The sequence below is a fragment of the Diorhabda sublineata genome, chromosome 4 (assembly GCF_026230105.1).
Source record: "Diorhabda sublineata isolate icDioSubl1.1 chromosome 4, icDioSubl1.1, whole genome shotgun sequence".
Classification (NCBI taxonomy): Eukaryota; Metazoa; Arthropoda; class Insecta; order Coleoptera; family Chrysomelidae; genus Diorhabda; species Diorhabda sublineata.
The window spans coordinates 36,937,966-37,068,035 of record NC_079477.1 but is presented as its reverse complement, the minus strand read 5'-3'; the positions used below and the strand labels follow the sequence as shown (position 1 = coordinate 37,068,035).

At 29.2% G+C, this 130,070-nt stretch overlaps 9 protein-coding genes across 15 annotated transcripts; 5 read left to right on the top strand and 4 right to left on the bottom strand.

The window, feature by feature from the left end:
* The first annotated feature begins 34 nt into the window (after nt 1-34).
* Nucleotides 35-1,791, top strand: LOC130442572 (mitochondrial chaperone BCS1). The gene is made up of 5 exons (XM_056776788.1): nt 35-462; nt 521-660; nt 716-928; nt 980-1,313; nt 1,419-1,791. Exons 1-5 carry the CDS (start codon nt 140-142, stop codon nt 1,708-1,710), a joined length of 1,302 nt encoding a protein of 433 aa, XP_056632766.1. The 5' UTR covers nt 35-139; the 3' UTR covers nt 1,711-1,791.
* A 144-nt stretch (nt 1,792-1,935) lies between these two features.
* Nucleotides 1,936-3,423, bottom strand: LOC130442570 (dynein regulatory complex protein 9-like). Its single transcript, XM_056776785.1, has 4 exons — nt 2,941-3,423; nt 2,571-2,765; nt 2,355-2,486; nt 1,936-2,302 (listed from the first exon to the last, which is right to left on the bottom strand). Exons 1-4 carry the CDS (start codon nt 3,394-3,396, stop codon nt 2,090-2,092), a joined length of 996 nt encoding a protein of 331 aa, XP_056632763.1. The 5' UTR covers nt 3,397-3,423; the 3' UTR covers nt 1,936-2,089.
* Nucleotides 3,424-3,561: 138 nt separating this feature from the next.
* Nucleotides 3,562-6,160, bottom strand: LOC130442571 (uncharacterized). Of its 2 annotated transcripts, XM_056776786.1 has the most exons (5): nt 5,961-6,160; nt 5,278-5,395; nt 4,473-4,619; nt 4,253-4,407; nt 3,562-3,803 (listed from the first exon to the last, which is right to left on the bottom strand). In XM_056776786.1, the coding sequence occupies exons 1-5, from the start codon at nt 6,098-6,100 to the stop codon at nt 3,620-3,622; spliced, it is 744 nt and encodes a 247-aa protein (XP_056632764.1). In that variant the 5' UTR covers nt 6,101-6,160; the 3' UTR covers nt 3,562-3,619. The 2 variants fall into 2 exon arrangements, with proteins under 2 accessions (XP_056632764.1, XP_056632765.1); XM_056776787.1 differs by lacking the exon at nt 4,473-4,619 and having other exon boundaries at nt 5,961-6,128.
* A 433-nt stretch (nt 6,161-6,593) lies between these two features.
* On the top strand, nt 6,594-15,497 carry LOC130442568 (protein PFC0760c-like). The gene is made up of 5 exons (XM_056776781.1): nt 6,594-6,721; nt 6,815-7,004; nt 9,992-10,539; nt 10,679-11,112; nt 13,150-15,497. Exons 1-5 carry the CDS (start codon nt 6,636-6,638, stop codon nt 13,842-13,844), a joined length of 1,953 nt encoding a protein of 650 aa, XP_056632759.1. The 5' UTR covers nt 6,594-6,635; the 3' UTR covers nt 13,845-15,497.
* A 10,351-nt stretch (nt 15,498-25,848) lies between these two features.
* Nucleotides 25,849-60,217, bottom strand: LOC130442569 (ion transport peptide-like). Of its 3 annotated transcripts, none has more exons than XM_056776782.1 (4): nt 60,008-60,217; nt 34,108-34,370; nt 27,137-27,251; nt 25,849-25,982 (listed from the first exon to the last, which is right to left on the bottom strand). In XM_056776782.1, exons 2-3 carry the CDS (start codon nt 34,368-34,370, stop codon nt 27,137-27,139), a joined length of 378 nt encoding a protein of 125 aa, XP_056632760.1. In that variant the 5' UTR covers nt 60,008-60,217; the 3' UTR covers nt 25,849-25,982. The 3 variants fall into 3 exon arrangements, with proteins under 3 accessions (XP_056632760.1, XP_056632761.1, XP_056632762.1); XM_056776783.1 differs by lacking the exon at nt 60,008-60,217 and adding an exon at nt 56,386-56,563; XM_056776784.1 differs by lacking the exon at nt 60,008-60,217 and adding an exon at nt 42,227-42,282.
* A 1,410-nt stretch (nt 60,218-61,627) lies between these two features.
* On the top strand, nt 61,628-94,727 carry LOC130442567 (CREB-regulated transcription coactivator 1). 2 transcript variants are annotated; one of them, XM_056776778.1, is made up of 10 exons: nt 61,628-61,982; nt 71,899-72,093; nt 72,163-72,426; nt 73,706-73,816; nt 82,719-82,763; nt 82,878-82,994; nt 83,105-83,278; nt 87,163-87,394; nt 92,314-92,482; nt 92,559-94,727. In XM_056776778.1, the coding sequence occupies exons 1-9, from the start codon at nt 61,869-61,871 to the stop codon at nt 92,469-92,471; spliced, it is 1,410 nt and encodes a 469-aa protein (XP_056632756.1). In that variant the 5' UTR covers nt 61,628-61,868; the 3' UTR covers nt 92,472-92,482; nt 92,559-94,727. The 2 variants fall into 2 exon arrangements, with proteins under 2 accessions (XP_056632756.1, XP_056632757.1); XM_056776779.1 differs by lacking the exon at nt 82,719-82,763 and having other exon boundaries at nt 61,659-61,982; nt 92,559-94,721.
* A 1,025-nt stretch (nt 94,728-95,752) lies between these two features.
* Nucleotides 95,753-111,207, top strand: LOC130442565 (guanine nucleotide exchange factor subunit Rich). Of its 3 annotated transcripts, XM_056776775.1 has the most exons (16): nt 95,753-96,035; nt 96,316-96,423; nt 96,480-97,140; nt 97,193-97,482; nt 97,541-97,784; nt 97,843-98,160; nt 99,010-99,287; nt 101,435-101,582; nt 101,640-101,749; nt 101,834-101,965; nt 102,034-102,273; nt 104,839-104,953; nt 105,014-105,290; nt 105,349-106,041; nt 107,387-107,575; nt 107,628-111,207. In XM_056776775.1, the coding sequence occupies exons 1-16, from the start codon at nt 95,895-95,897 to the stop codon at nt 107,929-107,931; spliced, it is 4,248 nt and encodes a 1,415-aa protein (XP_056632753.1). In that variant the 5' UTR covers nt 95,753-95,894; the 3' UTR covers nt 107,932-111,207. The 3 variants fall into 3 exon arrangements, with proteins under 3 accessions (XP_056632753.1, XP_056632754.1, XP_056632755.1); XM_056776776.1 differs by lacking the exons at nt 101,435-101,582; nt 101,640-101,749; XM_056776777.1 differs by lacking the exons at nt 101,435-101,582; nt 101,640-101,749; nt 101,834-101,965.
* Nucleotides 111,208-111,730: 523 nt separating this feature from the next.
* On the bottom strand, nt 111,731-113,720 carry LOC130442564 (uncharacterized). Its single transcript, XM_056776774.1, has 3 exons — nt 113,385-113,720; nt 112,401-112,483; nt 111,731-112,287 (listed from the first exon to the last, which is right to left on the bottom strand). The coding sequence occupies exons 1-3, from the start codon at nt 113,394-113,396 to the stop codon at nt 112,170-112,172; spliced, it is 213 nt and encodes a 70-aa protein (XP_056632752.1). The 5' UTR covers nt 113,397-113,720; the 3' UTR covers nt 111,731-112,169.
* A 510-nt stretch (nt 113,721-114,230) lies between these two features.
* Nucleotides 114,231-126,979, top strand: LOC130442563 (ceramide transfer protein). Its single transcript, XM_056776773.1, has 8 exons — nt 114,231-114,795; nt 114,856-114,972; nt 118,501-118,971; nt 125,070-125,243; nt 126,015-126,246; nt 126,308-126,510; nt 126,567-126,699; nt 126,766-126,979. Exons 1-8 carry the CDS (start codon nt 114,589-114,591, stop codon nt 126,891-126,893), a joined length of 1,665 nt encoding a protein of 554 aa, XP_056632751.1. The 5' UTR covers nt 114,231-114,588; the 3' UTR covers nt 126,894-126,979.
* Nucleotides 126,980-130,070: the final 3,091 nt, after the last annotated feature.

Sequence of the window (130,070 nt, the reverse complement as noted above, 5' to 3'; positions counted from 1 at the left end):
GTATGCTTCGAAAAACAAGTTTATTATTCTCAATGACATATGTCAGTTATGAATTGACATGTTACTTCAAAATAAGGTTAAGTTATCTCAATTTTATATTTAAAAATTAGTTTTCGTATGTTTTTTGATATAATAAATAATGCCTTTAACCGAGTATTTATCCACGCTATCAGATAATCCGTATTTCGGCGCGGGTTTCGGTTTATTCGGCGTCGGCGCCGCGGCAGCGGTCCTAAGAAAAGGTTTTCAAGCTTCTTTAGTCCTATTTCGTCGACATTACATGATCACACTTGAAGTGCCTTGCAGAGACAAATCCTACCAGTGGTTATTACAATGGATGACGACTAAAGGTGCACGACAAACTCAACATTTAAGCGTCGAAACTAGTTTCGAACAAAAAGACAGCGGACTCATAAAAACTAAATACGATTTCATACCGAGTATAGGAACGCATTTTTTCCGGTATGAAGTGAATTCGTGAATTAGTTATTTTGTTACAAAAAGAAAATAATTGCTTCAGATATGGTAGAACGTGGATACGGGTGGAAAGAACTAGGGAACAGCACGCTTTAGATTTACATATGGGGACGCCTTGGGAAACGGTACAATTAACGGCTTTAGGACAGAATAAACAAATGTTTTTCGATATATTAGAAGAAGGTTAGTTATTACATAGTTTTTTAAATGAAAAGTAGTAGTTTATATTTATATATAGCACGAACGATGGCGTTGGAAAAGCACGAAGGTAAAACGATTATGTACAACGCAATGGGAAGCGAATGGAGACCTTTAGGGCATCCTAGACGAAAACGACCGATTTCTTCAGTTATTTTAGATGAAGGAATAAGTGAAAGGGTCTTAAACGATTGCCGGGAGTTTATATCGAACCCAGGGTGGTACATAGACCGAGGAATACCATATAGACGCGGTAATACTTGATTCTAATTTAACGATTTGTTTTTATAAAATTTTCTATTAGGTTATCTCCTTTACGGACCACCAGGGTGCGGTAAATCATCTTATATAACCGCATTAGCTGGTGAATTGGGTTTTTCCATTTGTATATTGAATTTATCTGAAAGGAGTTTATCTGATGACCGATTGAATCATCTTCTGAGCGTCGCGCCTCAACAGAGTATCATTTTATTGGAAGACATCGACGCCGCGTTCGTTTCCAGGGAGGATACCCCGCGACAGAAAGCGGCATATGAAGGATTAAACAGGATTACTTTTAGCGGGTTATTGAATTGTTTGGACGGCGTGGCTAGTACAGAAGCTAGGATCGTGTTTATGACGACGAATTATAGAGAACGGTGAGTTGTAATAGCGGTTGTTTAACCAACTTGAAGAGTTTTGTGCTTTCTGGTCTTCTTGGTTGATTTGTTTGGTTTTATACGGGGATTTTTTGTGATTTATAGATTGGATCCGGCTCTGATTAGACCGGGTAGGGTGGACGTACAGGAGTATATCGGTTGGTGTTCGATTAGTCAAATCGAGAAGATGTTTCTTAGGTTTTACGATGGTGCTGAGGCTCCAAGTCAAGCGAAAGTTTTTGCTGAGAAATTAGCGAAATATAACGATAATATCAGTCCGGCTCAAGTGCAGGGTTACTTTATGGTGCATAAACATTCGAATTTCGAGGAAGTGTTGAAAAATTGCGAATATTTTGGAGGAAATGGCGCTAATATCAGAAAAAGTGTAGAAATCTAATTTTTGTAAAAAAATTAGTTGAAATATGAATAAGAAATGTTCCGTTTTGATTTATTTAATTAAAAAATATGATTTGATGTTGAATTTGTTTCATTTTCCATAATTTTTTAAGTCTATTAATGAAAAATTGTATAAATGGTTGCATATGTTAACAGGGGAAAAGTATAAGTAGTTGCCTATACGTATATGTGAATGTATAATGAGTTGCATGAGTAAATAATAAAATTGTGTTATTGGTTGTCTATATTTATGAGAACTATATAACTGGTTGTATACAATAATAGGAAAAATGTATAATTATTGCCTGTACGAGTAGAGAACAATATAAATAATTGCATAGATTAATGGTGTATTAAATTGTATTATAGTATCTATATCTTCACTTGTTTTCTCTTTTATCTGTACTCTTCTTCTTTCCTTTCTTTTCCTTCTTCTTTCGATATTTTCCGAAGCCTTTTCTCACCATAACCCCTCGCCACCAAGCCTCTATTTTCGTAGCCGCTTTGTTCCTCTTCTCTTTTTCAATTCTCAATATTTCCTTCTCGATTTTATATTGTTTATAGTCGTTTATTTCTTTTTGACGTTTTGAATGCTAAAATAAATATACGAGGTTAATTATAGATAATTTGTTGTTATCTACATACTAATTCTTCAAAGTTCCTGATAATTTCCAATTGTTTATTATATTTTTCGTTGAGTATATTCAATTTTTCGTTAATTTCTTTCAATTTTTCGTTATATTTAGCTTTCCATTCCTCAATTTTACTCTCCAGTTCCTACAAACATATTAAGTAACTTTGTAGTACTATATATCGTAAATGAAAATGTATATTGAAACATTTTCATATGAATATTTTTACTTCAGTCATTTCCTTCGTTGCTGCTTGTATTTCTCTATTCACACGAATGTCTTGATTTATTTTTAATTTCGTTCTATCTATTTTTCCGTTTTCTTCTTCTATCCATTGGTTCAATTCCAAAATTTTCATTTCGTATTTGGATTTTTGGTAACACTTGATGTAATTCGATTTGATTTCGTTCTCGATTTGAGTATTCTGAAAAACGATTAATGATACCACATATATACGAAGGTTATTTGAAAAGTTTACGATTTAATAAAAAAACTCTCGTATATACAGATGCGGATTGAATTGTGGATCACGTAATACCTCATTCAAAAGGTATTTTGATACTGAATTAAGTATTTAATATCTGAATGATAAAACTCACCTCAATTTGATCTTTAATCACTCCTATATCAGCCATACATTCCATAATCTTATCGATATAAACAATTTGTTCGTTAACGATGAATTTTTTAAGTATTCTAACTTCATTTTCTTTATGTTTAGTCTCTTTAAGTAAATCTTCTTCATCGGTTTTTAATTTTTTCAATACTTTTATAATATATGAAAATTTTTCAAAGCTTTTTTCAACTTTTAATTCTTCCAACAATTTCGTAACAATCGCCGTTATATAATTGAAATTTTCTTCACGTAAACTATTCAGTTGACTTCGATTTTCTTCACCGAATCTTTCTTTTACTGATTTATACTGAAAATCGTAGATTATTCCATCTGGCCATCGATTTACGGTACTCAAAATGATCAATTGATCTACTATTTCCTGTATTACAGAAATAATTAGTTCTAGAGAGAATTTTTTAGGGAGTTGTGTTAAAGACATCTTATTTAATCGATATTTACACTTAGCAACGTCTATTATAATCAGAATCAATAATTAGTTTTATGGAAAGTGAAAAAACTGATGATGATACTTATTAATATGTATACTGACCCTCTAATGCTTTGTCATTCACAAAATTTGATTAAAATTGAATATAAACTCAAATTAACGCTTCTTCAAATATATTTACTCAAAATTTATAATAACCGTTAGCAACTTTTTCTTAATTATTAAGTATATTAGCGATATCTTCATTAATTTTATCGCAAAATTCTCTGAGACTTCCTCTTATCAATTTTGCCAATACGTTCACTATAACTTGTCCCAAAAAACTATCCACAACGGCAGTCATTGCGTTCAATAACCAATCTACCACTCCATTTCCAGTAAATTTGATAGTAACTTTACTAAAATCAAAATAAAAACAGTGTAAATACAAAATCTGTCAATTTATTATAAATACTAATAGTAAATGCGTATAACAAATTGCCTACGTTAAAGAAAAAAATACCTATATTAATGGTTAATTGTATAACTGGTTGCGTGATACAATAGGGAAACTGTATAATTAATTGCATACGTGGCAGGGGAAATGTATAAGTAAGTGCCTATACTGATGAACAAGTGTATAACTGGTTGCGTGATTCAATATGAAAACTGTATAATCGATTGCATACGTGGAAGGGGAAATGTATAATTAAGTGCCTATACTGATGAACAAGTGTATAACTGGTTGCGTGATTCAATAGGAAAACTGTATAATCGATTGCATACGTGGCATGGGAAATGTATAATTAAATGAATAAGTGTATATCTGGTTGCGTGATATATCAGGGGAATTGTTTACTTGACTTACCCCGAATCTTTCATATCGTAATGATCGAGAAACGCAGTGTACGTGTTAAAATCAAAACTAAGCTCAGCATTAACTTTGATATTCTCAATAGAACCGTGTACTGAACCGGATATACTAATAAAGAGAACTTTAGCATGGTAATTGTCGTAGAAGAACTGAAAATAACAAAATTTCTGGTAAATACCATAAAGTTTTACGTTAATTCGATGCTTATACCGACCTTAAGACTATCAAATTTGATTGGGATTGTTAGAGAGACTTTTTTATTCAGTGAATCGTATTTGATATGTACATCTTCTCTTCGTGAAATCGTGTCTAAGTCTTGTAAAGTTCCGTTTCTCAGATCGAGATGACCAGCAGGGTCGAACTGTAAATATTTGATACTACTTTTTTTACTTATTTGTAGTTAAAAGTTTTGCCTCACTAGTACCCGTATATAATTATTAAGAGGTTTTTAATCGACGATTTCAATATGATTTTTCGATATAAATTTGAAATTGAAGAACTTTTTATTGTGATATGGAGATAAGATCGTATCAAAATGGTATGCAGACTGAGATATTCTAGATAACGTTATAAATAGAATAAAGAATTTTGTGTATTTTACGTTGGTTAATTGAAATTTTTGCGATTTTCTTGGTATTTTTTCGATAAAATTTGTTGGGGTTAATTTAGAACTTGAAATAAGTTGAAATTTATATGTTAGAAGCTAAATTTCAACGTACAGGGTGATTCTTTTATGCTTTTCAATAAAAAAACATGAAATAACTGTCAGTTGATACGAGGGCAAATCCAAATGATTCAGATTGTCTGAAAGAAGAATGTATTTTCTTGTTAAAATTTGTCGGGGCAGATTTAGGGCTTTTTTTGATAGAAAACGACCATTTTGTCGTTGTTAGAACATAAATTTCAACGTACAGGGTGATTCCCGTAAGTTTTTCCATTAAAATCATAAAATAATTGTAACCGAAACACAAACACAATTCAAAGAAATTGTTAGTAGAGATTTGGGACAACAAACTCACCTGCAAATGGGCATCTGGTATGTCAATTGTACTCATATTATTATTCCTCATCAGATTTTGTATATTTGCAAAGATTTTATCGATAAAATCATTTATTAAAACGTCAATATCGGAAACCCTGAAAATAAACCAAACAACTCCATATATTTCACCTCAGAATTAAATCAAAACAAATGGATTTGCGTGAAATTTTGGAATTAAGTCCTATTTACCCTTTACTTTATAATCTGATATGAGCAAAGTATTGTAAGGGGTGAAAACCTCCCCGTCTACTGTCAAAATTCAATAAAATAAAAGTTGAAGCATTTAGAAAGTTAAAAAAATATTAAAATATACATCGAATGACGTTTTAGGATGTTTTTCAACCCTTAATCAATGTATTCCAGCCCGTATTATATCCATGTATATGTAGAAAGTTTCTTTTCACCAAAGCAGGTGTTGCCAGTGCCATCTCGTTTTTATTTTATGTAATAAGCCTTACTTTTACTTCGAAATTTAAAAAAATGTATTAGTTTATTTAATTTTTGAGCTAGTTAATCGATTAAAAAACCATTTTGTGGGAAAATTGCGTATTTTCTAGTCCACCGCCATCTCTAGGTCGAAACAGGTACTTCTGGGACCGTCCTCGTATTTGTCAATTTTTTTTTAGTATAATCGACTCGTATTTAATTCAATATACTAACCTGGAAATATCGTTCTCTATTATATCAACGACATCTTGTGGAATCGCTTCGAAATTGATGTTTTGGAATACATCATCGACGTTTATAGTTTCTGTTTTCACTAGAGCGAATAAAAACAACAATCGACAAAAGATATTCATCGTAGACGATTATTTTACCACTGTTTGCACTGATTATATCAAGATATTCATTATATACTTGTAATAGAGATAAAGTGATATGTTGATATTCTAATTTATACATTGAAAATCTGTTTGTCCATTAAAATAATCAATTTGTGTACCACGAGAACCAATAGTTAGTAGCGCCATCTAGGCGCCGATTTAAGAAACAATATTATCAGTATTATGTTTTCCCAATTTACGTATTACAGTTTCTCTTCGTCATTTACTTTTTCAGATTGTTTGTTTTTATCTTAATCCTTCTCTGTTTCTCTTCTTTTTTCTTATTTCTCCTTAGGCTCACACAATAGCTTCATTAATTATAGAACAAAACAGTATAGCCAATTGATTTTATGACGTCGTACTTATTGACATATGAGTGTAGTGATTCATCTCTATTTATTCAAACCTTGTGACAGATGTCACTAACGGAAATGTCGCTGTTTTCTTATATTTGACAGTCGAAATAGTTGTCATTTTTACATAAAATATTGATATTTACATTAATTTTACAATGTTAAAATTGAAATTTGTAATATTTATAATATTATTTACAAGTTGGAGCCTTAACGTCGAATTAAATGAAGTTGATACAAACAGGTATGTGATTTACGTAACGGTGTAAATCTACGGGGTACAGTTAGAAAGTACAACACGATATTTATATAATATATTATTTTTTTTTGGATACAGTGATTTAATGGAAAAATTAAAAGATACGCCGTTACGAGCGAGTTATAGACATAAACATAAAAATAAAATGGGTTCGACTCGTCACGGGGTGAGAAAGCGTCTAGCGGAAACGGAAAACGATATACGAACATCGGAAGATCCCCAATGCGCCATTTTGTATAAAAACAATGCGCCCGTTGGGATATTAGAGGTAATTTAGATAAAAATTTCGGTTTTTTAGTACGGGCGATATTATAAAAAATTTTAAATTGAAAAATTCGAATATATCGCGTTTATTATAGTTTTTTTGTCGTTTATGCTTATTATAAGAATTATTGGGAATAAAATTTTTTATGCGACTGACCCTTTTCTAAATACAGGGCGTAATGAAAAAACAGTGATTAGATTCACTATATTATACACAGGGTGTTTTTCATTACGAAAATTGTTATTATGGAATTTATACATGAAATACATTGAAAAAAATTATAACTAATACATTGATATATACAGGGCGGATCAAACATACGTGATTCAGTATTCAAACTTTTTTTATTGCGACACCGTGTATATTTTCTTGTATATGGGGTGTTTTTTTCGGATGGAAAACGTATAAAACTGAAAAATAATTTTTGTAGCACAAATTATACAGGGTATTTAGAAAGATATGATCATTTTACTTAATTATACGATAAAAAAAGGCTCATATTTTTTTGAATACTCTATATAATTTCGTATAACTGCGTATTATAGTATTACAGGTTGTTTCATTTGAAAATTGTCACTTTTTCGTGCTGTTAAGTGTTAGATATCGGTGTAAATCCATAATAACGATATTAGTCGTAGTAAAAACTCACCATGTATATTTATAACTATTTCAAGATTATATAAATGTAGGAAATGGAAGTTCCTACAACTTTTGTATTAAAAAATTTTTCATAAGACTAACCGTTTTTGAGATACAGGGCATAATGTAAAAACAGTGATTAGATTCACTATATTATACACTGGGTGTTTTTATAATACGAAAATTGTTGTTATGGAAATTATACATAAAATACATTGAAAAAAATTATAACTAATACATTGGTATATACGGGGCGGATCATAAATTCGCGATTATGTAATCAAACTTCTTATTGCATATTTTTTCATATACAGGGTGTTTTTTTCGGATGGAATGGGTATAAAACTGGAAAATAATTTCCGTATCGCAAATTATACAGGGTATTTAGAAAGATATGATCATTTTAAGTAATTAAACGATAAAAAGACGCTCAGATTTGTTTGAATACCCTGTATAATTTCGTATAACTGCGTATTATAGTATTACAGGTTGTCCCATTTGAAAATTACCATTTTTTCGGGCTGTTAAGTGTTAGATATCGGTGTAAATCTATAATAACGATATTAGTCGTAGTAAAAACTCACCCTGTATATTTATAACCATTTTAAGATTATATAAATATAGGAAATGATAGTTCCTACAACTTTTGTATTAAAATTTTTTTGATACGACTAACCATTTTTGAGATACAGGGCGTAATGTAAAAACAGTGATTAGTTTCACTGTATTATACACAGGGTGTTTTTTTAATACGAAAATTGTTATTATGGAATTTATACATAAAATACATTGAAAAAAATTATAACTAATACATTGGTATATACGGGGCGGATCATAAATTCGCGATTATATAATCAAACTTCTTATTGCGACACCCTGTATATTTTTTCGTATACAGGGTGTTTTTTCGGATGGAATGGGTATAAAACTGGAAAATAATTTCCGTATCGCAAATTATACGGGGTATTTAGAAAGATATGATCATTTTAAGTAATTAAACAATAAAAAGACGCTCAGATTTTTTTGAATACCCTGTATAATTTCGTATAACTGCGTATTATAGTATTACAGGTTGTCCCATTTGAAAATTACCATTTTTTCGGGCTGTTAAGTGTTAGATATCGGTGTAAATCTATAATAACGATATTAGTCGTAGTAAAAACTCACCCTGTATATTTATAACCATTTTAAGATTATATAAATATAGGAAATGATAGTTCCTACAACTTTTGTATTAAAATTTTTTTGATACGACTAACCGTTTTTGAGATACAGGGCGTAATGTAAAAACAGTGATTAGTTTCACTATATTATACACAGGGTGTTTTTTTAATACGAAAATTGTTATTATGGAAATTATACATAAAATACATTGAAAAAAATTATAACTAATACATTGGTATATACGGGGCGGATCATAAATTCGCGATTATGTAATCAAACTTTTCTTATTGCGACACCCTGTATATTTTTTCATATACAGGGTGTTTTTTTCGGATGGAATGGGTATAAAACTGGAAAATAATTTCCGTATCGCAAATTATACAGGGTATTTAGAAAGATATGAACATTTTAAGTAATTAAACGATAAAAAAACGCTCAGATTTTTTTGAATACCCTGTATAATTTCTTGTAACTGCGTATTATAGTATTACAGGTTGTCCCATTTGAAAATTACCATTTTTTCGGGCAGTTAAGTGTTAGATATCGGTGTAAATCTATAATAACGATATTAATCGTAGTAAAAACTCATCCTGTATATTTATAACCATTTTAAGATTATATAAATATAGGAAATGATAGTTCCTACAACTTTTGTATTAAAATTTTTTTGATACGACTAACCGTTTTTGAGATACAGGGCGTAATGTAAAAACAGTGATTAGTTTCACTGTATTATACACAGGGTGTTTTTTTACTACGAAAATTGTTATTATGGAAATTATACATAAAATACATTGAAAAAAATTATAACTAATACATTGGTATATACGGGGCGGATCATAAATTCGCGATTATATAATCAAACTTCTTATTGCGACACCCTGTATATTTTTTCGTATACAGGGTGTTTTTTCGGATGGAATGGGTATAAAACTGGAAAATAATTTCCGTATCGCAAATTATACGGGGTATTTAGAAAGATATGATCATTTTAAGTAATTAAACAATAAAAAGACGCTCAAATTTTTTTGAATACCCTGTATAATTTCGTATAACTGCGTATTATAGTATTACAGGTTGTCCCATTTGAAAATTACCATTTTTTCGGGCTGTTAAGTGTTAGATATCGATGTAAATCCATAACAACGATATTAGTCGTAGTAAAAACTCACCCTGTATATTTTCAGCCGTTTCAAGATTCGTATAAATTTTTGTCGGTAAAAGGGGAACCGACATTCGTAAATATTCATCCGATTTTTTCGGATTATTCACTAGACGAAGAATCTGACGATAATATTAACGATAATAAAGGAAAAAGGGCGAGCAGAGCTTCGTTTTCCGACGAAAATTACCCGTCTATTTTCACAAAATTCCGATTACACAACAGTAAAGATTTATCGAAACGTCGTATGATGTATAAACGCGAAAACGACGAAAATCCAACGGACTCAAATCAGGTTATAAGAGACGACGTCGGTGCGTCCGTAATCGAAGAGAAATTGCAATCGATTTTGGACGATATGGGATTGTTGGACGAATATTCGGACGAAAACGTCAAGAGAGACGTGGAAGACGAAAATTTAGAACTGGGAACCAATAGAATCGATCTTATAAAAGAGGGGAAGGGTCGAGCTAGAAGAGACGATCAAATCGACGTTGATTTAACCGGCGGCGGTTTAAACGGCACCGATTTAAGCGATTTACAAAAAGGAAATGACAGTACTGGATTTGACAAGTAAGTTTTTTTCAAATTTATTTCATTGCATCTTTCGAATCAGCTTTAAATCTATTTTTGATTCGTTCAAATACTTTTGCGGCATCCGGTGAGTAAATCGGGGCGATTCGCCCCGTATATAATACAAGGTTTCTTCCAGCAACTCGGAAGTTTTGAATTTGAATATGAACGATACGAAAACGTCGACGGAAGACGTGAAAATTTTCAAAAGATCGAACGATTGCAAAGAAAAATTATCGCCGAAAGTGCTCGAATACGAAAAGCGCGTCGAACGCGACATAAGGGATAAAATAAAAAAAATAAAAGAAGAAGTGACCAGAGAAATCGATGGCGCGGCCGACGATCCGACCAGACAGAAGAGACAGATCTTCAATAATCTATTGGAGGAAGAGACCAAAGAAATCGATCCGAATTTTAATACGGAAGAAAACGACAAAATCCATATACGCAAAAAGAGAAACGCGAATTATAAAACGGAGGATTACGATAACAGATCGAAGAGAAACGACGACGTTTCGAATCTGGACAACAATGAAGACGAGGCGTTTACCGATAACGAAGATGCCGAAGAATGTTAGTATCTTCAATATATACATATTTTTTTTTTCATATTTCCTTCAGTATCAGTTCACCCTGTACGTTTTGAAATTACGTTGACTCCTTTTGTCCCACCCTGTACATTTTAAAATTACGTTGATTCATTTTGGATGGCCCTGTATGTTTGATTGATTCATTTACATTCACCCTGTACGTTTTAAAAGTACGTCGATTCATTTTGAATAACCCTGTATGTTTCAAAAATATCCGATCTGATGAATTTTCAATTTTAATGTATTTTGGTTCACCCTGTACGTTTTAAAAGTACGTGGATCCCAGTTGGCTCACCCTGTACGTTTCAAAAGTACGTTAATTCATTTTGGATGGCCCTGTATGTTTGATTGATTCATTTACATTCACCCTGTACGTTTTAAAAGTACGTTGATTCATTTCGAATAACCCTGTATGTTTCAAAAATATCCGATCTGATGATTTTTCAATTTTAATGTATTTTGGGTCACCCTGTACGTTTCAAAAATTACGTTATTGTTGTTTTGTCCTACCCCGTAAGTTTCTAAATCAACGAATCTGATAAATTTCCAGTTTTAATATATTTTGGATCACCTTGTACATTTTAAAAATTTGTTTAGGTAATTACAATCACTTTTGGTCCGCCCTGTAAATTTTGATATAAACGCGACCATGAATTTGATGAATTTTCATGTATTTTACCCCACTCTGTACATTTTAACAGTACGTTGATTCATTCTGGCTCACCCTGTACGTGTTCAAAGTACGTCGACTTCTTTTGAGTCACTCTGTATGTTTTAAAAGTACGTTCATTCAATTTGAGTCACCATGTACGTTTCAAAAGTACGTTAATTCGATGTGAGTCATCCTGTACGTTTTAAAAGTATGTTCATTCAATTTGAGTCACCCAGTACGTTTCATAAGTACGTTAATTCGATTTGAGTCACCCTGTACGTTTCAAAAGTATATTCATTCAATTTGAGTCACCCTGTACGTTTCATAAGTACGTTAATTCGATTTGAGTCACCCTGTACGTTCCAAAAGTACGTTAATTCGATTTGAGTCACCCTGTACGTTTCAAAAGTATGTTCATTCAATTTGAGTCACCCTGTACGTTTCATAAGTACGTTAATTCGATTTGAGTCACCCTGTACGTTTCAAAAGTATATTCATTCAATTTGAGTCACCCTGTACGTTTCATAAGTACGTTAATTCGATTTGAGTCACCCTGTACGTTCCAAAAGTACGTTAATTCGATTTGAGTCACCCTGTACGTTTCAAAAGTATGTTCATTCAATTTGAGTCACCCTGTACGTTCCAAAAGTACGTTAATTCGATTTGAGTCACCCTGTACGTTTCAAAAGTATGTTCATTCAATTTGAGTCACCCTGTACGTTCCAAAAGTACGTTAATTCGATTTGAGTCACCCTGTACGTTTCAAAAGTATGTTCATTCAATTTGAGTCACCCTGTACGTTCCAAAAGTACGTTAATTCGATTTGAGTCACCCTGTACGTTTTAAAAGTATCTGGATTTCGATATTTTTCAATTTTGATAAATTTTTTGTTTACACTGTTAATTGGAATCCGACGTATTTTTTTTAAGCATCGATTCACCCTGTAAATATCGAAATAACTAAATAACTCACACTGTAAATTTCAAAACGAATCACGTTGATTCCAACATTATTTCAATTTTTAATAAATTTCGGACCACACTGTACATATATGCCATTATAAATATTTTTATTATAATAATCATTGACTCATCCTGTAAGTTTCATAACGAATTACGTCGATTCCAATATTTCTTTCCTACACTGTATGCTTTAAAAATTACGTTGATTCCGGAATAATATATCTTTTGGACTCACCCTGTAAGCTTAACAAAAAATTTTTTTTCATCCTATAAGTTTATTATATTCCATTAATGTTGAATCATACTGTAAGTTTTAAATGAAATTGACATTTGACATTGTATTGACATTGACATTTGTATTGAGTATTGACTTGTACATTTTAAGAAATATAACATTGATTTTCAGTGGACGATTGTTATTGTGACGAAAACGACAATGATTGCGAATGTTTGATAGACCCTGTATCATCGAACATTGTCGCAGAAGAAGAAGAAGATTTACCGATAAAATATACGAGCAAAAAAGCCGTTAAGCAATTATGCAATTGCGATAAAGACGGCAATCACTGCAAATGCAGTAACAGCGAACAAAATTTCGATTATTACGAAGACGAAATCGAATCGAAATCAATCGATAAAAAATCGATTAAATCAACTTGTAATTGCGATAAGAACGACGAAAATTGTAAATGTAGGAATCTAATAGACGACGATTATTCCGTGTACGAAGAAGACGAAAACGGAATGAAAAAAAGATCGGTAAAAGCTAGAAAATTCGCAGACGCTAAATCGTTTCAAAATGGCGAATATTTCGTAGATCTACAGCCGGATTTGTATCGAATCGAATCTATAGACGAATCTAGGAGTAAAAGAAACGATTTCGATGATTTATTGGAAAGGGAATCGGCGAAAAAACAATTGATAGCCGTTAAACAAAGAAGTATGTTACCGTTATCGAGATACAGAAGAAGAACGTACAAAGAAGAGCCGCGAAAACTCACCGATATGTCAGGAGAAGATTTGTTCGGAGCTCTTCCGCAAAGTTTCGGCGGGGAATTGAACAGATATAAGAGAGTCAAAAGGAGTAAAAGGAAAAAATGATGATCCGAATTATCTCTAACATTAATTAACTGTGAAATCTCTATTCTAAGATGTATAATTGAATTTAGCTTTTAATTATGTTATATTTTATCTTTTTCTCAGTGTATAGCTTCACCGACACTCCCTAGTAATCTTAGTGTACTTAACGTTCTCTAGGAAAGTTTTTGCGTTACGAATTTGGTGGTTTTATACCTACAGCTGCTATATACAACTATACAGCTTTTTATTGGTTCATCCTTGTGTGCAAACAGGTCAAATTGTTTCCGGCCAAGTTTCTAAGATTGCAAAAATAGTTAAAAAGAAGTTTTTAGGTCAGTGACTGTATAGTTTTCGATAACATTGGACCTACAGCTGCTTTATATGACTATACAGTTGTTTATTGATTCATTTTTGTGTGCAAACAGGTCAAATTGTTTCCAGCTAAGTTTGCAATACTTCAAAAGTAGTTAAACAGAAGTTTTTAGGTCAGTGACTGTATAGTTTTCGATAATATTGGACCTACAGCTGCTTTATATAACTATACAGTTGTTTATTGATTCATTTTTGTGTGCAAATAGGTCAAATTGTTTCCAGCTAAGTTTGCAATACTTCAAAAGTAGTTAAACAGAAGTTTTTAGGTCAGTGACTGTATAGTTTTCGGTATTATTGGACTTACAGCTGCTTTATATGACTATACAGTTGTTTATTGATTCATTTTTGTGTGCATATAGGTCAAATAGTTTCCAGCTAAGTTTGCAATACTTCAAAAGTAGTTAAACAGAAGTTTTTAGGTCAGTGACTGTATAGTTTTCGATAATATTGGACCTACAGCTGCTTTATATAACTATACAGTTGTTTATTGATTCATTTTTGTGTGCAAATAGGTCAAATTGTTTCCAGCTAAGTAAGCAATACTTCAAAAGTAGTTAAACACAAGTTTTTAGGTCAGTGACTATATAGTTTTCGATAATATTGGACCTACAGCTGCTTTATATAACTATACAGTTGTTTATTGATTCATTTTTGTGTGCAAATAGGTCAAATTGTTTCCAGCTAAGTAAGCAATACTTCAAAAGTAGTTAAACACAAGTTTTTAGGTCAGTGACTATATAGTTTTCGATAATATTGGACCTACAGCTGCTTTATATAACTATACAGTTGTTTATTGATTCATTTTAGTGTGCAAATAGATCAAATTGTTTCCAGCTAAGTTTGCAATACTTCAAAAGTAGTTAAACACAAGTTTTTAGGTCAGTGACTGTATAGTTTTCGGTATTATTGGACTTACAGCTGCTTTATATGACTATACAGTTGTTTATTGATTCATTTTTGTGTGCAAACAGGTCAAATTGTTTCCAGCTAAGTTTGCAATACTTCAAAAGTAGTTAAACAGAAGTTTTTAGGTCAGTGACTGTATAGTTTTCGGTATTATTGGACTTACAGCTGCTTTATATGACTATACAGTTGTTTCTGGGACATTTTAGTGTGCAGATGGGTCAAATTGTATCTAGCAATATTCCTAACGCTTCAAGAGTAGTTTTTATACCTGGAACTATCTAGATTTTGGTAATGATGTTCATTCCAAATCTATTTCAGTTTATCTTCACCTTCTTAGTGGAATAGATTCTCAAATAAGGCTCCTGCTTGTAATAATATAAGTATTAATTACCATTGTACAATACGTGACTGTATAACAAAGTAAACAAATTTTATATTCGTAAATTTTTTTATTCTACACGCAGAAAAAGGTTAAATTGAAAGGTAAGTCAAATAAAACATCCAATCATTTTGAAATTACTTTAATGGACTAGTAGATTATTTACCTAAAGCTGCCATGGAGAAAAAGGAAATTTTCCACGTCTTTAATGATAATTATAATTAATATAGTTACCAGCACTACAAAGAATCGAGAAGAAAATGAAATATGAAATAAGTGGAACTACAGAAAAATAATTTTTTTTTTTTTCGTTTTTTGAGTGTTTCATTCATGCAATTGATTTTTTATAAGAATTACATCGATATCAGTATAAAATTTATCAATTTCTTAGATTTAAACCCTGTCGTATAATCGTGATGAAATTTCATTAGGTTATACAGGGTTTTTCAAAAGTTATAATGATTTTTATGAAGCACTTATTTGAAATAAAGTTATTCCCTTATTTTGACATCAAAAATGATCATAAAAACCGTTTTACTTATAGATTTTTCAAATTTGAACCCTGTTCTAATATTTCCATGAAATTCAATAAAGTTATACAGGGTTTTTCAAAAGTTATGATGGTTTTTATGAAGCACTTATTTGAAATAAAGTTATTCCCTTATTTTGACATCAAAAAAGATCATAAAAACTGTTTCACTTATGGATTTATCAAATTTGAACCCTGTTCTGATATTTCCATGAAATTCAACAAAGTTATACAGGGTTTTTCAAAAGTTATGATGGTTTTTATGAAGCACTTATTTGAAATAAAGTTATTCCCTTATTTTGACATCAAAAAAGATCATAAAAACTGTTTCACTTATGGATTTATCAAATTTGAACCCTGTTCTGATATTTCCATGAAATTCAACAAAGTTATACAGGGTTTTTCAAAAGTTATGATGGTTTTTATGAAGCACTTATTTGAAATAAAGTTATTCCCTTATTTTGACATCAAAAAAGATCATAAAAACTGTTTCACTTATAGATTTATCAAATTTGAACCCTGTTCTGATATTTCCATGAAATTCAACAAAGTTGTACAGGGTTTTTCAAAAGTTATGATGGTTTTTATGAAGCACTTATTTGAAATAAAGTTATTCCCTTATTTTGACATCAAATAAGCTCATATACACTGTTTCACTTATAGATTTATCAAATTTGAACCCTGTTCTGATATTTCCATGAAATTCAACAAAGTTGTACAGGGTTTTTCAAAAGTTATGATGGTTTTTATGAAGCACTTATTTGAAATAAAGTTATTTCCTTAATTTGACACCAAACCAGATCATAAAAACTGTTTTACGTATAGATTTATGAAATTTGAACCCTGTTCTGATATTTCCATGAAATTCAATAAAGTTATACAGGGTTTTTCAAAAGTTATGATGGTTTTTATGAAGCACTTATTTGAAATAAAGTTATTTCCTTAATTTGACACCAAACCAGATCATAAAAACTGTTTTACGTATAGATTTATGAAATTTGAACCCTGTTCTGATATTTCCATAAAATTCAACAAAGTTGTACAGGGTTTTTCAAAAGTTATGATGGTTTTTATGAAGCACTTATTTGAAATAAAGTTATTTCCTTAATTTGACACCAAACCAGATCATAAAAACTGTTTTACGTATAGATTTATGAAATTTGAACCCTGTTCTGATATTTCCATGAAATTCAATAAAGTTATACAGGGTTTTTCAAAAGTTATGATGGTTTTTATGAAGCACTTATTTAAAATAAAGTTATTCCCTTATTTTGACATCAAAAAAGATCATAAAAACTGTTTTACTTATAGATTTTTCAAATTTGAACCCTGTTCTGATATTTCCATGAAATTCAATAAAGTTATACAGGGTTTTTCAAAAGTTATGATGGTTTTTATGAAGCACTTATTTGAAATAAAGTTATTCCCTTATTTTGACATCAAAAAAGATCATAAAAACTGTTTCACTTATAGATTTATCAAATTTGAACCCTGTTCTGATATTTCCATAAAATTCAACAAAGTTGTACAGGGTTTTTCAAAAGTTATGATGGTTTTTATGAAGCACTTATTTGAAATAAAGTTATTTCCTTAATTTGACACCAAACCAGATCATAAAAACTGTTTTACGTATAGATTTATGAAATTTGAACCCTGTTCTGATATTTCCATGAAATTCAATAAAGTTATACAGGGTTTTTCAAAAGTTATGATGGTTTTTATGAAGCACTTATTTGAAATAAAGTTATTTCCTTAATTTGACACCAAACCAGATCATAAAAACTGTTTTACGTATAGATTTATGAAATTTGAACCCTGTTCTGATATTTCCATGAAATTCAATAAAGTTATACAGGGTTTTTCAAAAGTTATGATGGTTTTTATGAAGCACTTATTTGAAATAAAGTTATTCCCTTATTTTGACATCAAATAAGCTCATATACACTGTTTCACTTATAGATTTATCAAATTTGAACCCTGTTCTGATATTTCCATGAAATTCAACAAAGTTGTACAGGGTTTTTCAAAAGTTATGATGGTTTTTATGAAGCACTTATTTGAAATAAAGTTATTTCCTTAATTTGACACCAAACCAGATCATAAAAACTGTTTTACGTATAGATTTATGAAATTTGAACCCTGTTCTGATATTTCCATGAAATTCAATAAAGTTATACAGGGTTTTTCAAAAGTTATGATGGTTTTTATGAAGCACTTATTTGAAATAAAGTTATTTCCTTAATTTGACACCAAACCAGATCATAAAAACTGTTTTACGTATAGATTTATGAAATTTGAACCCTGTTCTGATATTTCCATGAAATTCAATAAAGTTATACAGGGTTTTTCAAAAGTTATGATGGTTTTTATGAAGCACTTATTTGAAATAAAGTTATTTCCTTAATTTGACACCAAACCAGATCATAAAAACTGTTTTACGTATAGATTTATGAAATTTGAACCCTGTTCTGATATTTCCATGAAATTCAATAAAGTTATACAGGGTTTTTCAAAAGTTATGATGGTTTTTATGAAGCACTTATTTGAAATAAAGTTATTTCCTTAATTTGACACCAAACCAGATCATAAAAACTGTTTTACGTATAGATTTATGAAATTTGAACCCTGTTCTGATATTTCCATAAAATTCAACAAAGTTGTACAGGGTTTTTCAAAAGTTATGATGGTTTTTATGAAGCACTTATTTGAAATAAAGTTATTCCCTTATTTTGACATCAAAAAAGATAATAAAAATTGTTTCACTTATAGATTTATCAAATTTGAACCCTGTTCTGATATTTCCATGAAATTCAATAAAGTTATACAGGGTTTTTCAAAAGTTATGATGGTTTTTATGAAGCACTTATTTAAAATAAAGTTATTCCCTTATTTTGACATCAAAAAAGATCATAAAAACTGTTTTACTTATAGATTTTTCAAATTTGAACCCTGTTCTGATATTTCCATGAAATTCAATAAAGTTATACAGGGTTTTTCAAAAGTTATGATGGTTTTTATGAAGCACTTATTTGAAATAAAGTTATTCCCTTATTTTGACATCAAAAAAGATCATAAAAACTGTTTCACTTATAGATTTATCAAATTTGAACCCTGTTCTGATATTTCCATAAAATTCAACAAAGTTGTACAGGGTTTTTCAAAAGTTATGATGGTTTTTATGAAGCACTTATTTGAAATAAAGTTATTTCCTTAATTTGACACCAAACCAGATCATAAAAACTGTTTTACGTATAGATTTATGAAATTTGAACCCTGTTCTGATATTTCCATGAAATTCAATAAAGTTATACAGGGTTTTTCAAAAGTTATGATGGTTTTTATGAAGCACTTATTTGAAATAAAGTTATTTCCTTAATTTGACACCAAACCAGATCATAAAAACTGTTTTACGTATAGATTTATGAAATTTGAACCCTGTTCTGATATTTCCATGAAATTCAATAAAGTTATACAGGGTTTTTCAAAAGTTATGATGGTTTTTATGAAGCACTTATTTGAAATAAAGTTATTCCCTTATTTTGACATCAAATAAGCTCATATACACTGTTTCACTTATAGATTTATCAAATTTGAACCCTGTTCTGATATTTCCATGAAATTCAACAAAGTTGTACAGGGTTTTTCAAAAGTTATGATGGTTTTTATGAAGCACTTATTTGAAATAAAGTTATTTCCTTAATTTGACACCAAACCAGATCATAAAAACTGTTTTACGTATAGATTTATGAAATTTGAACCCTGTTCTGATATTTCCATGAAATTCAATAAAGTTATACAGGGTTTTTCAAAAGTTATGATGGTTTTTATGAAGCACTTATTTGAAATAAAGTTATTTCCTTAATTTGACACCAAACCAGATCATAAAAACTGTTTTACGTATAGATTTATGAAATTTGAACCCTGTTCTGATATTTCCATGAAATTCAATAAAGTTATACAGGGTTTTTCAAAAGTTATGATGGTTTTTATGAAGCACTTATTTGAAATAAAGTTATTTCCTTAATTTGACACCAAACCAGATCATAAAAACTGTTTTACGTATAGATTTATGAAATTTGAACCCTGTTCTGATATTTCCATGAAATTCAATAAAGTTATACAGGGTTTTTCAAAAGTTATGATGGTTTTTATGAAGCACTTATTTGAAATAAAGTTATTCCCTTATTTTGACATCAAATAAGCTCATATACACTGTTTCACTTATAGATTTATCAAATTTGAACCCTTCTCTGATATTTCCATGAAATTCCATTAGATTATACAGGGGGTTTCAGAAGTTAAAATGATTTTTATGGAGCACTTATTTCAAATGTAGTTATTCCTTTATTTTGATATCAAATAAGATCATATACTGTATTTTATATACATATTTATAAAGTTTTAGCTCTTTTTCATTATCCTAATAAAATTATCCATGCCAATATACAGGGTATTATAAAAGTTTTGATAAACTTTGGAAGTCAAAAACTCAGAATTTTCAACTGTTTGACATATTTTACCGAACTTTATCGTGAAAATCTGATAGAATTACGTTTTATGATACATTATACAGGTTATCTCAGATGTTTTAATAGTTTGAACTCCTTTTTTTTATTTATTTAAAGCTTTTACAAATAATTTTGACGATGTAATTCGTTAATATATTTTTATTTTATCTTATTTTTCGTATTTTGTATAATTCCACTTCGTATTTTGTACTTAGTCGCGATGGATTTATGAAAAAAAAATTCAATTATAAAAAAAAGTGACGTAAAAAATGTATAATAAAACTACAATACTGATAAAGGAATGTCAGTGAAAATAATAAATAATAAGAAAAATGTATCGAAACAATCCCAAGGACGTGTCAATAAAAAAAAATTAATTACCATGTTTTCGCTATTTATTGTGACCCCTTTCCGTTTTCACCTTGTATATTCTTCGATAAATTTTTCTATCACCCTATAGAAGAATACTTACACAATGAAAAAATAATCTCAACAAGAAGTAAATAAATTAAATTTAAATATAAATATATTTTAGTCGTAGATAATTACACAAGCCTCCTTAAATATATTTTTATATATGCAATTTGAAATATGGTAAATTAAATACCGTTCTATCCATTTTTCAGCGAAATCTGTTTTTTTTTCTGTTGCTCGCACTATACAAAACGAGAAACGACAAAAAAAGCGTGAAACATATGTTAAAAAATTATTAATTTAAAAAAAAAGTGATTAGGAAACGAGGCAAGATAATATAGTATAAAAAGCGAGGCGGTATTTTGAAAATGAGTGTAGGCTGCGAGGCAAAATCAAAAAGAGTCGTCAAAGTGAGGCAGAAATTGAAAAAAATGATTTGAAAATGCAATAAACTAAGAAAATGTTTAAAAAATAATCATAATTGAAATAAAAGAGGCAAGGAAGCGAGGCAAGTTCAAAAATATTCTAAAAATTAAAACAGGATTAAGAAAAAGTAGTCTATGAAGCAAAAAAGAACCAAAAAAAGTTTAGAAATTGAGGCATTAGTATATAAAATGAGGCAGGAGTGAAAATGCGTTTAGGAAGCGAGGCAAGATGAAAAAAATCATTAAAGTGAGGCAGAAATTGGAAAAAATGATTTGAAAATGCAGTAAACTTAGAAAATGTGTAAAAAAATAAGTATAATTGAAATAAAAGAGGCAAGAAAGCGAGGCAAATTCAAAAATATTCTAAAAATTAAAACAGGATTAAGAAAAAGTAGTCTATGAAGCAAAAAAGGATCAAAAAAAGTTTAGAAATTGGGGCATTAGTATATAAAATGAGGCAGGAGTGAAAAATGCGTTTAGGAAGCGAGGCAAGATAAAAAAAATCGTTAAAGTGAGGCAGAAATTGGAAAAAATTATTTGAAAATGCAATAAACTAAGAAAATGTTTAAAAAATAATCATAATTGAAATAAAAGAGGCAAGGAAGCGAGGCAAGTTCAAAAATATTCTAAAAATTAAAACAGGATTAAGAAGAAGTAGTCTATGAAGCAAAAAAGGATCAAAAAAAGTTTAGAAATTGAGGCATTAGTAAATAAAGTAAGGCAGGAGTGAAAAATGTGTTTAGGAAGCGAGGCAAGATAAAAAAATCGTTAAAGTGAGGCAGAAATTAAAAAAAAAGATTTGAAAATGCAGTAAACTTAGAAAATGTGTAAAAAAATAAGTATAATTGAAATAAAAGAGACAAGGAAGCGAGGCAAGTTCAAAAATATTCAGAAAATTAAAACAGGATTAAGGAAAAGGAGTCTATGGCAGTGAAAAATGTGTTTAGGAAGCGAGGCAATATCCAATTGAGTCTATAAACATAAAATATATTGAAAAAATTTATTTAGGAAGCGGTGCGACATCCAAAATGAAGTAAACTCAAAAATAGTGCATAGGAATAGAAAGACAATCGCAACAAATGAGGCGATAAAGCGAGGCAAGATCAAAAAATATCTAAGAAATTGGACCAAAGCGAAAAAAGGAGTCTGGATCAAAAAGTTTAGAAATTAAGAGAAGATTTAAAAAAAAAGTAGTTCAAGATGCGAGGCATGATAAAAGACAGTATATAAATATTTAAAAAATGAGTATAAAAAGCGAGGCAATCTAAAAAGAATACAGAAAGTGAAATAAACGAAGAAAAAGACCGTTGAAAGTGGGACAGGACTAGAAAAAGAGTATAAGAAGCGAGGCGGAATCAAAAAAAGTCTACGAGGCTAGATAAACGAAGCGTATAAAAAAAGAGGCAAGTTTAGGGAGCGAGGCAGTCTAGAAAATGATGTGAGATCGAGAAAAATTATATAAAGTGAGACAGGAGTAAGAAAATGAGTGTATTCGGCGAAGCAAAATCGAAAAAGAGTCTGGGAAGTGAGGCAAAATTTAAAAAAGACCTTGAGATCACTATTGAAAAGAGTATAAAAAGCGAGGCGGCATTAAAAAAAGAAATTTAGAGAAAGAGGCGACATCAATAACAACGTAGAAAGTGAGGCAAGATTAAAAAACAAGTCTAGGAAGCGAGGCAATAATGAAAAGGTTATAGAAAGTCCAGCGACATTAATACAGGAATTCAGGGATCTAGGCAAGATCGGAAAGAATGTAGAAAACGAGGCAAATTTGAAAAAAGTGTTAAGGGAGCGAGGCAAGATTGAAAAAAGTGTCTAGAAAGGGAGGTGATATTGTAAAGAGTAAACATATTGAGAGATAGCATTAAAAAAACTAATTTCGGAAGCGAGGCTTGATTGAAAAGAATATAGATAGCGAGGCAAGGTTAACAAACGACTCTAGGAAGCGGGGCAATATTGAAGAGAGTGAAGAAGGCCGGGAGGCGTTAAAAAGGGGATTTAAGAAACAAGGCAAGATCGGAAATAATGTAGAAAACGAGGCAATATTTGAAAATAGTGTTAAGGGAGCGAGGCAAGATTGAAAAAAGTGTCTAGAAAGGGAGATAATATTGTAAAGAGTAAGGATATTGAGAGATAGCATTAAAAAAACTAATTTCGGAAGCGAGGCTTGATTGAAAAGAATATAGATAGCGAGGCAAGGTTAACAAACCACTCTAGGAAGCGGGGCAATATTGAAGAAAGTGAAGAAGGCTGGGAGGCGTTAAAAAAGGGATTTAAGGAACTAGGCAAGATCAGAAATAATGTAGAAAACGAGGCAAATTTGAAAAAAGTGTTAAGGGAGCGAGGCAAGATTGAAAAAAGTGTCTAGAAAGGGAGATAGTATTGAAAAGAGTATGGATATTGAAAGATAGCATTAAAAAACTAATTTCGGAAGCGAGGCTTGATTGAAAAGAATATAGAAAGCGAGGCAAGGTTAACAAACCACTCTAGGAAGCGGGGCAATATTGAAGAAAGTGAAGAAGGCCGGGAGGCGTTAAAAAAGGGATTTAAGGAACAAGGCAAGATCGGAAATAATGTAGAAAACGAGGCAATATTTGAAAAAAGTGTTAAGGGAGCGAGGCAAGATTGAAAAAAGTGTCTAGAAAGGGAGATAGTATTGAAAAGAGTATGGATATTGAAAGATAGCATTAAAAAAACTAATTTCGGAAGCGAGGCTTGATTGAAAAGAATATAGATAGCGAGGCAAGGTTAACAAACCACTCTAGGAAGCGGGGCAATATTGAAGAGAGTGAAGAAGGCCGGGAGGCGTTAAAAAAGGGATTTAAGGAACAAGGCAAGATCGGAAATAATGTAGAAAACGAGGCAATATTTGAAAAAAGTGTTAAGGGAGCGAGGCAAGATTGAAAAAAGTGTCTAGAAAGGGAGATAGTATTGAAAAGAGTATGGATATTGAAAGATAGCATTAAAAAAACTAATTTCGGAAGCGAGGCTTGATTGAAAAGAATATAGATAGCGAGGCAAGGTTAACAAACCACTCTAGGAAGCGGGGCAATATTGAAGAGAGTGAAGAAGGCCGGGAGGCGTTAAAAAAGGGATTTAAGGAACAAGGCAAGATCGGAAATAATGTAGAAAACGAGGCAATATTTGAAAAAAGTGTTAAGGGAGCGAGGCAAGATTGAAAAAAGTGTCTAGAAAGGGAGATAGTATTGAAAAGAGTATGGATATTGAAAGATAGCATTAAAAAAACTAATTTCGGAAGCGAGGCTTGATTGAAAAGAATATAGATAGCGAGGCAAGGTTAACAAACCACTCTAGGAAGCGGGGCAATATTGAAGAAAGTGAAGAAGGCTGGGAGGCGTTAAAAAAGGGATTTAAGGAACTAGGCAAGATCAGAAATAATGTAGAAAACGAGGCAAATTTGAAAAAAGTGTTAAGGGAGCGAGGCAAGATTGAAAAAAGTGTCTAGAAAGGGAGATAGTATTGAAAAGAGTATGGATATTGAAAGATAGCATTAAAAAAACTAATTTCGGAAGCGAGGCTTGATTGAAAAGAATATAGATAGCGAGGCAAGGTTAACAAACCACTCTAGGAAGCGGGGCAATATTGAAGAGAGTGAAGAAGGCCGGGAGGCGTTAAAAAAGGGATTTAAGGAACAAGGCAAGATCGGAAATAATGTAGAAAACGAGGCAATATTTGAAAAAAGTGTTAAGGGAGCGAGGCAAGATTGAAAAAAGTGTCTAGAAAGGGAGATAGTATTGAAAAGAGTATGGATATTGAAAGATAGCATTAAAAAAACTAATTTCGGAAGCGAGGCTTGATTGAAAAGAATATAGATAGCGAGGCAAGGTTAACAAACCACTCTAGGAAGCGGGGCAATATTGAAGAGAGTGAAGAAGGCCGGGAGGCGTTAAAAAAGGGATTTAAGGAACAAGGCAAGATCGGAAATAATGTAGAAAACGAGGCAATATTTGAAAAAAGTGTTAAGGGAGCGAGGCAAGATTGAAAAAAGTGTCTAGAAAGGGAGATAGTATTGTAAAGAGTAAGGATATTGAGAGATAGCATTAAAAAAACTAATTTCGGAAGCGAGGCAAGATCGAACAGAATGTAGAAAGCGAGGCAATATTTGAAAGAGTGTAGAAATTGAGGCAGCAGTGGAAACGGTATATGTGAGGCAGGAAATCAAGCAATTTTAGGATTATTTTTCAAATTTTTAACACGTTTAGAATGTCATTTCTCGATTTAATGTTTTCTATTCATCAAAACGTATAAAAATATATATATATATATAACATTCTATATAAAATACTTTCTCCTTACTGTACATGGTTCGTTGTTGAGTTTAGTGAGGCATATTTATAATATGTTTATGAAAATAAATAAATAAAAATCATCGAACCAGCTACAGTAAGAAATGACACATTCACTATATTCTGTCAAAAATTAATTATACTTAATCACCTAATTGTTGATAGATTTTTCGACTAGATTGAAAGGGCACTGGGTGGTCGAGTAACGAAAACTTACTTTCCGACGAACTCGATCATTTTTTCAAGTTCCTGCCATTCCTCGTCCATTAGTAAGCTTTCGACACAACCCCTGAAGTATTTATCGGAAAAGCAGTTTACCCTAAACAAAAAAATAAATTTTTATTAATTAGAACGATCAAATTTTGAAAATTTTCTTGTTAGAATGATGCATTAACTCATTCAGTCCGTTCACGTTACGAGTTTCAATGTAAGTAATCGATAGGGGAGAGCGGGAAGTTTGTTATGAAAAGAAACCTGCGAATCCGGCTCTGTTCAGCCGATTTTTATGAATTAAACAAAAATTTAAGTAGATATTTCGAAAGTAAATTATATTAATATTAAAATAGCGAAAACTGCATGTCGATATCGCAAATCAGTCCCGAGATATCTTAAAAAATGTGCAAATGGCGGGAATTCGAATCCAAACGTCATTTAGGCTACTAGATGGCGTTATCTTAATGTGTAGCTAATACGAGAGTTGCCGCTCAAGTTTCGCGATATGGCGACACTGATGAGAATATGTCAAATCTGACATTGACATCATAATGTTTGACATTTGACATTTGTGAACGTCGAGTTGTTGCAGATACTTGAAATATAATGAATTTTCGTTTTTGATTATATAAAAACTTAACATGCAAACGATTGTTTATTATACAAAATATGATATTTAAAATAGTTGGAAAAACCATGCAAAATATCTCATTTATACAGGATGTAACAAAAAAGTGAGAATTACGTGGCTGTTTTCCCCATTACAAATTCGTCCTACGACTTTTTTTATCTCCTGATTAATATTCACCGAACTTTTTTTCGTTTTCTTTGTTTTTCAACGTAAGAAAACAAATCAACTCACCTTTTTGTTACAATTTAATTCGATACAAATTTTTTTTTCGTTAACCATTTCAAACATGCACGAAAGATTAGTAGTTATATACAGAGCGATGCTGAATTATGGTACAAATTCGAGCGTACGACCGTTAATAGGCTTTAGAAGTACCGCCCGAACAATTAGAGTCTAATAAAACAAAAAAAGAAATTAATCAGCGCAAACGATTCAAATAGAACTTTTTATCGTACCCTGTATACGACGTAAACGACGGTTTTATAGGAGAATTAAATCTTATTATGTATCTGCACGTATTTTTATTAATATACCTGATTAATTTCTTGTTTAGCTTGTTAAACTATAACTATGTAAGTATAAAGTGAGGTTAGTCGTTAATGAATTGATAATAATTCATTCATTTGTACCTAAATTACATCTCCCCCGTTTAATTGTTTTATCATTTCCTGGATTTGTCCTATATCATCACAAAGAAGGGTTTCACAACACCCTCCAAAGTATTTTGTTGAAAAACAATCTTCCCTGTAATAAAATTTAGATAAATAAATGACGTTTATTGGGATTTTATTTACCTAAGCATCGTATAGTCGCTGAAAACATCATGTTCGATGGTTTACGAATGGGAAATTTTATTATTAACGTTGGTAACACTTGAAATAACCGAACAAAAAGTGTAAGTGATATCAATATACATGTATGACAACGTGTCATGAAGTTGGCTACGAATGCGAATAATAATAGTACAGTGAATGTTGGTTTTTATCTAATATTGTTGTGGAAAATAAAATATTAAAAATAACTTCGTAAGAACTCCAGAGAAGGATTAATTATGAACAAAAATTGTTCTATAAACATTTTTTAAAAAGTCATTATTTTCTGAGTTATTTTATATTGAAAAAAAATTTTTAAAATTTTCTCTCGAAAAAATCGGAAAATTGATTTTCTACAAAAAAAATATACTCAAAATAACATGAAATTATAAAAAAGAAGTAAATTGATTTGTTTTTTAATCGAATCAGTGTGATATGTACTGAAATACGGGTGGTTGAAGATAGTTTATAAAATAGATATCGAAATACGTATGTTTAAAGTGAAAAAAATTGGAAATTTTTAGTTTTAGAAAAAATTTTGTAGTACATATTTTGAAGTATTTATAAAAATATTCAAAATGGCGTAAATTTTAAGTCATTAGCATGAAAATTGAATTAGTTATGATAAAAAGAAAAGATATTTTTCTATTTTATTTAAAATAAATTCAGTATTTTTATAATAACTTCGAAAATAAAAAAGATACAAAAAATTTACAAGATTGAAAAAATTTTAGTCTGTTCTTACATAATATTTTGGTTTTTAAATTATTTGTCTAGAATAAAAATTAACTGAGATATAGCTTTCAATGAAAAATATTGTTAAAATTTCAAAAAAAAATCAGTTTTTTGATAATAACTTCCAAAATAAAAACGATACAAAAAATTCACAAGAATACAAAAATTTTAGTCTATTTTCACATAATATTTTGGTTTTTAAATCAATTGTCTAAAATAAAAATTAACAGAGATATAGCTTTAACTGAAAAAAATTGTTAAAATTCAAAAAAATTCAGTATTTTTATAATAACTTCGAAAATAAAAAAGATACAAAAAATTCACAGGATTGAAAAAATTTTAGTTTATTTTTGCATAATATTTTGGTTTTTGAATTATTTGTCTAGAATTAAAATCAACTGAGATATAGCTTTCAATGAAAAATATTGTTAAAATTTCAAAAAAAAATCAGTTTTTTGATAATAACTTCGAAAATAAAAACGATACAAAAAATTCACAGGAATACAAAAATTTTAGTCTATTTTCACATAATATTTTGGTTTTTAAATCAATTGTCTAAAATAAAAATTAACAGAGATATAGCTTTAACTGAAAAAAATTGTTAAAATTCAAAAAAATTCAGTATTTTTATAATAACTTCGAAAATAAAAAAGATACAAAAAATTCACAGGATTGAAAAAATTTTAGTTTATTTTTGCATAATATTTTGGTTTTTGAATTATTTGTCTAGAATTAAAATCAACTGAGATATAGCTTTCAATGAAAAATATTGTTAAAATTTCAAAAAAAAATCAGTTTTTTGATAATAACTTCGAAAATAAAAACGATACAAAAAATTCACAGGAATACAAAAATTTTAGTCTATTTTCACATAATATTTTGGTTTTTAAATCAATTGTCTAAAATAAAAATTAACAGAGATATAGCTTTAACTGAAAAAAATTGTTAAAATTCAAAAAAATTCAGTATTTTTATAATAACTTCGAAAATAAAAAAGATACAAAAAATTCACAGGATTGAAAAAATTTTAGTTTATTTTTGCATAATATTTTGGTTTTTGAATTATTTGTCTAGAATTAAAATCAACTGAGATATAGCTTTCAATGAAAAATATTGTTAAAATTTCAAAAAAAAATCAGTTTTTTGATAATAACTTCGAAAATAAAAACGATACAAAAAATTCACAGGAATACAAAAATTTTAGTCTATTTTCACATAATATTTTGGTTTTTAAATCAATTGTCTAAAATAAAAATTAACAGAGATATAGCTTTAACTGAAAAAAATTGTTAAAATTCAAAAAAATTCAGTATTTTTATAATAACTTCGAAAATAAAAAAGATACAAAAAATTCACAGGATTGAAAAAATTTTAGTTTATTTTTGCATAATATTTTGGTTTTTGAATTATTTGTCTAGAATTAAAATCAACTGAGATATAGCTTTCAATGAAAAATATTGTTAAAATTTCAAAAAAAAATCAGTTTTTTGATAATAACTTCGAAAATAAAAACGATACAAAAAATTCACAGGAATACAAAAATTTTAGTCTATTTTCACATAATATTTTGGTTTTTATATTATTTGTCTAGAATGAAAATTAACTGAGATATAGCTTTCAATGAAAAATATTGTTAAAATTTCAAAAAAAAATCAGTTTTTTAATAATAACTTCCAAAATAAAAACGATACAAAAAATTAACAAGAATACAAAAATTTTAGTCTGTTTTCACATAATATTTTGGTTTTTAAATTATTTGTCTAGAATGAAAATTAACTGAGATATAGCTTTCAATGAAAAATATTGTTAAAATTTCAAAAAAAAATCAGTTTTTTGATAATAACTTCCAAAATAAAAACGATACAAAAAATTCACAAGAATACAAAAATTTTAGTCTATTTTCACATAATATTTTGGTTTTTAAATCAATTGTCTAAAATAAAAATTAACAGAGATATAGCTTTAACTGAAAAAAATTGTTAAAATTCAAAAAAATTCAGTATTTTTATAATAACTTCGAAAATAAAAAAGATACAAAAAATTCACAGGATTGAAAAAATTTTAGTTTATTTTTGCATAATATTTTGGTTTTTGAATTATTTGTCTAGAATTAAAATCAACTGAGATATAGCTTTCAATGAAAAATATTGTTAAAATTTCAAAAAAAAATCAGTTTTTTGATAATAACTTCCAAAATAAAAACGATACAAAAAACTCACAAGAATACAAAAATTTTAGTCTATTTTCACATAATATTTTGGTTTTTAAATCAATTGTCTAAAATAAAAATTAACAGAGATATAGCTTTAACTGAAAAAAATTGTTAAAATTCAAAAAAATTCAGTATTTTTATAATAACTTCGAAAATAAAAAAGATACAAAAAATTCACAGGATTGAAAAAATTTTAGTTTATTTTTGCATAATATTTTGGTTTTTGAATTATTTGTCTAGAATTAAAATCAACTGAGATATAGCTTTCAATGAAAAATATTGTTAAAATTTCAAAAAAAAATCAGTTTTTTGATAATAACTTCGAAAATAAAAACGATACAAAAAATTCACAGGAATACAAAAATTTTAGTCTATTTTCACATAATATTTTGGTTTTTATATTATTTGTCTAGAATGAAAATTAACTGAGATATAGCTTTCAATGAAAAATATTGTTAAAATTTCAAAAAAAAATCAGTTTTTTAATAATAACTTCCAAAATAAAAACGATACAAAAAATTAACAAGAATACAAAAATTTTAGTCTGTTTTCACATAATATTTTGGTTTTTAAATTATTTGTCTAGATTAAAAATTAACTGAGATATAGCTTTAACTGAAAAAAATTGTTAAAATTTGAAAAAAATTCAGTATTTTTATAATAACTTCGAAAATAAAAAAGATACAAAAAAATCACAAGAATAAAAAAATTTTAGTCTATTTTCGCATAATATATTAGTTTTTGAATTATTTTTCTATAATGAAAATTAACTGAGATAAAGGTGCTATAGTTTTGCAAACGAAATGGAAATCTGTATTTTTGGAATAAATTATTTAAAAATTTAAAAAATATTAACTGAAATAAAAATTTTTTCCACAATACTTAAAACTGTCAAAATTTTCTACAAAACTGTTTTTTATCTCATTAAATAAGTCAAATATCAAAGAAATTATAAATGAAAAACCAAAACTTAATCATCATATAAACATTTAGTTATTAAGGGTAGTTTTTAAGGGTTGAATCAACGTTATTTAATATTTATTATAATCTAAACTATGAAAATAAGTATTATAAACATTTTAAAATCTTTATTTGAAAACTTGAATATAAAAGCGCTGTTTTATTTCTATACGTAAAAACTTTAGTATAAGGGTTGGTTTTTACCCCCTAAAACGTTCAATATATATATAAAATTTCATCTAGGGCGGTCTATTAGCGAATTTAAAAAAAAATAATTGTGGGAAAATTCGGACATAATACTAGATCTGTTCCCAAATCGACTGTACTATTATAAATGTCTAGGTCTGAAGTCTATTACAAAAGTGACTGTTAAATCAAATCAAAACATTCTCACTATCATTTAATTAATTACAAACAGAAGTTTATGATTCACACGAAATCAAATCTTAGAATTTCACACAAAGTTTTTTTTTTTCAAACCCGCCTACTACGTCCTCATATAAATAATTCCATTTTTTTTACGTGGAATTCGTTTAATGATGTTCCAATTATATATAATTAAGTCGAAGGTATTTCCTGCCGATGCTGAAATACGAGGGACTTTGATATGATTAAAAAAAAAAATTAAGATTGCGTCGACGTCATGGGGGATTCTCGATACGAGACTGGATCCCGATTACCTGGACTCGGTACATTCCATTCGTTTCCTAGAATTTAGATTTCGACATCCGATTTTAAAAATACCAGTTATACAGAGTGTACTTTTTATCTGTTTCTTCGTATATGATGTTTATTTAAAGTGATATCGATTATTTCATTTTTATGTTATTTAAACACATCGTATATATAATTATAGTCGTTTTTAATGACGATAATTGCAGTTGGGATGTTTGTGGAACTTTTTTTGAAGATATTTGGAACGTACGGTTGCAAATTGCTCCGCGAATTTAAATCGTATTTTATAAAATGAAAGAATCGTTGGTAGTGTGATATAAAGATTGTAAAAAGGCGTTTAACTTTGTCAAATAACCTTTTTGTATCGCAAAAAATATAAAGTTTAATACTGTTACTCGAATTTTGAGTATTTTAAACTTTTAAGCTGATATCTTTTTTATTTTTATTTGTACGAGAAAATTGCTTTCAGCAAAATTATAGGGAATTTTATGCTCTATAACATGATTAAAATAAATTTCTAAAAATTTTTTTTTAAACCTTATTTTTTTTTGAAAAATTAAATTTTTTTTTCATTTATTCCAAAAATATAATAAAAATAATTGAAACAAAATGATATTTTACACAAATATAGAAAAAATATTGCTGATTAAGGTGATTTTTTCAAATTTTGAAAATTCAAAATGGCGGCTGCGTAAACTGCATTTTTAATATATTTTTTCAATCGCTGTTTATTTATTCAATATTAATAATTTTGAAATGTAGTTTATTGCAATTGATAGAAAAATAGTTGTAGTTTAATGCACTATATGAAATTTTTTTTCCAAATTTTTTTTTATAAAATTTTTTAATATTTAAACTGAAAAAAAAATTAATTTTTCAATTTTTTTATGATTTATTAATGAAAAAACCATATTGACTCAAATTTCAAATTATAATAGGAAAGACCTCTAAAAATCACACATTTTGTAAAAAAAAATTTTTAATCCGACCATTGGTAGCCGAGATAACGGGGGTCAAAGTACGTACCGACAATTACCTAGCGGAGTTTAATTTTCATTATCTCGATTTCTACTTGTCGTATTATGAATTTTTTTTACCAAAATGTGAGGTTTTCAAAGGCATTTGCTTTTATTGTTTTAGGGGAAAATTAAAATTATATTTTCAGTATGAAATTTTGAAAAAAATTAAAAAAAAATTTTTTTAATTAGTTTTTTGGAAATTTATCAGAGAAAATTTAATTTTATTATCAGTTTGATATCATAATAGAAAAGAGGATCAAAAACTATACATTTTGGGAAAAAATTTTGTTTAAACGATGATTATATCCCGAGATAAAAAAAGTTTTTGTCAGCACCTTTAACTTTAACTTTCTATATCTCGGGTTCTAATGGTTCTATTACAAATATTTTTTTTTCAAAATGTATTATTTTTGAAGATCTATTTTTCTATAGTTTCAAACTAAAGCTAAAATAAAATTTTAGTTGGTAAAATTTTTAAAAAATCTAAAAAAATACCGTTTTTTTAATTCAAGCGTTAAAAAATTATGTGAATAAATTCTTGAAAATTTTTTTTGTAAATGTCTACTGAATTACAGTTTTTTTTCTGTCTAATGCAACAAGTTGCATCCCAAAATTTTCAATAGTAAATAAATACAAAGCGATTTAAAATAAAATTTTAAATTCAATTTTCTTGGCCGCCATTTTGAATTTTGAAAATTTAAAAACACCAACTTTTTTAGAAACTTTTTCTCTATATTTATACATAATATCAATTTTTTAAAATTATTTTTAGTATATTTTTTACTCAAATAAACAAATTTTGAAATATTTGATGTTTTTTTGATAAATTAAGGACCTAGATAATTTTTTATCGTGAATCTAATTATATCACTTTATAGAGCATAAAATTTTCTATAATTTCGATATTCACAAGTTTTTTATACGAACAAAAATAAAAAAGATATGAACAATAACAACTCCAATAATACAATAATCGACTTAAGCAAATGTTTTAAGTATTCAAAAAGAAATTTTATTATCAGCAAAGTACGTTATTTTATACACACACACTGTATAAATAGAACGATTAAAACATGTTGATGCTTAAGTAAAACATCCATATACAAGGTGGTCCTATATAGAAAAGTAAAAACATCATCGATCAACAAACAATTACAATAATACGCGAAAATAAACTTAGTACGAACCTGCATAACGAATAAATCGAAGGTTCCTTGAAAAGATTGTAGCAATCCTCGCAAATTCTGTCTAATTTGGCGAAAATCGTTTTATCGTAAACTCCTTTACATTGTAAGTCATAGAAGGACCTTTTGGTGATGCGGTGACGGCTCAAAAGATTGGGAGACCTGTTTACCAAGTTTCCGGATACTATTTGCATGAATAATCCTATTGCCAGACACACCCAACCGACTTGAGTGTATCGAACACCCTGCGATGATTTGTGATTCATCTGGAACAACGAAAAGTCTATTAGTTGGTAGATTATGTACTGAAGATGATAAATTGGTCGTCGAAATGAGAATTATACTTATGAGAGTGTTGCTTAGCATGACAGACTACTTTACCGTCACATACTTTGAAAAAAAAGCTGAGATAAAGGAAGTTAAAGTTGAAGGTACCGACAGAAATTTGATTTATATTGTCGAACTTTAACTTCCTGTATCTCGGGTTCTAATGATCGTATTATGAAATTTTTTTTTCCAAAATGTGTGGTTTCTAATAGTCTTTCCTTTTATACTTTCGGTTGGAAATGGGATTTTCATTATTAAATTTGGGAAAAACTGAAAAAACATTATTATTTTTTTAGTTTTTTGGAAATTAGTTAAAGAAAATTCAATTTTAGTTCCTTTTCAAAATTATAATATGAAAGATATTTAAAAAACACACAATTTGAGAGGAAAAATTTTGTAATACGACAATTAGAACCCGAGATAAAGGAAGTTAAAGTTGAACGTACCGACAGAAATTTGATTTATATTGTCGAACTTTAACTTCCTGTATCTCGGGTTCTAATGGTCGTATTATGAAATTGTTTTTTCCAAAATGTGTGGTTTTTAATAGTCTTTCTTTTTATACTTTCGGTTGGAAATGAAAAATGGATTTTCATTATTAAATTTGGTAAAAACTGAAAAAACATTATTATTTTTTTAGTTTTTTGGAAATTAGTTAAAGAAAATTCAATTTTAGTTCCTTTTCAAAATTATAATATGAAAGATATTTAAAAAACACACAATTTGAGAGGAAAAATTTTGTAATACGACAATTAGAACCCGAGATAAAGGAAGTTAAAGTTGAACGTACCGACAGAAATTTGATTTATATTGTCGAACTTTAACTTCCTGTATCTCGGGTTCTAATGGTCGTATTATGAAATTGTTTTTTCCAAAATGTGTGGTTTTTAATAGTCTTTCTTTTTATACTTTCGGTTGGAAATGAAAAATGGATTTTCATTATTAAATTTGGTAAAAACTGAAAAAACATTATTATTTTTTTAGTTTTTTGGAAATTAGTCAAAGAAAATTCAATTTTAGTTCCCTTTCAAAATTATAATATGAAAGATATTTAAAAAACACACAATTTGAGAAAAAACATTTTGTAATACGACAATTAGACCCCGAGATAAAGGAAGTTAAAGTTGAAGGTACCGACAGAAATTTGATTTATATTGTCGGACTTTAACTTCCTGTATCTCGGGTTCTAATGGTCGTATTATGAAATTTTTTTTTTCCAAAATATGTGGTTTTTAATAGTCTTTCCTTTTATATTTCCAGTTGGAAATGAAAAATGGATTTTCATTAATAAGTTTGGGAAAAACTGAAAAAACAGTATTATTTTTTTAGTTTTTTGGAAATTAGTCAAAGAAAATTCAATTTTGGTTCCCTTTCAAAATTATAATATGAAAGATATTTAAAAAACACACAATTTGAGAAAAAAAATTTTGTAATACGACAATTAGAACCCGAGATAAAGGAAGTTAAAGTTGAAGGTACCGACAGAAATTTGATTTATATTGTCGGACTTAAACTTCCTGTATCTCGGGTTCTAATGGTCGTATTATGAAATTTTTTTTTTCCAAAATATGTGGTTTTTAATAGTCTTTCCTTTTATATTTCCAGTTGGAAATGAAAAATGGATTTTCATTAATAAGTTTGGGAAAAACTGAAAAAACAGTATTATTTTTTTAGTTTTTTGGAAATTAATCAAAGAAAATTCAATTTTGGTTCCCTTTCAAAATTATAATATGAAAGATATTTAAAAAACACACAATTTGAGAAAAAAAATTTTGTAATACGACAATTAGACCCCGAGATAAAGGAAGTTAAAGTTGAAGGTACCGACAGAAATTTGATTTATATTGTCGGACTTTAACTTCCTGTATCTCGGGTTCTAATGGTCGTATTATGAAATTTTTTTTTTCCAAAATATGTGGTTTTTAATAGTCTTTCCTTTTATACTTTCGGTTGGAAATAAAAAATGGATTTTCATTATTAAGTTTGGGAAAAACTGAAAAAACATTATTATTTTTTTAGTTTTTTGGAAATTAATCAAAGAAAATTCAATTTTGGTTCCCTTTCAAAATTATAATATGAAAGATATTTAAAAAACACACAATTTGAGAAAAAAAATTTTGTAATACGACAATTAGAATCCGAGATAAAGGAAGTTAAAGTTGAAGGTACCGACATAAATTCGATTTATATTGTCGAACTTTAACTTCCTGTATCTCGGGTTCTAATAATCGTATTATGAAATTTTTTTTCCAAAATGTGTGGTTTTTGATGGCCTTTCCTTTTATACTTTCAGTCGTAAATGAAAAGTGGATTTGCATTATAAATTTCGAAAAAATTGAAAAAAATACTGTTTTTTTTATTTTACACAATAAAAAATTAGGTAAATAAAAATTTTTGAATTTTTTTTCATATCGTTCATTAAGCAACATTCATTTTATGTCTATTACAGTAAACTGCATCCGAAAATTATTAATAATAAAGAAATAAACAGCAATTAAAAACATAGATATATAAATTCAATGTACTCGGCCGCCATTTTGAATTTTTAAAATTTGGAAAATATCAATCTTATTAAAAACATTTCCTCTATATTTTCACGCACTATCAATTTGATATTCTTATTTTTCTTATATTTTTTTTTTAAAAATAAACAAGTTTTCAACTTTTTTATCAATTTTTTGGAAAAATTACAGCTTAAAAGAGATTTTTTCGGGAAATCTTGTTTCCCATGTTATAAAACATGAAATTTTCTACAATTTCCATACCTATAATTTATTTATACATTTTCGTCGCAACGATTAGATATACAATTTCAAAACTAGTTAGTTTTGACATACCCCGTATAATGTATGTGTTATTATGTTAATTACATTGAAAATTATTTTAAAATATGTACGAAAGATTATTATAAAAAATGTGGTAGCCCAATTTACATAATACATACAAAAGCTGATGCATCATTTATAATAATCTCAATTATAATTAATTTCTTCATAATAGAAAATTATTTTTAATTATTATGGAAAAAACAATGGAAAATTATGTCAATTATCACAAAAAATCCATGAGATAATGTTTTTAATTCAAGGTAGATCGCATTTGATTGTTTAAATATGGAATATATAAAATATATTTCTGTCGTTTATGTTTCGTTAATCCCCCGTATAATATTTTTTTCTCTTAAAATTAAATTTATGAATATTCATTGCTATTAACTCATTTGGATACTTCTAAATGATAATTATCAATTTTTATTACAATGTATGGAATTTCCAAAGTAGATTGGGAGGTTCATTCAAATTTATAGTATTTCTAGAGTCAAAGAGAATTTTTTTCCAAAATATATCGATTTCAAAACGAAATAACCCAAATTTAAGATATTTTCAATGTTATTTATACGTTTCTATAAGAATACATGACTTTCTAAAGTAAATTGAGATTTTTACGAAAATTTATAGTATTTTTAAAGTCAAAGAAGATTTTTTTCGAAAAATTATCGATTTCCAAAGGAAATAAGTCAAATATACGATATTTCTAAGTCGATTATGAATTTCTATTAGAATTTATGGTATTTTTGAAGTAAAATAAGACTTTTTATCAAAATTTATAGTATTTCTAGAGTCAAAGAGAATTTTTTTCCAAAATATATCGATTTCAAAACGAAATAACCCAAATTTAAGATATTTTCAATGTTATTTATACGTTTCTATAAGAATACATGGTGTTTCTAAAGTAAATTGAGATTTTTATGAAAATTTATAGTATTTTTAAAGTCAAAGAAGATTTTTTTCGAAAAATTATCGATTTCCAAAGGAAATAAGTCAAATATACGATATTTCCAAGTCAATTATGAATTTCTATTAGAATTTATGGTATTTCTGGAGTAAAATAAAACTTTTTATCAAAATTTATAGTATTTTTAGAGTCAAAGAGAATTTTTTTCCAAAATATATCGATTTCTAAACGAAATAACCCAAATTTAAGATATTTTCAATGTTATTTATACGTTTCTATAAGAATACATGACTTTCTAAAGTAAATTGAGATTTTTACGAAAATTTATAGTATTTTTAAAGTCAAAGAAGATTTTTTTCGAAAAATTATCGATTTCCAAAGGAAATAAGTCAAATATACGATATTTCTAAGTCGATTATGAATTTCTATTAGAATTTATGGTATTTTTGAAGTAAAATAAGACTTTTTATCAAAATTTATAGTATTTCTAGAGTCAAAGAGAATTTTTTTCCAAAATATATCGATTTCAAAACGAAATAACCCAAATTTAAGATATTTTCAATGTTATTCATACGTTTCTATAAGAATACATGGTGTTTCTAAAGTAAATTGAGATTTTTATGAAAATTTATAGTATTTTTAAAGTCAAAGAAGATTTTTTTCGAAAAATTATCGATTTCCAAAGGAAATAAGTCAAATATACGATATTTCCAAGTCAATTATGAATTTCTATTAGAATTTATGGTATTTCTGGAGTAAAATAAAACTTTTTATCAAAATTTATAGTATTTTTAGAGTCAAAGAGAATTTTTTTCCAAAATATATCGATTTCTAAACGAAATAACCCAAATTTAAGATCTTTTCAATGTTATTTATACGTTTCTATAAGAATACATGACTTTCTAAAGTAAATTGAGATTTTTACGAAAATTTATAGTATTTTTAAAGTCAAAGAAGATTTTTTTCGAAAATATATCGATTTCAAAAGGAAATAAGTCAAATATACGATATTTCCAAGTCAATTATGAATTTCTACTAGAATTTATGGTATTTTTGTAGTAAAATAAGACTTTTTATCAAAATTTATAGTATTTCTAGAGTCAAAGAGAATTTTTTTCCAACATATATCGTTTTCAAAACGAAATAACCCAAATTTAAGATCTTTTCAATGTTATTTATACGTTTCTATAAGAATACATGACTTTCTAAAGTAAATTGAGATTTTTACGAAAATTTATAGTATTTTTAAAGTCAAAGAAGATTTTTTTCAAAAAATTATCGATTTTCAAAAATAATAAGTCAAATATACGATATTTCTAAGTCAATTATGAATTTCTATTAGAATTTATGGTATTTCTGGAGTAAAATAAAACTTTTTATCAAAATTTATAGTATTTTTAGAGTCAAAGAGAATTTTTTTCTAAAATATATCGATTTCTAAACGAAATAACCCAAATTTAAGATATTTTCAATGTTATTTATACTTTTCTATAAGAATACATGACTTTCTAAAGTAAATTGAGATTTTTACGAAAATTTATAGTATTTTTAAAGTCAAAGAAGATTTTTTTCTAAAATATATCGATTTCCAAAGGAAATAAGTCAAATATACGATATTTCCAAGTCAATTATGAATTTCTACTAGAATTTATGGTATTTTTGTAGTAAAATAAGACTTTTTATCAAAATTTATAGTATTTCTAGAGTCAAAGAGAATTTTTTTCCAACATATATCGTTTTCAAAACGAAATAACCCAAATTTAAGATCTTTTCAATGTTATTTATACGTTTCTATAAGAATACATGACTTTCTAAAGTAAATTGAGATTTTTACGAAAATTTATAGTATTTTTAAAGTCAAAGAAGATTTTTTTCGAAAATATATCGATTTCAAAAGGAAATAAGTCAAATATACGATATTTCCAAGTCAATTATGAATTTCTACTAGAATTTATGGTATTTTTGTAGTAAAATAAGACTTTTTATCAAAATTTATAGTATTTCTAGAGTCAAAGAGAATTTTTTTCCAACATATATCGTTTTCAAAACGAAATAACCCAAATTTAAGATATTTTCAATGTTATTTATACGTTTCTATAAGAATACATGACTTTCTAAAGTAAATTGAGATTTTTACGAAAATTTATAGTATTTTTAAAGTCAAAGAAGATTTTTTTCTAAAATATATCGATTTCCAAAGGAAATAAGTCAAATATACGATATTTCCAAGTCAATTATGAATTTCTACTAGAATTTATGGTATTTTTGTAGTAAAATAAGACTTTTTATCAAAATTTATAGTATTTCTAGAGTCAAAGAGAATTTTTTTCCAACATATATCGTTTTCAAAACGAAATAACCCAAATTTAAGATATTTTCAATGTTATTTATACGTTTCTATAAGAATACATGACTTTCTAAAGTAAATTGAGATTTTTACGAAAATTTATAGTATTTTTAAAGTCAAAGAAGATTTTTTTCTAAAATATATCGATTTCCAAAGGAAATAAGTCAAATATACGATATTTCCAAGTCAATTATGAATTTCTACTAGAATTTATGGTATTTTTGTAGTAAAATAAGACTTTTTATCAAAATTTATAGTATTTCTAGAGTCAAAGAGAATTTTTTTCCAACATATATCGTTTTCAAAACGAAATAATCCAAATTTAAGATATTTTCAATGTTATTTATACGTTTCTATAAGAATACATGACTTTCTAAAGTAAATTGAGATTTTTACGAAAATTTATAGTATTTTTAAAGTCAAAGAAGATTTTTTTCTAAAATATATCGATTTCCAAAGGAAATAAGTCAAATATACGATATTTCCAAGTCAATTATGAATTTCTACTAGAATTTATGGTATTTTTGTAGTAAAATAAGACTTTTTATCAAAATTTATAGTATTTCTAGAGTCAAAGAGAATTTTTTTCCAACATATATCGTTTTCAAAACGAAATAACCCAAATTTAAGATATTTTCAATGTTATTTATACGTTTCTATAAGAATACATGACTTTCTAAAGTAAATTGAGATTTTTACGAAAATTTATAGTATTTTTAAAGTCAAAGAAGATTTTTTTCTAAAATATATCGATTTCCAAAGGAAATAAGTCAAATATACGATATTTCCAAGTCAATTATGAATTTCTACTAGAATTTATGGTATTTTTGTAGTAAAATAAGACTTTTTATCAAAATTTATAGTATTTCTAGAGTCAAAGAGAATTTTTTTCCAACATATATCGTTTTCAAAACGAAATAATCCAAATTTAAGATATTTTCAATGTTATTTATACGTTTCTATAAGAATACATGACTTTCTAAAGTAAATTGAGATTTTTACGAAAATTTATAGTATTTTTAAAGTCAAAGAAGATTTTTTTCTAAAATATATCGATTTCCAAAGGAAATAAGTCAAATATACGATATTTCCAAGTCAATTATGAATTTCTACTAGAATTTATGGTATTTTTGTAGTAAAATAAGACTTTTTATCAAAATTTATAGTATTTCTAGAGTCAAAGAGAATTTTTTTCCAACATATATCGTTTTCAAAACGAAATAACCCAAATTTAAGATATTTTCAATGTTATTTATACGTTTCTATAAGAATACATGACTTTCTAAAGTAAATTGAGATTTTTACGAAAATTTATAGTATTTTTAAAGTCAAAGAAGATTTTTTTCGAAAAATTATCGATTTCCAAAGGAAATAAGTCAAATATACGATATTTCCAAGTCAATTATGAATTTCTATTAGAATTTATGGTATTTTTGAAGTAAAATAAGACTTTTTATCAAAATTTATAGTATTTTTAGAGTCAAAGCAGAGTTTCTACGAATTCAAATGATATCCATATGAAACAATATAAAATAAGGATATTTAAATCAAGTCCTTACAAAACTTCTCTGTGTCCTTTTTTTAGTCATAATTTCCTGATTTTTTGTGGTACCAAGATCAAGTAAACACTCTGTATAATAGGATTACATTCAACGACGAGAATCTCGTAATCAAATTTTGTAAAATATTTATTTGTTAAACCGAAAAACTTACTTTGATTTCACGACTTAACAACAAAGACGAAATGCATCAATAAACCTGAGTGACTGAAATCAAACTGCACATCCCCAAAGTGGTTGTCATATATTTTTATTTACCCTTTGACATCACCAATTAATTAGTTGGACAATCATCTCCAGGTTTTCATCATTCCAAACAGAATCCAATCGGTTTTATGAGAATTAAACTCGATGTAAGAAAATTGCAATCAATTTCTATATACTCTAATTGTGTTAATAGGGAGACTTTATAATACAGGGGGCGAAATTCACCCTTATTAGTTGGTTAATGGAAAAAACTCTGCCATCTAAAGTCTCGAAGTTTATTAAATTGTGAAGAAATACGAAAATTTGAAGCGTTTATAATAAACGACCGGAAATCAATGTTTTTTCTTTAATTTCAGTATATTTTTTTTGATTTCAGTATATCAGTGACTCAATATAAGTTTAAATATTTGACGTTAACAATAAATTTTACGCTGGCTCCATCCAAATCTCTTAGTTGTAGTAGTTCGAATGTATATGCTGGAAAAATCACATGAAACCCAAAATTGTGAGGAAATGTCCTTAATTATCACTTTATATATGAGTTACTGACTTTTGATTGTTGGTAGTACCACGTACTGTTGTTAGAAAAAGATTTTTTTATTATAACTTTGGAATTGTATGCGGAGAAAATTTTTTTTTCGCACTTTTAAGTTTTTTTCTTATATCTCGGAAACTGAGGGGTCTACGGTGGATTTGGTGATTATATTTTTTGAAAAGCATCAAATTTTACGTCGATTGATATCTTTAATATTGAAATTGGTTTAGGGGTTTGGACACAACACGTGATTAAAGATTCAATAAGTCTTTAAATTTTGTAATCACACTTTTTCAGTTTTTTATCCATATCTCGAAAAAAAAAAAGACTTGTAGGGAAAAAATCATTACTTTCTTTTTTGTAAAGCATTAAATTTTACATCGATTGATAGCTATAATATTGAAATTGGTTCAGGAGTTTGGACACAACACGTGATTAAAGATTCAATGTCTTTATATTTTGTAATCACACTTTTTCGATTTTATCACTTATATCTCAAAAACGACGGCCTTTAGCAAAAATTTCTTACTCTCTTTTTTTTAAGAGCATTAAATTTAACATCAAATGATGTCTTTAAAATTGAAATTGGTTCAGGGGTTTGGACACAACACGTGATAGTAGTTTCACTAAGTTTTAAAATTTTGTAATCACACTTTTTCGATTTTTTCACTTATATCTCAAAAACTACGGCCTTTAGCAAAAATTTCTTACTTTCTTTTTTTTAAGAGCATTAAATTTAACATCAAATGATGTCATTAATATTGAAATTGGTTCAGGGGTTTGGACACAACACGTGATTAAAGATTCAATATGTCTTTATATTTTGTAATCACACTTTTTCGATTTTATCACTTATATCTCAAAAACGACGGCCTTTAGCAAAAATTTCTTACTTTCTTTTTTTTAAGAGCATTAAATTTAACATCAAATGATGTCTTTAATATTGAAATTGGTTCAGGGGTTTGGACACAACACGTGATTAAAGATTCAATATGTCTTTATATTTTGTAATCACACTTTTTCGATTTTATCACTTATATCTCAAAAACGACGGCCTTTAGCAAAAATTTCTTACTTTCTTTTTTTTAAGAGCATTAAATTTAACATCAAATGATGTCTTTAAAATTGAAATTGGTTCAAGGGTTTGGACACAACACGTGATTAAAGATTCAATAAGTCTTTAAATTTTGTAATCACATTTTTTCAGTTTTTTACCCATATTTCGAAAAAAAAAAGACTTGTAGTGAAAAACTCATTACTTTCTTTTTTGTAAAGCATCAAATTCTACATCGATTAATATCTATAATATTGAAATTTGTGTAGGGGTTTGGAAATAACGCGAAAATATTTTTGTCGCTACTATTTTTGCTATAACTTCGAAAGTATATGACCGATCCAAAATTTTTTCATTCATTTGATAGATAATTGAATTTATCATGAGATTCCGTTGATATAATTTTGATAACATCCCATGAAATACCCATAAAAGCACATCTAAAACATCAAACTGTTGTTGAAACCGAATTTTTTTGTAACATTTTTCACCATAACTCAAAAACTGTGAATCTGATTGAAGTTTTATTGTTTTCGTCTGAGAGATAATTGAATTTAAAACAAATAATGTTTATAGAATCTTGATAAAATCCCTTTAAATACCCATGACAGAAATCTTAAAACCACGTACAGCTATCAAACCCATTTCTGTGCCATATTTTTCGCCATAACCTCAAAATTATATGTCCAATTCAAAATTAAACATTAATTTAATGATAAAATTGTTTTTTCTCCACTGAAAATCAGTCGTTCCTTATATACGAGGTTACATCATAAAGAAAAAGTACACCATAATGTGCCTACCCATTCGACCGTTATTTTCACAAAAAAAATGACCATAACTACGTCACAATTCATATCCCCAGCCACCTAATACACCTGATCTAACTCCTATTGATTACTATTGTTGCAAAAACTAGTTAGAAAGCGATTTAAAACAAGTAGTGATAACTAGGATGTATTTTGACAAAATTATCGACAATACTGAATTTTTTGTATCGTATTTCGTTGATTTTTTATTTAATTAACGTCCCATATATATATTTTTTTTATTAATATATTTTATTTATACTTACGTCAATCAAATTTCATTAACGTTAATGTTAGATTTCACCTTTAAAAAAACCAGTTTTGATACTGACAAATATTTGTCTAGCACTATTTTTTTTTTAAGTTAAAATGATGTAATTAAGTGTAATTGGAAACCTATTAATATAATTTTCGAGTTCGTCAACCTTTTTTTTTACATTTAATATAAGAATTGTAACTAAAAGTATTATGAAACTTTTGGGATGACCCTCGTATGATATTTAAATATATTAACGATATTAATTTAGTATGAGAATCGGTGCTTTGGTAAAAAATAATTATAACCTCATTAGAGACCATCTTAGAGCGAATTTATTATCATATATCGAAATTGAAATATGTAAAAAATGAAAGTGTTTGTATTCAACAGTTGTTTTAATGAATTTTCGTATCGACTTGTAACTAATTTTAAATTCTTTACGTGTGAGAGAAAGTAAATGGACTAGTTGTAGAAGATGTGGACGTAATGGCACCGATTTGTGATGTTTTTTCGGTTAATTGAATGAGAAACTGAAACGTTTCAACAGAAAATTTTTTTAAAAAATTATAGGTGTTCCAGTTTTCCAGTTTTTTACTTATATCTCGAAAACCACGGCCTGTAACGAAAATTTTATACTTTTCTTTTTTAAAAAACATAAAATTTCACGTCGATTGATGTCTATAATATTGAAATCGGTTGAGTGGTTTGAGCAGCTCACGTGCTCAAAGTTTAGCTAAATCGAGAAAATATATATGAATTTTGTTTTCGCGTTGTTTCGGTTTTTTCACTTATATCTCGAAAACAACGGTCTGTAGCGAAAATTTTATACTTTTCTTTTTTAAAAAACATGAAATTTCACGTCGATTGATGTCTATAATATTGAAATCGGTTGAGTATTTTGAGCAGCTCACGTGCTCAAAGTTTAACTAAGTCTAGAAAATATATATGAATTTTGTTTTAGAATTGTTGCGGTTTTTTCACTTATATCTCGAAAACGAAGACCTGTAGCGAAAATTTTATACTTTTCTTTTTTAAAAAACATGAAATTTCACGTCGATTGATGTCTATAATATTGAAATCGGTTGAGTGGTTTGAGCAGCTCACGTGCTCAAAGTTTAACTAAGTCTAGAAAATATATATGAATTTTGTTTTAGAATTGTTGCGGTTTTTTCACTTATATCTCGAAAACGAAGACCTGTAGCGAAAATTTTATACTTTTCTTTTTTAAAAAACATGAAATTTCACGTCGATTGATGTCTATAATATTGAAATCGGTTGAGTGGTTTGAGCAGCTCACGTGCTCAAAGTTTAACTAAGTCTAGAAAATATATATGAATTTTGTTTTAGAATTGTTGCGGTTTTTTCACTTATATCTCGAAAACGAAGACCTGTAGCGAAAATTTTATACTTATCTTTTTTAAAAAACATAAAATTTCACGTCGATTGATGTCTATAATATTGAAATCGGTTGAGTGGTTTGAGCAGCTCACGTGCTCAAAGTTTAGCTAAATCGAGAAAATATATACGAATTTTGTTTTCGCGTTGTTTCGGTTTTTTCACTTATATCTCGAAAACAACGGTCTGTAGCGAAAATTTTATACTTTTCTTTTTTAAAAAACATGAAATTTCACGTCGATTGATGTCTATAATATTGAAATCGGTTGAGTATTTTGAGCAGCTCACGTGCTCAAAGTTTAACTAAGTCTAGAAAATATATATGAATTTTGTTTTAGAATTGTTACGGTTTTTTCACTTATATCTCGAAAACGAAGACCTGTAGCGAAAATTTTATACTTTTCTTTTTTAAAAAACATGAAATTTCACGTCGATTGATGTCTATAATATTGAAATCGGTTGAGTGGTTTGAGCAGCTCACGTGCTCAAAGTTTAGCTAAATCGAGAAAATATATATGAATTTTGTTTTAGAATTGTTGTGGTTTTTTCACTTATATCTCGAAAACAAAGCTATTTGGTGAAAATTTTGTACTCTTCTTTTTTAAAAAGCATTAAATTTCACATCGATTGGTTCCTATTATGTTGAAATCGATTAAGGGGTTTGAACGTAACAAGTGATTAAATATGTACCAAGTATTTGAATTTTGTTTTTGCACTTTCTCAGATTTTTCCTTATATCTCGAAAACAAAGTCATTTGGTGAAAATTTTGTACTCTTCATTTTTAAACAGCATTAAATTTCACGTCGATTGGTGTCTATTATGTTGAAATCGATTAAGGGGTTTGAACGCAACAAGTGATTCAATATGTACCAAGTATTTGAATTTTGTTTTTGCACTTTCTCAGATTTTTCCTTATATCTCGAAAACAAAGTCATTTGGTGAAAATTTTGTACTCTTCATTTTTAAACAGCATTAAATTTCACGTCGATTGGTGTCTATTATGTTGAAATCGATTAAGGGGTTTGAACGCAACAAGTGATTCAATATGTACCAAGTATTTGAATTTTGTTTTTGCACTTTCTCAGATTTTTCCTTATATCTCGAAAACAAAGTCATTTGGTGAAAATTTTGTACTCTTCATTTTTAAACAGCATTAAATTTCACGTCGATTGGTGTCTATTATGTTGAAATCGATTAAGGGGTTTGAACGCAACAAATGATTCAATATGTACCAAGTATTTGAATTTTGTTTTTGCACTTTCTCAGATTTTTCCTTATATCTCGAAAACAAAGTCATTTGGTGAAAATTTTGTACTCTTCATTTTTAAACAGCATTAAATTCTAAGTTAATTCATGTTTAGAACATCAAAATCGGTACAGCGGTTCGTACGCTATATCCATTCAAAGTTTAGCTGCATGTTCTTTGTAGCAGTTAGATATCTTACTAGTTTTAACTACTAAAATTCCCTAATTTTATCATGCAATAATTATTTTTTGTAAACTCACTTTGTTATATCACTATTTTCGTTTAAATTCGCTAAAACAGTCCTTCAAATAAACATAGATAACTTAGTGAAAAGACTGAAGAGGACGAAGCCTTTTGAGTTAGTTATAAGACAGTTTTAAGGCATTTTTTCATGATTTAACACTTAAGGTCACAACCTTGAACGTTCTCTATTGAATTACAATAAAACTTACTCATAAAATACTCATTTAATCGGTCTAATAATAAATATTGAATAGCAGTTTACGTAGGAGTTCATCTAATGTTTCAATTAACTTTTTTTTTCGCCCCATGTATCATGCTGGTAGATGTATTTATTGAAGCAAAAAACAAATCGTGAAAAAAAATATGTCCACCTAATTGCTTTTTGTTGTATCCACCAACAAACAGTATAATTTGACATCGTTGAATCGTAAATAACAAAACGAAACAGCTCGAAAATATTTCATCATATTGTTAAATTTATTCAAACACCCAATATTATTATTTCGTTACAAAAAAGAGGTAATTCCATAACTACAGATATTTCTTGTACAAGCTGGCAACGTTTCGAAATTTTTTCATATATTACAGCAGATTTTATAGTCCGGGAACATTAGGGTACATTTTTTTCGTATACAGAATATTATGTATTTAATAAATTATTTAGTAGGTTTTTTTCTTGATAAATCTTTTTGATTCCTGTAAGGAAAATTTTATTCTTTTCTTTTTTGAAGAGCTTCAAATTTGGCGTCTATTGATTACTATTACATCAAAATTAGTCTAGTAGTTTAGACGTCAAAGATTAGTTAAGTAGCGAAGACATTTTCAAATTTTGTTTTCGTATTTTTTTAATTTTTCACTTATATCTCGGAAACTAAGCAATGTAGGGAAAATTTTATACTTTCTTTTTATAAAATACATTAAATTTGGTGTCGATTAATTGTTTTTGTATCAAAATTAGTTCACTAGTTTGGGCGCCACAAGCGTTCAAAGATTAGCTAAGTCGAAAAATGTTTATTTCGCACTTTTTGTTATTTTTTACTTATATCTCGAAAACTAAGCAGTATAAGGAAAATTTTATACTTTTCGTTTTTAAAAGGCATTAAATTTTGTGTCGATTGATTGTTAATATATCAAAATCGGTTCACTGGTTTGGGAGCTACATGCGTTCAAACATTAGCTAAATCGCAAAATTTCGCTTTCGGACTTTTTTTTATTTTTCACTCATATCTCGAAAACTAAGCAATGAGGGGAAAATTTCATACTTTTCTTTTTTAAAAGGTATTAAATTTTATGTCGATTAATTGTTTTTATATAAAAATCGGTTCACTAGTTTGGGCGCCACACCCGTTCAAACTCGAGAAAACATGAACAATTTTTGTTTTTTACTTATAGAGAAAATTCCATAATTATAAAATTATTCCAACATGCTGTTATATGTCAAAAATATTAGAATCAATATTCCTAAAAACCAGTAGATATTCTCGTAAGCTGCTCCCCATTCCACTCAATCTTCTACTCAACCTAATCTCGTTTTCAATATAGCGGGACATCCTTTATATATCATTTAATCATTAACTAACACGGAGTCGCTTCGACCTGTCCTGTATCCACAACGTTTGCATACAAATTAACTACAGAATACTATTTAGAATAATTATTTTGCATAAACATCAAGAACAATGGTTTAGCGCATACGTTTTTTGTTTTAGAAATTAGTAATAAAGGTCATTACACTATTACAAGACCTATTATTTCATTTCAGATTAATTCAGATACCGAAACAACAGGATGTTTGAAAAAAATCGAGTTAAATACTAAAAATATAGGTTAGGTTATTTCTTACTACATTTAGAACCAAATAACTTCGAGTTGTAGACTTTATAGTGACCAGGTTTTTAGCGAAAGTGCTAAGTGTTTTTGTATTAAAATCATTTTACTGGTTTGGGCGCCACATAAAAACTAAGCGATGTAGGGAGAATTTTTTACTTTCCTTTTTTGAAATACATTAAATTTGGCATGGATTGATCGTTTTTGTATCAAAATTGGTCCACTAGTTTGGGTGCTACGAGCGATCAAAAATTAGCTAATTTGCTAAATTTCGATTTCGCACTTTTTTCATTTGTTAGTTATATCTCGAAAACTAAACAATTTAGGGAAAATTTTATACTTTTCTTTTTTAAAATACATTAAATTTGGCGTGGATTCATCGTTTTTGTATCAAAATTGGTTCACTAGTTTGGGTGCTACGAGCGATCAAAAATTAGCTAATTTGCTAAATTTCGATTTCGCACTTTTTTCATTTGTTAGTTATATCTCGAAAACTAAACAATGTAGGGAAAATTTTATACTCTTCTTTTTTAAAATACATTAAATTTGGCGTGGATTTATCGTTATTGTATCAAAATTGGTTCACTAGTTTGGGTGCTACGAGCGATCAAAGATTAGCTAATTTGCTAAATTTCGATTTCGCACTTTTTTCATTTATTAGTTATATCTCGAAAACTAAACAATTTAGGGAGAATTTTATACTTTTCTTTTTTAAAATACATTAAATTTGGCGTGGATTCATGGTATTTGTATCAAAATTGGTCCACTAGTTTAGGTGCTACGAGCGATCAAAGATTAGCTAATTTGCTAAATTTCGATTTCGCACTTTTTTCATTTGTTAGTTATATCTCGAAAACTAAACAATGTAGGGAAAATTTTTTACTTTCCTTTTTTGAAATACATTAAATTTGGCGTGGATTGATCATTTTTGTATCAAAATTGGTTCACTAGTTTGGGTGGTACGAGCGATCAAAAATTAGCTAATTTGCTAAATTTCGATTTCGCACTTTTTTCATTTGTTAGTTATATCTCGAAAACTAAACAATGTAGGGAAAATTTTATACTTTCCTTTTTTAAAATACATTAAATTTGGCGTCGATTGATCGTTTAAGTATCAAAATTGGTTCACTAGTTTGGGCGCCACAAGCGTTCAAAGATTAGCAAATTTGCTAAATTTCGATTTCGCACTTTTTTCATTTATTAGTTATATCTCGAAAACTAAACAATGTAGGGAAAATTTTATACTTTCCTTTTTTAAAATACATTAAATTTGGCGTGGATTGATCGTTTTTGTATCAAAATTGGTCCACTAGTTTAGGTGCTACGAGCGATCAAAGATTAGCTAATTTGCTAAATTTCGATTTCGCACTTTTTTCATTTGTTAGTTATATCTCGAAAACTAAACAATGTAGGGAAAATTTTTTACTTTCCTTTTTTGAAATACATTAAATTTGGCGTGGATTGATCATTTTTGTATCAAAATTGGTTCACTAGTTTGGGTGGTACGAGCGATCAAAAATTAGCTAATTTGCTAAATTTCGATTTCGCACTTTTTTCATTTGTTAGTTATATCTCGAAAACTAAACAATGTAGGGAAAATTTTATACTTTCCTTTTTTAAAATACATTAAATTTGGCGTGGATTCATTGTTTTTGTATCAAAATTGGTCCACTAGTTTAGGTGCTACGAGCGATCAAAGATTAGCTAATTTGCTAAATTTCGATTTCGCACTTTTTTCATTTGTTAGTTATATCTCGAAAACTAAACAATGTAGGGAAAATTTTATACTTTTCTTTTTTAAAATACATTAAATTTGGCGTGGATTCATCGTTTTTGTATCAAAATTGGTTCACTAGTTTGGGTGCTACGAGCGATCAAAAATTAGCTAATTTGCTAAATTTCGATTTCGCACTTTTTTCATTTGTTAGTTATATCTCGAAAACTAAACAATGTAGGGAAAATTTTATACTCTTCTTTTTTAAAATACATTAAATTTGGCGTGGATTTATCGTTATTGTATCAAAATTGGTTCACTAGTTTGGGTGCTACGAGCGATCAAAGATTAGCTAATTTGCTAAATTTCGATTTCGCACTTTTTTCATTTGTTAGTTATATCTCGAAAACTAAACAATGTAGGGAAAATTTTTTACTTTCCTTTTTTGAAATACATTAAATTTGGCGTGGATTGATCATTTTTGTATCAAAATTGGTTCACTAGTTTGGGTGGTACGAGCGATCAAAAATTAGCTAATTTGCTAAATTTCGATTTCGCACTTTTTTCATTTGTTAGTTATATCTCGAAAACTAAACAATGTAGGGAAAATTTTATACTTTCCTTTTTTAAAATACATTAAATTTGGCGTGGATTCATGGTTTTTGTATCAAAATTGGTCCACTAGTTTAGGTGCTACGAGCGATCAAAGATTAGCTAATTTGCTAAATTTCGATTTCGCACTTTTTTCATTTGTTAGTTATATCTCGAAAACTAAACAATGTAGGGAAATTTTTATACTGTTCGTTTTTAAAATACATTAAATTTGGCGTCGATTGATCGTTTAAGTATCAAAATTGGTTCACTAGTTTGGGCGCCACAAGCGTTCAAAGATTAGCAAATTTGCTAAATTTCGATTTCGCACTTTTTTCATTTATTAGTTATATCTCGAAAACTAAACAATGTAGGGAAAATTTTATACTTTCCTTTTTAAAATACATTAAATTTGGCGTGGATTGATCGTTTTTGTATCAAAATTGGTCCACTAGTTTGGGTGGTACGAGCGATCAAAGATTAACTAATTCACTAAATTTCGATTTCGCACTTTGTATATAATAAAGCAGAAATATAATTTTATATTTAAAACGATCGGTTATACCACTCTGTATAATAAGTAGTCTTGGTTGTAATACTTGTTTTATCAAGGCCGAAGTGGGGTAGACAGCTTGGCGCAACTTAAAACAAATCGTTCTTCTATAAGATAAAATTTTATTTACAAGAGACTCGAGAGAAAGAAATTAAATAAAAAATATTAATTTTTAACGTTATTTAAATTAATTAATTATAAAACTTGAGATCGTATATTATTTTTAATTAAATTTATAGTCTGGAATGTATACAGGGTGGTTATACACAAGTTTTAATCAAACTTATATTCGTTGTTACGTTATTTGTACAACCACGTATATTCAAGACATACTTTCCTTTTTTTAAAGAGCAATAAATTTTACATTGTTTGGTGTCTATAATATTAAAATTGATTCAATGGTTTGCACGCAACAAGTGTTTCAAAATTGATCTAGTATTTGAATTTAGTTTTCGCACTTTTCAGTTTGTTTACTTATATCTCGAAAACAGAGCCTTGTACAGAAAATTTCATACTTTTCTTTTTTAAAAAACATTAAATTTTACAATGTTTCGTGTCCTAAATATTCAAATTGATTCAATGGTTTGCTCGCAACAAGTGTTTAAAAATTGATCTATGATTTAAATTTATTTTTCGCACTTTTCAGTTTGATTACTTATATCTCGAAAACAGAGCCTTGTACAGAAAATTTCATACTTTTCATTTTTAAAAAGCATTAAATTTTACAATGTTTCGTGTCCTAAATATTCAAATTGATTCAATGGTTTGCACGCAACAAGTGTTTCAAAATTGATCTAGTATTTAAATTTAGTTTTCGCACTTTTCAGTTTGTTTACTTATATCTCGAAAACAGAGCCTTGTAGGGAAAATTTTATACTTTCATTTCTTGAAAAATATTAAATTTTACATTGTTTGGTGTTCAAAATATTGAAATTGATTCAATGGTTTGCATGCAACAAGGGTTTCAAAATTGATCTAGAAGTTAAATTTAGTTTTCGCACTTTTCAGTTTGTTTACTTATATCTCGAAAACAGAGCCTTGTAGGGAAAATTTTATACTTTCATTTCTTGAAAAATATTAAATTTTACATTGTTTGGTGTTCAAAATATTGAAATTGATTCAATGGTTTGCATGCAACAAGGGTTTCAAAATTGATCTAGAAGTTAAATTTAGTTTTCGTACTTTTCAGTTTGTTTACTTATATCTCGAAAACAGAGCCTTGTACAGAAAATTTTATACTTTCATTTCTTGAAAAATATTAAATTTTACATTGTTTGGTGTTCAAAATATTGAAATTGATTCAATGGTTTGCATGCAACAAGGGTTTCAAAATTGATCTAGAAGTTAAATTTAGTTTTCGTACTTTTCAGTTTGTTTACTTATATCTCGAAAACAGAGCCTTGTAGGGAAAATTTTATACTTTCATTTCTTGAAAAATATTAAATTTTACATTGTTTGGTGTTCAAAATATTGAAATTGATTCAATGGTTTGCATGCAACAAGGGTTTCAAAATTGATCTAGAAGTTAAATTTAGTTTTCGCACTTTTCAGTTTTTTTACTTATATCTCGAAAACAGAGCCTTGTAGGGAAAATTTTATACTTTCATTTCTTGAAAAATATTAAATTTTACATTGTTTGGTGTTCAAAATATTGAAATTGATTCAATGGTTTGCACGCAACAAGTGTTTCAAAATTGATCTAGAAGTTAAATTTAGTTTTCGCACTTTTCAGTTTGTTTACTTATATCTCGAAAACAAAGCCTTTTAGGGAAAATTTTATACTTTCATTTCTTGAAAAATATTAAATTTTACATTGTTTGGTCTTCAAAATATTGAAATTGATTCAATGGTTTGCATGCAACAAGGGTTTCAAAATTGATCTAGAAGTTAAATTTAGTTTTCGCACTTTTCAGTTTGTTTACTTATATCTCGAAAACAAAGCCTTTTAGGGAAAATTTTATACTTTCATTTCTTGAAAAATATTAAATTTTACATTGTTTGGTGTTCAAAATATTGAAATTGATTCAATGGTTTGCACGCAACAAGTGTTTCAAAATTGATCTAGTATTTAAATTTAGTTTTCGCACTTTTCAGTTTGTTTACTTATATCTCGAAAACAGAGCCTTGTAGGGAAAATTTTATACTTTCATTTCTTGAAAAATATTAAATTTTACATTGTTTGGTGTTCAAAATATTGAAATTGATTCAATGGTTTGCACGCAACAAGTGTTTCAAAATTGATCTAGTATTTAAATTTAGTTTTCGCACTTTTCAGTTTGTTTACTTATATCTCGAAAACAGAGCCTTGTAGGGAAAATTTTATACTTTCATTTCTTGAAAAATATTAAATTTTACATTGTTTGGTGTTCAAAATATTGAAATTGATTCAATGGTTTGCATGCAACAAGGGTTTCAAAATTGATCTAGAAGTTAAATTTAGTTTTCGCACTTTTCAGTTTGTTTACTTATATCTCGAAAACAGAGCCTTGTAGGGAAAATTTCATACTTTTCTTTTTTAGAAAACATTAAATTTCCCGTCTATTTATGTGTAAAATAACAAAATTGGTTAAAAGACTAGAACGCAACAAGTGTTCAAAAATTGTCTTGACATTTGAATTATGTTTTCGCACTTTTCCAGATTTTTGACTTATATCTCGAAAACAGAGCCCCGTAGAGAAAATTTCACACTTTTCATTTTTAAAAAGCATTAAATTCTACATCGATTTATATCAATAACATCGAAATCGCTTTAGAGATTCAAACGTTACACGTGTCCAAAAATTAACGAACTCGAAAAAACATGTACATAATATTTCTACTTCAAACAAACACCCTATATATGGTCTTAATGTTGGATACCACACCAAAAAACCTTAATCCCCATATTTTTAACCAAACACCCTGTATATAGTCTACGTATCGCACCGGATTGTTTTCTTTTTTCGTTTTAATATTCTCCTGCACGTTAATTTATTTCATAGACGACCTTTCGGTTTACCAAATATACAATCCTCACACATTTTTTTCCCTTCAAATATTTCAAAGAAATCTTGAAAAACGATATGCTATTACAGATGTTGTATCACATCATACGAATTTCTTCGAAACTAACAACTTAAAAATAATTTCTGTATCGAGTTACTAAATTGTAGAAATTTGTAAAGGAATGATCTTGTCGGTCTATAACGAACATCTGTTCGTAATTCCTACGATTTCTTTTGTTTATGTTCATTTATAAAAAGCATACCGCCGAACATTGGCGGCGGTGCCGCGTCCCGGCACTAACACGAACAGAAACGACACCAAAAACGCTTTTTCATTGAAATTATGCATCAAACCCCGATTTCTGGTAAACAAACGCCGATCCACCACTCAGAATCAAGAGAGGTAAGATCGGGTAACCTAGGGGGTCACTTCATCGATCCAGTTTCCTTTATCTGGGGATTTTCCACCATTTTGACGATTTTTCTTCGCCGTTTTGAGCGTGCTAGTGATTTTTGAGGTCCTCGGGATTCGACCAGTGGCTCAAACTCGCGCTTGAGTCATTCTGATGAAGTAGAAAATGAAAAAATTCGCAATTTACCTCGTAAATTTTGAAAAAAATATATTTTTCTATGTAGACGAGGGTGTTTTACGTTACAAATATAAAAGAAGTACTTAAAATAAAACATATTGCAAATTATTTTCCATCTAATTTACTGCAATTGTTTCAGGATTGTTTCGGAATTATTTAAAGTTGTAAAAGGACTTTTTAAGGATTTCTAATGAATATTTATATTATAATTTTATTTTTATGGCACTCTGTATATAAAAAATATTCAAATTTGGTTTTGGTGAAACATATAAATAAGAATTTATTAAATTTTAACTATTACGTACCTGTAAAAAAGAAATTGGTGTTAGTTTTGTATCCTCCCCGTAGAAAAGCCGATAAATGCACGTGTCGACGTTAGTTTTCGAAAAAAAAAATCGCACAAACAACCACTTCTCGACACTTAATCCACTACTTTGGAAAAAATACGAAAAATTAGAATGCAAACTCGATCTTGACGTAGATCCTGCGGTTTACGCTTCACAACTGCCTCACAATCTCGAATGTTTATATATATATATACATATATATATATATAAGTATATAACATATTTTTTATCCTATAGAGGACGCTCAAATTCCTTTTTTTCCCTTTTAATTCGTTCTCTTCAAACTATTCGTTACATATCACACATTTCTAATTAACGCTGTTGCTTTGATCAAATATTAAATTATCCACCTTGTATCACCATTAAACTATTTGAAAATTCGATAAATTAAATTCGTACGGGGTTAGTTTGAATTATATAAATCGACAGGAACGTATTTTGATCTTAAATTAGAATTTAACGATTTTTTTTTAAACTTTTACTAACTTCGATGGATGTATCGGTACGTTTCGACCGTTTTCCCCTAAAACTCCTCAATATTTGTGAAGATTCAATGATGTAAAATCATTTAAAACATCTCCTCTGAATTTTTTCACGAATCGTTTAATTAAAACACGTTAGTTGAGCGTTTTCGAGATCGTAGAATCCATTTAACAAAGTTCCAGATATAAGGAATTAGTTTAAAAACATCCCCCAACAGTAAAAAATCATCCTATATCAGTACTAAGTCAAATCGATCGAATTCAACATTCAATATACAATTTTTTTTAATTCTAGAACATTTTTAAATACCCCCCGTCATTTTTGTTCCATAATAACCGATCCTTAGTACGATCCTGCGTATATAACTCTAATATTTGTGTTAGTATACGTTTTAGTTTGTTTTTTAACTAAGTGCATCAGCTTTGAAACACCCTATATACTAAATCGTTTATTGTTGAAAATTTCACAAGCTAAAAAATGCTAAATTATTATTAGATAGTCCTCGTACTTTACTCTACAGTATTAATCAATCCTTAATACGGATCTGCAAACATGTCTGCGATATTAATATGTTTAATTACGTACTACATCAGCTTTGAAACACCCTATATACTAAATCGTTTATTGTTGAAAATTTCACCAGCTAAAAAGTGCTAAATTATTATTAGATAGTCCTCGTACTTTACTCTACAGTATTAATCAATCCTTAATACGGATCTGCAAACATGTCTACGATATTAATATGTTTAATTACGTACTACATCAGCTTTGAAACACCCTATATACTAAATCGTTTATTGTTGAAAATTTCACAAGCTAAAAAATGCTAAATTATTATTAGATAGTCCTCGTACTTTACTCTACAGTATTAATCAATCCTTAATACGGATCTGCAAACATGTCTGCGATATTAATATGTTTAATTACGTACTACATCAGCTTTGAAACACCCTATATACTAAATCGTTTATTGTTGAAAATTTCACAAGCTAAAAAATGCTAAATTATTATTAGATAGTCCTCGTACTTTACTCTACAGTATTAATCAATCCTTAATACGGATCTGCAAACATGTCTGCGATATTAATATGTTTAATTACGTACTACATCAGCTTTGAAACACCCTATATACTAAATCGTTTATTGTTGAAAATTTCACAAGCTAAAAAATGCTAAATTATTATTAGATAGTCCTCGTACTTTACTCTACAGTATTAATCAATCCTTAATACGGATCTGCAAACATGTCTGCGATATTAATATGTTTAATTACGTACTACATCAGCTTTGAAACACCCTATATACTAAATCGTTTATTGTTGAAAATTTCACAAGCTAAAAAATGCTAAATTATTATTAGATAGTCCTCGTACTTTACTCTACAGTATTAATCAATCCTTAATACGGATCTGCAAACATGTCTGCGATATTAATATATTTAATTACGTACTACATCAGCTTTGAAACACCCTATATACTAAATCGTTTATTGTAGAAAATTTCACAAGCCAAAAAATACTAAATTTTTATTAGAAAGTCCTCGTACTTTACTCTACAGTATTAATCAATCCTTAATACGGATCTGCAAACATGTCTGCGATATTAATATGTTTAATTACGTACTACATCAGCTTTGAAACACCCTATATACTTAATATATATACACTTTACTTTGCTCTGTATTATAAACAAACCCTTAGTACAGATCTGTAAATATGTCGACGATATTACGTGCTGCATCAGTTTTGAAAAACCCTGTATAATCAATCGTTAGATATTACACGGTTTTCTAGAATATTCAATATACAAACAATAATCTTTACTTTCTGAATTAGTTCCTGAACAGAAAGTAATATTTTAGCACAAATGAACGACCCTGTATATAGCGAAATTTTTATTTAGCATCGATTTACCGAACGCATTCTTAACGTCTTATTCCAATTCGCAATAAATTGCAACAGTAACATTAGAGAGCACTTTTCAATAATACCAATTAAAAAAAAATGACGTAACAGAAAAAGTAATGTAATCATAAACGGAGAATTCATGTTACGACATAATATTTGAAAGGAAATAGGTAGGGAACCAGAATTAAGAAAAATAAACGTGATATTTCGATGCAGGTAGTATTTTACCTGCTGAGGTTATCAACGTACGCCATCTTATTTATTAGAAGGATGATGCAATACGATGCAGGTATAACGATACTCGAAACGTACCATAAAAGAATATACATTTTATATAAGTCTAATATTCCTTTATTTGTATTGTTTTTTAATATTGTTTTGTCATTAATACTTCGTTTATATACCTCAACACGTGGTTTATTCATAAAAATGGTAGGGTGTCATTAAGAAACTACTAGAAGTTATGCAACTAACAATACAAATAGTCTATAACTTTATGCGTAAAATGTTGAATGATTTTTTTTTAATAATTTAAAGTAAATATAAATTTTAATAACAAATTTAGAACAACGTAATATCGGTGGAGGAAAAAATATGTGAATTATCAACATTTTCGTTTCGAAGATTTGTTATTGTAAATGTACGAGGTGATTGTTTAAAATTCTAAAATGGTTTCCTATGAAGTTTCTGATAATCTATTGCTTCGGTTTCAATAACAATCGTAAATACTGAGAATCTAATAGAAAAATATTTGTAACAGGAAAAGTAATTAGAAACAGTCGTTTTCCGAAACTGCGAAAATTTATTTGAATCATAGATACTTTTAAATTGATTCATTACAACTCATTATAATTATTGTGGACAGGACCGGACTAATAATTATATAAAATTATATATTGAATGTGTTTTGATATACAATCAAAGTTAATTTGAATAATATATAATACGAGGAGTGTTAAAAACACGACTTGATCGACATCTATAGTTATAAAAGTGAAATAAACACGTGTGGTATGCAATAATACTTAATTTAATCAATTATTCAATTTTTTTCTACATTTAAATAAGTTGAGCTATTCTAAATGTTGTTAATAATAGATGAGAATTATTATAAACCACCCTGTAAGTTGTTTTTAACGTATTATAGTATAATTTTACGAGTTTTATAATGAAATAATAGTAATACTTACCAATATATTATTAACCAGCACCCATTTACGAAAATTTAGTAAACACTGTATAATAAACCGACTTTAAACAACTCGAACCTTATGTAGGTTGACAAAGTTATATTTTTAACAACGGAACATTCACAATAATTCATAATTTACAAAGTATAAATAGAGAAAAACAACAAATCGATTGTTAAAAACGTTAAAATTTACGAAAAATGTTTGAGTTTAACATGCAGACCGACTGAGTATGAATCAAAGCATACAGGATATAATTTATTATAATATGACAGTCCCATGACCTGGTCTTTGGGCACTTAGACTCAGAGTCGTAACGAGAAGTTGATTTGAAGGATTTATAGAACATTATTTCGGTATATAATCGTAAAAATAAAAACGAAAAGACGTTCATTTTCATTGAATTCCTAAATAATTGATAGTTTTTTCAAATACACTGTATACGAGGTCTACTTAAATGTTCGTATATACGTAGACGTCGTTTTCAAAGTAAATAACTATGTAATGACCCATTTTCCGTTAACCCTAATTACAAAAGTGTGAAATACATTATTACACTTCAAAACATTCCTCCCAAATTCAAAAAACTGTATTTAAAAATTTAATTTTACTATTAAAAGTAATGGTAAACCCTGTATACTAAATATAGAGAGAATATTGTGAGCTTGTTTTTCATTAATTACTTAATTATCTTTTTGCTTTGTGTACAATAAATTGAAGTATTTAATCCTTTTAATAATTATACAAGTAATATTCTAAGCAAAGACGTGTGCTTTTACATAATAATCTAAACAAATATCATCTGGGTATGTCAGTATTACAAAACGTTCAGAAACAATAAAATAATTGAATCTATTCATTTTATAAGTTAATACCTTTGTTGAATATATTTTTAAAATATCATTATTGAAAATATCTATTGTTTGAATAAATTACATAACGTCCATTATCGATAATTATAATAACTAAAACAGAGCCATCTATTGATAGTCTTGAAAAACAATTAGTTGAAACTATTGAAGATCTAAATTGAAATTCAACCTAAAACACACTGTATATAACAAAATTATAGATGTTTTAATCGAAATTGACCATTAATAAAGAATAAATTATTATAAATTGGATATTCTCAAAGATATATCTTATTGTATATTACAATATAGGCAACACATCTTACAAAGTCTCCAATTTGAATCACGTTTGTGTTAACTTTTAATATATATTTCATATATTTTACGTATCGAAATGAAATTTATAAAAAGTACATAATCAGAATAGAACCATTATTGTAGAATAAATTATTATTAAATTGAAAAATGTTTTGTTATGTACTGGAAGCTAGACAACCCGTTATACAAATTTATAATATTCATAATTAAAATGAAGTTTTAATCACTTTTCATATCTATATATTCATGTTTCATTTATTTAATAGATCAATAATCATAATATGAATTGTATATTTTATTTATATAATTTTTGTAAGGTCATTTTAGCTTCGATTACAAAAATAAATTAATCGATGATAGTGAATGAATATAATTAGTAATTTTATATATTGAAATATCAGTTCGAAATAATAATAATATCGATTTTTCAATTTCGATTATGTCAAACTACAGTTGTTAAGTTGACAGACGGACGAACGAACTTATGTCATTTTTATATTGCGCCTAACAATGTATAAAAACTTCCAATGGATGTATGGATGTAAATTATACAAAATTATTTAATATAATTACGAAAAAAACTCAAAATATCTTACATTAGCGCCTATTTTTCAAAAGAATTAACGCATGCGCGTTGTTTTAAGTGTTAATAGTGTCAATTTCGCTAATAGCTATAGTAACATTGAGCAGTCATGGCGAATCCAAGAAAATTTAGTGAAAAAATAGCCCTCCACAACCATAGGGAAGCAGAAGAGACGGCAGCCTTCGAAAAAATAATGAGAGAAGTTAAAGAGGTCAAGGGAAAGGTGAGTAAATGAATATTTTAAAACTCTTGCTGTGTATAACAATGTAAACAATATATACCATTGCTTCTTTCCTATAATTTTAACGTTTCTTTATTTGTGTTGTTTATAATATAATTTAGGGATAAATCGCTAGTTATAAGTGAATTTTGTTAGGGTTTTGATGGTTTTAGAATGTTTTTTGGCAATAAAACATTGCAGAAAGTATTGTAACAATCAATACATCAGTACAGCATGATGCGACATTAACAATTTAATGAATAATATTTATACGTTATTTTTTTCGTTATTCATTTACAAATTAATATAAAAATAAGCACTTAGCTGCTTAATTTCAGGATTTATTTTGTTGAAATACATATTTTGTTATCTTTTATTCGAATTGAAGTAAAGAAGTTCATGATTTTAATTTATAAACAAAATCCGTACGTAAATTTACATAAAATTTATTGTTAATGTGAAATAAGATGTTTTCTTCTTTATTCGATAAACTTTGGTTTTTTTTCTCTACTTGATTGTGTGTATGTTTTTCGAAATGGTACTTGTTGCATCGAATACAAAATTTGTGAAAATATAAACCTAATAAACAAAAATTTCTAATAGTATTGTTACATATGACCTTATATCTGAATTATCTCATTTAATAAATAATTAAATCCAAATATATAGACTAAACTGAAAACAAAATCTTGTGAGAAATTAACGACTTCTCTTAAAATCGAAGGTCAAATTATTAAAACAATTCCAGATTGTTTATACAGGGGGAAATCGCAATGTAAATGATCACGAAAACGTATATACAGAATTTACTGGCTGTAATTTATTGATTTTCACCTGTATTCGCAATGTAGTTGACTGAAATTCTTCTGAAAGAATTCACGTGTTGGATGTCGCAAATAATGGGGAAGTTTGTCATTTTGGTTAAATACGTCAAAATTGCTCATATAATGAGAACTTGTGTCATATGTCATGCGTCAAGTGACGTAAACATCGCGCGTATGTAACCAAAATGGCTTACATCCTCTCCTGTATCGAATTTGATGATATAATTTCAACAACTTTGGCTAATTTTGAAATCTACAGGCTGGAATCGATAAAATGACAGTTTATTTCTATTTTAAATTTGTTTTGTTACTTTGTAATTCGGAAAATATCTAATTTTATTCACATCTAAAGGTTTATTAACGTCAAAATTTGTATACAGACCTTATTAGTTGAATGGAACGAAGGTGAAAGGTTATACGGGGTGAAATCGCATTGTAGGTGATCTCAAGAACGTACACATAATATCTAGTAGCTTTAATTAATTGATCTTCACCTAGATTTACAATTTAGCCGACTAAATTCCTTCGATAACATTATTTTTACATTTTTGTCACAAGTTAAATGTCACAAATAGTGAGAAAGTCTGTCATTTTGGTTAAATACGTCAAAATTGCACATATAACTGGGTTTTGTGTCATATGTCATGTGTCAAGTGACGTAAACATCGCGCGTACGTAATCAAAATGGCCGATTTCCTCTCCTGTATTGTAATTCGGAAATTATCGAATGTTATTGGCATCAGAAGGTTTATTGATCTCAAAATTTGTATACAGTGTGTATTAGAATGAATGGGGATAGCTTTACTTCGTTTTTTGGTATATATAAGGGTCTCACAGGTCATACTACCTCCCTATAGTCTGTATTATATCAAAATAATGCTAATGCCATCGGAATCGATCCTAATGTATAGAGATCGTTATTACGGTCACCTCAATCACCAGATTCGATCTTATCCGTTTTTTTTTTCGAGAGGATTTCAAAAATTTATCGATTTATATGATGATTTATGTTTCGCGAAGACATACAGGGTGAGTAGATAATGAAAATCATTACGATCGAACAATTTATACATCGAACAACACGGTGTATGATAAATTAGATGTTTGTCGATCGATTTAATTTATATATGAGTATCTCGATGACTTTCCAGGTGATTCCCGAAAGGAAATCGTCGAAAAATACCCTCCGCATCAATACGCAATCGCTTGGTGCTTTCAAAGGGGGGTCGCTGCCGAACGTCACCGCAGACTCCCTTAGTAACAAGCGACCCGAAACGAAATTTTTCTCAAAGGTGATGAAAGTAGATAGAATAGATGTTAGGTAGAGTAAATAGAGCATGGGTCAGTAATTCCCTATCGAATACGTTTATTTTTATTTTTCGACGTAGAAGTAGACGTATCGATTTTTTTATCGATTCGCGAATCGATCTACTGGTAGTTCGAATGTGCCGAAAATAAACATTTCTTTGAGAAAGTTCGAAATGTATCAAAAAACAAATATTCACGAATGGGAAAGATCGAAAAGTAGTTTAAATGTACCGGAAACGTTTATTTTTGTACGAGAAAAATCGAAAACTAGTTCAAATGTATCGTAAACAATCATTTCTGTATATATAAAAAAAATGGAGACCGTTAAGTAGTTCAAATGTACCAAAAGCAAAACTATTTTTTAGGAAAAGAGGTCGAATTGTAGTTGAAATGTACCGGAAACGTTTATTTTTGGACGGGAAAGATCGAAAGTAGTTCAAATGTACCGGAAACAATAATTTCTATATAAATAAAAAAATAAAGATCGTTAAATAGTTCAAACGTAGCAAAAGCGAAGATTTTTTGGGAAGAGATCGAATGGTAGTTCAAATGTACCGGAAACAATTATTTCTGTAAAAAATAAAGATCGAAAAGTAGTCAAGTTCACCAAAATCGATCGATAGTATTTGGGCAGATCGAGTAGTAGTTCAAATGTACCGGAAACGATTATTTTTGTATCAGAAAAATCTAAAAGTAGTTCAAGTGTATCGTAAACAATCATTTCTGTATATATAAAAAAAATGGAGACCGTTAAGTAGTTCAAATGTACCAAAAGCAAAACATTTTTTTTAGGAAAAGAGATCGAATTGTAGTTGAAATGTACCGGAAACGTTTATTTTTGGACGGGAAAGATCGAAAGTAGTTCAAATATACCGGAAACAATAATTTCTATATATATATAACAAAAAATAAAGATGGTTAAATAGTTCAAACGTACCAAAAGCGAAGCTTTTTTGGGAAGAGATCGAATGGTAGTTCAAACGTACCGGAAACAATTATTTCTGTAAATAATAAAGATCGAAAAGTAGTCAAGTTCACCAAAATCGATCGATATTATTTGGGCAGATCGAGTAGTAGTTCAAATGTACCGGAAACGATTATTTTTGTACGGAAATGATCGAAAAATAGTTGAATTTATCCTAAACAAAGATTTCTTTAGGAAAGATATTGACTAGTAGTTTAAATGTACCGGAAACGTTTATTTTTGTACGGAAATGATCGAAAAATAGTTGAATTTATCCTAAACAAAGATTTCTTTAGAAAAGATATTGACTAGTAGTTTAAATGTACCGGAAACATTTATTTTTGTACGAGAAAAATCGAAAACTAGTTCAAATGTATCGTAAACAATCATTTCTGTATATATAAAAAAAATGGAGACCGTTAAGTAGTTCAAATGTACCAAAAGCAAAACTATTTTTTAGGAAAAGAGGTCGAATTGTAGTTGAAATGTACCGGAAACGTTTATTTTTGGACGGGAAAGATCGAATGGTAGTTCAAATGTACCGGAAACAATAATTTCTATATATATAACAAAAAATAAAGATCGTTAAATAGTTCGAACGTACCAAAAGCGAAGCTTTTTTGGGAAGAGATCGAATGGTAGTTCAAATGTACCGGAAACAATAATTTCTATATATATAACAAAAAATAAAGATCGTTAAATAGTTCAAACGTACCAAAAGCGAAGCTTTTTTGGGAAGAGATCGAATGGTAGTTCAAATGTACCGGAAACAATTATTTCTGTAAAAAATAAAGATCGAAAAGTAGTCAAGTTCACCAAAATCGATCGATAGTATTTGGGCAGATCGAGTAGTAGTTCAAATGTACCGGAAACGATTATTTTTGTACGGAAATGATCGAAGAATAATTAAATTTATCCTGAACAAAGATTTCTTTAGAAAAGATATTGACTAGTAGTTTGAATGTACCGTAAACAACAACGTGGAAGATTGAAATGTACCGAAAAAAAGATTTCCGTGGAAAAATTATCGAAAAGTAGTTAAAGCTCAACCAAAATAGATCGATATCCTTTAGAAAGGTGGAATGGTAGTTCAAATGTACCAAAACAAAGATTTTTTTTGTAGAAGAAAGATCGAAAAGTAGTTCAAAGATACCAAAATCGATCAATATTCATGAGAAAGATAGATTGTAGTTGAAATTTATCAAAAACCAAAATTTCTGTAGGGAGAAGACCAAAAAGTAGGTGAAATTTAACCAAAATCGAATAATAGTCTTAATGTACCAAAAACAAAGATTCCTGCAGGAAAAGTCCCCACGAGTTATCAATGTTCTTCAGGATAATCAAAAAGTAGTTCAAATGTATCTAAAAAAATTAAAAATAAACATTAAAAAGTAGTTCAAACGTACCAAAAATGAGTATTTATTAAGCAATTCCGGGACTTAATGACTCATGTAAACTTATTTCAGCTTCAATTTTCTTTTAAATCTGATATAATCACTTTATTTTTTTTACTAACATATAACGGATTTTAAAACGTGTTATTTTCGTCGACCTCCGTGTTATTTTCGTCGACCTCCGTATATAAACCTTTCTTTATTGGTAATACAATATTAAATCGATTGTTGAATCGATTTTTTTTGTTAGTTCAATTACCCATGCAGTCGGTATCATGGAATTTTTTGTTCCGAGATCATATCATCGAAGTCGGAAGTCGGCCATCTTGATTACGTATGTCAAAACTGCGCGCGTCACTTATATCTGCTTGAAATATGATATAACACTTGAATAATAAAAAAAATTTTATTTTTTAAGATATTTCTAATGTTTTTTTAATGGTTTATGTGAAAAAAATAGCATGTGCACTTTGAAAAATGTATGTATTGTAGATTTTTTTAAAATTTTTCATAATATGCATCTAATAATTATTTTAGCTTAGTTTTTATGGAATTTCATTACTAGATTTTCTATAGGCATTAGTTTTGCTTAAATTAAATTGTCTATGGTCGTTTTATTGTTAATTAGTCACGAATTATAATCCAGGGAAACACAATACGGTCGTGAATTATGACTCGCTTTATAGTCCGGGAAAATAATCGAAATTTGAGTCTTTTTACAACTTTTTCGTTTCGGTTCGTACAAAAAAATTGTAAATATCAAAATTGTAGGAAATTTCATGATGTTTAACAGGATGAAAATAAATTTCCGGAAAAAATTCTTTAGGTCCCAAATTTTTCGAAAAATTTTTTAATTTTTCCTATTTATGTTATAAATATAGTAAAAATGACACAATCAAATCGATATTATATGGAAATATAGAGGAAATGTTTCTAAAAAAGTTGTTATTTTCAAATTTTTAAAATTCAAAATGGCGACCGCGTAAATTGATTTTACATACACATTTTTCAATTGTTATTTATTCCTTTAATATTAATAATTTTGAGATGCCGTTTTCTGCAATCGATAGATAAAAAGATATATTTTAATGAGTGATAAAATTTTTTTTTGAAAATTTTATTATTGCGTCTCTAGGAAAATTTATATTGTTCGACAATTTTCGAATTTACCTTCCTGTACTATCAAATATATTTAACCACGTTGAAATTCAGCGTCTTGTATGGAACGCTGCTATTAATATATACCGGATGTACTACAATACAAGGCGAAATGACTCAATTCAATGGCATATTTTGAGTCGAATTTATTTTATGGACGTCCGGTATGTTCTCGAATTATCCAGTACGTTTCGTGCTTAATGCACAATACAATGCGTTTAACCTTAAAATTTACATTAATAAACACTAATCACGTGACCTTCGAACGTGCTTTTCTTTTTTTTTACACTGTCACATACTGTATTTTTGTCCGCACCCTGTATATATATTACTTTTATTCATGGAACGGTATATTTTGTTTTCTAAATCTTGGGAAAAAAATTGTTTACGCACGTAAATGTGTGTTTTTGCAAATTGGATGTTTGTCTTTGAAATTTTTTTTTTTCTATGTTTAAAATTTGTTTGGCGGTCACATATGTTGAAAACTGTAATATTTATACCAAAAAAATATCACATGATGATATTTCTATGGGAAACATTCGTTTTATTGCGTAAATATTGCAAAAAAAATTTTTTTCGCCTCGTACATTTTCGCAATATCAGTGATCGACCCTGTATACTACCAAATAAAATGAATGGCGAGGAAATCGCGTCGTTTTTTTTTAAAAACGTGAGTTGTTTCGTTAAATTCTTCGAATACCTGATGGACCTGACGAAGTTAATGGTGCGAATTTATTAAATTATTATTTTGACGTAAATCATCGATAAATTCATGAAAAATCTGATCGGGCGTTCTGAATTGGGCGTTTCTAATTTACCAAAATCGAGTCTGATAGATAAAAAAATCGATTTTTATACACCAAAATCGATTCTACTGTACCAAAATTCATTCTAATGTACCAAAATCGATTTTTCTATAACAAAATCGATGGTAACATACCAAAATCGATTCTTATTTACCAAAATCGTTTTTAATGTACCAAAATCGATTCTAATGTACTAAAATCTATTCTAATATACCAAAATTGATTTTAATGTACCAAAGTCGATTGTAGTTTATAACCAAATCAATTCTATTATAACAAAATCGATTCTAATATATTCTAATCGTTTCTAATATCTAAAATCGATTCTTTTATAAAAAACTCGATTCTAAATGTAGCAAAATAGATTTTTCTATAACAAAATCGAATGTAACATTACCAAAATCGATTCTTCTGTACCCAAATCGTTTCTAATTCATCAAAATCGATTCTAAAGTATCAAAATCGATGATAGTTTATACCAAAATCAATTCTATTATACCAAAATCGATTCTAATGAACCAAAATCGAGTAATATATACAAAAATCGATTTTAATGTATTAAAATCTATTCTAATATACCAAAATTGATTTTAATGTACCAAAATCGATTGTAGTTTATACCAAAATCAATTCTATTATAACAAAATCGATTCTAATATATCAAAATCGTTTCCAATATCTCAAAATCGATTCTTTTATAAAAAACTCGATTCTAAATGTAGCAAAATAGATTTTTTTATAACAAAATCGAATATAACATTACCAAAATCGATTCTTCTGTACCCAAATCGTTTCTAATTCATCAAAATCGATTCTAATGTACCAAAATCGATCATAGTTTATACCAAAATCAATTCTATTATACCAAAATCGATTCTAATAAACCAAAATCGAGTCTAATATATACAAAAATCGATTTTAATGTATTAAAATCTATTCTAATATACCAAAATTGATTTTAATGTACCAAAGTCGATTGTAGTTTATAACCAAATCAATTCTATTATAACAAAATCGATTCTAATATATTCTAATCGTTTCTAATATCTAAAATTGATTCTTTTATAAAAAACTCGATTCTAAATGTAGCAAAATAGATTTTTCTATAACAAAATCGAATGTAACATAACCAAAATCGATTCTTCTGTACCCAAATCGTTTCTAATTCATCAAAATCGATTCTAAAGTATCAAAATCGATGATAGTTTATACCAAAATCAATTCTATTATACCAAAATCGATTCTAATAAACCAAAATCGAGTCTAATATATACAAAAATCGATTTTAATGTATTAAAATCTATTCTAATATACCAAAATTGATTTTAATGTACCAAAGTCGATTGTAGTTTATAACCAAATCAATTCTATTATAACAAAATCGATTCTAATATATTCTAATCGTTTCTAATATCTAAAATTGATTCTTTTATAAAAAACTCGATTCTAAATGTAGCAAAATAGATTTTTCTATAACAAAATCGAATGTAACATAACCAAAATCGATTCTTCTGTACCCAAATCGTTTCTAATTCATCAAAATCGATTCTAAAGTATCAAAATCGATGATAGTTTATACCAAAATCAATTCTATTATACCAAAATCGATTCTAATGAACCAAAATCGAGTAATATATACAAAAATCGATTTTAATGTACCAAAATCGATTCTAATATACCAAAATTGATTTTAATGTACCAAAATCGATTATAGTTTATACCAAAATCAATTCTATTATAACAAAATCGATTCTAATATATCAAAATCGTCTCTAATATCTCAAAATCGATTCTTTTATAAAAAACTTGATTCTAAATGTAGCAAAATAGATTTTTCTATAACAAAATCGAATGTAACATTACCAAAATCGATTCTTCCGTACCCAAATCGTTTCTAATTCATCAAAATCGATCCTAATGTACCAAAATCGATCATAGCTTATACCAAAATCAATTCTATTATACCAAAATCGATTCTAATAAACCAAAATCGAGTCTAATATATACAAAAATCGATTTTAATGTATTAAAATCTATTCTAATATACCAAAATTGATTTTAATGTACCAAAATCGATTATAGTTTATACCAAAATCAATTCTATTATAACAAAATCGATTCTAATATATCAAAATCGTCTCTAATATCTCAAAATCGATTCTTTTATAAAAAACTTGATTCTAAATGTAGCAAAATAGATTTTTCTATAACAAAATCGAATGTAACATTACCAAAATCGATTCTTCCGTACCCAAATCGTTTCTAATTCATCAAAATCGATCCTAATGTACCAAAATCGATCATAGTTTATACCAAAATCAATTCTATTATACCAAAATCGATTCTAATAAACCAAAATCGAGTCTAATATATACAAAAATCGATTTTAATGTATTAAAATCTATTCTAATATACCAAAATTGATTTTAATGTACCAAAATCGATTGTAGTTTATACCAAAATCAATTCTATTATAACAAAATCGATTCTAATATATCAAAATCGTCTCTAATATCTCAAAATCGATTCTTTTATAAAAAACTTGATTCTAAATGTAGCAAAATAGATTTGTCTATAACAAAATCGAATGTAACATTACCAAAATCGATTGTTCCGTACCCAAATCGTTTCTAATTCATCAAAATCGATTCTAATGTACCAAAATCGATCATAGTTTATACCAAAATCAATTCTATTATACCAAAATCGATTCTAATAAACCAAAATCGAGTCTAATATATACAAAAATCGATTTTAATGTATTAAAATCTATTCTAATATACCAAAATTGATTTTAATGTACCAAAATCGATTGTAGTTTATACCAAAATCAATTCTATTATAACAAAATCGATTCTAATATATCAAAATCGTTTCCAATATCTCAAAATCGATTCTTTTATAAAAAACTCGATTCTAAATGTAGCAAAATAGATTTTTTTATAACAAAATCGAATATAACATTACCAAAATCGATTCTTCTGTACCCAAATCGTTTCTAATTCATCAAAATCGATTCTAATGTACCAAAATCGATCATAGTTTATACCAAAATCAATTCTATTATACCAAAATCGATTCTAATAAACCAAAATCGAGTAATATATACAAAAATCGATTTTAATGTATTAAAATCTATTCTAATATACCAAAATTGATTTTAATGTACCAAAATCGATCATAGTTTATACCAAAATAAATTCTATTATAACAAAATCGATTCTAATATATCAAAATCGATTCTGTCATACCAAAATCGAGTCTAATATATACAAAAATCGATTTTAATGTACCAAAATCGATTCTAATATATCAAAATCGATTCTGTCATACCAAAATCGAGTCTAATATATACAAAAATCGATTTTAATGTACCAAAATCGAGTCTAATATATACAAAAATCGATTCTAATGTACCAAAATCGATTCTATTATACATTATTGACTAATGTTGATCAAATTTAGGACGAATCGTGTCGTTCTCGGAAAATGCCCGGCAATAGAGTAGAAGTACGAGGTAGGACGTTATCTCAGAGCGGTCCGATGAGGAAACCCCACGAAAGACGTTTGGATACGTCCCCTTATTATTTAAGTCCCCCCACAGATACGGGGTGGAGAAGAACGAATAGCGATTCGGCGTTACATCAAAGTACCATGCAGGTAATTTTCGAAATGATAAGGGTTAAGTTGTTAAGTGATTCGTTTTTATTTTCATTTTTATATATACAGGGTTTGGATAGAAATAACGATTGTTCGAATAGATGTTGGCCTATACAGATGATGAACGGACCGGATAGGAGACCAAAATCCAGTTGCGATATACCGTCGCAATCTCGAGTACCTGGTATCAGTATACACCCTTCGACGCACGATCCCAATTTGGGGCAAATGCCCATTGCGAATACCGGTTCTCTGCCAGATTTGACGAACGTTGATTTTTCATCGCCGATACATCCTTTGGATCAAGATCACGATAGCTCTCAGTATAGTTCTGTGAGTATCTGTGATTTGTATTGATTTTTTTTTATTTTTCGTTCATTTTTTTTATTTTTCTTCAATTTTTTTCTATTTTCCCACAAGTTTTATTATTTTTCCACCATTTTTTTAATTTTTCGTCCATTTTTCTATTTTTCGTCAAGTTTTTTTTAATTTTATTCAGTTTGCTTAATTTTTCTCTAATCCCCTCTAACCTGAATATTTTTTTTAAATTCATTCATTTTTTAAAAATTTTTTATTTTTTAAATTCTTTCAATTTTTTAATTTTTGATCGATTTTTTTCAAATTTTGAACCAATTTTTTACAACTTTTTTGAATTACGTTGTTTTTTTATTTTGAACGGTTTTTTGCAATTTTTTTCTATTTTGTACTTATTTTTTTTAAAATTCTTCAGTTTTTTAAATTTTTTTCCCATTTTCCTAAATGTCTTTGAATTTATCGATTTCTTTGAATTTTTTATATTTATTTTTGATCGATTTTCTAATTTCCTTAGATCATCATGTTTTTTCTCAATTTTTTAAAACTTTGAATCACTTTCTACCAACTTTTTTGAATTTCGTTGTTTTATTTTATTTTTGAACAATTTTCCTATTTTTTTTTTCAATTTCTTGAAATTTTTCTAATTTCTTTGAAATTTTCCAATTTTTTTCAATTTTTTCTATTTTGTACTCAATTTTTTCATTGCTCAAAATTGATTTGTTTTTTTTTTTTTTAATTTTTCAAAATTCTTTCATATTTAGAATTTTTTTTCCATTTTTTCAAATGTTTTTGAATCAATCGATTTCTTTGAATTTTTTATTTTTGATCAATTTTCTATTTTTAATTTTTCTACTCTCTATTTTTTTCAATTTTTCGAAATTCATTTATTCTTTTCTTTTTATTTAATTTTTAATCGATTTTTCCAATTTTCTCTATTTTTTCAATTTTCTCAATTTTTTTCTATTTATTTGGAATATTTTTATTTTTTCCAAATTATTTCAATAATTTCAAATTTCAATGAGGTTTTTCATTTTTTATAATTAAATTGAAGAATTTTTGCATTTTTACGAAAGTTTTTTGTTGGAAAAACCTTTGTTTTGAAAAATTTTTTGATATTTCATTCAAAATTTTTTCCAATTTTTTTGGTTCCATTTTTCTTATTTTTGATAATTTTCTTTAAATAAAAAAAATACATATTTATAGGGGAAAAGAAAAAAAATTAATTTCCCCTCCATTTAATACGAAAAAAAAACAAAATTCACCATATCTAGTTTGATCCAGTAAATTCCTTTTTCAGAGTCCCTTAAATACGAGTCCCTTAAACACGAGCCCCTCAACATTATCACCCACGAGTATACCATTGAACGCTAGACCACAAAACCGATTTCACTTCACCAATTCCCACCCGGTAGGTTAATTTTCTCATTTTTTCCACCTTTAAAAACCCCTACAAAAGTGAAATTTAACCCCCCCCCTAAAAAATACATACGTATATTTTTTTCATAAAAATATACGCGCTTAAACGTTTAACTTTCAAAATTCCCGCTAAAACTCTACAAGACTGTCACCTGTCGAATGTTAATCAAACCTCAGGTTAAGTGATTTAAAAATAAGCGAAATAAAACCCTCAAAAATGAATTTGTTTTCACAATTATTGTGAAATATTTATATGAAAAAGTTTTTTCAGTTCAAAAATTTATATACGAGGTTAATTCAAAATTATTAAATATCCAATTGAATAATTTATAAATAATAAAAACTTCGTACTTAACCTAACTTTTTATAATTATATTATAAGAGATATTTGCATCTAGTTCAGCCAATTTGCTGTTGAAATAAATTTCACTTTTGTACATTTTCAAATTCTGCGCATTTTGTGACATTATTTAAAAAAAAATACGCGTATACAGGGTGTTACGAAAATTATGCTAATCTAGTTGATTTATTCATTTCTATCTGTTATTCAAGTGATTTGATTGAACGGATAATCACCGGATGTTATGAATATTTGTTGTTATTATCGTAATTTGATTTTTTTTTAATTATTTTTTTATAGCGAAATGCGCAAAATTATGTAGTGGGTGTTGTTGTGATGCTTGATTTTTCTTTTTGTAAACAAAATTTCGATTTTATTGCTACAAAAAATTTGATAATGGATTAATGAAATTCGTTCTAATTTGGTTGAAATGATACGCGCATACTCCGTCGTTTTTCAGGACCGGCTTTCGAACTATTTGATTTACGTAAATTTAAAAAAAAACTGTCAACTTTTCGTATGATATACGGGGTGTTTTGAAATTATATAAACGAAAAATTTCGTTAGAAATAACCGCGCACATTTCGTCTTTGGTCAGGACCGGCTTTTGAACTTTTTGACTTTCATAATTTTTAAAAAAAAATCGTCAATTTGTAAAATGACTTTCTTTTTCTTATACGAGGTGTTTCCAAAGTATCTTATTGATAAAATTCCATTAAAACCAACCCCAAACATTTCGTTGTTGGTCAGGACCGGCTTTTGAACTTTTTGACTTTCGTAATTTTGAAAAAAAAATCGTCAGTTTGTAAAATGACTTTCTTTTTCTTATATGAGGTGTTTCCCAAGTATCTTATTGATAAAATTCCATTAAAAACAACCCCAAACATTTCGTTGTTGGTCAGGACCGGCTTTTGAACTTTTTGACTTTCGTAATTTTTAAAAAAAAATCGTCAATTTGTAAAATGACTTTCTTTTTCTTATACGAGGTGTTTCCAAAGTATGTTATTGATAAAATTCCATTAAAAACATCCCCACACATTTCGTTGTTGGTCAGGACAGGATTTTGAACTTTTTGACTTTCGTAATTTAAAAAAAAAATCGTCAATTTGTAAAATGACTTTCTTTTTCTTATACGAGGTGTTTCCAAAGTATCTTATTGATATAATTCCATTAAAAACAACCCCAAACATTTCGTTGTTGGTCAGGACCGGCTTTTGAACTTTTTGACTTTCGTAATTTTAAAAAAAAAATCGTCAATTTGTAAAATGACTTTCTTTTTATTATACGAGGTGTTTCCAAAGTATCTTATTGATAAAATTCCATTAAAAACAACCCCAAACATTTCGTTGTTGGTCAGGACCGGCTTTTGAACTTTTTGACTTTCGTAATTTTTTAAAAAAAATCGTCAATTTGTAAAATGACTTTCTTTTTCTTATACGAGGTGTTTCCAAAGTATCTTATTGATAAAATTCCATTAAAACCAACCCCAAACATTTCGTTGTTGGTCAGGACCGGCTTTTGAACTTTTTGACTTTCGTAATTTTGAAAAAAAAATCGTCAGTTTGTAAAATGACTTTCTTTTTCTTATATGAGGTGTTTCCCAAGTATCTTATTGATAAAATTCCATTAAAAACAACCCCAAACATTTCGTTGTTGGTCAGGACCGGCTTTTGAACTTTTTGACTTTCGTAATTTATAAAAAAAATCGTCAATTTGTAAAATGACTTTCTTTTTCTTATACGAGGTGTTTCCAAAGTATCTTATTGATAAAATTCCATTAAAAACAACCCCAAACATTTCGTTGTTGGTCAGGACCGGCTTTTGAACTTTTTGACTTTCGTAATTTAAAAAAAAAATCGTCAATTTGTAAAATGACTTCCTTTTTCTTATACGAGGTGTTTCCCAAGTATCTTATTGATAAAATTCCATTAAAAACATCCCCACACATTTCGTTGTTGGTCAGGACCGGCTTTTGAACTTTTTGACTTTCGTAATTTAAAAAAAAAATCGTCAATTTGTAAAATGACTTCCTTTTTCTTATACGAGGTGTTTCCCAAGTATCTTATTGATAAAATTCCATTAAAAACATCCCCACACATTTCGTTGTTGGTCAGGACAGGATTTTGAACTTTTTGACTTTCGTAATTTAAAAAAAAAATCGTCAGTTTGTAAAATGACTTTCTTTTTCTTATATGAGGTGTTTCCCAAGTATCTTATTGATAAAATTCCATTAAAAACAACCCCAAACATTTCGTTGTTGGTCAGGACCGGCTTTTGAACTTTTTGACTTTCGTAATTTATAAAAAAAATCGTCAATTTGTAAAATGACTTTCTTTTTCTTATACGAGGTGTTTCCCAAGTATCTTATTGATAAAATTCCATTAAAAACATCCCCACACATTTCGTTGTTGGTCAGGACAGGATTTTGAACTTTTTGACTTTCGTAATTTAAAAAAAAAATCGTCAATTTGTAAAATGACTTTCTTTTTCTTATACGAGGTGTTTCCAAAGTATCTTATTGATATAATTCCATTAAAAACAACCCCAAACATTTCGTTGTTGGTCAGGACCGGCTTTTGAACTTTTTGACTTTCGTAATTTTAAAAAAAAAATGGTCAATTTGTAAAATGACTTTCTTTTTCTTATACGAGGTGTTTCCAAAGTATCTTATTGATAAAATTCCATTAAAACCAACCCCAAACATTTCGTTGTTGGTCAGGACCGGCTTTTGAACTTTTTGACTTTCGTAATTTTGAAAAAAAAATCGTCAGTTTGTAAAATGACTTTCTTTTTCTTATATGAGGTGTTTCCCAAGTATCTTATTGATAAAATTCCATTAAAAACAACCCCAAACATTTCGTTGTTGGTCAGGACCGGCTTTTGAACTTTTTGACTTTCGTAATTTATAAAAAAAATCGTCAATTTGTAAAATGACTTTCTTTTTCTTATATGAGGTGTTTCCCAAGTATCTTATTGATAAAATTCCATTAAAAACAACCCCAAACATTTCGTTGTTGGTCAGGACCGGCTTTTGAACTTTTTGACTTTCGTAATTTAAAAAAAAAATCGTCAATTTGTAAAATGACTTTCTTTTTCTTATACGAGGTGTTTCCCAAGTATCTTATTGATAAAATTCCATTAAAAACATCCCCACACATTTCGTTGTTGGTCAGGACAGGATTTTGAACTTTTTGACTTTCGTAATTTAAAAAAAAAATCGTCAATTTGTAAAATGACTTTCTTTTTCTTATACGAGGTGTTTCCAAAGTATCTTATTGATATAATTCCATTAAAAACAACCCCAAACATTTCGTTGTTGGTCAGGACCGGCTTTTGAACTTTTTGACTTTCGTAATTTCGAAAAAAAAATCGTCAATTTGTAAAATGACTTTCTTTTTATTATACGAGGTGTTTCCAAAGTATCTTATTGATAAAATTCCATTAAAACCAACCCCAAACATTTCGTTGTTGGTCAGGACCGGCTTTTGAACTTTTTGACTTTCGTAATTTTGAAAAAAAAATCGTCAATTTGTAAAATGACTTTCTTTTTATTATACGAGGTGTTTCCAAAGTATCTTATTGATAAAATTCCATTAAAAACAACCCCAAACATTTCGTTGTTGGTCAGGACCGGCTTTTGAACTTTTTGACTTTCGTAATTTTAAAAAAAAAATCGTCAATTTGTAAAATGACTTTCTTTTTATTATACGAGGTGTTTCCAAAGTATCTTATTGATAAAATTCCATTAAAAACAACCCCAAACATTTCGTTTTTGGTCAGGACCGGCTTTTGAACTTTTTGACTTTCGTAATTTTTTAAAAAAAATCGTCAATTTGTAAAATGACTTTCTTTTTCTTATACGAGGTGTTTCCAAAGTATCTTATTGATAAAATTCCATTAAAACCAACCCCAAACATTTCGTTGTTGGTCAGGACCGGCTTTTGAACTTTTTGACTTTCGTAATTTTGAAAAAAAAATCGTCAGTTTGTAAAATGACTTTCTTTTTCTTATATGAGGTGTTTCCCAAGTATCTTATTGATAAAATTCCATTAAAAACAACCCCAAACATTTCGTTGTTGGTCAGGACCGGCTTTTGAACTTTTTGACTTTCGTAATTTATAAAAAAAATCGTCAATTTGTAAAATGACTTTCTTTTTCTTATACGAGGTGTTTCCAAAGTATCTTATTGATAAAATTCCATTAAAAACAACCCCAAACATTTCGTTGTTGGTCAGGACCGGCTTTTGAACTTTTTGACTTTCGTAATTTAAAAAAAAAATCGTCAATTTGTAAAATGACTTCCTTTTTCTTATACGAGGTGTTTCCCAAGTATCTTATTGATAAAATTCCATTAAAAACATCCCCACACATTTCGTTGTTGGTCAGGACCGGCTTTTGAACTTTTTGACTTTCGTAATTTAAAAAAAAAATCGTCAATTTGTAAAATGACTTCCTTTTTCTTATACGAGGTGTTTCCCAAGTATCTTATTGATAAAATTCCATTAAAAACATCCCCACACATTTCGTTGTTGGTCAGGACAGGATTTTGAACTTTTTGACTTTCGTAATTTAAAAAAAAAATCGTCAGTTTGTAAAATGACTTTCTTTTTCTTATATGAGGTGTTTCCCAAGTATCTTATTGATAAAATTCCATTAAAAACAACCCCAAACATTTCGTTGTTGGTCAGGACCGGCTTTTGAACTTTTTGACTTTCGTAATTTATAAAAAAAATCGTCAATTTGTAAAATGACTTTCTTTTTCTTATACGAGGTGTTTCCCAAGTATCTTATTGATAAAATTCCATTAAAAACATCCCCACACATTTCGTTGTTGGTCAGGACAGGATTTTGAACTTTTTGACTTTCGTAATTTAAAAAAAAAATCGTCAATTTGTAAAATGACTTTCTTTTTCTTATACGAGGTGTTTCCAAAGTATCTTATTGATATAATTCCATTAAAAACAACCCCAAACATTTCGTTGTTGGTCAGGACCGGCTTTTGAACTTTTTGACTTTCGTAATTTAAAAAAAAAAATGGTCAATTTGTAAAATGACTTTCTTTTTCTTATACGAGGTGTTTCCAAAGTATCTTATTGATAAAATTCCATTAAAACCAACCCCAAACATTTCGTTGTTGGTCAGGACCGGCTTTTGAACTTTTTGACTTTCGTAATTTTGAAAAAAAAATCGTCAGTTTGTAAAATGACTTTCTTTTTCTTATATGAGGTGTTTCCCAAGTATCTTATTGATAAAATTCCATTAAAAACAACCCCAAACATTTCGTTGTTGGTCAGGACCGGCTTTTGAACTTTTTGACTTTCGTAATTTATAAAAAAAATCGTCAATTTGTAAAATGACTTTCTTTTTCTTATATGAGGTGTTTCCCAAGTATCTTATTGATAAAATTCCATTAAAAACAACCCCAAACATTTCGTTGTTGGTCAGGACCGGCTTTTGAACTTTTTGACTTTCGTAATTTAAAAAAAAAATCGTCAATTTGTAAAATGACTTTCTTTTTCTTATACGAGGTGTTTCCCAAGTATCTTATTGATAAAATTCCATTAAAAACATCCCCACACATTTCGTTGTTGGTCAGGACAGGATTTTGAACTTTTTGACTTTCGTAATTTAAAAAAAAAATCGTCAATTTGTAAAATGACTTTCTTTTTCTTATACGAGGTGTTTCCAAAGTATCTTATTGATATAATTCCATTAAAAACAACCCCAAACATTTCGTTGTTGGTCAGGACCGGCTTTTGAACTTTTTGACTTTCGTAATTTCGAAAAAAAAATCGTCAATTTGTAAAATGACTTTCTTTTTATTATACGAGGTGTTTCCAAAGTATCTTATTGATAAAATTCCATTAAAACCAACCCCAAACATTTCGTTGTTGGTCAGGACCGGCTTTTGAACTTTTTGACTTTCGTAATTTTGAAAAAAAAATCGTCAGTTTGTAAAATGACTTTCTTTTTCTTATATGAGGTGTTTCCCAAGTATCTTATTGATAAAATTCCATTAAAAACAACCCCAAACATTTCGTTGTTGGTCAGGACCGGCTTTTGAACTTTTTGACTTTCGTAATTTATAAAAAAAATCGTCAATTTGTAAAATGACTTTCTTTTTCTTATACGAGGTGTTTCCAAAGTATCTTATTGATAAAATTCCATTAAAAACAACCCCAAACATTTCGTTGTTGGTCAGGACCGGCTTTTGAACTTTTTGACTTTCGTAATTTAAAAAAAAAATCGTCAATTTGTAAAATGACTTCCTTTTTCTTATACGAGGTGTTTCCCAAGTATCTTATTGATAAAATTCCATTAAAAACATCCCCACACATTTCGTTGTTGGTCAGGACCGGCTTTTGAACTTTTTGACTTTCGTAATTTAAAAAAAAAAATCGTCAATTTGTAAAATGACTTCCTTTTTCTTATACGAGGTGTTTCCCAAGTATCTTATTGATAAAATTCCATTAAAAACATCCCCACACATTTCGTTGTTGGTCAGGACAGGATTTTGAACTTTTTGACTTTCGTAATTTAAAAAAAAAATCGTCAGTTTGTAAAATGACTTTCTTTTTCTTATATGAGGTGTTTCCCAAGTATCTTATTGATAAAATTCCATTAAAAACAACCCCAAACATTTCGTTGTTGGTCAGGACCGGCTTTTGAACTTTTTGACTTTCGTAATTTATAAAAAAAATCGTCAATTTGTAAAATGACTTTCTTTTTCTTATACGAGGTGTTTCCCAAGTATCTTATTGATAAAATTCCATTAAAAACATCCCCACACATTTCGTTGTTGGTCAGGACAGGATTTTGAACTTTTTGACTTTCGTAATTTAAAAAAAAAATCGTCAATTTGTAAAATGACTTTCTTTTTCTTATACGAGGTGTTTCCAAAGTATCTTATTGATATAATTCCATTAAAAACAACCCCAAACATTTCGTTGTTGGTCAGGACCGGCTTTTGAACTTTTTGACTTTCGTAATTTTAAAAAAAAAATGGTCAATTTGTAAAATGACTTTCTTTTTCTTATACGAGGTGTTTCCAAAGTATCTTATTGATAAAATTCCATTAAAACCAACCCCAAACATTTCGTTGTTGGTCAGGACCGGCTTTTGAACTTTTTGACTTTCGTAATTTTGAAAAAAAAATCGTCAGTTTGTAAAATGACTTTCTTTTTCTTATATGAGGTGTTTCCCAAGTATCTTATTGATAAAATTCCATTAAAAACAACCCCAAACATTTCGTTGTTGGTCAGGACCGGCTTTTGAACTTTTTGACTTTCGTAATTTATAAAAAAAATCGTCAATTTGTAAAATGACTTTCTTTTTCTTATATGAGGTGTTTCCCAAGTATCTTATTGATAAAATTCCATTAAAAACAACCCCAAACATTTCGTTGTTGGTCAGGACCGGCTTTTGAACTTTTTGACTTTCGTAATTTTGAAAAAAAAATCGTCAGTTTGTAAAATGACTTTCTTTTTCTTATATGAGGTGTTTCCCAAGTATCTTATTGATAAAATTCCATTAAAAACAACCCCAAACATTTCGTTGTTGGTCAGGACCGGCTTTTGAACTTTTTGACTTTCGTAATTTATAAAAAAAATCGTCAATTTGTAAAATGACTTTCTTTTTCTTATATGAGGTGTTTCCCAAGTATCTTATTGATAAAATTCCATTAAAAACAACCCCAAACATTTCGTTGTTGGTCAGGACCGGCTTTTGAACTTTTTGACTTTCGTAATTTAAAAAAAAAATCGTCAATTTGTAAAATGACTTTCTTTTTCTTATACGAGGTGTTTCCCAAGTATCTTATTGATAAAATTCCATTAAAAACATCCCCACACATTTCGTTGTTGGTCAGGACAGGATTTTGAACTTTTTGACTTTCGTAATTTTTTAAAAAAAATCGTCAATTTGTAAAATGACTTTCTTTTTCTTATACGAGGTGTTTCCAAAGTATCTTATTGATAAAATTCCATTAAAACCAACCCCAAACATTTCGTTGTTGGTCAGGACCGGCTTTTGAACTTTTTGACTTTCGTAATTTCGAAAAAAAAATCGTCAATTTGTAAAATGACTTTCTTTTTATTATACGAGGTGTTTCCAAAGTATCTTATTGATAAAATTCCATTAAAAACAACCCCAAACATTTCGTAGTTTAGTCAGGACCGGCTTTTGAACTTTTTGACTTTCGTAATTTTGAAAAAAAAATCGTCAATTTGTAAAATGACTTTCTTTTTATTATACGAGGTGTTTCCAAAGTATCTTATTGATAAAATTCCATTAAAAACAACCCCACACATTTCCTAGTTTAGTCAGGACCGGCTTTTGAACTTTTTGACTTTCGTAATTTTGAAAAAAATCCATTAACACATTTTTCGCACAAAATTTTGAAAAATTATACCGTCAAACTAATTAAAATATTTTATATATACGAGGTGTTTGGAAAACTATATGTTAAATTAAATTTTGACGGTATAATTTTTATTCATTTAGCTTTTTTTTTTCTTTTTATTTTGCATGTTTTTTTTTTGTGATATTGTTACAGAATCAGTTAACAGTGCCATTTAATCACAGGTATCAACATCAACAGGTGGGCAAAATTATTTTTTTTTTTTAATTTTTATTTTTTTTTCCAATAATAAACGCGATATTTGTGGGGGGTTTTGAGGAATTTGTTTATTTCGTTTTAAATTTTTTTTTGCAGAATATACAATTAGATAAGAATTTAGTAAATATGGTGGATAATTCGAATTACGCGCAATTACCGGGTTTGAGCGGAATTTACCAACAACAATGTCCCTCTACATCCCCGTCGCCCACGGTAATTACCATAAATTTATTCTAAAACAAAAAAATCTTTTTTTTTTCGAAATTTTTTTTTACTTTATTTTTTTGATTTTTTTTTTTTTCGGAATCGAAGTTGTTTTCTAGTTACAGCAAACCGGTGCCTATAGAAGTCCGAGGCCGAGTCCCCAATCGTCGCCTAGTCCTGGTAGGCATTCGGCTCCTTGTAGTCCCGGAGCTACTAGTCCTTTACCCAATGAATATCACGTGATCAATCAACCGACGTCGCAGTTTCAACAACATTTCGAACAATTGTCAATGGTGAGTGGCTGTCGAAATGATTATTTTGTTTTGGGGGGTCGAAATCTGGGTGGAAATTGGATTTTTAATGTGAGATTGCTCCATTTTTTCCTATTTTCAGTATTTTCAAATTAATATTTTTTCGAGATTTTTTGATTTATCGAAATATCTCGAAAAAGCTTCGTTTTCATTTTTTTTTTGGATGAAAATTGGATTTTTGATATGAAAATGCTCGATTTTTTCTCATTTTCAATATAATTGAATTAATAGTTGTTTTTTCGAGAATTTTTGAAAATTCGAAATATCTCGAAAAATCTTCGTTTTCGTTTCTTTTGGTAGAAATTTGATATTTAGTGTGAAAATTCTTGCTTTCTTAGTATTTTCCCTTTATTTGGAGAAATAGTGGCTTATTCGAATTTTTTTTGATTTTCCGAAATATCTCGAAAAATGATTTGTTGCAATTTTTTGGGTTAAAATTGGATTTTTAGTATGAAAATGCGCGTTTTTTTCGTATTTTTAATATAATTGAATTAATAGTGGTTTTTTCGAGATTTTTTGATAATTCGAAATATCTCGAAAAATGATTTGTTGCCATTTTTTGGGTTAGAATTGGATTTTTAGTATAAAAATGCGCGTTTTTTTTTCGTATTTTTAAATTAATTGAATTAATATTGGTTTTTTCGTGATTTTTCGATTTTCCGAAATATCTCGAAAAATGATTTGTCACCACTTATTTGGATTAAAATTGGATTTTTAGTATGAAAATGCGCGTTTTTTAAATATAATTGAATTAATAGTGGTTTTTTCGAGATTTTTTGATAATTCGAAATATCTCGAAAAATGATTTGTTGCCATTTTTTGGGTTAGAATTGAATTCTTAGTATGAAAATGCACATCTTTTCTCATATTTTTAAATTAATTGAATTAATAGTGGTTTTTTCGATATTTTTCGATTTTCCGAAATATCTCGAAAAATGTTTTGTCGCCACTTATTTGGATTAAAATTGGATTTTTAGTATGAAAATGCGCGTTTTTTAAATATAATTGAATTAATAGTGGTTTTTTCGAGATTTTTTGATAATTCGAAATATCTCGAAAAATGATTTGTTGCCATTTTTTGGGTTAGAATTGAATTCTTAGTATGAAAATGCACATCTTTTCTCATATTTTTAAATTAATTGAATTAATAGTGGTTTTTTCGATATTTTTCGATTTTCCGAAATATCTCGAAAAATGTTTTGTCGCCACTTATTTGGATTAAAATTGGATTTTTAGTATGAAAATGCGCGTTTTTTAAATATAATTGAATTAATAGTTGTTTTTTCGAGAATTTTTGAAAATTCGAAATATCTCGAAAAATCTTCGTTTTCGTTTCTTTTGGTAGAAATTTGATATTTAGTGTGAAAATTCTTGCTTTCTTAGTATTTTCCCTTTATTTGGAGAAATAGTGGTTTATTCGAATTTTTTTGATTTTCCGAAATATCTCGAAAATTGATTTGTTGCCATTTTTTGGGTTAGAATTGAATTTTTAGTATGAAAATGCGCGTTTTTTCTCATATTTTTAAATTAATTGAATTAATAGTGGTTTTTTCGAGAATTTTTGAAAATTCGAAATATCTCGAAAAATGATTTGTCGCCACTTATTTGGATTAAAATTGGATTTTTAGTATGAAAATGCGCGTTTTTTAAATATAATTGAATTAGTAGTTGTTTTTTCGAGAATTTTTGAAAATTCCAAATATCTCGAAAAATCTTCGTTTTCGTTTCTTTTGGTAGAAATTTGATATTTAGTGTGAAAATTCTTGCTTTCTTAGTATTTTCCCTTTATTTGGAGAAATAGTGGTTTATTCGAATTTTTTTTTATTTTCCGAAATATCTCGAAAACTGCTTCGTTTTTATTTTTTTTTTAAACTCGATTTTTATTGTGAAAATGCTTATTTTTTTGTATTATCCGTATGTTTGGAATAATAGTTTTTTTTTCTATAGTTTTTGATAATTTAAAATATCTCGAAAATGCTTCCTTTTCTTTTTTCTTTTTGATATAACTAGATGGAAATTGAATATTTATTGTGAAAATGCTCGTTTTTTCAATATAATTGAATTGATATTTTTATTTTTGGAAAAGAAAATTCGATTTTTAGTGTGTACATGCTCATTTTCCCCGTATTTTCGGTATATTTGCATCAATAGTGGTTTTTGCAAAATTTTTAAAAAATTCAAAGTATCTCGAAAATGCTTTGATTTTAATTTTTTTTTTTTGGTTTTAATGAATTATACAGATAAAAATTTTCATGTTATATCGGAATCGTTCAGATATTTTCGTATTATATTTTCGTATTATATCTCGAAAATGTCTTTATATTTTCCGCGATAATTAGAAGAAAATTTAAATTTTTTCGTATTTTCAAATTTTTTTGGCTGAAAAATATATTTAAAAAAAAATATTAAATATTGTTTATTTTTGGCAATAAATTTTGAATTCTCCAAAACATTTCCAAAATATCTCGAAAATAAATAATAAAAAATCACCGTTTATTAAATCAAGTAAAATATACGGTGGTGTGTGTTCATTTGAAAACACCAATTTTCAATTCCATAAAATTCGTAAGAAAATTTTAAAAAAATTATACTTAGAAGGGGTCAACCGGTACATTGAATAAAAGTGAACAATAGGTGGTAAAACATTTCTACATACTAACATTTTGAAGCTAAAAGTTAAATATCATCAACGAGCAAAAATTTTTCCAAGAAAAATCATTTTTTTTCCAAAAAAAACTTTTATAAATGCTCCGAAATATTTAACTTTTGGTTTTGTTTTCGAAATTCCATTGATCATTTTCATCGAGGGTGTGTGTGTTGTCAGGACTGGGCACAGCTGGTGGCGAGCCTATTGGAATCAGGCTGCACCTGGAGTGCGCAGTTGCAGGTGATTAACCTTATCACGTCATAACATTTTTTTTTATTTTGAATTATTTTATTTTATTTTTATGTGACCCACAAAATAATTATTTTTGCTCGACACTGTATGCACGCAAAAAAAATTAATCACCGTATACGAACCCGGAGACTTATAATTTCGACTTTCAATTGGTAAATTACAGCGGAAAATTTATTTTTCTCCTTCAATAAAAATTTCCCTAATATTATATCATTATTTTTATTTACCCTGTATTATTACGGAAAATGTGTCAAAGCGTCCCACGTATATCGAGCATCAATGGTCGAATTAGACGCTTGTTATTCGATTCCTTTAATTTTTTTCTCCAACTACGGCTTCGGTGACGTATAAAAGCGGCAACACTGTAATTTTTCCGACATCAAATGGAAAATTATTTTCTTTTTGATGCGTTTGATGTATGAAATTTCTTTCTTACATCCCACGATGTTTTTTTTTCGACGTTTGATTTAAAAAAAATCGTTTTTGCGTTATAGAAAGTTGCGATACGTTATACAGGGTATTTAAAAATTATCGACAAAGTAATGTGACGTTCTGTATAATAAAAAAAAATGTTAATTATTATAACGATCTATTGCGGTCATAATTTCAAAATTTGAACTGAAAATTCGGATATTTGAGTGTAAAATTATCGATTTATTCGATATTCGTTAAATTTAATACAGGGTGAAGTCGAAATATGCGAAAATTATTTTTTTTTCGAAATTTTCAAAGAGATCGTTCGAATCGCTTGCTAGAAGGTTAGGATGGGTCGTTATTTTCGATATACAGGGCGTTCGATCACTCATCGAGGTTAATACCGTGATATCTGATTCGAAATACATTTAAATATATACGGAATGTCCCACTCCAATTTGTTATTTTGTCATTTAACTTTCGTTTTCGTTTGTTATGACAAAAAAAGTGGGAAAATTTCGAATTATGAGTGTAAAATTGTTGGTTTATTCAGTTGGACCCTCCTACCAGCATGTCTTACGTGGACCAATCGACAGGTGCTCAACATCAACCGCATTCGCCTTCTAATATACAAAACGCCAGCCCCATCGGCAGTATAGAAATGATGACCACCGATGCAGGATATTACAGTACGTCTCCGCAACAATTAGTGTATCCTTCTCCTTCGCCAGGATTGAGGACGACGCCGAATACACCTACCAGTTTACCTGAAATCGTACTCACAGGTAATCTCATTGTCTGTGTGTGTGTGTGTGGTGTGTGTGTGTGTGTGTGTGTGTGTGTGTGTGTGTGTGTGTGTGTGTGTGTGTGTGTGTGTCAATCGTCCAACTGTTTTTAGTCCAAAAATCGTCGTTTCTAGAAATTTCTAGCTAATTTTTCGGGGCATTCGTATTAAAATTCGCACATTACCCATTCGTCCAACTGTTTTTAGTCCAAAAATCGACGTTTCTAGAAATTTCTAGCAAAGTTTCCGCGGTATCCATATTAAAATTCGAAAATTACCTATTCGTCCAACTGTTTTTAGTCAAAAAATCGACGTTTCTAGAAATTTCAATGGAAGTTTCCTCGATATCTGTATTAAAATTCGAAAATTACCCATTCGTCCAACTGTTTTTAGTCAAAAAATCGACGTTTCTAGAAATTTCTATGGAAGTTTCCGCGATATCTGTATTAAAATTCGAAAATTACCCATTCGTCCAACTGTTTTTAGTCCAAAAATCGAAGTTTCTAGAAGTTTCTAGCAAAGTTTCCGCGGTATCCATATTAAAATTCGAAAATTACCCATTCGTCCAACTGTTTTTAGTCAAAAAATCGACGTTTCTAGAAATTTCTAGCAAAGTTTCCGCGGTATCCATATTAAAATTCGAAAATTACCCATTCGTCCAACTGTTTTTAGTCAAAAAATCGACGTTTCTAGAAATTTCTAGCGAAGTTTCCGCGGTATCCATATTAAAATTCGAAAATTACCTATTCGTCCAACTGTTTTTAGTCAAAAAATCGACGTTTCTAGAAATTTTTAGCGAAGTTTCCGCGGTATCCATATTAAAATTCGAAAATTACCCATTCGTCCAACTGTTTTTAGTCAAAAAATCGACGTCTCTAGAAATTTCTAGCAAAGTTTCCGCGGTATCCATATTAAAATTCGAAAATTACCTATTCGTCCAACTGTTTTTAGTCAAAAAATCGACGTTTCTAGAAATTTCTATGGAAGTTTCCGCGATATCTGTATTAAAATTCGAAAATTACCCATTCGTCCAACTGTTTTTAGTCCAAAAATCGAAGTTTCTAGAAGTTTCTAGCAAAGTTTCCGCGGTATCCATATTAAAATTCGAAAATTACCCATTCGTCCAACTGTTTTTAGTCAAAAAATCGACGTTTCTAGAAATTTCTAGCAAAGTTTCCGCGGTATCCATATTAAAATTCGAAAATTACCCATTCGTCCAACTGTTTTTAGTCAAAAAATCGACGTTTCTAGAAATTTCTAGCGAAGTTTCCGCGGTATCCATATTAAAATTCGAAAATTACCTATTCGTCCAACTGTTTTTAGTCAAAAAATCGCGTTTCTAGAAATTTCTATGGAAGTTTCCGCGATATCTGTATTAAAATTCGAAAATTACCCATTCGTCCAACTGTTTTTAGTCCAAAAATCGAAGTTTCTAGAAATTTCTAGCAAAGTTTCCGCGGTATCCATATTAAAATTCGAAAATTACCTATTCGTCCAACTGTTTTTAGTCAAAAAATCGCGTTTCTAGAAATTTCTATGGAAGTTTCCGCGATATCTGTATTAAAATTCGAAAATTACCCATTCGTCCAACTGTTTTTAGTCCAAAAATCGAAGTTTCTAGAAATTTCTAGCAAAGTTTCCGCGGTATCCATATTAAAATTCGAAAACTACCTATTCGTCCAACTGTTTTTAGTCAAAAAATCGACGTTTCTAGAAATTTCAATGGAAGTTTCCTCGATATCTGTATTAAAATTCGAAAATTACCCATTCGTCCAACTGTTTTTAGTCAAAAAATCGACGTTTCTAGAAATTTCTAGCAAAGTTTCCGCGGTATCCATATTAAAATTCGAAAATTACCTATTCGTCCAACTGTTTTTAGTCAAAAAATCGCGTTTCTAGAAATTTCTATGGAAGTTTCCGCGATATCTGTATTAAAATTCGAAAATTACCCATTCGTCCAACTGTTTTTAGTCCAAAAATCGAAGTTTCTAGAAATTTCTAGCAAAGTTTCCGCGGTATCCATATTAAAATTCGAAAATTACCCATGCGTCCAACTGTTTTTAGTCAAAAAATCGACGTTTCTAGAAATTTCTAGCAAAGTTTCCGCGGTATCCATATTAAAATTCGAAAATTACCTATTCGTCCAACTGTTTTTAGTCAAAAAATCGACGTTTCTAGAAATTTCAATGGAAGTTTCCTCGATATCTGTATTAAAATTCGAAAATTACCCATTCGTCCAACTGTTTTTAGTCAAAAAATCGACGTTTCTAGAAATTTCTAGCAAAGTTTCCGCGGTATCCATATTAAAATTCGAAAATTACCTATTCGTCCAACTGTTTTTAGTCAAAAAATTGACGTTTCTAGAAATTTCTATGGAAGTTTCCGCGATATCTATTAAAATTCGAAAATTACCCATTCGTCCAACTGTTTTTAGTCCAAAAATCGAAGTTTCTAGAAATTTCTAGCAAAGTTTCCACGGTATCCATATTAAAATTCGAAAATTACCCATTCGTCCAACTGTTTTTAGTCAAAAAATCGACGTTTCTAGAAATTTCTATGGAAGTTTCCGCGATATCTATTAAAATTCGAAAATTACCCATTCGTCCAACTGTTTTTAGTCCAAAAATCGAAGTTTCTAGAAATGTCTAGCAAAGTTTCCGCGGTATCCATATTAAAATTCGAAAATTACCCATTCGTCCAACTGTTTTTAGTCCAAAAATCGTCGTTTCTAGAAATTTCTAGCTGATTTTTCGGGGCATTCGTATTAAAATTCGCACATTACCCATTCGTCCAACTGTTTTTAGTCCAAAAAATCGACGTTTTTTTAGAAATTTCTAGCAAAGTTTCCGCGATATCCGTATTAAAATTCGAAAATTACCCATTCGTCCAACTGTTTTTAGTCCAAAAATCGACGTTTTTTTAGAAATTTCTAGCAAAGTTTCCGCGATATCCGTATTAAAATTCGAAAATTACCCATTCGTCCAACTGTTTTAGTCCAAATCCCGACGTTTCTAGAAATTTCTAGCAAAGTTTCCGCGGTATCCATATTAAAATTCGAAAATTACCCATTCGTCCAACTGTTTTTAGTCAAAAAATCGACGTTTCTAGAAATTTCTAGCAAAGTTTCCGCGGTATCCATATTAAAATTCGAAAATTACCTATTCGTCCAACTGTTTTTAGTCAAAAAATCGACGTTTCTAGAAATTTCTATGGAAGTTTCCGCGATATCTGTATTAAAATTCGAAAATTACCTATTCGTCCAACTGTTTTTAGTCCAAAAATCGACGTTTCTAGAAATTTCTAGCAAAGTTTCCACGGTATCCATATTAAAATTCGAAAATTACCCATTCGTCCAACTGTTTTTAGTCAAAGAATCGACGTTTCTAGAAATTTCTAGCAAAGTTTCCGCGGTATCCATATTAAAATTCGAAAATTACCTATTCGTCCAACTATTTTTAGTCAAAAAATCGACGTTTCTAGAAATTTCTAGCAAAGTTTCCGCGGTATCCATATTAAAATTCGAAAATTACCTATTCGTCCAACTGTTTTTAGTCAAAAAATCGACGTTTCTAGAAATTTCTATGGAAGTTTCCGCGATATCTGTATTAAAATTCGAAAATTACCCATTCGTCCAACTGTTTTTAGTCCAAAAATCGAAGTTTCTAGAAATTTCTAGCAAAGTTTCCGCGGTATCCATATTAAAATTCGAAATTTACCCATTCGTCCAACTGTTTTTAATCCAAATCTCGACGTTTCTAGAAATTTCTAGCAAAGTTTCCGCGGTATCCATATTAAAATTCGAAAATTACCTATTCGTCCAACTGTTTTTAGTCCAAAAATCGACGTTTCTAGAAATTTCTAGCAAAGTTTCCGCGGTATCCATATTAAAATTCGAAAATTACCCATTCGTCCAACTGTTTTTAGTCCAAAAATCGAAGTTTCTAGAAATTTCTAGCAAAGTTTCCACGGTATCCATATTAAAATTCGAAAATTACCCATTCGTCCAACTGTTTTTAGTCAAAAAATCGACGTTTCTAGAAATTTCTATGGAAGTTTCCGCGATATCTATTAAAATTCGAAAATTACCCATTCGTCCAACTGTTTTTAGTCCAAAAATCGAAGTTTCTAGAAATGTCTAGCAAAGTTTCCGCGGTATCCATATTAAAATTCGAAAATTACCCATTCGTCCAACTGTTTTTAGTCCAAAAATCGTCGTTTCTAGAAATTTCTAGCTGATTTTTCGGGGCATTCGTATTAAAATTCGCACATTACCCATTCGTCCAACTGTTTTTAGTCCAAAAAATCGACGTTTTTTTAGAAATTTCTAGCAAAGTTTCCGCGATATCCGTATTAAAATTCGAAAATTACCCATTCGTCCAACTGTTTTTAGTCCAAAAATCGACGTTTTTTTAGAAATTTCTAGCAAAGTTTCCGCGATATCCGTATTAAAATTCGAAAATTACCCATTCGTCCAACTGTTTTAGTCCAAATCCCGACGTTTCTAGAAATTTCTAGCAAAGTTTCCGCGGTATCCATATTAAAATTCGAAAATTACCCATTCGTCCAACTGTTTTTAGTCAAAAAATCGACGTTTCTAGAAATTTCTAGCAAAGTTTCCGCGGTATCCATATTAAAATTCGAAAATTACCTATTCGTCCAACTGTTTTTAGTCAAAAAATCGACGTTTCTAGAAATTTCTATGGAAGTTTCCGCGATATCTGTATTAAAATTCGAAAATTACCTATTCGTCCAACTGTTTTTAGTCCAAAAATCGACGTTTCTAGAAATTTCTAGCAAAGTTTCCGCGGTATCCATATTAAAATTCGAAAATTACCCATTCGTCCAACTGTTTTTAGTCAAAAAATCGACGTTTCTAGAAATTTCTGGACCCATAATCATTGACAGGATAATAATTTACAGATTTTTCGGGTGACGATGGTAGGACGGACATTTTCGACGAATCGTTAAAAGAAGGTTTGGGCACATTAGATTTCGACGAATTTCAAATGTTAACGAATTCGTCGATAGGCATATCGGAAATAGTCGAAGACCATTTCCGATTAGATCATCGCTCATAATTGCGAAAACGGTGAGTTCGCTTTTATCGCGACGAACACTATATACGAGGGCTAGTCGAAAACCAATTCTTTTTTTTTTTTTCGCAGGAATTCACTGCCGAATTTCTATTCTAGCTGTTTGTGCTACTTTAGTGGATTTTCAAAATATCTCCAAATGAAACTACGTGTGATCAGTTATTTAGTGACTTTATAGTGTGGCCAACCAAAAATAAAACAAAAAAATTACCGTCATTGTTACTGCAAACGGATTTTTTGAATTTTTTTAGTTTTATTTTTTTGTTTAAATTGAAAATTTTTAAAAATAATTACGTCTAAGAACAAAATGAATATTTTTAGTGAATTACGGGGATGTAAAGATGCAAATTTTTGAACTTTTTATTATATATTTTATTATATTTATATAAATGTTTATTCTTTAGGTTTTTTTTCATTTACGAACAATTTTTTTATAGGAATTTATGAAAAAACGCACAAATCCACTTTTTATCACTTATTTTTTGGAAAAAATATGATTTTTCAACGATTTTGAACCATTTCATAATCATACATCGTGATTCTCCCTGTATATTTTCGTTAGGATTGAAAATACACGGAAAAAATTGGTTTTAGTGGCAAGTTCGACGATTTTTATATCATTTTATGTTGTATCTGTATTTTTGACAGTTGTAAGGATGTTTCTGTATGTCTTTTCGTTCAATCCTGTATATATTAGTCGTTTTTCAGGTTCTGTTTCTACAAGGAGCTTTTTTTGCATTCAAACTTGACAATGAACTAAATTCTAACGAAATTTATACTCCGTTCCCCAAATTGATCAAAGACGTTCCTCCAGACTGTTTTTCTTCCCCCCAAGTTGACAAAACCTCCTAAAAAAATTGTTTTTTTGCGTCAAAACCGAAAAAAAATCGAAATCTACAAGATTTTTACGATTTTTTAATAATTCGTTGTAACGTGTCATTTTTGACAGCTTTAATGATGTTTATTAAAGTTTTTTCGTTCAATCTTTTCTATTTTCAACGTTTTTTTTTTCGATTCTATGTATACAAGAAGCTTTCTGCGGATTTAAAATTGATTAAGTTGACAAAAACGAAAAAATTACGAAATCTTCAAGATTTTCATGATTTTTCCATAATTCTTTGTTGTATCTTTCAATTTTGGAAGTTTTTCTATTCAATATTATCCTTCACCCTGTAATCCGGCCGCTACCTTCATCCATAGCGTATACTTCATAATCGCACAAAATTGCACATAAAACTTATTATTTTTATATATTCAATTTCTTTTAGGAATGGACAAACAAAATGTTGATTTTAAAAAAAAAAGCTTTTAAGATATTTTTTTCAATATATGCAACCACAAGGCAAATTTCGGTGCCAACCTCGTACCTTAGTTGAGTTTTTGTACCAACCTCGTACTCTAACTGACTTTTTCTGTACAAACCTCGTATTATATCTGACTTTCTGTGCAAACCTCGTACTCTAGCCGAGTTTTTGTACAAACCTCGTATTCTAATTGAGTTTTTGTACCAACCTCGTATTCTATATGACTTTTTGTACAAAAAGTCCTGCCCTAATTGGGTTTTTGTACCAACCTCGTACTTCAAATTACTTTGTGTACGAACCTCGTAATCTCTTTGACTTTTTCTACTACCCTCGTATTCTAGATTCTATTTTGTACCAACCTCGTATTCTTGCTGACTTTTTGTACAAACCTCGTACTCTAACTGAGTTTTTTGTACAAATCTCGTGTTCTAACTGACTTTTTGAGCAAACCTCGTACTCTAGCTGACTTTTTGTACGAACCTCGTATCTTTATTGACTTCTGTTTTACCAATGTGATACTCCGTATAATTTTTTGTACAAACCTCGTACCTCAGTTTCGCCGAATAGGGGTGGAAACCTCCCCCCGGAAATGCGCAAATCACCACGTTTGCAATAACAATGTTTTCGACGTAATTCGGAACAATTATATCCAAAGACTGAACCGCAGTCTTCAGTTGACTGTCGTAATAACGAATTTTTTTTTGGAAATTCCAAAAATTTATTATATATATACATGTATATGGTAAAAAATGTCAAAATGTTTAATTAAATTTGATTAGGACGTTTTTTAATGACGTGAAATTTTCAAATTTGGCGCTATAGGTTTAGCTCGAGGTGTTTGTAAATATAGTTGTGCAATTTTTTCATTTTTTTTGATTTTTCTTTTTAATAAAATAGTTAAGGTCCTTTTTTCAAAATAAAATTAATATAAATGGTGGTCTTGGGTTTCATTTTTTACCTAAAACTTCATTCACCCTGTAAATAATCGGTAAGTATACACTTAGTTTCGAATAAAAAAATTTTGTATACAGTCCATCAATCTTATAGTCAATCTGACGTCAGTAACAATAATTACACGTTTCTAATCATTAAATTACATTAGTTATGACAGCTGTCATTTTTAAACTAATCGAGTAGTTATGAAAAGGAATTATTTTAATTCAGTTATAAAATAATCGATAATGTTTATTCTATTATCCGATCGTACGTCCAATCTAAAATCTTTTATCTGCAATGATCACATAAGGTTAGAAAGAGATAAACAATAATTACATTCTATTCATATTGATTATATCGATCATAGAAGCGTTTCTTTTAAGGTGTTACTATATTCTAAGAATTAACGAGTGTACTTGAATCAAAAGTCTTCTATCTTTTTCTATCAACAATAAAACATATTTGTCTCTTTAAGTTTTGACATACGTTATTTATATACCAAATGTTTTTATAAGGTTAGAAAGAGATTGCAATAAACAACATTAATAATTCTATTTATATCACTTATAGCCATGGAGTGGTTTCAAAAACGTTCTATTTATGCGGTCTATTGGTGTACGTCGGATACTTTAAATAAATAATCGATTATAAAAACGTTCTATTTAATGCGTGCTAGATTTTGTTCTTTTATTTTATTTATAAAATTAGTTCGATTAATAGAATTAATCGATTAAAAAGCGTTCTATTTGTCACAAGTGTATGACGTATACTTTGAATCAAAAATCGATTATAAAACCGTTCAATTGAATATAAATATTTTGCTCTGACTATTAACTTCAAATATACTTTTTCACTGATAATAAAAAGTAGAATTAATTAGTTTCTATTTATATACATCGATTAGTTTAAAACACTTGTTCATGAAATTAATTCGGTTGATAAATTAATCGAGTCATTCTATCGATGACGTTGCCCATCTTGTTGAACGCGTATACGTCTTTGTTAAACGTCAAATCAAATGTCAATTGTGTTTATTTTATTTTTTTTTGGTACGTGAAATTCATCTTGTGCTTTATCTAAGATAAGTATTTAAAAATTATAAAAGTCTTAATATAATTAATGAAAATTTAACAAAGAAGTTTTGATATTGATATAATGGTGAAATAACATGTATTTCCCAGTGGGTTGGCCGAAAGTTATAAAAACACCTGAACTGGGTGATTCTACAATAAAACACATAACTTCTAATAGAGATAGAATATTATTTGCTATTATAACTGATGATTGCTTAGGAATATGGTTTTGTAGGGTAAGTAATCAAATAATTTCAAAATTATATATCTTAACACGTTGACTGCTGAAGCAATTTTCGCAAATTTATTTAATTGCTCAAAATCATTGAAAATACTAATATAAATGCAAAGTTATATCTAAAAGGTTTAGAGAATGTGAAAAGTTTTATTTATTGATTGAATTATGTAAGAAAAATCTTCTCGGGGGAGTAAATTATGACTTATTTAGTAATTGGCAGTAATCGTTTCAATACGCGAAAACTCGTATATTTTGAGTATTTTACGACATAATTTCAGCCTTGCGTACCAATAGTTTTCCATCGACGTTCCCGAATATCCATAGAGAAATTCGGAACGAATGTTCTAACAGAATGGAAACCAGATTCAAGTATGATAGTTATAGCTGTAAGTTTAATCATTATAACGATAATTCAGGTTATATAAATTATTATTATTTCAAGACTTCAGAGGGTCATTTACTGTTTTACAACATAGAAGTCCCCCCGGATCGAAAAGGTCTCTACAACCAAACCGATTCACCCCTTGCGAATCTTCGTAGAGAAAGCGCCGAATTATTCATAAAAGAAACAATTCCGCCCCTAAAATTAACCCTAATCAAGGAAATTACAGTATGGGACGGTCGAATAACAGGAGTGGTATGTATTACCATGACGGAAATAATGTTATCCACCACAAACAACCATGTATTGAGGTACAAATGGGATGGTAACCAAAATAGGGATTACGCTTTGGATTTACGTCGTATTCCGTTCTGTATAAACCAACAAGTGGCTAAAGCAGTTCCTATAGTAGAAGAAAACGTCCATATCATCGATATAGAATACTCCCCTTTAGTTGGGGGTTTTTCTATAGTGTTGAATGATAATAGGGCGGCTTTTCTGACTGCTCCTTCATTAAAATTCGATCCAAATCAAGTACAAGGTATCTGGGCGCAGGGAATCGACGACGCTACTTGTACCGTCATTAATCACAAGTTCAGGTTGATTACATTTGGTCGTTTAAACTCTGAATGCATCGTTTATACTATAGATGAGACAACCGGTGGTTTAGAACTATCCCACGGTTGTGTATTGAGCAGTAAAGACTACCCTGGTGACCCCGGTAGGTATTGCTACTGTCAAAAACCGTATTATGACGAAATTTAAACTTGTAGGAGCTGTAGAAGAAGTGTTATGGACTCCAGACGGTTGTGCTCTAGTAGCTTCCTGGTCAAAAGGCGGTATAGCCTTATGGTCGACTTTCGGGGCGTTGTTAATGTGTTCTTTGGGTTGGGATTACGGTTTGAACATCGATTTGGAGAAATTTAATCCTTTGAGGATATCCTGTATGGAATTCGCCACCGAAGGGTATCAATTGTGGATGATAAGGGAGAATACCGCTTCAGAAACTGATCTAATCCAATTGGATTTCGTTAAAAGTGCCTTGGCTATTAATCCGTGTATGGTGAGGGTGTGTTTTTACCCCTAAATCTACCGGCTCGTAAGATTTTTTCGATTTTCAGAGCCATCAAAGTCATTTGTATCTACAGGGGGAGGATAAATTGTATATCAATTCGGCAAATACTTTCATTAGAGTTTTTTCGGGGAAAACGAAAAAAGAAGATTTTTTTGGGGAAAATATATCGACTACTTTAGCGGAGGGTCGTCAATGGTTGGTAGTACCGGTACCGTCGATTTATTATTCGACGAATTGGCCCGTCAGGTATTCAGCTATCGATTCTGATGGACTGGGTATTGCTATAGCTGGTAAATAATCGATCGCCCCTCGTATTTTTCTTTTTTCGTGATTTTTCGACGGTTTCAGGTAGGACCGGACTGGCCCATTATTCGATTTTGTCGAGGCGATGGAAATTGTTCGGCAACGAGACCCAGGAGAAGGATTTCATCGTGGCGGGGGGTCTGTTGTGGTGGAGGGATTATATGGTTATGGGGTGTTATAGTATTTTGGATAACGGGGAGGAATTGAGATTTTATCCTCGTGAATCGAAATTGGATAATAAATTCGCTAAGATTGTGAGCGTCCCGGCACCGATTTTGCTCATAAACATCCTCTCAGATCAATTGATCACTTTAGGTTCTAATGCTCAAGTTTGTATATGGCAGTTGCAGCTCAACGATAACGGTGAGTACGAATTTTGTTTGTTTCTTTTTTGTCATTTGATTGATTTTGTGTCGTTCTTCTTGTTTTCTATCCTCTTCTTCCTATCGTAGTCTTCCTGATCGCCTTTATCCTTCTCCTCTATTCGTTTTTATCCTCCTCCTCTTTCTCATAGTGTTTCTCCTTTTGCTTTCCTTTCCCTGGTCATTTTTTTCTTCTCCTCGTCGTCTTTCTTCTTTTTCTCTTTTCTTCGGTGTCTTTCTCCTTTTTCTTGTCCCTTCTTTGACGTTTTTATCCTTTTTTGTCGTCTATTTCTATTTTTCCCTTCTTCTCATCGTCTTTCTCCTTTTTCCTCGTTCGCTTCCTCTTTTTTATCCATTTCCTCCTCTTCTACGCCATCTTTCTCGTGTTCTTTCTCATTTTCATTTTTTTCTTTCTCTCCTATAGTCTGTTTCCCCTTTTTCTTTGTTGTCTTCCTCTTTTTCCTCGTCGTTTTCCCTACTTTTATCTAGTCCCTCTTCTTCCACTTCATCTTCCTCATTTTCTTCTTTTTTCTCGTCTTCTTTTTTATCTACTTCTTCTTCTTCCACTTCATCTTCCTCTTGTTTTTCGTCGTCTTCCTTTTTCTTCGTGACACCTAACCTAACCTTGTTTTATTTTCCACCATTTTCTTTTTTTTTTTTCTACTCTTCCTTTGTCTTTATTTTCATCTTCTTCCTCATTTTTCTCCTATTTGCATTCGGCTTCTTCTTCCTTTTACCTCTCCTATTACTCCTCTTCTTCATCCTAATTATCATCCTTTATCATCTTCTTCTTCTTTTTTGTTTCTATTTTCTTCTTTTTTACAATTTATCTGCATTGTTCTTTGTCAAGTTGGTGATGTGGTCGTTACGAAATCCCAAGTCGTGGATATTTCGGCGTTGGCGATCCATCCGGCTTGCATTGCCTCGGTGACCTTGACTTCTTTGAGAACCGAAACGGTCAGAGGTCATCACAACGTTTCCGAAAGTATTTTATTGAACGTTAGCGGTCGTCTCCTATTGGTACAAAGGGAATTTAGACACGGCGAAAAATATGGTTGTCTGTTACCAACCGTTTTAGCCAGTTGCGTGGAAAACGTTTGGGTACCGAGACGGAGGAGATTGGAAAAAGTGAGTTTCGTTATTGTTTGTAATATGAAAATCTTTGAAATTCCACGTCAGATTTGGTTTTATTTCGGAAATAATCGGAAAAGATCAATTTTTATTACTTTATCCTATAGACTGCGCCATTTATTTTTAATAATTTTCGTTTATCTAGTGTTTTATTTCGTTTTCTGATAAGTAGAAAAGCGAAATTTTTTGTTTCAGTTACAAGTTTATCTGTTTACATGAAAATATGACAAAAAAAGTTATTGAAAAACTGTTTTTTATATGAAAATAATCTCATGGTGACTATAAATAAATAATAGAAACTGTTTTTAAATATAATCCTATTGAATGCGCCACTTATTTTCATAAATTCATCATTTTTCGAATCAAACTTAATTCCTAAGACCAAATATTACGAAGAAACTTCAGCGGGAACGTTTTTTAGTTACTAATTTATCCGATTCTTGAAAAAAATTGACTTCAAACTGAAAAAAACAATATTTTCCATCAAAAACTATCCTAAAACTATTTTTAAATATTAATCCCATTGACTGCGCCACTTATTTTCATAAATTCATCATTTTTCGGATCAAATTTAGTTCCTAAGACCAAATATTACGAAAACACTTCCGCGGGAACGTTTTCTAGTTACTAATTTATCCTATTCTTGAAAAAAATTGACATAAAACTGAAAAAAACAATATTTTCCTTCAAAAACTATCATAAAACTATTTTTAAATATTAATCCCATTGACTGCGCCACTTATTTTCATAAATTCATCATTTTTCGAATCAAATTCGATTCCTAAGACCAAATATTACGAAAACACTTCCGCGGGAACGTTTTCTAGTTACTAATTTATCCTATTCTTGAAAAAAATTCGTTTAGAACTGAAAAAAATTATATTTTTCTTCAAAAACCATTTTTAAATTTTAATCCCATTGACTGCGCCACTTATTCTCACAAATTCATCATTTTTCCAATCAAATTCAATTCCTAAGACCAAATATTACGAAAAATCTTCCGCGGGAACTTTTTCTAGTTACTAATTTATCCGATTCTTGTAAAAAATTGACATAAAACTGAAAAAAACAATATTTTCCATCAAAAACTATCCTAAAACTATTTTTAAATATTAATCCCATTGACTGCGCCACTTATTTTCATAAATTCATCATTTTTCGGATCAAATTTAGTTCCTAAGACCAAATATTACGGAGAAACATCCGCGGGAACGTTTTTTAGTTACTAATTGATCCGATTCTTGAAAAAAATTCGTTTAGAACTGAAAAAAATTATATTTTCCTTCAAAAACCATTTTTAAATATTAATCCCATTGACTGCGCCACTTATTTTCATAAATTCATCATTTTTCGAATCAAATTCGATTCCTAAGACCAAATATTACGAAAACACTTCCGCGGGAACGTTTTCTAGTTACTAATTTATCCTATTCTTGAAAAAAATTGACATAAAACTGAAAAAAACAATATTTTCCTTCAAAAACTATCGTAAAACTATTTTTAAATATTAATCCCATTGACTGCGCCACTTATTTTCATAAATTCATCATTTTTCGAATCAAATTCGATTCCTAAGACCAAATATTACGAAAACACTTCCGCGGGAACGTTTTCTAGTTACTAATTTATCCTATTCTTGAAAAAAATTCGTTTAGAACTGAAAAAAATTATATTTTCCTTCAAAAACCATTTTTAAATTTTAATCCCATTGACTGCGCCACTTATTCTCACAAATTCATCATTTTTCCAATCAAATTCAATTCCTAAGACCAAATATTACGAAAAATCTTCCGCGGGAACTTTTTCTAGTTACTAATTTATCCGATTCTTGTAAAAAATTGACATAAAACTGAAAAAAAACAATATTTTCCATCAAAAACTATCCTAAAACTAATTTTAAATATTAATCCCATTGACTGCGCCACTTATTTTCATAAATTCATCATTTTTCGTATCAAATTTAATTCCTAAGACCAAATATTACGAAAAAACTTCCCCGGGAACGGTTTTTAGTTACTAATTGTTTCGATTTTCGAAAAAAAATGACATTAGAACTGCCAAAAATTCATATCTCCCTTCGGCAACTATCCCAAAACTCCAATCCTCTCGACTGCGCCAATTATTTCGTGTAAACCCCCCTTTAGGCCCATCTGACCGAAGCCATGTGGTTATTCTGTGGTTCGCACGGTATGCGTGTATGGTTACCTTTATATCCTCGAGATGGCGATAAAACCCACACGTTCATGTCGAAACGCATCATGTTGCCGTTCCATTTGAGAGTCTATCCGTTAGGTAAACCGCCCATCGTGTTTTGATTTACCCCTAATTTAATTACAATTTTTTCCGCAGCCATTTTGTTCGAAGACGCCATTATACTGGGCGTCGAAAACGACACCGTCCTCTATACTTCAGATTCCAATTCTCCTTTTTCTCTACCTCTATGCGTGTTACAAAGAACTGTGAGTATATATATATATATACGAAAACCTGTCAAAATGACAGTTTTTTCATATCTATATATATACATTTACGTGAATTTCCAGAGCCAAGTTTATTTACATCAAATTCTGAGGCAGTTGATCAGGAGGAATTTGGGTTATCACGCCTGGGAGATAGCCAGGAGTTGTATGAGTCTCCCGTACTTCCCCCACTCCTTGGAATTGTTGTTACACGAGGTATTGACGTTTTCGATCGAGATAAGTTTCGATTTATCATCTTCAGGGTCGTTGTTTTTGGTGTTTAGGTATTGGAAGAGGAGGCGACGAGTAAGGAACCGATTCCGGACGCTCAATTACCAAGCGTTCTGGAATTCATAATGGAATATCCGGTTTATTTGCAAACCGTCGTGCAGTGCGCCAGGAAAACGGAAATCGCCTTATGGCCTTATCTGTTTTCCGTTGCGGGAAAACCGAAGGATTTATTTCAGGAGTGTTTACTCAAAGGACAACTCGATACGGCGGCTTCTTATCTGATTATATTGCAGGTAAGTTTGTTTTTTGAGGTTAGATTCGTTGTTATTTCGAAGATTGTTGATTTTTTTGTCGTATCTCCAAATTTATTTGTAAAAAAATTGATTTCCTGTTTTGTTTTGTGGTTTTATTTTTTTATTATCTTTATTTATGAAATTTGACTCGCCCTGTAAGTCGTGGAAAATGATCCGTTTATTATTATTTTCACAATAATTTGGATTAATGACGATAAAACGGAATTCTTATTGAAATTGGTTTGTAAAAATTGAGTTTTGGAATTAATCCTATCGACTGCGCCATTTATTGTCACGAATTTATCAATTTTCGCCTAAAATTAACGGAAAATGTCGGCCAAAACCATTCCGAAACCACTTCTTTGTGACACTAATTGATCTGATTGTTGGTAAAACGTTATGTTATGACAGTTAAAATGTCTAAATCTTTAATTTTTTTGCAATAATTTGCGATAAAATGGAATTTAATTGAAATTGGATTCTAAATATTTTGTTTTGGAATCAATCCTATTGACCGCGCCATTTATTTCCATGATTTATCAATTTTCTTCTAAAATTAACAAGAAAGTAGATCAAAACTACTCAGAAGTCACTTTTTTGGGCCACTCATTGAACACATTGTTAGAAAAAAGGAAAAATATGATAGTTACAGTATTAAAAAACTTTTATTTCGACAATAACTTGCATTAGTGACAATTCTATTGACTTCGCCATTTATTTCCACGGGTTTATCAATTTTCGTAAAACATTGACTCAAAAGTGGCTCAAAAGCGTTCTAAAGTCACTTTTTTGAGTCGCTAAATGATCCGATTGTTAGTGAAACGTGAAAATATGACAGTTAAATTGTCAAAATTATGTTATTTTCACAATAATTTGCAATAAAACGGAATATTATTGAAGATGGATCGTAAAAGTTGCGTTTGGTAATTAATCCTATCGACTGCGCCATTTATTTTCATGAATACATCAATTTCGCTTAAAATTGACTCAAAAATGGCTCAAAACGTTCTGAAGTCACTTTTTTCAGTCACTAATAATCTGATTGTCATTAAAACGTAAAAATATGACAGTTAAACTGTCAAAATTCTGTTATTTTCACAATAATTCGCAATAAAACGGAATATTATTGAAGATGGATCATAAAAATTGTGTTTGATAATTAATCCTATCGACTGCGCCATTTATTTTCATGAATACATCAATTTTCGGTTAAAATTGACTCAAAAGTGGCTCAAAACCGTTCTAAAGTCACATTTTTGAGTCGCTATATGATCTGATTGTTAGTGAAACGTGAAAATATGACAGTTAAACTGTCAAAATTCTGTTATTTTCACAATAATTCGCAATAAAACGGAATATTATTGAAGATGGATCATAAAAATTGTGTTTGATAATTAATCCTATCGACTGCGCCATTTATTTTCATGAATACATCAATTTTCGATTAAAATTGACTCAAAAGTGGCTCAAAACCGTTCTAAAGTCACATTTTTGAGTCGCTATATGATCTGATTGTTAGTGAAACGTGAAAATATGACAGTTAAACTGTCAAAATTCTGTTATTTTCACAATAATTCGCAATAAAACGGAATATTATTGAAGATGGATCATAAAAATTGTGTTTGATAATTAATCCTATCGACTGCGCCATTTATTTTCATGAATACATCAATTTTCGGTTAAAATTGACTCAAAAGTGGCTCAAAACCGTTCTAAAGTCACATTTTTGAGTCGCTATATGATCTGATTGTTAGTGAAACGTGAAAATATGACAGTTAAACTGTCAAAATTCTGTTATTTTCACAATAATTCGCAATAAAACGGAATATTATTGAAGATGGATCATAAAAATTGTGTTTGATAATTAATCCTATCGACTGCGCCATTTATTTTCATGAATACATCAATTTTCGGTTAAAATTGACTCAAAAGTGGCTCAAAACCGTTCTAAAGTCACATTTTTGAGTCGCTTTATGATCTGATTGTTAGTGAAACGTGAAAGTATGACAGTTAATGTGTCAAAATTCTGTTATTTTCCTAATAATTTGCAATAAAACGAAATCTTATTGAAGATGGATCGTAAAAATTGTGTTTGATAATTAATCCTATCGACTGCGCCATTTATTTCCACGGGTTTATTAATTTTCGTTTAAAATTGACTCAAAAATGGCTCACAAGCGTTCTAAAGTCACTTTTTTGGGTCGCTAAATGATCCGATCGTTAGTAAAACGAAAAAATATGACAGTTAAAGTGTCAAAATTCTGTTATTTTCACGATAATTTACAATAAAACGGAATATTATTGAAAATAGATCGTGAAAATTGTGTTTGATAATCAATCCTATAGACTGCGCCATTTATTTTCATGAATTAATCGATTTTCGCCTGATATTAACGCGAAATTTCTCTAAAAAATCATGTGGCGATGTTATTTAAATTCGACTATATGTTATTCGTTATTTCCTGTTGATTCATCTTACAGGGTGAGTCAACAGTCATAATATTTTTTTTATACTTTAATCTTCGTAACAATATCGTCGAATAAACCCCGATGACGTATTTTCAGAATCTAGAAACGTCGTCCGTAAGCCGACAATACGCTACTTTATTATTAAACACGGCCTTAGACAAATCAAAATGGAAATTAGCCAAAGATTTGGTCCGATTTTTACGAGCTATAGGTAATACTACCGAATAATCGATTTTTTTTTCATATATATATAAAAATCGATTAATTTCAGATCCCAACGACGTCGAATACGATTCCCCTCGTACGTCATTTATATTACCGACTAAATTGGGTATGCCTCCGTCGACGCCTTCGGTTAGTCCCAACGCCGAGGATCTCTCTTTAATATTGGGTAACGTCCAAGGGCCTCGGGTTCGCAGTTACAGTACGACGATCTCGCCGAAGCTCGTCGAAAGATCGAACAGCTCGTCGGGACACGTAAACCCGCCCTTAGAATCCGATAGAAAAAAATCCGTACCGAATTCGACGGGGAATACGAAAAATGATAAGTCGGTTGATTTTTTCGGTTCAATATTTTTTTTTTATACATATATGTGTATACCGTAGGTGCGCGAAAAGTAGCGCTTCCGAGGAATTCTTCATCGACGTGATTTTGCAAAAACACGCTCGCCGATTGTTGTCCCAATGTCGATTGACGGATCTGGGTTATTTCGCCGCCTACCTCGATTTCCATCTGGTGAATTGGTTGGGCAAAGAGAGGGAGAGGGCGGCCAGGGTGGAGGATTTCGTGAAAACTTTGAAATTGTTGCACGAAGATTTCCGTTGGCCTTATCCGACCGCCAATTTGCCCATTACCAAGAAGAGCGTCTCGAGTCCGATCGCCGACGTCGAAGAACAATTGAGATGTTTGAAAATGGACGCGGCGTTTTGTAGCCGAATCGGCGACAGCGGTTACACGTCGTTTCAGGGTATCCCCTACGCGGGGGTCGTTAGCCCTGTGAATACGTTGGATCGGCTCAGTCGAATGGAGGAAACCGATATCGAGGAACGGATTATCGCCGACGCGGATAAAATCGAAGATGTCGAACAGAAAAAAATTTGCGACGACGGTTTCAAATCGACGACGTTGAATTCGGCGGTCGAAGAATCCGTCATGAGTACCGCCAGTTCGGTATGGGGGGAGGAGAGGGATTTCGTACTGCCTGGTATCGATAACTGGGAAGTTCCGTCCGCTAAATTATTGGAACAACTTTCTAATAACGATAAAAAAGGTTCTCAAAGGTCGGAAGTACAATTAAGGTGAGTGTTGGTGATTTTTTTTTGTTTTTTTTTTTTTGAAAATTTGTCGTATTTTTTTCGTGTTATTTTGGGTATTGAACGATTATTACGGAAAAAAACCGCGTTTTATGGCGTTTTACAAAAATTTTGTTACGAGGGGTTTCGGAAAAGTTTTTCGTTATTTGTATGATTCAAATCGAGTTTGAATTTGATTTTTGACGTTTTTCGGACTGAAACGACGACTTTTAATGGCGAAAAGATGAAAATCTACGTGAAAAAACGAAGAAAAACCGTTAAAATGACATAATTCATTATACGAGGGTGGTTTTAAAGTAATAAATTCGTTATAACATTTTAGAATTTGGAATTAACGAGAAATGTTTAATTAAAACTGAATTTTTGCTTCGAAATACTCATGATGTCGCGTATATTGACGAAAATCACGAGATTTTATGGATTACAAAATATTTTGTTACGAGGGGATTAGGAAAAGTATCGATTTATCTTATCTACATAAATGAAATCGAGTTTTAATTTGATTTTTGACGTTTTTTGGAATGAAACGACGACTTTTAATGGCGAAAATATGAAAATCTACGTGAAAAAACGAAGAAAAACCGTTAAAATGACATAATTCATTATACGAGGGTGGTTTTAAAGTAATAAACTCGATATAACATTTTTTAATTTGGAGATAACGAGAAAATTATATTTAAAACTAAATTTTTGCTTCAAAATACTCATGATGTCGCGTATATTGACGGAAATGACGAGATTTTATGGATTACAAAAAATTTTTTACGAGGGGATTAGGAAAAGTACCGATTTCTCTATATCTACGTTTTAATTCGATTTTTGACGTTTTTGGACTGAAACGACTACTTTTGATAGCGAAAAGATGAAAATCTACGTAAAAAATCGAAGAAAAACCGTTAAAATGTCATAATTCGTTATACGAGGGTGGTTTTAAAGTAATAATCTCGATATAACATTTTTTAATTTGAAAATAACGAAAAAATTATAATTAAAACTGAAATTTTGCTTCAAAATACTCATGATGTCGCGTATATTGACGAAAATGACGATATTTTATGGATTACAAAAAATTTTTTACGAGGGGATTAGGAAAAGTATCAGTTTTTCGTTATGTATTTGAATAAACTCGCGTTTGAATGTAATTTTGTTCGTTTTTATACATAAAAAATAGATTAAAAATAATAACATTTATACGAGGGTCGTTCCAAAGTAATCCTAGATCGTTTTCATCGAATATCTAACCTAATCCCATTCCTTAGATAAATAATACTGTTACCCTCGTATATATCAACGATATAAACAAATTTTCGTGCGTGAATTTGTCTTTCAGATATTTGCTCCAATTATTCATAGAGGCCAATTGTTTAGAATGGTCCCTCGTATTTTCCATACTCCTCAGGGACGCCATGGCGGTATTACGAATCGTAAACGCCGCCAAATCTCACGACCAATCCGTCGAAACCGTCTCCAGACTTCGACAAGGTCTTTTAATCATCAATTATTGGACCAATACCGAATGGTAAGACCGTCAACCCCCCCAATCCCCCCGAATTATATGAATTTTTTCCCAGCTTGGGTTATTCGACATTCATGTCGGCGATATTCAACCAGACGTCGATTTTAACGAAAATATTGGAAACCAAAGTCCAACAACAGATCAAACAACAACAGACGACGCCGAAACCGACGCGATCTCGAAAATCCAGTTCGAATTTCGACGGAAATAACCTTCAGACGTCGATCAAGGATAAGGGACATCCTGTACAGAACGACGATTCGATCGAACGTCGCGCGATTGACGACGTAATCGAAAATAACGAAACTGCGGATAAAGATAACGCCGCGCCTAATAATACGGGGTGTATCGTCTCGTAGAAACGCGAATTTTTTTTGTGCATTAACGAGGTTGGTCGCGTAGGTATTTTGTCAATTGAATATCGATTTTCGGGTACATTTGTCGTTCTGAAGTTGATTTCGGACGGTGCTCGTTCTATTTTCTGATACTCTACAAAGTTTTTTTTGGAAAAAAATTTTCCTGGATCCGTCTCTGTTGTTGGTGATTCTATATTCGTTCCCCAAGGCCGGTTCTTATATGTTTGATTCCTATAAATCACGAAATTAATATTTATTTTGTGATTTTTGTTTTTTTTGAGGTTATATTTCTCTTAATTTATCTATTTTTCATCCGTGCCTCGTAAACATGTATCATTCTTTTCTCTCGAACGTCGATAGTTTTCCTAATTTCTTCTATTGTCACTCAAAAAAACATAATTTTTATATTTTTTTTTCGGCAAATTCTCCTGAATCCGTCTCTGTTGTTATTGATTCCATATTCGTTCTCCAGAACCGGATTTTATATATTTGAATGGTATAAATCACGTAATGGATATTTCTAAATATTTATTTCGTGATTTTAATTTTTTTTGAGGTTATATTTCTCTTAATTTTTCTATTTTTCGTCCGTCCCTCGTAAAAATGTATCAGGTTTGCGTCTCGAACGTCGACAGTTTTTCTCATTTCTTCCATTGGTACTCAAAAAAACATAATTTTTATATTTTTTTTTTTCGGCAAATTCTCCTGAATCCGTCTCTGTTGTTATTGATTCCATATTCGTTCTCCAGAACCGGATTTTATATATTTGAATGGTATAAATTTATCTATTTTTCATCCGTCCCTCGTAAACATGTATCATTCTTGTCTCTCGAACGTCGATAGTTTTGTTAATTTCTTCTATTGTCACTCAAAAAAACATAATTTTTAAATTTTTTTCGGCAAATTCTCCTGAATCCGTCTCTGTTGTTATTGATTTCATATTCGTTCAGCAGAACCGGATTTTATATATTTGAATGGTATAAATCACGTAATGGATATTTCTAAATATTTATTTCGTGATTTTAATTTTTTTTTAGGTTATATTTCTCTAAATTTTTCTATTTTTCGTCCGTCCCTCGTAAAAATGTATCAGGTGTGCGTCTCGAACGTCGACAGTTTTTCTCATTTCTTCCATTGGTACTCAAAAAAACATAATTTTTATATTTTTTTTTTCGGCAAATTCTCCTGAATCCGTCTCTGTTGTTATTGATTCCATATTCGTTCTCCAGAACCGGATTTTATATATTTGAATGGTATAAATTTATCTATTTTTCATCCGTCCCTCGTAAACATGTATCATTCTTGTCTCTCGAACGTCGATAGTTTTGCTAATTTCTTCTATTGTCACTCAAAAAAACATAATTTTTAAATTTTTTTCGGCAAATTCTCCTGAATCCGTCTCTGTTGTTATTGATTTCATATTCGTTCAGCAGAACCGGATTTTATATATTTGAATGGTATAAATCACGTAATGGATATTTCTAAATATTTATTTCGTGATTTTAATTTTTTTTTAGGTTATATTTCTCTAAATTTTTCTATTTTTCGTCCGTCCCTCGTAAAAATGTATCAGGTGTGCGTCTCGAACGTCGACAGTTTTTCTCATTTCTTCCATTGGTACTCAAAAAAACATAATTTTTATATTTTTTTTTTCGGCAAATTCTCCTGAATCCGTCTCTGTTGTTATTGATTCCATATTCGTTCTCCAGAACCGGATTTTATATATTTGAATGGTATAAATCACGTAATGGATATTTCTAAATATTTATTTCGTGATTTTTTGAGGTTATATTTCTCTTAAATTTTCTATTTTTCGTCCGCCTCTCGTAAAAATCTGTGAGTTTTGTGTCTAGGGTACTTTAACATCGATAGTTTTACTCATTTGTTCCACTGGCTTTCAAGCAAACCGAATTTTTTTCCCGAATTCTCCTGAATCCGTCTCTGTTGTTGGTGATTTCATATACATTCTCCAGGACCGGATTATATGTTTTTAACATATTTCAAATTGCTACATCGAAATTTAGCAATATAAAAGAACCAAGGATTTTGATTTCGTACCTTTTTGGTTACATGAGCAATAAAAACTGGGATATTGAATTTTTTTATGTATAAATTTGAAAAATTCCAAATTGGCGTATTTTGAAAAAAAAAAATTTTAAATTTCGAGATCGAAATTCAGTACGTATTATCCCAAAAAATTATTTATATATATATATCACGTTTTTGTCTTCAATTATCCCACATTTTTTGAAATCATATTAGGTGTTGAAATATATACAGTATGTCCCTATAAAATTAAATTGATACACAACTTTTCTGTTATCAATTTTTGGAAAAAATTTATTCTTGATGAAATGTTTGTAATATTCTAAAATATGAAAAACAAGTAACAGGTATTAAATTTTTTTAGTTGTATACGAGGTTTCACAAAAAATATTAATGTTACTATAACTTTTAGTTATTTTTAAAAATATAGAAAATTTATGCATATTTGAATATCATTATTAATACTTTTAATAACAATTTTCGATTGTATTAAATATAAACATGGTTTACTCTTTAGTAGAATCGGTATTTTTTGACAAACCCCGTATACGACTAAAAAAATTCAACAGCTGTTGCTTGTTTTCCATATTTTAAAATATTTTATTAAGTATATTTTTTTTCCTAAAATTAATAACAAAAAACTTGTGAATTAAACGTATATACAGTATGTCCCTATATGGAAACGTTTAACACTTTTTTATTATCAGTTTTTAGAAAAAAAGTTATTCCTGATAAAATGTAGGCCACACTCTAAAATCTACATTACGATCAATAAATATCAAGTTTCTTCAGTCGTATACGAGGTTTATTTAAAAATATAAAATTCGTTTTAATTTAACAAAATTGGAAATTTTTTGCAAAAAAGTCTATAAAAGCTTAAAAAGACGTTCTTATGAACAATAAATAAATTTACATTGTTTACAATGACACGCAATCAATATAAATAGATATAATTACTTATTTTTTGATGAACCTCGTATACAAATTGAAAAAATTGTTAGTTGATGATTATTTACGTATTTTTAGAATGTCGCCCACATTTTATCAAGAATAACTTTCTTTTCTAAACTTCAAAAAGTTGCTAATCATCAAATTTAGAAGGACATACTGTATATATACGTAATGTTAACAATTTTTATACCGTTTGTTGATTAATATTTATCAAATACTCTTCAATGTTTGTATATATTTTATTTATTTATATGTTCTATAAAAAATTGGAATAAAAAATCGATAACATCGTTTTTTTTATTTTCCTTCTCTTCTTTTTCTTCCATCTTCTTCGTTCCTTATTGTCTAAAGCGATTCATACACGCTACCGGACCTCTCCGGTAAACCGTAACGTGTATAACGACCATTAGAATTTCCATAACATATTTTTAAACGAATATACAGTGTGAACCAAAATTATTTACATCGTTATTTCAAAAAAGAAGTGGTGATTCTTCTATTTTGTTAAATATTAAATATATAGGGTGATACAAAATTATTGTAATTATTTTTAATGAAACACCCTGTATACTTTTCTCAAATTTTTGAGTAATAAAATATGAAATTAACTCGCCTTTTACACTGAAGGGTTTTCCAAATTTTTCGGTCGTATTTTGTTGGGTTTTTCGAAATGAAATTTCGCTTTTTTTTAAATAAAGTTTATTCATAAAAATACATTAAGACAAAAATATTTTTTTACATTATTCTATTTGATTTTTACAAGTTTTTTTGGCTTTTGAATTCAATCTGGCAACCGTGTAGTAACTTTATATTTTTTAGTATAAATCAAATTGTTTTTTAATGAAACACCCCGTACATTAATCCGAATTTTTAATATCCTTTCCTTCTTCGTTATAGCAGTATAAAGTTGTGATATATTATACGGGGTAGTCAAAAATTAATAACCAATATTATTCATAAAAAATTTTAACATGTGATAAATAAAATTAGATCACTCTGTATATAATTTATCGATTAAATAACAAGTACAATAAATGGCAATCGATTTTTTTTATATAAAAACCAATATATCGTTATCGGAATATACGAGGGGTTTACGATAAGTTGCCTATCGAATTTTCATACAGGGTTTTTCTCTTATTCGGATTATTTCACAAGTTTTTCGAAATGTGCGAATGTAAGATGAATTTTTTCACAATAAATATGAATATTTGACTATACTAGCGAAATATTGATAAAAATATTCAATGGATACCCTCTAACGGGGAAAAAACCGTATATTTATACAGTTTATCGTCCCCGTAACCGTACAGAAGCCTTCCTACGCCATTTTCGTCGTAATACGGGTACCTATACTTCGGCCTGAAACATAATTTTCCACTAAACTTTTTTCAAATAGGAATTTTCCATTTCCCCTGTATAATTTTCATATTTCCCTTATTCTCCCTACCAATTTTTCACTCATACCCACTCACCTTTCGTAATATTGAAAATTTGGGGCCCTAGGTTGAATTGTCGTATCCGTAATGAATACTAAATAGAAGACAGTGAAAAGAAACTGAAATAAATAACAAAATGTTTATAAAATCGGCTTTTATTGATGTAATTATGATTATTTTTATTACAATATGTTCAAAATATGTTTTACTACTCCTATATAACGAAAACAATGTATAAGAAACCAGAAATTCGACGAAATCAACTTCTAACCTCACTTTTGTCTCCATTAGAATCGATTCTATCCGATATTTTACCGCATACTCAAAAATTGACGTAAATAAACAGTTAATAGATTCTAATTCGTATTTACACGTTGCGCCAACTACTAGAATCGATTTGGAATCGATAATATCAAGAATCGATCTTTACAGAAAACGTGAACGAAATTTCCTAACCTAACTTTTTCTCGAAATAATATTTTCAAAGTCAATCAAATTTACTTATATTCTAAAGTGACATTAACTCCATAGGAATGAATTTTTATTAAACTTTAAATTGAAAAAAAATATTTTCTCACTCACCAAAATTAGTTTTGACATTTTTATTGTTGTGCAAAACACTGTGAATGGTTTAATACTAATTTAAAAGAAGCAAAACTGTAGAAAGTGAAAACAACGTGAAAGTTTCCCACTATACATTATAGGGTCATAGCATATACAGTTTATGTAATTAGGAAGGACGATTACGTCGATAATTAATTTTTATAATAGTCTCGATGTCGTAATATAAAAATGAACATTTTGTTTTAATAAAAATGAATTTGTTTTTCATTTTTGTGCATAAAATTTGAAACAAAAACAAAAAAATCAATACTACATAACTTGAAAATATTTAGTCTGAAATTGCGTTAAATTTGGCAACATTTAAATTCCATTTAAGCAATTGAAACCTATGTAAAATAATTTCTCACCCTGTATACTACCCTGCACGATAAATACGAAATTAATTACTTCTCTTACCGCATTTGTCATTAATTATTACCCAAGTTGTAAGTTAATTAAGTAATAGTTCCACTTCTATACGACGTCCTAAATATTTATGAACTCTGCACTAGACGCTTTCACTTTCCTTTAAATTTAAAGATAGTTTCTTTTAAAACCCATTGTAAACACATTCCACAAATAAACGTTATAAAAATGATTTTTCCGAAGGTAAGTCACTTTTTACATCTCTATTTTTCTTTAATAATTTTACTGTTTTCTTTAATACTTTCATTGTTTTCTTCAATAATTTCACTGTTTTCTTCTAATATCAGCCATACTTTCTTCTTTTTTAACTAATTTTCAATCTTCAACACACATTAATGGCAACCAATTTTCTTCTTCTTTTAGTTAATTATCTTGTCATTCTTGATCGGCTTATGTCGAGGGGAAATAGCCACCCTTGTAAAAGACTTAGTTCAATTCAATGTCGCAGGACATCCGGTTCTACATAAAGACCAAATGTGGCCTTTTGATCCAGACGTTGGAATAAGACGTTCCAGACAATATACAGAATTAAATGGGTATCTTGGAGAAAAAGCCATAGAGAGATTGGGGTTAGGTATCGATGGTTTCGATAGAGAAAGGTTAGCGGCGCAAAGAATTAGAGACGCAGGGCATCTAGGAGGAGTTGAATATAACGGTCAAGATGGTTTATAGAAATACGTCAAATAAATATTTAAAAATTTGAGTTTTATTTATATGGCTATTTACTTGATATAAGAAAGGCCAATCTAATTTGCCACTTGTCAATCTTTCCTTGTAAATTTTATTAAAAAGGCTAATATCAGTTGTCAATTGTCAATAATGTTGATTTTCATAGGCATAACAAAATGACTATATTTATGGATTGGATTATATCATAAATACTAAAACTATTTCTACATTATGTATTAACTTCTATTATTATCAAATTATGATAATAGTATTGAAAATATAAACGTAGAATAAATCTATAAATGGAAATATAACTGTCGATTCGATATGAAAAAGGCCAGTACGAAAAGAATAAGTGTGATGAGTCACTACAACTTGTCATGTTTGTCATTAAAAGTAAAGTATAAAAATTGTTATAAACATTAAGTAAATTTTAATTATAAATATAATTTGTTACTATATATACGCGTTAATTCGCACGAAATGTTAATTTCTACGAATATATCACCGAAACATTTAAAGTAGTATGGCAGAGGGTCACAGCAGCGATGATTCAGATCTGGAAACTCATACGGAATTTTCAGGTGTGTTAAGTAAATGGACGAATTACATACACGGATGGCAGGATAGGTACATAGTATTGAAAAACGGTACACTTTCTTATTACAAAAGTGAACAAGAAAGCGGTTACGGATGTAGAGGAGCCCTATCGCTCGCCAAGGCTGTTATAAAAGTGAGGTTATATACAAATAACGAACTTTTATCGAAATATTATCTGCGTGTTCTTTTCTAGCCCCACGAATTTGACGAATGCAGATTTGATGTATCCGTAAATGATTGTGTGTGGTATCTGCGGGCGAATTCGGTTGAAAGTAAACAGAGTTGGGTCGAGGCTTTAGAATCTTTCAAGGTAAGTATTTGTTCTAGCAGTAGCACGACCTATTTTTGTTGTTTTTACAGAAAACGTTGTAAATAAACAATTTCCTTTAGTGTAAACAGGGATTGCCATAAAACTTGATTTATTTTAAGTTTATCTAATCAAAATATTTTAGTTGTGTGATCATCGCCATGAAGTGTTTTAAAGGTCTCTTGTGCGTCAAGGTATTTCAACTCTGTGTAGTTATTTTTGTAAATTTTGAATCATTTTCATATTAGGAAAATCAAAAAATTACAGAAAGTGATAATTAAGGCTTTTATTACACATTTTACATCTAAATTCGTAGATCTAATCACTTCTGAATGTAACACTAAGCATTATTTAAAGGTAGTGTTGTAAATAGGTTATGTGGTGTTGCTACATCTATAATATTTCTTTATTAATGCTACCAATTAGAAAATTTGTTAGATGCTTACCCAGTATTATTTCAATTTAGAACATACTGTATCTGATTATTGTTTATTTTTTGACAAAAACTTTTAAATAGAAAGGTGTTGAGATTACAGTGTTACCTAACTTATTTTTCTTTAGATTTTGGAAATTTTGTTGATTATATGATGTGGTATTGTTGAATGTAATTTTGAAAAATTCAGTTTATTTAGAAATAAATGGACAATGTGGAAAAATTAAAAGTTTGAATTAGCTCAAAAATGTCTTAAATATGTCAAACATTGTGTATATTTCCAATTTCAGCAATCATACTGTATATTATCGAATCAAATTATCACGCCTTTTGTTTGAAAACTGTTTCTTTTGTTTTTTTAAGGAACTGTGAAAATAAGATAATTTCTCAAATAGAAAGATATTGAGGTTACAGTGATGCCTAATTTATTTTTTCCCAGATCTAGGGAAATTTGTTAATTGGATGTGATGTTGTGAAATGTAATGTTTCAGAAAATTCGGTATATTTAGCAAGAAATTGGAAAAATTAGAAATTTGAAAAATCTATAAAACCTAATAAAGTCCCAAATCCATTTTGTGAGCTTTTTCTCAAAAATTGGAAATATTCGATCATTTTTTGAATCTAATCAAAATTCTGGTGATGCCTAATTCCATTTTCTCTAGATTGAGAGAAATTAGATTATTGTCTACAATTTAATCATATCGGGCTTACGGTGCTGTCAAACGTAATATTCCAGAAAAAATCGGGAGATACGAGGAAAATTCGAAAATGTTAGGAAAATGAATTACTAAAAACAGAAAAACGTGAAAAATTCTTAATATCATCTTTTTTTTTAATAAAAATTCGTTTATTGTTATATATAAACAATTTAATTATTATTTGAGTTATTTTAACGTTCACTGTGTATATTTTCAATGTTACTATTCACGCTGTATATTATCGAATAAAGTTATCAAACTTTTTGATAAAGAATCCGCTTCCGCTTGCACAATAACAAATTAATCATGAGTAGTTGTCATTTATTTTCGTATATTTAGTCAAAAAATGTTGATTTTTACTAGAAAAAAAATCGTTTTATTGAAAAGAACGTTTTAATTCAATCGTGGAGGGCGAGCTACCTGAAAAATTCGTTTCCGTTTCCGCTCGCTTACGTTTCCAAGGTTGACACATCGTTCTAGTTGCGTTTTTATCATTTATTATACAGATACATGTCGAATGCTAGACATAAATATGAATTTCTCTACGGTTTTCGTGAAAATTTCATTCCCGCTTCGCATTGGATACCGATGCCCGGATATAAGGTAAAATTTTCCAATTTCCGATGTAAATTTTTGATTTTTCTTTTGTTTAAATAGTTTTCTGCCGAAAAAAATCGGTGAGGATCTGTCAGTTGTTGATATTTTACAGGGGTGGTTTCATAAGTTAATATAAAAGCATTAATAAAGATTGCGACGTTGTCAATTTTATTATTTTTTCTCGAAAACATGGAAAATTCAATAAATTGTTCGAATGCTCGAAAATTTGTAAAGAACTAACTTAAAAACTAGAAAATTCGAAAGAAATACGAGAAAATATGGGGGGGAAATCAATAATACAGTGTTTGAATAAAAGAATAGGAGATAATTCGGGAAAATACAAGAAAATTAGGAATAAAAAACAAAAAATTTGAAAAATAAGTTGAAAGCTAAAAAAACTTGGCTTGAAGGCTTAAAACTGTTCTTGAAAACCAAGAAAATGTTAAAAAATTTTATTGAGACGTTTAAAATGCGAAAAAAAAAATAATTACAAAAAAACTCGGTTGAATCTGAGAAGATTCCAAAAAAAAAATTATATTCGAAAAAATAAGAGAAAATTCGAATGGGATTTTTCGATATACGGAAAATTTTCGGAAACTCGAAACAAAATACAAGAATATTGCGGGAAAAATTGCAAAAAGTCTTCAATTTACGAAAATGCTGGAAAATTGGAAAAAATAAAATATATCGAAAAAATTCGGAAAAAATATGACAAAATTAGAATAAAGATTCTCTTTAATACACGAAAACAGTTGAAAAATTCAAAAACAAACGAAATATGCGAAAATTCGGAAAAAATACGAGAAAATTGAAATAAAACAACTTTAATATAAGAAAAATAAAAAATAAGAAAAAATCTTCAATATATAGAAGAAACATCTTTATTATACAAAAAAATTAGAAAATTTGAAAAAACTATAAGAAAATTAATAACAAATTAATATAGAATAATAGTTGGGAAATTACGAAAAAATGAGGAATGTAAAATTAAATTAAATATGTTAAATATGAGAAAAAATTGGAAAATTAAGAAAAAATGAAAAAAAATCAGTAGAAAATATTTTATATGTGAAAAAAATTGAAAAACTGAGTATAGGAGGAAATTTCTTAAACAATCTTCAATATTACGAAAAAACAAATAAAATTAGAGAAAAACTTGAAAAATTTTTCAATTAGGATAAAAATAGGAAAATTCTGAAATAATTCATCAAATAAAAAACACTTTTAATTCGTGAAAAATGCGAAAATTCGGAAAAAATACCAGAAAATTAAAATAAAACAACTTTAATATACGAAAAATAAAAAATAAGAAAAAAATTTTCAATATTACGAAAAAACAAATAAAAATAAAGAAAAACTAGAAAAATTTTTCAATTAGGATAAAAATAGGAAAATTCGGAAATAATTCATCAAATAAAAAACACTTTTAATTCGTGAAAAATGCGCAAATTCGGAAAAAAATACAAGAAAATCAGTAAAAATACTTTTACATGCGATAAAATTGGAAAAATTTGAAGAAAATTAGGGAAAAAACGATAAATTACGAAAAAAATTTGAAAAAAACGAGAAATTACGAGTAAATTGTGAAAAAATGTAGTTAGTTAGTATACGAAAAGTATAAACAAATTCGATAAAAGAAAATAAAGAAAAATAAAATTCTTATTTTGGGCAAAAATAGGAAAATTCGAAGGAAAAAATTGAAAAAAAATCATCATACCGTATTAGAATTTCCAATTTTATTTTTTGTCATTTAATCGTCCCAAAATGAATAACAAAATAATCAAATCAATTTAATCCGATCAGGTCGAATCTGGTTACGGCACCGGCTCCGAAAACAGCCTGAAACGTCATGGTTCGACTGTCAGTCTGCAATCGAACACGTTCAGCACCGCTTCCGGTAACAGTTTCAAAAAATCCTCGCGAAACGTCAAAGAAAAATTAGCCGAAATAGGCACTTTCAAAGACATATTATGCAGACAAATCGACACCTTGCAAGGGTATTTCGATTATTGCGTTAAGCATGCCAAAAACGGACCGCCCTTCGCGGACAAAGTGCTCGATTTCAAAGGGGAGGCGTTGACTTTCAAATCGACCACTACGGCAGTCATAGAAACCTTGGAACATTGTGCGGAATTGATGACCCAACGTGAGGAATCTTGGCGGAAACGACTCGATAAGGAAGTGGAAAAACGCAAAAGGGCCGAGGCTTTATCGCAATCGTATTTCACGCAAATACAGAAGATCAGAAATGTACATCCGGGACCGGACCTCGAGGTGAGTTTGGAACAATTTCTTTTTCTTTCTTTTTTTTTTTTTTTCAGGTTTTTGTCGACGAAATCGGAATGCGCAATTGTTACTTTATGTAAGGAAACCCGAATTTTATCGCTTTTTTCTAATATCTACTTTATTTGTATGAATGGACTATACTTTTTATGAAATCGTATTGTTGGTCAATTTAATATTTGTTCGTTATGTGTATGAATGGACTATACATTTCCAAATATTGTTTATTTAGTAGATTCTTAATATTTTCACTTTTTGTATGAACGGACTATACTTTTTGTAAAATCTTGCTGGTGGTTCCAATATATCCTTCTAATTCGTATGAATGGACTATACATTTCCAAATATTGTTAATTTACTAGATTCCTAATATTTTCACTTTTCGTATGAACGGACTATACTTTTTGTAAAATCTTGCTGGTGGTTCCAATATATCCTTCTAATTCGTATGAATGGACTATACATTTCCAAATATTGTTAATTTACTAGATTCCTAATATTTTCACTTTTCGTATGAACGGACTATACTTTTTGTAAAATCTTGCTGGTGGTTCCAATATATCCTTCTAATTCGTATGAATGGACTATACATTTCCAAATATTGTTAATTTACTAGATTCCTAATATTTTCACTTTTCGTATGAACGGACTATACTTTTTGTAAAATCTTGCTGGTGGTTCCAATATATCCTTCTAATTCGTATGAATGGACTATACATTTCCAAATATTGTTAATTTACTAGATTCCTAATATTTTCACTTTTCGTATGAACGGACTATACTTTTTGTAAAATATTGCTGGTGGTTCCAATATATCCTTCTAATTCGTATGAATGGACTATACATTTCCAAATATTGTTAATTTACTAGATTCCTAATATTTTCACTTTTCGTATGAACGGACTATACTTTTTGTAAAATATTGCTGGTGGTTCCAATATATCCTTCTAATTCGTATGAATGGACTATACATTTCCAAATATTGTTAATTTACTAGATTCCTAATATTTTCACTTTTCGTATGAACGGACTATACTTTTTGTAAAATCTTGCTGGTGGTTCCAATATATTCTTATAATTCGTATGAATGGACTATACATTTCCAAATATTGTTAATTTACTAGATTCCTAATATTTTCACTTTTCGTATGAACGGACTATACTTTTTGTAAAATCTTGCTGGTGGTTCCAATATATCCTTCTAATTCGTATGAATGGACTATACATTTCCAAATATTGTTAATTTACTAGATTCCTAATATTTTCACTTTTCGTATGAACGGACTATACTTTTTGTAAAATCTTGCTGGTGGTTCCAATATATCCTTCTAATTCGTATGAATGGACTATACATTTCCAAATATTGTTAATTTACTAGATTCCTAATATTTTCACTTTTCGTATTAACGGACTATACTTTTTGTAAAATCTTGCTGGTGGTTCCAATATATCCTTCTAATTCGTATGAATGGACTATACATTTCCAAATATTGTTAATTTACTAGATTCCTAATATTTTCACTTTTCGTATGAACGGACTATACTTTTTGTAAAATCTTGCTGGTGGTTCCAATATATCCTTCTAATTCGTATGAATGGACTATACATTTCCAAATATTGTTTATTTACTAGATTCCTAATATTTTCACTTTTCGTATGAACGGACTATACTTTTTGTAAAATCTTGCTGGTGGTTCCAATATATCCTTCTAATTCGTATGAATGGACTATACATTTCCAAATATTGTTAATTTACTAGATTCCTAATATTTTCACTTTTCGTATTAACGGACTATACTTTTTGTAAAATCTTGCTGGTGGTTCCAATATATCCTTCTAATTCGTATGAATGGACTATACATTTCCAAATATTGTTAATTTACTAGATTCCTAATATTTTCACTTTTCGTATGAACGGACTATACTTTTTGTAAAATCTTGCTGGTGGTTCCAATATATCCTTCTAATTCGTATGAATGGACTATACATTTCCAAATATTGTTTATTTACTAGATTCCTAATATTTTCACTTTTCGTATGAACGGACTATACTTTTTGTAAAATCTTGCTGGTGGTTCCAATATATCCTTCTAATTCGTATGAATGGACTATACATTTCCAAATATTGTTAATTTACTAGATTCCTAATATTTTCACTTTTCGTATGAACGGACTATACTTTTTGTAAAATCTTGCTGGTGGTTCCAATATATCCTTCTAATTCGTATGAATGGACTATACATTTCCAAATATTGTTAATTTACTAGATTCCTAATATTTTCACTTTTCGTATTAACGGACTATACTTTTTGTAAAATCTTGCTGGTGGTTCCAATATATCCTTCTAATTCGTATGAATGGACTATACATTTCCAAATATTGTTAATTTACTAGATTCCTAATATTTTCACTTTTCGTATGAACGGACTATACTTTTTGTAAAATCTTGCTGGTGGTTCCAATATATCCTTCTAATTCGTATGAATGGACTATACATTTCCAAATATTGTTAATTTACTAGATTCCTAATATTTTCACTTTTCGTATGAACGGACTATACTTTTTGTAAAATCTTGCTGGTGGTTCCAATATATCCTTCTAATTCGTATGAATGGACTATACATTTCCAAATATTGTTAATTTACTAGATTCCTAATATTTTCACTTTTCGTATGAACGGACTATACTTTTTGTAGAATCTTGCTGGTGGTTCCAATATATTCTTATAATTCGTATGAATGGACTATACATTTCCAAATATTGTTAATTTACTAGATTCCTAATATTTTCACTTTTCGTATTAACGGACTATACTTTTTGTAAAATCTTGCTGGTGGTTCCAATATATCCTTCTAATTCGTATGAATGGACTATACATTTCCAAATATTGTTTATTTACTAGATTCCTAATATTTTCACTTTTCGTATGAACGGACTATACTTTTTGTAAAATCTTGCTGGTGGTTCCAATATATCCTTCTAATTCGTATGAATGGACTATACATTTCCAAATATTGTTTATTTAATAGATTCTTAATATTTTCACTTTTTGTATGAACGGACTATACTTTTTATGGAATCGTATTGTTGATTACTCTAATGTATCGTCGTTATGTGTATGAATGGACTATACATTTCCCAATATTGTAAATTTACTAGATTCTTAATATTTTCACTTTTTGTATGAACGGACTATACTTTCTGTAGAATCTTGCTGGTGGTTCCAATATATTCTTATAATTCGTATGAATGGACTATACATTTCCAAATATTGTTAATTTACTAGATTCTTAATATTTTCACTTTTTGTATGAACGGACTATACTTTTTATGGAATCGTATTGTTGATTACTCTAATGTATCGTCGTTATGTGTATGAATGGACTATACATTTCCCAATATTGTAAATTTACTAGATTCTTAATATTTTCACTTTTTGTATGAACGGACTATACTTTTTGTAAAATATTGCTGGTGGTTCCAATATATCCTTATAATTCGTATGAATGGACTATAAATTTCGTAGTATTAGATATTTAGTTAGATCTAGATATTTCCACTCTATGTATGAACGGACTATACATTTCCTAAAATCGTGTTTCATGGTCTATAAATTTTACTATATGATGTGATCATTTTACAATATTTTAGTTATGTGTATGAATGGACTAAACTTATTTCAAAAATCGTTTTGTAAGTTGTTTTAACAAGTTTTTTTCCTATATGTAAGAACGGACTATAATTTCACCCGTTTCGTGTAGTTAGACACTTCACTATATCTTTATTATATACATATGAACGGACTATAAGTAATTTTCTATCGTCCAATTAATCTTTTCACTATATCTCCATTATACGTATGAACGGATTATAATTTTTCCTAAAATTGTGTATTCATTCCACCATGTATGAATGGACTATATCTTCTTTAATATCTCTTTATCTAGTCATATTACCACATTGTCTTCATATGTATGAACGGACTATAACTTTTCGAATATCGTGTAAATAATATTTATTCGAATGAACTAACATTTCCTTTTAGAAATTTCACTATATTTCCATTAATAATCGTTCTAAAGGCTAATATATTTATTAAAATGTAACAATAAATAATTTTACTGTATCTTTTTTATATGTTCGAACGGACTGTACCTCCACTAATACCTTTTATTACTATCATTAAAAAAATGTTTGTAATGTTGATCTATCAACAAATATTACCATGTGATCTAAATAACCTAATTTCTTTAAAAACTAGTATAATTATCATATTTGGATAAGTATTTAGATAAAAACCTCACATTTTTTCATCGTTTTAGTGACTTTATTTTTGGTTACTACTTTGAGGTGATATTTAATTATTATTGAAACTTGATTTTTAACTTTGAACTCTCAGTTTCAATTTCAACGTTTCAATTATGATAATTTCACATATTTACATTTGTCTTATCAATGAATAACTAACAGTTATAAACGACTATACATTTTGACCAATTAAATAACATCAATAATCTAATGAAGATAAAAATTATATCAACATTACATGTTACAAGTACTCAGTACGTATTTTGAAATTTGATCTGAAAAAAATATACTTGAATTATTTTGAAGTGACTTTATTCATTTTACTTGAGCCGATCCTGTTCGATTTATAAATTATTCATTAACAATCATTTAAAAAAATTTAATTTAAATTATTTGAAGTGGCATTATTCATTACGCTTGAGCCGATCCTGTTCGATTTATAAATTATTCATTAACAATAATTTGAAAAAATTAAACTTGAATTATTTGAAGGGACATTATTCATATACTTGAGACGATCCTGTTCGATTTATAAATTATACATTATCATTCATTGCATTCGAATTATGATATTCATTCAATAAGGTAGTATTTCATACCCACTTACGTGATTAAATATTTATGGCAAGGTAAAATTTATCATACTGTATATTTATTATTTTGAAATGTGTTTATTTAACGTAATTAATTTTTTTGTAACATATAAACGTTTTATTTCGATATTACGATAAAGAAAGTACATAAATTTATTACTCAGTATAAAAAATTTTTTTCATAGAATCATAGAATTAAATTAAATACAGAGAGACCATCGGATTTTATTACTTTCTGTATGGAACTAATAGCGATCGAATCAGAATAGAAAGTGATAACAGTAGTTAGTATTTCTCTCTATTTTTAGTATTAATTCTATAATTTTCATATTCTTTTCTTCGCAATTTGGTCTTGGTCTATGCGACTACGATCACTACAAAATAGGTTAAAATATTATACGGTAGAGGCATGTCATTAAAAAAAAGAAGAATAACCTAAAATTTACGTATTGTTCAAAGTGGTTAGCTCAGGTTTGTAAAGTGGTAAAAAATACGAAATTAGTTAATTATTCGTATTATATATAAAATGAAACGATCAATTGTGTGTGTAGCCGACCCTGACTACCATCAAACACCCGCGCTAAACATTTATTCAGTCTTCCAACGGCAGTTAAATGTATAACAATTGATATTTCGTTTTTTACGTGGTGTTACAATGAAATTTCGTGGATATAAAATTGTAAGTAAAAATATTTTTGATGCTTCGTTAAAATTAATTAAACTTCGACCTTAATTTTTCGATTTTAATTGTACGTGGTGGTCAAAAAAAAAATCTGGTGTATTCGATGTTTGTTTTCCATAAATCTATGAAAAATTTCGTTTCAAATTGATTAAATTGACGTGTGATTCGAAATCAGGTGATCGTAATTGGTACACGTGGTTTGATATACGAGGTTAAATCGAATGTTTACATTAAAATTACGAATCTATTGTTTATATAGAAGTTAAAATTATTGACCTCAAATAGTGACAATTGCATTCAAATTTATTCGAATTTTTTCAAAAAATTGCATAAATAGTGTGTTTATTACCGTCTAGTTTGGAAAAAATGCGTAAATGGTTTATTTAGCTTAGTGATTTCGATATTTTGAATTGGTGGTTGGTATTTCAACGAAAATTATTGATAATGAGTATTAGTTTTCGATGAATTTTCGTTTTTGCGTGATATTGACGTATGTTTGTTGTTAGGAAGGACCTCACAGTGTTTTGGCCGACGACGAATTTTACGATGCTCTAGAATCCGGTCTGGATAAGATGGAGGAGGAACAGGAATTGAGGGATAGATTGAAAACGGGTCAAATGGTACCCGATACTCCTCCTCCTTCGACGTCGCCCGCTACTTTACACCGACTTTGGCCGGAGGTATATTTAAACATTAATTTGATTAATAATTTGTTTTTTTTTTATGTTGAGAAATTGTGTTTTTCGGGATTTTTTTTTAAGTGACATTATGTGTTATTGAGTAAAATGTTTTATTTTCTAGTTTTCGTTTCTTTTATTGATAAATTGATCTTTATTAATGCCTCACTGTTTGTTTGACAGGTCTTAGAGTCAATATTTCTGTTTTTAGAGCCCATTTCCCACTTAGAACGTCTTCTGGAAACATTACGAACAAGTTCTATGGAAACAAAACTCAATAATTTCCAATAGAATGTCCTTATAACCCATTTGACAGGTCTTGGTGTCATTATTGTCGTCGTAATCGATTTGTTCGCTCTATTTTTTAGTTTTTATGTTAAAATATCTATTTTTAGCACCAGTTTGACATGTTCTAGTATCCTGTTTTGAGGTTATGGATTTTCTATTGTCCTTTTCGATAATCGATTTTTGTTTAGCAAATGACGTTTAGCTATGATCATTTGTCATTTTCAATTTTCTATTGTCGTTTATTGATTATCGATTCTTGATTCATGTGTATGGATTATCGATTATCAACTTTTGTTAGTCAATTCTCGATTATAGTTTGCTGATTATCGATTGACATTAGACGTCTATACATTATCGATAAGATATTTCCTTTTCAAAAAATTCATTTTTCCATCCCGTATATATCCAATTATTTTATTTTTTTATTTTTTGTACATAACCTATAATGTTTTAAATTTCCAATTTTTTTTTTAATAAAAATTTTAGATCGAACACGTGGTACACACCCAAATAGAAATCGCCAAAATGGGTATCGGCGAATGCGGCGTCGGTTGGCAATTATTCGCCGAAGATGGCGAAATGAAAATGTACCGGCGAGAAGAAGAAGTCGACGGTATGGTGTGCGACCCCCTTAAAGCCGTACACGTAGTGAAAGGCATCACCGGACACGAAGTCTGCCATTATTTCTTCACCCCCCAATACCGGTACGATTGGGAAAGTAAGCTACACCGAAAAAAAAATTCCTTAAAGAAAAAACAAAATGACGTGTTTAATTCCAGCCACCTTGGAACACATGACGGTCCTGGAAACCATATCGGAGGACACTCTGGTATTTTTGCAAACCCACAAGAGGATTTGGCCTGCGAGTCAACGCGAAGGACTGTTCTGGTCGCATATAAGGAAATTGCCCAACGAAAAAGATCGAGACGGTCCTGATATTTGGGCGGTGGTCAATAATTCCATGGATTATCCCGGTTATCCTGTAAGGATTGTTTATTTTTCTTGTCGATTTTCCATAAAGCTTTTTCTTCTTTGCAGGCTAACAACGGTAAATGCGTGAGGATTTTCTTGACGGTGTGTCTGTTGTGTCAGACTACCGTCGATCCTCCCAAGGACGGTAAATCGTTGACGAGGGACAATTTATCGTGTAAAATAACTTACTGCTCCGTAGGTACGTAAAAATCCGGTAGATTGGTATTTGAATAGTGTTTTGATGGTTTTATTGTTTTTGTTTCAGTGAATCCCGGGGGTTGGGCGCCGGCTTCGGTGTTGAGGGCGGTTTATAAGAGGGAGTATCCTAAATTTTTGAAACGTTTCACAGGTTATGTCAAAAATCAAACGATACATAAGCCGATTATGTTTTGATCGATATTGTTAAGTCTATTTTATTACAAATTCGTTTGTTTATTATATAAATACTATTAAATATTAAATAAATAATCAAATTTGTTTATTGTTGTTTTTTTTTTGTATTTTCCTGCACCCCATATATTAAAAGATAGGATACTATAATGGGAAAATATCAAAATAAAACTAGGTGCGCCATCTATCCTAGAGGGTCTAAACTACTTCACAAATTCTACTAATGTCTTAATATACAGTTGACTGAAGAATAAAGTTTGGGTATTATCGGAAAGGTGGCGTTGCATGGATTAAAAATTATAACAATGGAAAACTCAACATAATTGATAGGGCCATCTAGCAATCAGATGCCGAAGTTTGGATATATTTTCACGTTAATTTTCTAGACTTTTCACATTTTTATGCTGTAGTTTGGCTATTATCCAACAGATGGTGATACTATTTCACGAATTAATTTTATTGGCGATTCATTTAAATACTATTGTGGCGCCACCTAGCATTAACATACCGAAGTTAGAATCTAGACTCAAGGAAATCTTCTCGATTTTGAACATTTTATGCTGTAGTTTGGCCATTATCTATCAGATGGCGATACTAGTTCACGAATAATTGCATTAATGACCTTTAATTTAGATAAAATTCGTGACGTCATCTAGTTTTGAGGTGCCGAAACTAGTATGTAAATAATAAATTTATGACTCTCAGATCCAGCTCTAATTATAATTCGACTGGACTACTATAGTTTCTATAAATGATTAGTCCATTCAAATTAGACTTATATGTAAGACAATTGTTATTTTTCGGATGAAGATTCTAATTTAAATCATGAAATCTGCTAGATAATGATTTCATTTCGAAAAAGCTAAATTTTCCAAAAATTGAAAATAACAAATAACTATTCAATATCTTCTTTCATTACTAATTAATTTAATTAACAAATTTATGACTCATATATCCACCTCTAGTTATAATTCGACTGGACTACTACAGTTTCTATAAATGATTAGTCCATTCAAATTAGACTTATATGTAAGACAATTGTCATTTTTCGGATGAATATTGTAATTTAAATCAAGAAACCAATTAAATTATGATTTCATTTCAAAAAAAGGAAATTTTTCGAAAATTGCAAATAACAAACACGTATTCAATATCTTTTTCAATTACTAATTAATTTAATTAATAAATTTGTGACTCATATCCAGCTCTAATTATAACTCGACTGGACTACTACAGTTTCTATAGTAATTAGTCCATTCAAATTAGACTTATATGTAAGTCAATTGCTATTTTTCGGATGAAGATTCTAATTTAAATCATCAAACCAGCTAAATAATGATTTCATTTCGAAAAAGGTAAATTTTCCAAAAATTGAAAATAACAAACAAGTATTCAATATCTTCTTCCATTACTAATTAATTTAATTATTGAATTTATGACTTATATCTAGCTCTAATTATAATTCGACTGGACTACTACAGTTTCTATAGATGATTAGTCCATTCAAATTAGACTTATATGTAAGTCAATTGCTATTTTTCGGATGAAGATTCTAATTTAAATCATCAAACCAGCTAAATAATGATTTCATTTCGAAAAAGGTAAATTTTCCAAAAATTGAAAATAACAAACAAGTATTCAATATCTTCTTTCATTACTAACTAATTTAATTATTGAATTTATGACTTATATCTAGCTCTAATTATAACTCGACTGGACTACTACAGTTTCAATAGATGATTAGTCCATTCAAATTAGACTTATATGTAAGTCAATTGCTATTTTTCGGATGAAGATTCTAATTTAAATCATCAAACCAGCTAAATAATGATTTCATTTCGAAAAAGGTAAATTTTCCAAAAATTGAAAATAACAAACAAGTATTCAATATCTTCTTTCATTACTAACTAATTTAATTATTGAATTTATGACTTATATCTAGCTCTAATTATAACTCGACTGGACTACTACAGTTTCAATAGATGATTAGTCCATTCAAATTAGACTTATATGTAAGACAATTGTTATTTTTCGGATGAAGATTCTAATTTAAATCACGAAACCAGCTAAATTATAATTTCATTTGGAAAAAGGTAAATTTTCCAAAAACTGAAAATAACAAACACGTATTCAATATCTTCTTCCATTACTAATTAATTTAATTAATAAATTTATGACTCTTATATCCAGCACTAATTATAATTCGACTGGACTACTACAGTTTCTATAAATGATTAGTCCATTCAAATTAGACTTATATGTAAGACAATTGCCAATGAAAGAAAATATCGTCAAAAATATTGTTCCCAATCAAATTCCTCATTCTTTTTCTTACGAAACATACAAAAAAATGTGACAGTTATTTTCAAACGTCAACGAATCATATACGAATACAAAACACCCTTAAACGCGTCCGTTTAGAATTATTTTATCAGCCCCTCTACGTCCATGGCTTTTATCTTGGATGCGTTAGTCGCGAGCGTGTTTCTGACAGGAAAATATGATGTGATCGATTCCCAAATCATTTTTCATACTCGGATTGTTTTATTATAGGAACGTATGTTTACTCTTTTGTTCGGAGTTAAATAAAACGTGCGACGAGGGTAAATACAAATCATTGGTTACGCCTTTTTACCAATCTTGCGCTCAACTACCTTTTCCGATTTAAAATATTCTATATATAATGACAGTACAACGTTTGGTCGGATGTATTTGAAGGTTATTCGATGTGTTATATCAATTAGTAGGTTAGTCTTCTTCTTTTTCGTCTATCTTAATTTGGCAAATTTTCGAAATCGCCCTAAATAATATTTCAGTTGACAGAAATAGTGTCGGGCAGTGTATTTACGAGGATATCGAAAAAAAAATGATGAACTGATGCATTGAATAGTTGATAAAATTTGTCGACTGATTTTTTTTGTTAATTACATTTCAATTTATATCCGAGCGTGAAATATTGAATCATTTTATAGAAATAAATTGAGATTTTAATTGAATTTAGAATAAAATATTTTATTTTCCATTTATACGAACAATTCTTATTTATCTTGACGTGTATGATGAGTTTAATCGTCCTGTATATTTGATTAAATCTAAACTATCGATTTTATCAATAATCTACATTTCAATTTACCCTGTATAATTATTATTCAAAATTGATAATGATTCCAAAGCCCTACG

What these genes read in the sequence shown, in the direction of transcription:
- LOC130442564 (XM_056776774.1), bottom strand. An exon ending in AATTTTCAATATTACGAAAG is followed by an intron (nt 112,288 to 112,400) that starts GTGAGTGGGTAT and finishes ATTATGTTTCAG; the next exon opens with GCCGAAGTATAGGTACCCGT.
- LOC130442572 (XM_056776788.1), top strand. Translation starts at nt 140, where the DNA reads ATGCCTTTAACCGAGTATTTATCCACGCTATCAGATAATCCGTATTTC. An exon ending in AGGAATACCATATAGACGCG is followed by an intron (nt 929 to 979) that starts GTAATACTTGAT and finishes ATTTTCTATTAG; the next exon opens with GTTATCTCCTTTACGGACCA. An exon ending in ACGACGAATTATAGAGAACG is followed by an intron (nt 1,314 to 1,418) that starts GTGAGTTGTAAT and finishes TGTGATTTATAG; the next exon opens with ATTGGATCCGGCTCTGATTA.
- LOC130442565 (XM_056776775.1), top strand. Translation starts at nt 95,895, where the DNA reads ATGTATTTCCCAGTGGGTTGGCCGAAAGTTATAAAAACACCTGAACTG. An exon ending in AGACTACCCTGGTGACCCCG is followed by an intron (nt 97,141 to 97,192) that starts GTAGGTATTGCT and finishes TTAAACTTGTAG; the next exon opens with GAGCTGTAGAAGAAGTGTTA. An exon ending in AGGTCGGAAGTACAATTAAG is followed by an intron (nt 106,042 to 107,386) that starts GTGAGTGTTGGT and finishes TTTGTCTTTCAG; the next exon opens with ATATTTGCTCCAATTATTCA.
- LOC130442568 (XM_056776781.1), top strand. Translation starts at nt 6,636, where the DNA reads ATGTTAAAATTGAAATTTGTAATATTTATAATATTATTTACAAGTTGG. An exon ending in AATGAAGTTGATACAAACAG is followed by an intron (nt 6,722 to 6,814) that starts GTATGTGATTTA and finishes TTTTGGATACAG; the next exon opens with TGATTTAATGGAAAAATTAA. An exon ending in CGCCCGTTGGGATATTAGAG is followed by an intron (nt 7,005 to 9,991) that starts GTAATTTAGATA and finishes GTATATTTTCAG; the next exon opens with CCGTTTCAAGATTCGTATAA.
- LOC130442569 (XM_056776782.1), bottom strand. Translation starts at nt 34,370, where the DNA reads ATGAATCACAAATCATCGCAGGGTGTTCGATACACTCAAGTCGGTTGG. An exon ending in TCGATTTATTCGTTATGCAG is followed by an intron (nt 27,252 to 34,107) that starts GTTCGTACTAAG and finishes ATTTTATTACAG; the next exon opens with GGAAGATTGTTTTTCAACAA.
- LOC130442563 (XM_056776773.1), top strand. Translation starts at nt 114,589, where the DNA reads ATGGCAGAGGGTCACAGCAGCGATGATTCAGATCTGGAAACTCATACG. An exon ending in ATCCGGGACCGGACCTCGAG is followed by an intron (nt 118,972 to 125,069) that starts GTGAGTTTGGAA and finishes GTTTGTTGTTAG; the next exon opens with GAAGGACCTCACAGTGTTTT. An exon ending in AATAACTTACTGCTCCGTAG is followed by an intron (nt 126,700 to 126,765) that starts GTACGTAAAAAT and finishes TTTTTGTTTCAG; the next exon opens with TGAATCCCGGGGGTTGGGCG.
- LOC130442570 (XM_056776785.1), bottom strand. Translation starts at nt 3,396, where the DNA reads ATGTCTTTAACACAACTCCCTAAAAAATTCTCTCTAGAACTAATTATT. An exon ending in TGATTAAAGATCAAATTGAG is followed by an intron (nt 2,766 to 2,940) that starts GTGAGTTTTATC and finishes ATCGTTTTTCAG; the next exon opens with AATACTCAAATCGAGAACGA. An exon ending in CAACGAAGGAAATGACTGAA is followed by an intron (nt 2,487 to 2,570) that starts GTAAAAATATTC and finishes ATATGTTTGTAG; the next exon opens with GAACTGGAGAGTAAAATTGA.
- LOC130442571 (XM_056776786.1), bottom strand. Translation starts at nt 6,100, where the DNA reads ATGAATATCTTTTGTCGATTGTTGTTTTTATTCGCTCTAGTGAAAACA. An exon ending in TACCAGATGCCCATTTGCAG is followed by an intron (nt 4,620 to 5,277) that starts GTGAGTTTGTTG and finishes AAATATTTACAG; the next exon opens with TTCGACCCTGCTGGTCATCT. An exon ending in TCAAATTTGATAGTCTTAAG is followed by an intron (nt 4,408 to 4,472) that starts GTCGGTATAAGC and finishes TGTTATTTTCAG; the next exon opens with TTCTTCTACGACAATTACCA.
- LOC130442567 (XM_056776778.1), top strand. Translation starts at nt 61,869, where the DNA reads ATGGCGAATCCAAGAAAATTTAGTGAAAAAATAGCCCTCCACAACCAT. An exon ending in ACAGGTATCAACATCAACAG is followed by an intron (nt 82,764 to 82,877) that starts GTGGGCAAAATT and finishes TTTTTTTTGCAG; the next exon opens with AATATACAATTAGATAAGAA. An exon ending in ATTTCGAACAATTGTCAATG is followed by an intron (nt 83,279 to 87,162) that starts GTGAGTGGCTGT and finishes TGGTTTATTCAG; the next exon opens with TTGGACCCTCCTACCAGCAT.